The sequence below is a fragment of the Anser brachyrhynchus genome (genome assembly GCF_964034855.1).
Source record: "Anser brachyrhynchus genome assembly, chromosome: 4".
Classification (NCBI taxonomy): Eukaryota; Metazoa; Chordata; class Aves; order Anseriformes; family Anatidae; genus Anser; species Anser brachyrhynchus.
The window spans coordinates 45,619,850-45,748,601 of record NC_137698.1 but is presented as its reverse complement, the minus strand read 5'-3'; the positions used below and the strand labels follow the sequence as shown (position 1 = coordinate 45,748,601).

The following is a 128,752-nucleotide window of genomic DNA, read 5'->3' as shown; positions in this document are numbered from 1 at the left end:
CACTACCAAAGCACCTAGGAAATCAGAGCTTAAGTACAGCCCCCTGAATGCGGGGATGGTTCCCGTTTGCACAATCTCTGCAGCCAGGAGCAGGTCTCCAGCACGGTAGCTTACAACACCCCAGGCAAGACATAAAGATTGCAAAACACAGTTCCTTGTGCCAAGGCAGCAAAACTGAGAAACTGCAGGGGAAGATCAGGGAACTTCTGAGCAACTTGACTTTGGGCACTCATCTTCGCTTTCCACTCTCTCAGAGGCTTCCAAGGAAGGAAGTTTTACCAGCAGACATGGGCACAGAAATGAATTTCGAAATAGTGATGAGAGCCAAATCACTCGTTCACATGCAGTCACAATCTTGTTTGTAGCCGTGGATCATCTACTCAGGGACTGAAACTGTTTTGACTTAAGTGAGCAAATAAATATCCAAAATTTGGAACATCTGTAATTGGTTCGTAATGAAGACTGCAAACTGTCTGGATAACAATTGCGCTCTTCACTGTTTCGCCACCCTGGGAGCCCCTGCTAGAGCAGAGAGGTGCTACCAGAAAACAAGATGCATGTTATACATTACGGAGGGAAAAAGGGGAGGAAACGTTTAATAAGCTATCCTGTGAATAAATCTGAATAATAAAGCTTTCTGGAACCAAAATGGAAATCTGCAATTGGATATTCTAGGAGCAGAGAAAGAGGGCTAATTCATCGTATAAATAATTCATTGCAAACTTTAGCACCCGGTGTTGCTGTGCATTCAGGATGCAGGGCAGATGACACTGTGTGTGCCTGCATGTGCATGTACCATTTTTTTCACCCAGTTACGTGACTCTTGTTGTGATGCAGATCTGAAGATCTGCTCTTGGTAACTCATTGACTCCCATTTGCTGCTGGGGAAAGGGTACTGCTCCCTGCTGACCTCAGACACCAGACCTATCGACCAGTTACGCCTCAGGGGCCGCGATGGGTGCAGGCAATGCAGCAGCACACAGCGGTTGTGCTCTTGGGAGAGGAATGGGCAGGGCCATGGGGGCCTTGGGGGACACACGGGAAGCACCTGGCTCACAGGAGCTGCCGCTGCCACCTTCCCATGAGCAGTACAAATGACTGCCCAGACCCAGCATGAGCCAGCACTAAGCTTTCTGCAGCTACCCACAGGTAAGTGATGAAGTTGTCTGCCCCAAGCACAGTGGTGATGCTCCTGGCAGTGGTAAAAATGCTGGCACTGCTTACTAGGCTTGGCTTGCCCGAGGCCAAGCCAGAGGTGCCACCCGAGCCCGAGGCAAAGCTTTTCTGCCGCCTGTTGGGCAGCCAGTGGGTGCTGCCTGAAGCCTGGCAACTTGTGAGGGAAAGGAGAGTGCCTTCCAGAGCCTGACGGAGCCCCAGTGCCCATCTTCTCGAGGCATACCCATGTTCTGCAAGCCAGGGAGTGCCCAGCTCACCTCCGCTGAAAGCGCAGCAATCACCCTGCCAGCGTGGCGCTGGCTCCCTTCTCGCCTCCGTTACGGCTTCTTGCTCTAACGAGAGATGTTTCCTTCACCCTGTCTCCAGAGAAAGAAAATCAAAAGCACATGCAGCAGTTGGTGTGCAGCTTGCGATTTAACTCACTGCTTCTTCCGCGTCACTTAAAAGCGCTGGTGTGAGAAGGGTAAGCCAAGACACCTCGACGGCAAACCGCGATTAATACAGCCTCACGGCACCCTGTTACGTGCCCTCCAGGCTTCGCCCAGCTGCGGTGTCAACTGACGCATTGCCACTGACCCCAAGAAATTACATATGCGGGCTGCTCTTAACTCATTACTCGCCTATTTTATCCAATTATGTTTTATTTATTAAGCTCATTTTAAAATCTCTTGGTGTTGACTGTTTTACACCTCCAGTGCATTCTTTTTAATCCTACTGTTTTATGAACTGATTAATAACGCTCTTTGCTCTGAGACCACAAAGCCAAAACAAAAATCAAAAATACAGTGCTATGGAATCAAGTGGCAAGCCGTGGAGTTTCCCCTAGCGTTACTGAAAAACACCTGCCGTTAAACTCCATTGTAGCGCTTGCTTTATTCTCCCAAATTTGACTTAATGTTAGAAAACCAGACTAAAGATGAATGGCTTTACTGTAAAATGTCAAACCTGCATGTGAAAAATAATGACAAGCAGAGTTCTCATGCTCCAAGCACTATTTCTTCATCATAATTTTATTCTACTGAGAAAAGTGATGCCATTTCACATAATTTAAATAATCTAATCCATTTCCCAGATAAAACTGTTAACAAACCATTGATTTAATCTCAAGTGCCCAATAGACCCCTTAAACTCTACTGCAAAATATCTATTCCTCTAATTAAAACAAATGAATTTAATAAAAGAGAATGGGACAATAATTAGATGCAGTATGAACTATAGGCTACTTTGATCTAGAACACGCAATCTTTAATTCTTATGTGACTAGGTGTTCCCACAGACACTTCCCAGACCTAAATTCTTTTTATATTCCTGTCTTCAAAAAATAATTGTTTTCAACACGTCACCGCAAAGTGTTTATTCAAGTCACTGTTTTCAATCACAGTGCTGTGCGCTCACGCCATGGAGCCACAAACTCTTCTCCGGGCAACAAGAATCAGCTGTTCAAAAATGGTACTTAAAACTAAACGCTAGCTTTTTTCACTTAATGCTTCTCATGTCCTAAACTTCAGCTATACACACAGCTTTCACCCACAACTCAAGTGGACCAATAGGACATTCTGCTCACCGTGAAACCTCAGTGCAAAAACAGTAATTGCAATTTTGAAGACCAATATGATGTCTCCTTAAGCATTCATCTGTAAAACACAAAAGATTTCAACTTAGGTGGCAGAAAATTAGAACAGATTTGACAAACTGACTAGGTTTATCTGGTGACACCTGACAGAAAAGGATTTGTTTTAATACAGGGCAGATCAGAGATGTCCTACACAGCTCCCTCCAGGCCACTGAAAAGTCCATGGCATCAACCTCCTCCTCATCCTCTCCTTCCTCCCTCAAGGTGAAGACAAGGCAGCCTTTGGTATCCTCAGCTCCCATTTCATGACTGAGATTTCCCTTCTAGTTAGCCAGCAATAAGAAGAAAAAATTACAAACTCTACTCAGCAGAAACACACAAACTGACCTCATGATGACATTTTTCCCTTTACCCTCTCCCAGAAGATCCAGGACCTCCTGAGAGTTTAGCCTGAAGATGTTCAGAATTCTTAACATTTTTGTACATCTACTGCATGTAATATTGCTCTGTGCAATGGGCATGGCTGCCTCTTGATAGAATAGCCCTTACTGCATGTATTTAATTAGGAAACACCTGTGATTCCTAGGAAATTGGAATATGCAATTCACAGAAAACACTGCGAGAGAGGAAGAGATAAAGGGGACCTGTCGGTCATCAGCCGGAGCTTGGGAAGCAGAAACACACCGTTGCTGGGAGAATTGGAAACACATCCGAGCTAAGATTTGATTCTCCTTAACTACTGATACAGACCAACAAGGAAACGAATTTAGAAACTCCCTCTTCCAGGGAGCCCCAGGTTTCAACTTTATCCGTTTTCAAAGCCCCCACCATGGGCTTTAACAATGCAAAAAGAGATTAAGTTAAGCACAGTACATCTGGCTACTATAAAAACAACAAGCAGCCACGCTGCACTTAAAGTATACATCCAGCTATGTTAACTCATGGGTGCTCCTTTTTTCCTCATCAAAGCATACTCAGTAGCACCCAGCAATTAGCAACAATGCTCTGTAGGCTGGCATGCATTTGTACAGAGCCGAGCAGGGCTCCAGGCAACAACAGTGTGGGATGGCAAGCTACAAAATGGTTATCCTAATGGCATGGCTGAAGGGAAGTTCATCCTACATGACCTAGAATAAAAGACTGACTGGCTGCGCTCTTTCCCATCACAAACTCTGAAATCCCATGCTATGAGATGATGGTAGGCCACCTTTCATGGAATCATTAAGGTTGGAAGAGACCTTCAAGATCATCTGTTCCAACCATCACCCTACTGCCAACGTCATCCAATTAACTTTGCAGAAGAGGGCTTCACCCTCATGGCAGCCCTCCAGCGCAGGTCTTGCTTCCCAGCCCACCTTAGGAGCACAGGGAAGGGAGCGAAGGGAAGCGGCAGAGAAGGGCACAGGGAGGCCGCTATGACCAAGGGCAGGGAGCAGGAAATGAAGGAGCCTCGCATCAGCACGGAGACAGCAGGGCACAGCCGCCATTGTGTGACACCTCCTCCCTCACGCAGCCACCATCACGTGACACCTCCTCCCTCATGCGGCCGCCATTTCGCAACGTCTCCTCCCTCGTGCCGCCGCCATTTCGCGACACCTGGTCCCTCACACAGCCACCATCCCACGATGCCACCATGCTTCCCGCGACTGCATTTTTGGTTGGTTGGCAGCAATTAAAACAAAACCAATAATGACCCAAATTCATCTATTGCTCTAAAAAAACCTCAGAGCTGTTAGGATGGCCATGGTGCTTTACAGAGAAGGAAGGCGGGCTGCGATGACTCGACTGACTTGTTAGAAGGTGCAAGTAGTGATATCCATTCGTTTTGCCTTCCCCAAAGAATGCAGCTCATTGCTATGTTAAGCTACGAGGGGCAGGGCCCACATCTCCTTGCTGCTCATACCACCCATGTTGAAGATAAGCACAATGTCCTCGTAGGCGGGTTGTTTACACTGGTCTGTGATGCATTAGTGTGGCTGTTTGATTACACGAGTAACAAATGGGCTTCTACAAATGTGTTTTTAAAAGCATTTGAGACACAAACTGGAGAGGTGAGGTGCATGCAGTTACAGTGGCAATGGTCTGTAGCCGGACTTCTGAATTCACAGGCTGCGTCTTTCAACAAACTTCACAGCCTAAGGCACACTTAATTCCACTTTCTTTGCCACACTCATCAGGCTTATTAGCTTTCTTTCAGGTAACTTACGTTTCAGGTTGAATACTTTTCCTCCTCAATCTCCAACTGTACATTGTTTTTCTCTAAACCATTAAGCAAGTTTTCCAGTGCCTAGATTTTACATGGGTTGAATAGCTAAGGCGTGTAAGTATTAAAAATTACAAACGGGAAGCATACTAAGGGATAGAAAGATGGGAGGGAGTGAGTGCAAAAACAGCTCTGCAAAACAAGTCAGCAACAAGAAAATGAAATCATCACGGAAAGCTTCAAACACTTTTATCTGCAAAATACATTACCTTTTTCCCCACCTCTCATGCTGAGCATTGCGCGTTAAAAGCAAGTGCTTGGAAAGCCAGGTTTGCTCAGTGTAAGCCCGGTGCGTGAAAAATCCGATAAAACGAGGTCCATGTCCTGCTTTCGCAGCCTGCCGGAGAGCCTTATCCCTCAAACAAGAGCTCCATCTCGTGGACTTTCCCGAAACGCCAAAGCTGCCATCCAGCCCTCCCCTCCCCGGGCCAAACCCTGGAGTCCCAGCTGCAGGTGGTGATTTCTGCCCTTCAGGGGATCGATTTGGCTCCTCAGGTTCAAAGCGGAGTACAAAGCCCTCCAGCGAGGGCTGGCGGGACCGGCCTGCTGGGCTTGGTCTTTGGTCCACCCTGACCACGCGTGCAAAGGACGCCTAGATGAAAGCCCTTACAGAAGAAAGTTATAAACAGATTTATGTGACAGAGAGTCCCTCGCTTTTTGCACTCTGAAAAAAAAAAAAAAATCTCATTGCTTGAAATGCATTTTGCGGTGTCAAGCCTTACACCATCCCTGTGCAGCCAGTACCACAGTCATTACCTACGGAGAAAATGGGGCACAGGGAGACCAAATTCAGTTTCTGCAAAAGAGGCACCTAAAACCTCTGAGACATCTCTGGGTGTCCTACCTGGTGATAGCTGCCAGTACTAAAGGGCATAAGCCTCCTATTACCCAGCATCATTTCTGCAGATGTTTTGGCTACCCAGTGGCATCTCAGATGGCACTAGATGACTGTCTTTACGCGAAAAAACAAGCAAGTGTGACTTGTTCCTGGTCTCACAGCAAACCAGGGACAGGAGCAGAAGACAGGAGTCCCAGTCCCTGAGCACCTTCTCCAGCTATGGCACCCAGATGCATCAGTGGGAGACGGTGCAGCTCAGGAACTATGCATTTCCCAATTTCAAAGGTGTTACTATGGTTTTAATCCTCTTTTATTAAACACTGGATCCTGTAGACATATTTTGCTGAGTCTAAGTAGGACATTATTTCAAAAATCTATTAACTGCTTCCCGTCTCAAGTGAACAGATGACAAAGACCAATGCAGAAGATTAAAAGTTAATTGCAATAGGTTGCACTGGCCAGGAAAGCAAAACTTATAAACGTACGAGATTGAAATGATATTAAATACAATTATGCAAAGCTTAAAAACCAACATCTCATATAACAGCAGAAATTTGTCTGTGATTAAAGAATACAGCATGTGGGAATGCACGTAACTTGTTTGCCTTCAGAAGCACTCTCTTGCAGGAGCCTTCACAAATTGGGCAGGGTAGCAGGACTCATATGGCTATGTGAATGGCTTGCACATATCCTCAGATGTGTGTGTAGCCAACAAGCCTGACTAGTTTGTCTGTTTTTTCATAGCATTCATATGTTGTGAAGAGCAAAAGGCACAACAGAGACGCTTGCTATTTACAATTTCCTTGTAGCTAAGCACATCAGAGCTATTCAAAAGAAGTTATTTGCAACTCTTGATAAGAGCAATGACTGCTTGTTATAAGATGGGCAATTAAGAGAAAAATGCAAGAAGAGAACTGAATGTTTGTGTGTGGTCCTAAGGAAAGCCCATGGGAGAGTTTGCCTCAAGACATTAAGAAATCTGTGCAGATGAGCTTACTACCAAAGCCGTAAGAGCCAAGGAGGAACTGACTGGATGCATTTATTTAATCTTTCCTCTCATTTTTACAACACCAGCTGGAGGAACACAGGGAGTCAACTAAACAAGAAATTCAGAGTGGAGAGAGCATCTCTGGACTAAGGGGCTGGAAATACATTTGGGGTATTACTATCCCAAATGGAATTGATTGCTTAAAGACAGTTATTTTTCTCAGCACCAGCTTTAAGGGTTTCATACAAGCTAGTGAAGTACATATAAGTATATTCTCCAACCCCAGTTTCTCCTCCCACCCCTCCATACAGAACCAGTATTTATTGTCTGTGAACACCTCTATCTGCTGTGCCAGAGGACTCTGAGGAATGTTACTAAGATTACTGCTCAGAAAGCACCTAAACTAAACACAAGAAACATGCAGGCAAAAAAATTCACAAGCCCCCACTTTCTCATTGAAATCTACACTTTCCTGTGGTCCACATGTAGCTCTTCTTTTTCCCCTCCTATTTTGCTCAGGTTTCTGGGGATGACCAGAATATCCAAAACTGGGAAAGGAGGTCCCTGTGGCAAACACGTATCTCCTCGGAGAGGAAAGCACTACATCAGAGAGTATATGGAGTATTTGCACCAGGCTAACTAGCTAGGAAAGGCAGAGAGGGCAAAGCCATAGCAGACCCCAGAGCAGCACCGAGCCAGATGGCTACCTGAGGAGTGCTCCTTAGACCTGGGGTACAGCAAGCTACACACACAGTTTGCAACACTGCGGTCTGAGGGCTACATGCGGTGCCAAGGTCTGCAGAGTTACTGCTGGGAGCAAGGCAGGAGCTGCACTGGTTAGGATGTAGTGCCTTCCTGCACAGCCAGCAGCCGATGCTACTGGTTGCCCTAGGACAGGTCCTGAAAAGTAAGGACACCTCCTACCCGCAATACCCCTGGCATCAGTGAGAGGACAGGTCTTTCAGGGCTGTAGGGTTGCTTCCTTAGATCTGGGTATGCTCGCTCAGCAAAGAAAAAGGGAAAGGAAACAAAAACCAAGCAAAAGCCAAATACAGACAGGAAACAACTCAGAAGCCATTTTCCACATCACCATCATAACCTTTGAAAGTTATGATACCACTTCTGCAGAGAAAGTAGAGGAGTTTCTCTATGAAACCATCACGAAGATGATGACCACATCATGGAAGTGACTCCACAAAAATCCCATTGCCGAATGAAGGGAAGACCAGTTCCAAAGCATGCCAGCTGTGCTAACTCCAGCTCTGCCATTTTCAGAGCAATCATTCTCATCACACCCGGTGTCAGTAATGACATTTAGTTTTATTGTCTAGATTAGCTGCCAGACCACCAACTCATTTATAAGGTACTCCTGCTTTATGGATAGCGTTACAGATTTCCTCTGAATTGACCTGGATCTGGATTACAAATGTCCTACCTTTTACATGCTCATCCCCTCTGAAGTCAATAAAGCTACTTCCCAGAATAAGGTTACATACATGGTTGTTTGAAAAATTTGTTGATCTCCAAAACACGGATGAATCTGCACACCAGTGACCATGTTTTGCTATTCTCATTTGGACAAAGTTCCTACTGACTAAAGCCGACAGATTGGACTCCATCTTTTGAACCTGCGACGCATATGGAATTACATTTCCTGTCATCGTCTTTGTGTATACATACATGCATGTGCACACATATTGCTGACATTTCACATTCTTTCTTTACTCTTCTATTGATATACAATTTCACAGATGAAATAACTACCAAAAATGTAAATAAAGCCTCAGTTCCCTACAGAGAGGAAAGCACCAGGCTTATTTTTATACATGAGGTTACACTATTTTGGTATACATTCCCCAAGTAATACATATTCAGTGCTGAATACCAATGGAGCTTTCTTTCAGTGAAATGCTAATATGGTCATAATGTAAATCCAGACTCGTCACTCTTACCCACATTTCTATCTGTCAGCCTTCTGAAAGACAACTGTTCCTACATGAAATGAAGAGTATGAAACACAGCAAACTTATGGAAACAATATGTGTATCAGAAAAGTATCTGTATGGTTTGCAGTATAACCCCTCAGGCAGGAGTTCATCACATGCCTAACTCTGCAAGATTCAGATCATGCAGACTAATAGTGAGAGAAATAATTATCTGAATATCCACTGTGCACAGTATTTACAACATCTGACCATTCAGACGTCCTGCATTTATTCTTCATAGCTTGACAACCTCCCTCAGAAAAATATCACTAGTTCTGCAAGCTGAGGGACCAGAGATGGAGATGAAAGAGGCTCTGACATGAGCAGTGGGCCCATGTCATTGAAATCAAGTTTCCTAGGGACAGGTCTCACCTGGATGAGGTCTTGTGTGGACTGTTTGATGTCTAATAATAAGCACTGAGTCGACAATGAGATTTCTTTGAGCTGACAGTTTCTTCTATCTTCTACCCACACACCTCTAGGAAGCTAACATCCTCGAGACCTCCTCACTTTCTATCAAATTTGGATGAAGCTGGCAAATGCGACATTTCATAGTCACTGTGGAAGCCCAGCATACACTCTCAGATACATCCACGTGCACAGCCAGCGCGGTTTTGTAGACACTGCTCCTTACAAAACCAGGCCAAGAGCATGGACCTCTGCTGCCTGGGCCCCTTCACCTCTGTGGGAGGAAAAGGTAGAGTTATACCTGGGTTTGGGAACTCCTACAAATAATTCACTCCCTCAATAAGGAGCTCGTACCTTGCACAAGTCTGTGAGCTGAGGGAATGGCCCAGGAAGCCTTTGGGAAAGCCAATTTTTATACGGTACTTTTTTTCTTTTTGCTACACAGAAAAGGTGTTTAAATTGCCGGGACTGTTTTTTCAGACTTTTCTGAAATTATACAATTTCAGACAAGTCCAGACCTCCTCCTTGCTGTGAACATCATTGTGCTATGCCGGCTCTGCTACAGAAGCACTGACCTGCTCCATCCTGCTGAAACACCTCGCTCTGGGTGGGTGAAGAGTCCAAGGAGACGAAACGTACCCGACAGCCATCTCCCAGCACAGCATGCACAACGCTCGCAAAGGTACAACAAGCCCTTCTGCAGCCTGCAGGCAAAGAGGAGACTGTTGTTTAGCTTTGGAGGCCCCCAGTCCCAAAAGGAAAAACAGCAATGGAACAACAGCACACTTGTGTAAGCAGGACAGGCTGCTTTGGAGGCCAATTAAACTGTCCTAGTAAACTCAAAGTGCCCTTATAAAAGAGTAAATAAAATAAATGGAAAAGCACTTTTCCCTCACCAGCGTATAAACAGAAAGCAAGCACTAAGAAAGCAAGCATGCTGGCAGCTTTTCGAAAAGCTGGCAGCAGGGAATGGCCTCTGCCCGCCCAGAATATGAAGCCTGCTTAGCACAGGTAAAGTTTGGCAGGCTGGACAGACCTGAAGCAGAGCCTGGTGATGCTTGAACTCCAGGTTAAAAACAAATTTCAAAAAAAAAAAATCATTTTCTGTTAACTTCAGTGCTCTGCCCTGAGGAGATGGCCTCCTGACTTCTGCTATGCAACCTGGTTAAAAGTTGTAGTAATCAGGCTCTGCTCTCGAGCTGGGACCAAGGTTTTAGAGGAAAGAACAAGCACATTTATGTATTTGGCTCTTACAATCAAACCTTCATACCTCAACAGCTGTTTTGTATGTCTGCAACGTGAATACACAAGTATGCACATGAGCACAAAGCTGGACGTGTTCACATGTGCACGAACTTCACAGCTTGCACACACAGTCCTTGGACCACCTGGTAGCAGGAACCTGGGTTATCTGTATGCCTTTTTCCTGTAGATCAAGGAAAACTCGTGCAGTTTAACAAAGCCAGAAGCAGTGCGGCTCTGCAGACCCCCGCCGCGTCTCAATGGACTCCAGGGGGAAAAAAGTCTGCAGAATTTCAAGCAATGATCTGTAGCAGTTTAAAGCAGTCTGAAGAAGTTAATGGTGATTTATACGCCTGCAACTGTGGTGTAATATTCTTGAGAAAGACTGACCAAGATGAATGACAGCTGTTTAGTGGTCCTGAAACGCAGCGCTTAACACTGACCCAATCTAGTGTGCATAAATCAAGGTGCAATGCCTGAATCATTTTCTTTTCGGATGAAGAAAGGCTTATGGTCTTCATAAAATTAAGCTGTTTTAAAACAAAATTAAATACTGCTCATAAACAGTAGTGATGTTTACATACAGAAACTAAACAAAATTGGGCTGAATAGACTGAATGAATCGGAACAAACGTGAAAGTTGTAAGGGATGTTCCTTTCTTATTTAGGATCCTCCCCCTCCCTGGTACTGCTCAAAGGTTTTTTGTTTGCCTTTCCCACGTCTCTTATCTGTGCTTTCAGATACAGAGCGCCTCACAACATGCTATAGCTTGAATGTTTGCATTCATCAAGAAGAAAACTTTTATTAATAACAATTCAATTATTTGGAAAAGTTTCCTGCTGGTAGAACATTACCTTTCTCAGTTCTCATCCAGCAGGAATTTTGCTGTCCGTAAACCTTGTTTGACTCATGAAATGCAAATAGATGGTTTGCTGCGACTCAAAAGTAAAGGACTTCAGAGGAATAAGCATGAAAAGTGGAGCCTGTCACAAGCATCTGTGAAACAGTAGGAAGTTATGGTAAGCTTGTGAATAGTAGCACTGTCTGAGGCTCCCCCTGGGAATACTATTAAATTAACAGCACATTCAGATTAATTGCTTTGTTTTCTGGAAACTTTCCTTTCAGCCACCCAACAGGTATCTTGTAATGCAGAACTGAGGTTCGCAGAGGTCACCAGATAATGCAACGGGTTTGACTTTATGGGGAGGTTTGCTGCTTTTGCAGCTTTTTCTTTGCTGTGTATCAAAGTCCTGCGTTATTAATTTGTCAGACAGAATTAGAAAAACAGCGACAATGCTCTGACCCAGCCACTCCCAAATCCTTAGGGAAGTCAGATGTCTCTTCAGAAGTTAGGAACAGTGAGATAGCAACATCACACACACGCTTTGAATTTTAATTGTCATCATTAAGGGTTAGGAACAATCCCTGCGAGCAACCAATTTTGCTGGCATTATTGGGCCAGACTCAAGCCTGGTTTTAGCTAACTGTAATATAATATTCATGCTTCAAACCTGATTTTAGCTAGTTCCCTTCCCTTCTACTGCAAATACATCACTGGAGTCTCCTTGTCTGGTATCCCCACCCTCACTAACTTTTGTTATAATTCCACAAGGGAATTCTATCAGGGAATAAAGCAATCCTGCCCTCACTACAGAAAATAAAATAGAACAGAAAATAAAATAGAACAGTGTTTTATCAGTTCACAAGTGACCATTTTTAATCCTGTACTGCCATAACATTCCCTTTTACATTGAAAGACGAAAACATAGGGGAATTGGTCTCCTAAAACTGTTTTGGTGTCTGATCAGGTCATTTATGCAGAAAGGATTTTACCTAAAAGATTCTGCTCTTTGGTTGCTGACCACGATTTTCAGTCATTGCTAGTCTTTCAGTTCAGCACAAACAGTAGTGTTTCGTCTGGCATTTTATTTCTATAGATTCCAGGCTGGATCACAACTAGCGAGGACAGGCTGCACATTTGGCATTGTGGAGCAAAAGTGAAAAATCAACCGAAAAAGACCAGCTCATATTTCAATCTTCAGAAAAGTACAGATCTCTCTCGATTTTTATCATAGTGAAATAATCTGGCTGATGCTTTACACCTAGCCTTAAGTAACAGCATTAAGTGACAGTGTTAAGTATACTTAGTCAAAGAGATAGGTAGTTTTGTGAATAACTTACAGAGGACCTGAGCACGTGACAGTTCTTCAGGGTAATATTTCCCCATTAAAAGGATTAATTTGGGATTTACACGCTGCTAAGAAATGAGATACAGGATGCCAGAACACAGGAAAGCACAAAATGAAAACTTCCTCCGAGAAAACTAAAGCATCTCGCTCGCTCTGCTCAACGAAGCCAAGTAATTAAATGAAACAAACCAACCTGGTGATGAAAATGCCAACCAAAGGGCTTTACTCTTTGTCAAAGCTATAACCTCTCTTGATCGGGTTATGCTATACAAGCATTCACAGCACACATCCTGCTTTCTGCTCCATGACATCTCCCTTCTCCAAATCCTTTAGCCACAAGAAGAGCCCCATGGCTCCCTGGTCTGATGCCTCCCTCACAGTCTGTGGCTGGTGTGGGCCCTTTGCCCTTGCACAAGCAACCCTGGAGCAGGAAACACCTGGGTGTTCCCCTCGTGCAGGGCAGGTGGAAGAGGGGCTGCTGCTGCTGCTGTAAGGGAAAACGCAGAATTAGCCGGCATCCTGGCTCCTGGTGGGAAAGTGGTTTATTAATCAAAAAAAATACCTTCCACCCTGTGGTGTCTTACAGACCTTTACACTTGCATCTGTGAAAATCAGAGCAATTCTGTCTTTCTCATAACAAAGTTAGAATACAGAAACTGTTTTTAAACCTAGATGATTTTTTTTTAAAGGAAGGAAGAGAAGTCCAACATGAGTAGAAATACTCTCTCGGTTCAGTGCAGGGTGGTACAGACAAGACCATGGCAGAACTTCCAGCTCCTTAGGGTAAGGCTGCGTTCCCTATGCATTTTGGGGCAGCTGGAGCAGCTGAGCTTTGCTTGATTAAAGTTATTGTCATACGACACTAGCTTCTTCAAATTCTATTCTAGACTACAGAATGCAGGAGGAGGATGAAGACAAGAAATGCTGGGCATCTCATAATCCTAATTCCTCCAAACATGTTGAAATGGAAACAGACAGAGCGATGACTGGGAAGGAGGTTGGAAATATGACACAGAGCTCATGAAGTGCAAGTCTTCAGGTTTGGGGAAACAGAGCCAAAAGCTATTGTGCATACTGTTATCCACAGCATTCACAACACATTTCTAGTTTTACTGTTAATATAATTCATTTCATCTCAGAAGAAAACTTTTTCTTCTGAAAATATCCTTACTATAATTCATAAAATTATATATAATAATGTAACACTTTGCATTGCAGAGGATAACACACTAATCCCTCCTGCAGGGATGGCATTCCTTGCCAGGAGACCTAGAAAACTAAGCCCTGAACTTCTCCTAGCAATTATTAAAAAACAAACAAGAATGGCACACCGGAATTTGTAAGACCATTACATGTAAAGAAGAGTTTAGAAATCAAACACACAGAGAAGATGGGAAATGGGGTTACAGGAGATATTTGAAGGATGACAAAAATGTTACTGACAGGAAAAAGCTCAAGACTGTACAATAGCAACAACATCTTATCTTATAGGATGCAAAAGCCATGCTCAGGAAGGCAAGAAGAAGGATAAGAAAGTGGGGCAGAGAGACTGAAACATAATGTGGGAGTTGAAATGAGATGAAGGTTTATTTGGACACGAAATTGATTCAGTAAAAGATCAAAACCTAGTGATTGGATTCAAGGATGAAGATAATGTGAGATTTTGCTTGCAATCTAACCAATCATCCTGAGCTGTGATATCTAGCCTTCTTAGGATAGGATAGGATAGGATAGGATAGGATAGGATAGGATAGGATAGGATAGGATAGGATAGGATAGGATAGGATAGGCAATGTGTGTATTTGGGGAACCCTGGCTGCTTTGCCCACAGCACAATCATGAATCCACTTCCTCTTGTATCCAGAACTTCAGAGGCAATTAAAACAATTTCCAACTTTTACTAGCAATTTTTCCTCCCTGAAACAGATGACAGCCTGAGAGTAAGGAGGGGTGCTACTTACTGACATATAAACACAGATAATAATGAAATCTTCATATCATGGCACAGAGTATTTACGCATAAAAATAGCAAGAAATATCTATAGAAATAGAATGGAATAAGCATGGGCATGATGGTCTCCAATAGCACCTCACCCTTTCAGAAGAAAAAGGCAATTTTCAAACTACATACATTTTTGACAAGCACAGCTTTTTAAACACCTGGGAAGTAAAGGAGTGGTAAATCAAAACAAAAAGCTTCATGTCCGCAAAACAGTAGTGTCACATCTGCTAGCTGCATACACACACACACACACACAAAAAAAAAAAAGGTGGAAAGATGGGACAAAAATTCCCCCAAGACCCCAAGCTTTTAAGTACCTCATTTGCATTAATGACTTCATGAGTTCAAACATGTGCTCCTTTTTTAATGTTGGATAATTACTGTTATGGTAATCAAAACATCATTTAGTGAACCCAGCATATCATGTTGAAAATAAAGATAATATTAGAAGCAGATAATTTAACCTGACATATGAAGACTTGCTCTCATTCATAGAAATGAAAATTTCTCCGCAGCATGTTTAGCACATAACGCTGCAACCATGTGGAAAAAGTTCAGTTTAGAAGAAACATCTATAGGAACCCATGCCAAAACGTACCTAAAGTGTTCTCGCAGATCTATTATTTAGTAAAATTATTGCTACTAGATTTCATATCTTGCTGTTCAGAATCCACACCAACTTGTGTCAACACACGTGCTCCCACCAGAAGCAACAAGGCTTTCTGAGGACTGATTTCGACCAGCAAGGAGATGCCTGGAAGCCCCCATCACCTTAACACACTGCACAATCGGCTTCATTATGGGTCGCTTCCTTATCATGTACATCAAAGTTTACATCAATGTCACCTTTTAGACACCTTTAACGTGGCAGTTGAGTCCTGGTAACACAGTAGCCCTGAGATAGGAGTCACGCTCCGGTTACACCAGGCCTGTCCAGCACCAATGGAGAATAAACGTGGGTGGGTCACACCAGCAGCACTGCCGGATGAACAGAAAGCAGCAGATGACGTGGCAATCTGCATTCATCAGCTGCCTTGTGGGCTACAGTGGGCCGCAAGTCAGAGCTCCACAGTGAAACAGGAATTCTTAGGGCTAGTAAACATCCCTTTGAACCGCTGGCAGGTTTTGACAGAAGATCACTCTGTGCTTGCCTTGTTTCCCCAAGCCACCGTGAGAGAGAGGAAATCAGGGGGTACGACCCCGGGGCGTAGCTCATTACAGATTCAGGTATTCAAATAAGTTTCTGGTCCGTTATTAAAAGAGAGTTACTCTGTGTGAATTGCTCCTTTAGCAATTTGCATAGTAATTCCAGCATTCCCAAACCCTCAGCAGTTCCTACAGAAAAAGGAAGGAAAAAGAAAAGGCTTTTCACAAACATAAGACGTGTGCCTTTACTGTAAAGTTGCTCCACTCACCACTGGTAGGTAAAAACAGTGGAGAAAGCTAAACTGAAAGACTAAAATGGAAAATTTGGCAGGTGTTTGGAAAATAAAATATGGAAGAAAGATTGGGGAATGCCAGAAGATCTTTTGAAAGGTGCTGATGCCCGGTTTTGGCAAAGACACCAGCACCTAGATGCAAGCACGAGAGGAAGGAAGAATGCTTGTTACGAGTACTTGGGTTGATTTCTAACTAGAATAACTCACCCCCTCAAACTTTTCTGGGTCACCAAAGAAAGCATATCCTTTGGGGTTGCTTGAGTCTGACATTGCTAATTCAAATAGATGACAGCACCTGCATTTGGGAAACATACATCACTGCAAGAAAATTAAGAGGAAAGAAGTGTACAGGCATTTAACATGCACTTAAAACCATGTGAACGTTCTATCAAATAATACAAGGGATACCTCACACTTAGCATGATTAGGATCTGTGTGAGTCAAGGTTTACAGTCTTGTGCCCAAGCCAGCCAGACATCAAAAGCCTGTGACTAGAACAGGGGGAGAAAAAAAGAAAAAAAAAAAGGTAGCCCTGCTGCAAGCTCTATTTTCTTCCTGTGAATAGCTCACGTTGAATCATCTGCTTGGGCCAGATAATGCTTGCACAAGTTGTAAGATAATGAGCTAAGCTCCCCAAATGGAAGGCGCAAACTTTTGCAGTGCATTGGGAAAACAGTAGAAATGAATGAAATGGGGGTTTGTTGCCTCCCACACCAGCCACACAGAAGCTGGTCTGTTTTGAGAAGGCACGGCGCCTTTGAGCGTGGGGTGCCCTGCCCACAACACTGGTCACCTGCTGGGAGCTGGCATTGAATTGGGTTACATTATAATTGGATTTTCCGAAGGCACTGCATTAGCATTTTCCATGATCTCACCCTTGTTAGCCAAATCGCTAATCAGGAGTAGCGAAGTTACCCTGTTTGCTAGTTAAGCAATCTGCTGCTGTAGTGTCTGTAAGCCAACTCGAAATTCTCACAGCGATAAAAACTCCTCTCTGTCTCTCTAACAGACTTGGGAGTGTGTTCTGTGGCTAATGTTGCAGTCAAACTCTAATTTTCAATAGTTCATGAAAAAGCAACGTCTCTCCAGAGATTAGTTCACTTGGTGCTTTGCTTCCTGATTCCTTATTATAAGATAGGAAAACTTACCTTTTCTTTGATCAACACAGGCAAAAGTAGCATTGCTGTAAAAATTAACTGCACAAAAATCCTTTCCCATGGACTCTTCCTCACTGTGTCCAAATTCAAATGCTGAACATGTTTAATCCTGTAAGGTTATTATTTCAATGCCTTTGCAAGTTGATGGGAATGGAAATACCTGTTCTAAACACAGAAATGACACACAATCTAACTGATATCTCTGTCTTTGTATAGCTCAAAAGGCTGTTTGCATGGGAACTTAAAATCAGATGGACTACTTCTGAGTTATCAGGAACGCGCACAGGACACCTCATGGGGCTCATGGCACAGAAGTCTCAGTTCCTTCCTTCAGGTGGGTCCCAGCAGGTTCTGGTACCTGCCTCACCAAAAGCCTGAAGGAAAGACACAACCTCACAACTAGGTTATCAGGCAGCATCTGCTGAACAGCCATTCACCATGATTTTCAGAAACGTTCTCATAGTCTATACATGTTTAGATTTTGTTTAGAGGCCCAGGTTTTATTCTTAGATTGGAGGTTACACAACAGTGCTTGAATGCATTACAGTGGGATTCTTCATCAGAATTGTTTGGAAATAAAAAGCTGTTTTTCCTGAGAAGTTAAACCCAAGAAATATTTATACTAAAACTATATTGACACAAATAAGTACACTGCAGAAAAAAAAATGAAAACAAAACCAAACCAAAACAAAACAAAAAAACGTGATTACGTTTTCCATACAGTTTTTGAGCCAAATCAACAGAAGAGCTGGCCTGGAGTCAGAGTAGAAATAGGTACCTTGTACCTGGCCTAGCATCAGTGGTACCCTGATCACAATTACACAAATGTGTTAAAACAGTGAAACTCATTTCCTTTTTACCACACAGCCAGGGAAAATACTACATAATTCAGGATGGTACATCAAGAAATCATTCCCAAGAATCAAATAAAAACAACTATAATTCTCAAACAGAAAATATCACAACACTATTGGGCTGGAAACTCTTGAATTCAAACCAGATGCGACTCCCTTCCAAATCCCCAGCAATAGCTGCATCTCTTAACATAAGGCTTTTTAACAGATTCTCATAGCCAGCACAAACAGCATCTTCAGAACAAAGGGCAGTAACACTTCCCAGCAGAGTTTAACTGGATCCTGAGGATCACTAGCCTGAACGATCTGCTTTCCTATTGTCCACGCAGGCATTTCACCAGGCATAAATAACATACACCAAAGAGATAAGGAGCTAGGGGCAAAAACACAGAACAATACAGAATAATGAAGTTGCATGATGGGCTTGCAGACTTCGGTATATGCTTCTCCAGGTCAGAGGCTGTCAGTGATGGGCTCCTTTCTCTGAGGACGAATCTGCAAAAGTAAATGAATACAAAAGGTTTTGACATTGAGAAATACAACCCATTTATGATTAATTTCCCTGTATTCACTCTCCCTCCCCCCTCTCTTGAAGCCAATACTGCACATCCTTAAAGCCTGTCATCAGCCCAACAGAATGACAGTAAGTATGAAGCAGCAAAAGAGTGCAAGGACATCTTACAATGCACTGGTAGTCTCTGCCTCTTAACTTCAATCTAGTCCTGAAGATTCTTGATACAGAGCAAACAGTATGGGTCTAATCATAACCTACAGCCCCCATGTAAAACATTTCTAGACCTCCAGGAAGAACAGCTGACATTCAGCAGTGCTCATTAGGTATGCATTAGCAGTAGGTGCACCCAGGAGAGTACGTAAGTATGACAGAGGGAAGAACTAAGCAGTACTACAACTGTTAAGTAGGTGTCTGTGGTTCAGATACGTGTTTGATAGTAACTCACTCAAGCTAGGAAAACAAAATATGATTGAAGAAAGGAAATATACTATGGCCAATGTAACACATACTTCCTTCCTGATGTTTCAAAAGATTCTTGAAATGCTGTGACATGTTGCTGGTAGCACACACACCGGCACTCACAGTACTTCGCTTACAAGAGAAACATTAGGCGTGAAATACTTCCATCAGGGACCTGAATTTGCCTGGGAGAATTGCTCTGCAGCTACTACGCAGTAACCCCATCCTTCACTTCTGAACACACAGGGCTAACAATACCCAAATGTATAGGAAAGAAAACTTGATCCGAAAGGTCCACATTTGTAACAAGCCGCAGTACTATGTGAACTGGTGATTTTTGTTACACTTTTCCTTACAGGTAGTTTCAGAGCTAAAATTCATGTTGTTATCTGTTCACAAAAGCCAGGAAGAGCAACAATTAGCAGACTGGTTATTTGTGCATCATTAAGGTATACATGGATAAAAGCTTCACACCAGATGTCGGAATTCACGTCACAATATAATTTTTTGAATGAAAACAAGAAGACTGGGATATTCATACACCGAAGGCAGCAATACAGTGGGGATGTCCTTCGATTATTATTATGATCCAACACAGAGTTCCCACGAGCAAAAAGTCTCTCTCCCCTGAAACAACATTTTGTGGTACCCAGCAGGTGTCAGAGCCCAGAACGCTTCACACTTAAAACACAGTTCTGTGTGTTTTAAACAAAGCAAGATCTAGATAAATCCTGGTAAGTTGTTTGACAGAAATAAAATGATTAAATCATGCTGCTGCTAAGATTATATATCCTGTTCCTCCTCACATGAGATGCTTCTGCCTGAAAACTAAAGTCTCTGATCTCTATCTCAAGTTGACTTTTTTAAAGCAATCCATTTTTTCTTAAGTTTTTCTTTTTTTTTTTTTTTAAAGGAACTTCTCATGTTACTGGGGTTAAAAATTATATGCATACAAAGCGGCATTTCTTTAAATTGCACTAGCAAAAATCAAGTTGTATCCATAGAAATCCTGGAAATAATCACATATGCATTCCCAGTGGGATGGCAAGCTACTAATTAAATATCTGCCCTGACTAGTTGGGAGCAGACATTTCCTAATGTAATGTGTGCACTGAAGATGGGCTAAATACCAAAAATGTTTAGGGTTTGGTTTTTTTTCTTCCAGGAAAATTAAGATGTCAGTTATTTTTTTTTTCTGTTTGGTTTTCATTGAAGATCTCCACAAATTATTTTCCAGTTTTACATTTTCCCCTCCCTACAGATGTCATTATTTTCAGTGGAAAACCCCACACTTCCCCCTCTTCTTCCAATTAGCTGTAATTATAACAACATTAGCCGCAAAGTGGGTACCTTGAGGGCAAAAATCTGGAAAGCAGCAGAGCGTGGAAAGGAAAAAGAGATGATATTATAATGAAAGTGGACACATCACGCTGCTTCATCTGCTCATCTGGGCATCCCCAGGGCTTTACAGGTTGATTTCTGCTTTTCCTAGGCACGCCAAGATGAGGCGGTGACCAGCTGCTCTTTCTTGCCTGTCTCACCGCCTCCAGAGCTACCCCTTGAACCGAGAGGCAGGAGAAGCACCGCGTTTTGGCTTCTCCCTGTGCCTGACGTAACTGGATCCAAAACTAAAATGTACAGTTCAGGAGAAAGAAACCCAGTAGTTGTATCAAATGTTCGGAAAGGAGTAACTGGGGTTCTTAAACACGTGTACCGAGACTCTTTCTGCCAAGAAAACAAATACGGTAAGATTGATTTTGGAAGTGAAAAAGACAAGACATGCCAGTAGTTGCAGCATGTAAAAGGGTTCTTGCTCTGAGTAGGCTTTCTGCAATAAACCTCTTTTCCAGAGAATTTTCATTAAAAAAAATGGGTTCAGGGAAAATCTCCAAAATCAATTTTTTTTTCCAACTGTCTTTTCAATTTTGTGCAGTTGGATAGGGAAGTCAACACTGCTTGCCAAATAAAGTGACATTAAGTACACTTGCTGGAATTCTTTCTGCCTTGCTCCTTAAAAAGGAAAAGGGAAAAAAAAAAAAGTGGACACTAGCTCCAGCAACGCTGAGTGACAGAGCACAGAGAGATTTAGGAGCTAATGTCCCTCCAAAGGCAGTGCAGCTGGCAGAACAAGGCTAAACAGGAAGGATTTGAGCACATTTTAGGAGCAGGCTTTCCACAGAGGAAAATACCTGGGGAAGGACCGGCCCAGAGCAGACAGGAGGAGTTAACCTCTCGGAAATACATCTCTGGTACAATGAAACGCCTCCCCTCTTCCTTAACCTCTACCCACCTCCCACTGCTTCCTGTTACACGCTGCCCCTCTCCTTGTTGTGGCCTTCAAGCAAACACCTTTGTGGTTTTGGAAGTCAGGAGATTTCTCCTCACCTGGCCCCACAGACCAGCAGTGGCCCCCCAAGGACTCCCCAGCCTCGCCTGCAGAGCATGGCTGGGCACATGGCTGGTCCTGCCCATCTCTTCTCCTCACCTACTTCAGCTGGAGTATTTAATGTTTGTGAGGATATGAAGAAACATTTATGCCCACAGACAGACAAGCTGAGCTCTGGTACGAGTTATCAGAGTTTTCCAGTGGTTTAACAAGAGTTGCAACATGAAACTTGCTGATGCAAACAGGAAGAACAAGCTAGTAAAATCAGATCAATAAACTTGAATACAGCCCACACTCTCCTCTTTGCAACCGCCTGTTGGATATTTCTGGATTCAGTCTGAACCCCAGTGGTGGAGAACTGACCTCTTGACAAGACAGCCCCACGGAAGAGCGGGAAGAGAGGAACCAGGTCAAGCCCTCACCTCCCTGCGGCCACACAGAGGCACACGGCTGCATCCCGCAGTGCAGCCTGGCATGAAAACCACTCCAGCCCATGGGCATGCCTTTAGTACCTACTGCGTGGAACACATCCCCTCACTGAACACATAATCAAAACTAAAAACCTTTTCTCAACCTTTTGAAAATTATATATTATGCGGTTAATAAATCTTCACTGTCCCATGCAACCCCTGGCAGGTCAAAGCGTCTCCGAGCTCCCATGCTTACCAGTGCACTGTTTAACTTATGAAGCCCATCAAAACTGTTTCTAAGGTCCCAAAGCCACTATGGTCTGAATGGTTCTTTGTTAATATTTAAGTAAACTCCCTACAGCCAGAGATGTGTTTTTATAAAACAAGTTGAGCAGTCAACACAAAGTAACCCAAAGATTATTCAAAAAAAAAAATTAAATAAATGATTTAACAACAGCACAGATCTCTCTACCTTTGCTGCAAGTATTTGTGAGAGAGTCATTTTGTGGCAGCTTTGTGCCACAATACAAGTATTTCTGATCCACTAGACAGGCAGCTTTTAAAGAGACCAAAGCCAAACTAAACCACCTTTTTGTTTGTTTGTTTGTTTTTGTAGAGAACTACAATTATTATCAGTCAGGATAGTTATTAGATTTCCTTACAAGACAGGACCACTTTCTTCTTACCTTACGTACATAGTTGATAACCCTCATTGGTGCTCAAAAATGCTTTCCTTTTTCTGGAATACTCTCTTGCAAGCCAATTTATCCCAAGAAGCTCTTCCTCCTGTTTCTGGTTTTCCTACAAGAATTCTCATTTCTTTCAGGTCAGCAAAGCAAGAACAGTTCAATTACAGTTTACCTCATTTGGGCTTCCTCCTCCTATCCCATATCATCATTTCCCCTTAAATTCTGAGGTCTCAAGTCTTCTATTCTACTCTCCCTTTCTCAGTTGGGAGTCCAGATTTTAGTTATTTGTCTCTAAAGATTTCAGTTTCCCCTGATTCATTTCCTCATCCAGGAGATGCACATATGTTGTATCTTGCTACTTTAAGAGCTCTTTAGAGCCACAGTTAGCATAGTTGCAAATGTTCTTTGCTTCATTGCCTTGTCCTTTGAGACTGACTATAATTTTCTTTGGGGGAGCATTAACTTCTATTAAAGAAGGTATTTCAAAAATAACTGTGGGGAACCATGGACAAATAAAAAAAAACGGATTAAGTAATTTAAATTGTGACTACTGAATCAAAAATATAAACAAAGGCCAAATATTATCCACAGTAGCTATTTCTGGACCACAATGTCTACAACTATTAGGGTATTTTATTTATTTATTTATTTTTACTTATTAAGGTGTATAGAGGAGTAAAAAATTTAAGTAAACACAATCATAAATGCATACCAAGATTACTAGTTGTGTTTGGTCACCTCCACATTACATGCACACACTCTGACCATCACACTGTCGTGTGCTATGTGAACAAAGACAGGGGTAAGATGCCCGAGCATGTTGTTATATGAGGCTCTGAACTGAATTCAAAGGCATGCTAACGCCATTTCAAGGCTGAGGACTGGTCTGCCAAGCCATGGCACCTGCTTCTGGGAATAACCATCTCTATGGGGTAACTTCATGGTACTGCAAGGGCTATGGACCCTTCTTTTGCATCCACGCTAAATCCTTAAATGGCCCATAGACACTTAGCTGCAAAATGCAGAGAGACGTGACTTCAATTGCAGGAAGCAGGTGAAGGTGCTTGGAGCAGCTCCGAGGTGCATTCACCAAAGAAGCAAAGCATGTCACTGAACCTCACTTAGCTCCCACACTTCTGAAAGAGGGAGCTGATGCAGTCCTGCTTAGATAATAAGTAATGTTCACTGCTTCAAACTCTGAACAAACAGGTTGTTGGGTTTTTTTGGAAAAAAATGTATTTCATAGATTAGCAGTGGAATATTAAAATTATAACTAAAAATCATTAAAATATATTCATCAACATTTATCACACAATCTTCACAAACTTCACTTACACCTGTAAAAATTCCCCACACCGATGTTAGCATAACATCATCACAACACCACCACGGATGGACAACTTACACACGCTCCACCCCTTATCCCTTCACCACATTAAAACAACGCAAATTTGCCACAATTATTTCACTCTTTGACAACACTTCGCTTTGGTTCCACTTTGACCATAAAGCTAAACCACAAGGATTTCATTTAGATAATTACAATATATTACTACAGTGGAACAAACACCTCTTGTTCATTCTCGTTTCAGAAAGGCTTAGTGGGAAAAGGGTAGAACATTGAGGCGTGCGGTTTTTGGCTGGTTGGTGGTGGTTGTTGTTTTGCCCTTTTCCTCTCGTCCTTCCTGTATTTTGATGAAATCATTTCCAGGCTAATTAGAAGGGTTTCATACTGAAAGTGCCAGATCCAAACTACCACACCACTGTGAACGTTCAGTGCCGGAGACAACACTGCTTCTCAGGCCTGTCTGTAAGTGATTCTCTGTCAACTAAAAAAACTTAGATGTGTGAGGAAAATAACAGACCGGTGTAGAAACCTTGGAAAACAGAGGATTGGATGGAGAGAAAATAGTAGGAAAGCTCTGTGGCGTTTTTATTATTATTATTTTAAACATATTTCAGCAATTATTCTTTCCCTATATCTATGGAAATAGATGTGATCTTTACAAGTAGAAACACAAACTAGACAAGAGAGATGCAACAGCCCTTTAAGAAAGCCTTCTCTGAACAGCGCAGCAGCTAAGAAAAGTGCTGTCAGTCACAAGTACAGAAATGGCTACATGAGAACCAGAAGACAGGCCATTACAGCTTCTTCCTTCCCATGGTGGTTACAGAAGAATCTGGAGAACCCAGAGAACCCAAATCAGGTGCCTAAAGCTAATGCATTCCTCCCCACAAGGGAGGAAAGAGAGAAGAAAGCACAATCTAGGTACAGCTATACAAAACCAAACACACACAAAAAAATACCCTATGAATTCCTCCTTGGTGTCATATGCCTTTGCAGTCCCAATGACTTTATAGAAAACTAGATATCAAGTCTTTTGTCATAATTCTGGTTAGAGTCAGCGTAGAGACTCTCAGATTTGATTTTTTTTTTTTTTGACAGCATGTCATAGAAAACAACAGTTTTCTGATTCATTTTGTTTGTGTTCAGCTCTAATGCTACAACCTGTAATACATACCTTGTAATACATACCTTGTACTTATTCCTGTATGAAAAAATACTCAATACCAGAGGGAAATTTCTTCAGGTAGGGAAAGCTATGGGGTTTGCCCTAGAAACATCAATCTACCAAAACAGCATTTCTGAAGAAAACTGCCTCACACTGTACGTGGCTGCATGGGTGTTCAGAGTTTTTCTATAAAGAAACGCTAGCTCAGAAGAGATAAGATTTATTGGTCAGTTTATCACCTAATGAGGAAATGAAAGCTGAGAAATGAGACTTGGGAATGCTGCCACACATACTAACTCATTTAAACTCACCCTTGCAATTTGCATTAGTCCAAAACAGAACAAAGAAATTGGAACAACATTAAGAATACTTTCTTCATGTATTCCTGGAGTTTCTGTCTTTAAAACCTTTCTTAAAATAAATGACTTGAAAATAGATTTAATATAGGTGACTACAATACATAAATCCTGGCTAGTGCATTTTAAATGATTGTAGAAGGTGGACTTCTCTGTGATCAATAGCTAATAAAAAAATCTCTATTTTATTATCAAAGATAAAAAGAGTAAGAGCCTGGAAGACATACAGACGTATACTATGCTCTACACAACATGATGATGGTACTAGCTGAGAATTCCTGTTGATGGTCACTAAAAGAGAAAGGGAAGAAAAAAGTCTGAGTTTCCTAAACACTGTTCCACTGTGGAGGAGGTATTCGGATGTTCTGGACAAGGAACAGTAATAGACAAAGCATGGATTTAAAAACTTTTTTTTTTCAGGGAGACAGAAGTCAAGTTACTATAATCAAGCAGTGCGAAAGAATTCGCTTTTCTTCATATTCCATAAGTGTACTGCCCTGGACCACAGCTGCAGTTGGTGGCTGGACTTGTTTCATACACTGGTATAAACATCCTCTCAGTATTCTCTGGTGCAATAAATCACTCCGAGTTTAAGTGGGAGGAACTACAAAATTAATCTCCTGGCCTCTCTTGCAGTCACAGCTCTACTTTCCCTACAACCACATCAGAACCCTCCAAGCAGTTGCCATGTATCTATGGGAAGCTCATCCTCCATTTTGGCAAGCTACGTTCCCACCCTACCCTCTCTTTTCTGCAAATGTGGAGGACAACAAACAACGGAAGAGTTCCTCTGTAGCCATCTTCTTCTAGTTACAAAACAGCTTTTGGTGAGGACTCCCTCCCACCCCATGTGGTGTCCACTTGCACCGTGACATGGCACCCAGATGGAGCACACATGCTCCCGCAGCACACACGAGTGAACCTTGCTGGTCCCCTTGCGCTGCACAGGATGATGTATTATTCCTCTGAGATGGCATCGCTACAAATGAGCCACGAGACATAAGAACAGAGCAAAACACAAAACTTTATGTGCCATCATCCCTGACTACTTTTGAGAAAAAAGGTGTGGCTTTGGGAAATTTCTGAAGACGACATGAAGGGACAGATTCCCACCCAGAATAACATCCCTTATTCTTTGTGCTCTCTAGCATCTGTCTTTTGAGCAGTCTGAACCTAGTACTTTAAAACACCAAGGAATTTTGCATGATTTCAAATCTGGGTACAAATACTAAGTGCTTTTTCTGGTTTCCAGCAGATAGCTTGCACCGACACTTCAGCAAGTAATTAATTTTGTCCATTTAAACAGTCTTATTTTCAGACCTGGCACTGTGAACTACCAAGGCAGATCAAGAACAGCAACAAGCATTTTGCCTTTAAAGTGAAATGACATCCTAAAACCTGCACTTTGTTACCAAGGGCTTCTAAAACCTGCTCCAGCCCAGCCCGCAGGTTCAGCCCATCATTAAATTTAGTCTTAGAGCAACAGAAGCTCTAAGGACAACTCTAAGGATATCTATTCTTTAGGACTCTTACTAGGCAGTTAATGAGGTAAATGTACGATCCCTTAATGTGCAATAGAGATATTTTACAAATTGCAATGAAGCTGAAAGCTCTAACGCAGATTGTATTACATTAGAAACCTCACCTGTGTTGCACATACACCAGCCTCAGCTCTCTAAGGCAAAGCTGTCACATAAACCCTCAACAGATAAATAGGCAAGTTTACTATATAACCCTCAAAGGCCCTTATTTTAAAAAGTACATTTAAAATATGCTCTGTACAGCTGTTGTCTTACCATTTGCCTTGTGCTGCACATCTGGCGGAAACTGGTCAGGAACATACCACTGATAGTCTGGCTGCACAGAACAATAAAACATTATTACAGCAATATAGACTTCATAGACACTTCAAACAAAGGAACAGTGGCATGTTAAAAACATAATTGTGCTGTGAAGCTTTTTCTTAGTCATACAAAAGTAGTTTACAAAAATTTTATATTTAGCTTTATGTTTCCACTGATTGAGTCTTTCAGCTTGCTTCCTTTTTTGCAACATGGTTTAAATGCTGAACTGATTTAAAATATTGGTGTAAGCCTTTCTAGATCCCCCAAATCAAAACAAAAATTAAAAGAAACAAATCAGGTTTTAAAAGGGCTTTGTAGTACGCTACTGCTAAAATGAAAAAATAATATAAAATAATAGCAGAAAATAATAGCAGAGATCACATTTTTAACTGGTTCTATCTTCTGTACTTAGGAAGCCCAGGGAAACCTGGCACACACGCCGACCTAACAGGTAAAGCTGTTCCAGTTTCGGTATGGGTAAACATAGTTTTTTGCGTGACAGGAATATCCTTTGAGTCAAGTTCTCTCCCTTCTCCCTTTCCACAGATTAGCATTTGTGTTGCAATTACATTAGCTGTTATCAAATAACTTATTGAAAATATTGTGGGATGGAAAGGTTCCCCATCTTCCTTCTAAGAGGATGTATTGGGAAGGTTATGTCCATGCAGGCATAGTTTTGTCCAGGGAAATCCTTTATGGCAAGCAACAGCAAGGAAGAAAGAAATATTGCAGCATAGTTTATACCATACACTGTGGTAAATAAGTAGCACATTGCCACTAAAGAAACAATTTTGGGACCAGACATTTCAGTTGAAGCTCTATTAAACCATCAATTTGGTTTGAGTACTACATGCAAGCTCATCAAATTCCAGGTAATTACTGCCTCAAATTAGTTAAACGGGTAAAACGATTCTTGTTTTGCAGAAATTGCTCTTGACAAAACCCTGAGTAGTCCCAAGGAGACTCTTACACACTTCAACTTGTAGAAAAGAAATTTCATTGACTTCTAAAGAAGTTCTGCCTAAATTAAGGCAGCAGGATGAAGCTGTAGATACAGAAACCAGATTTAACTTTTATGTATGCTGTCATTTGCAGTTACATAGCAGTAATTGCTATCCTACACTGTTAGAAAAAAGGAACTATCCTATCTTCACTTAAATAATAATGTCCACATGAATTACTAACTAATTCTGTGTTTGTGGGCAAACAAAACACACTTTGATACAAAGCAGACTGTGCTTTGCTTTATGCAGTTTTTCCACTGATGGCTTAAAATACACTTATTTGCATTGCTCTTCTGAGTTTCTATTGAATTTTCTGTTCTCTGATCCACTCTTCTTTTTCACAGATACACAATGCAAAGCTGAATGAATTTCAGAGACAAGAGATGTATTTCATGTCAGACTAAACAAAAACACTTCTACTGACAATGTAAAAGGAACGAAAAGGTGCAAGATATAAAAAGATTGAAAAAGCAAAAGCACAGACTAAACACACAGGATTACGTATGTTAACTCAGGACACTCATTAAATTCTAACACCTTTCTTCATTGCTAACAAATTGCTCAGGGAGTTATCAAAAGCTCAGAGCAGCAACACTGCACTCTCACAGGCGAAGAATTTCAAAGAAAACTCAGAATGAAACTGGGAGTTACAAAGCAACCAGTCAGACTGACCCCAGTGCTCCAGCAGGAATGGCAAAGTTGTAAACCCAGTGATCCCTTGCAGAATTAGAAACCCAGATGATGAAAGTTCAGGGAGAAGAGCCAAAATAATCTGGGACAGAGTCCAAATTGCACTGAAAAATATTCTGCGATACTTCCAACTCTGATAAACAAGCAGATAAGCACACTCATGGACTATAGAAATGACTCGTTTGACCACAGTTTTTCAAATGGATTTCTGCAGTCGAAAAGCCTTATACGTGTCTTGCAGAAACTAAGCTGTAATTTCACAAATAATGAACATCTTTTGATAGGCAACAGCTTTATAGGCAGAAATGACATTCACCAGTGAGAATAAATTTAAACATGGTTTTGAACAAGCACAGCCTACTTGTTAGATAACCCACAGCATTTCAAAAATGTCATTCTCTGAAGCAGTATTTTTCTTGAAATAGATAACTCATCCTGACTTAACCTGCCCTAAGGCAAAGGATTCCTCTGTATGCCAAGGAAGACAGGACCTTGTCGTGTGCCAGGAAAAAATTAAAGTTTCCCACTGTGTTATCCACGCTCAGATATAACTTCCACTTATGCTCTTTTTTTTTCCTTCTTCCAACACACAGGCTTGCTTGGGAAAATTGCATTCCTAAAGCATTCTGTCTGAGTGCCTCACCCGTAGTAAACCTCACTCCTCACATAATCCCATTTCACATCAGAGTACCAGAAGGAAGATACTACTCAGCACAAGCAACACAATCTGGGGCTTCGCCCATAGCGTTGAACAGCAGCGCTGTACACCCTGCCACTAGCTTGTCAGCGTGTGGGAACGTGTACGGGGAACGTGCGATTGTGCAGCCTGCCTACAGGGGTACTGCCTGGCGGGAGGACGGTTGTATTATCTGTGAATACAGAAACCGTAAGTGAAGCACGAAAGTAATTCTCCAGTAATAGAGCCAGAGACAGAAATACTCAGGGTAGGACACGGAAATAAGACATTAGTCAACAAGCTTTCTTCAGCTGAATAGAGGGAAGAGAACAGAATAATGCCAACTGCAACTAGATACCCAATTGTGTCACTGTCATTTACTTTGTATGCCCAGAACTGGGTTCCAGCTAGAAAAGGCTCTGCATTTACATGTATGTAAATTAATCTAAGAAACCAACAAGAATCCAATCGAACAACTTTATTTTTTTAATTAGAGAATGACCAGAAGCATCATGGAAAACAAATATATAATCTCTTTTTCATGTGGTTTTATAGATGAATAGTGTTTGCCAAAATAAATTTAAAATATATAAGCGTATATACTTAAAGTATAACTTATCAACCATATATTTAAATTGCTGCATTTTTTCCTCTGTGCACAGATTTCAGTGGATTATGCTTTGATTGAGACATGGCAGCACTCTGTGCAGTTCAGTACCAAAGACTCAGGAACAGCAAAGAAGAAAAGAACAAGCTTATAACAGAAAATCAGCATCTGGGGGAAGACAAACGTGGAAGAGAGACTGTACAGAGACCACCAGAAAGGCTCTTCCAGATCTAGGGGTAATTCTAAAACCAGTAAAAAATCTTGACGTGGCACCAAAACAAGCCAAAAAACAACAGATTTAGTTACTGATGAGGACAACAGTGTGATAGCACCACGTTAATTCTTCTGTGGTCATCACGCTGTGATAAAATCAGTGCCCCTGTGAAACGGGAGAAGGTGGGAACCTTACTGAGTGCTGCTGCTGTTCTTGTGCCCTGCGAGACATTGGATGTACTCGAGGATCTTGATAGTGAAGAACCAACCCACAGTTCCCATAATTAACGCATGGGGAGAGAAAGAGTGGAGGTGGGTAGCTGGGCCTCTCAGACTGTACCGGGAGGTCTTTTGTCTGTCAAAAATTAAGCAAAGCAAGAAAAAAAATGCATTACTAGCAGGATATGACAACCAACAGAATATCCGCATACAAATTCATTGGTGAAAAGCAACAGGGAAGAAAATCCCCTCTGTCAGCATGGGTAACAATGAAGTTTAGCTTCTTCAGACTGTTCATGATTAAAGAAGTATTTAAGAAATTTGACTTTTGCCATGCCAGAGTCTTGACACCTTTTATGTTGAAAATATCTTTTTTCAATATATGGCAAGCATATTTCTGCGTGCTTTCCATATTCAAGAGATTTTCATTACCCATTAGTAACATTCAATACTTTGAAGCAGAACTACATGTGGACAGGCATTTGCATAACAAGAAAAATAAATAATATTGGTAAAGGACCAAAGTCTATGGTCTTGAGATTTGGTTGTGCCTTTTCTTAGGCTTTCTGCGTCCCAGTAGAATTAATGGGAATTTGCCTAAGGACAGAACAAGGAGGAATGAAAGATGAGTCAGAACTAAATAACTTGACTTAAGAAAATAAACTAATAAATACACTGCATGGCTCCTCTCATATTTAAAGTACTTCATAAGCTTGTTTAATCACATCCCAAAGCAGGAAGAGACAAACAAGCCGCTCCCAAGTGTAAGCTCCCAGTGTCCCAACCACTCAGCAGCGGCTGCCTGCGTGTGTACTAGTGCCTCAGAAATTCCCTGTGATAAAGGCTACATGAAAAAGGAGGAATTGCAGGGGAAAATACTGTGGAACATCTGATGCACTGCAAATTCACACCCTACTGGTCTCTCTCATCCATCCATAGCCACAGATAAGTCGTGGAATGGATTTGGGCCAGCAGATGAAGCTGAACACACAGGATAGCTTAAAGCCTGGTACTGAGCCTCCGTATATAGGTGAGCCTCAGGTACAACTCCACTAGCCTCCATCTCCTGTCTCAACTAGAATACACCAGCAAGTCCCAGCATCTGTCCTGCAGATGATAGCCAGTTATGTACGGCACCAATCCCCTGTCAAGGGTTCAAGATCTCTATGTTGCGAGAGTAAGTGCCCTTCTTCCTCCCTCTCAAGAGGGTAGGAGGAGGAAGAACGGACATGCTCGTTCTCCCAACATAAAGAGCTTGAACCCTTCAGCCCCTCCTGTCACATCTAATGGCACTGGTTTTGGTGGCTGACAAGCAGAGACTGGGAGCATAAGAAATGGAGATAGTTCCTCACTGCTCCCGAGGGCCAGCATTTCATTTACATCTAACAACAAGGCACAGGTAAATAGAAACATACCTGCTGCTGTAACTGCTTTTCTAGTTTTTCCTTTCCCTTCACACAGGTCTTAATCTGAAAATAAATGAAATATTCACCCTGATAAATCAAATCCTTAAAAATCGCATCCAAAGCTGTTCCTGTCACTGCAATGCAGGGGCATATCACACAGAGCTTGTACCACCTGTAGGGCGCACAGTATGCATGCACTGCAGATAAATTGTTGCTCCTGGTCCAGAGAGGCTGGGGAGGAGTGGGAGAGGCCTGTTAGCCCCATTTATAGTCCCTCTGCTCACTGCCACTGCTGTGAGAGGTTCTCACAGCATCCACTGACTGACCAGTCAGGGCCATACAAGAAGTTTGGGGTTTTATGCTCTCTAGATGGAGCAAAAATATATAGGAAGATGTCTTTGATTACAAACACATCTACAAATGTGTCCTACACACACACCTTATTGAACCACCCAGGAGTGGGCTACTGGGTAGGGGAAATATAACTAAAAGTTATTTCACGCAAAGTAACAGATTGTCCCAGGTATTTCTGTATGCCTGGGATGGCCTGAATGGCAAATCACAGCATTCACTCTGGCACTGCTAGGTTTTGTTTGGTTGGTGGGTTTTTACACCTGCATGAAATGCTTCCAAGCACCTACAAAAGTACAGGTTAGCCTCAGGCACAACTGCAGCAGTGCCCTAGTATCAGTCAAGATGCCCAACCTGTGCTCCTCTACAACTGAAACTGGTGGCAGTGAGGAACACTGGACAGGCACCTTGCCTCTGACGTTATTGCAAGATCTTGCTAGTAATGATGAATGGCTTGGCTGAAAATAAGGCAACACCGCAGTTTCTGTTTCAAAACAAAGTTGGGGAGAACAATAAATCATCACAGAACATTTTGGTAATCAGCCATTCTTTTAAGACATTGCACAACTTTGTCAAGACAGGAAACCTCAAAATTTCATAATTTTTAAAGGGAGTTGAGAAAGCTCAAAATTTTGCATGCCATGACTTTGCTTTGGCTTCCTGAATGTCTGTGAACAGAATACTGACACTACTCTGAAGAGATAAAAAGGATGTTGCAACAAGAAATTATTCCAGAGGCTGCTCAGCTAATTTGGATGGAGACTTTTTTTTTTTCCTCAGTGATATTAATATTACTCTGTAATTCCATAGCAGAGGTCAGGATTCATTACAGACGCTTTTTATTTCAAAAGCTGGTTTGATGTTACAACTCTCATATCAAGTGCCAGTGAAACAATCAAGAGTCCTCTGGATTTGTTTTTGATTCCCCCCCTCCATTTTAAGATATGTTTGAAGAGATCTTGCAATAAACACTCCCTTCATGTACTTAATTTGGAAGTTGTCTCTAATCATTTCTCATCTTCTTACTGCATTACTTCAGAATGATTTCATCCCAGGTGGTGACCTCACATAAAATCCAATGTCAATTAATGGAAGCCAGAAAGCCTTGGATTGTGTGGAGAGTGAGAAAATAAAAATAAAATACACATGTGCTGGCAATAGTGACTTTCTTTTGACTCATACCTGAGAGTTTAGTTTATTCAGTTGAGACTGTAATCTCTCGTTAATCTTCTGCAATGCTTCTTTTTCCTCATTAAGTCTTTCTCTGTCAGATCGCTCCTTTCTGAAGTCTTCTTCATATATTTGTACCTGCAATCATGACTATGTGAATTTCAGCAGAGCCACAACAGAAATTTTAATCCACTTTGTTGTATAGTTGCTTTTTAAACAACGGCCAAGCAGTGGGATGCATTCCAAAAGAATCCCTCTTTACAGTCCTGCAACCAAAAGATTTTCCCTCGCTTTTTTTTTAAATGAACAGTACAAAATGACAATTCCACAGTGGCGTATCAATTGAAACAGTCCACAGCTTCACTGTTTGTAAATAGTCATAATTAAAAGGCTTACTGGGGAATATCCATTTTAACAATTATAAATAAGATACAAAATACTAAAGACATGGATCTTTTTAAGGGATAAACAGTAGTAGAGCAAACATTCTATGATTTTTTTTCCAGTTTTCTTTTCAATTACAAACATCTTTTACTCCCTCCGGTATCTCAGATGCAAGCAGTTAGCATTCTGGTGGAGACCCGAGGTGTTCACACAGCACAAAAAAAATGACTTCTATCACACTGTCTGACAGAAGATTATCATTTTATCCAACCTAATGATGAGCAACTGTGATCAAAGAACATCCTGCCTTTTTCATAGCCCACTGAATACCACATGACAAGCTTAGCCTTGAGCCTACCTTGTTTTATGCCTTTGCAGTTGCCTGCAGATTTACCTTTTCTTATGGTCTAACTCTAACAAGAGTGTGGCCCAAAGGATTAAGCTGTGCGAGTAAGTGATAGTATTTAGAGCCACGGCCATATATTTATGACCGTAAGACTTGAACTAGTCAGGACAGTCAAGGAGTTTACACCTTGGCTGAAACACTGTGGAAAGAAACCCATAGTTCTTCAGCTAATGGGCAGGTACCCACCTTCTATGAAGCTGAAGGTTGGTGGCACATTCACTGACAGATAAGGTTGGATTAGATGATCTTAGAGGTCTTTTCCAACCTGAATGGTTCTATTATTCTATAACAACAAAAGCACACTGGAGTGGGAACTATCATCAGAGCTTTCAGGAGTCCTTTCAGTTGGTCACTAAAGCCTGCCGACAGTCTACTTCCAAAGAATTTGGTTGCTGTGCCTCATGCTCTGCCCCTAGTGTAGACCCAATTTTCTTTTTTGCTGGCAGCAGTATTATGACTACACAGAAGGAGAAATGTTAATATCTCAGGGAAATAAAAAAAAAAGTCAATGCAGGGCTCTATAAATTTGTATGACCTGCCTGTTGCAGCTAATTTTTGCAAGTTTTTTTTTGGATCTGACGGTCCCCCACTAGATATAACCCCCTTCCTGAATAACAGTGTGTAAAATGAACAAAGGCTTTCTGTGTGGCCGCGTGAAGTCTCAGCTCACAGCCTGTGCCTGAAGAAGGCACGAGCACTACTGACCCTCCAAAACAGAGGCAAAGCAGTCGTTTGCAGACATGTAGCTCTCTTGGACCCCTGTCCACCTATACGCACTTCTTCTTAGTGTTCCCTCATTTCTTCTCTCCTACTTCACTCTCTGCTGTCTCACCTCCCTACTGCTCCCCAGCTGTACAATTTGTTGAAGCTGCAAGGGAGTAAACTTTGTCACAGTTTTGTCATTATATTCTCTTGTCCTGAGAAATAGGGGGACATCTCCCAAGGCATGAATGCCTTTAACTCTTCTGTAGTAGCCAGGGATGGCCTGGTGACCGCCAAGCTCTGGTGAGGCTCTGTCACATTGTGTGTCCCAGGGGTCCCTCCTCCAAACAGTTAGAGCCTTCTGCTCCATTTCGTGCAGAAGGAAGTTTGGACTCAGTGCACTGATTTATACAACTAGAAAAATACAATCATAAAACGGTTGCCCCATGAGAATTCTGAAGGAAAGGAAAAAAAAAGAAAAAAGGTTTACTCTATTTTATTGTGTAGAATGAAATAACTCATTACTGTACAATCAAGTGCAGGATTTTATTCTCCAGCATGTGGCAAGCATTACATTAGAGAGCAAAATCTGGCTCTGCTGTCAAACGTGACAGAAACAAGTATTTTACTCCCATTGAATAAAATTCCCATTCTGATCACATCCATTTGTGTGTCAATAATGTTAGCCCTAACACTGTCCAGGATGACAGACCAAAATTGTTAGATTATCTGAGAAGTATCATGCTTTTAAACAGATTCTTTCATACGTAGAGTGCACAAAGCACTTGAATTGCTCAAAATGAAGATAAAAAAAATACGATTGTCTGTAGTGATTGGTATGCAGGTTATAGATTCAAATGTCTCGCACCACACTTTGAACAACTACAATACCATCACTAATTTTCCAAGACCAGCATTCTCTAGACAATTCATTAAACTTTCAACTTCTACGATATAAGGAGCAGAAGACACAAGCAACAAATTCATCAGTAACTCATGAAGTTTGGCATTCTCTCCGGAGGAAATTCAGTCCCTAGCAGGGAGCTGGCAGGACGCCTCCAAAAATCACAAGAGCCATTCTGCAGCTTGAAATCCTACACAAGAGCTTGCTCCAGTCTTTCGCAAGGAGTGAATTTCACTTTATGGACACTGCTGTGATGACAGCATCTTAGGAAACACCAATTTGAATGGACTACAACTCTTCCGTTCAAAAGTACTATATAGCAAGTCAGCCAGGCACTGTTCTTGGGAGAAAAGGCAAAATCGTGTGGCATGAAATTCAAGCCAGGCTTGCTTCCAGCCATTCTCACCTGCTGCCGGAGAACTTCAAGTTGGGTTCTCATGTCCTCAAGGCTGTTCTTGTCAACCCCCTCTGAAGGAGTCCCAGGAACAGATTGGTGCTTCTTTTGCAGTGCATCCTTAAGGGCCTGCAACGTAAAACATCATAGTTACTGTACTGAGATCCACCACATCAGAAAGATTTATTTCTGTGTAAGTGTTCTCTTTAAGTAGAGTCACAGGCTTTTTTCATTCATTCATTTTTCATTCATTTGCAGTTGCTTCAATTATATACAGTGAATATTACGAATAACATCTATGTATGCCTAAGTCCAAATTTCCAAAGTGCCCACACTAGATCCATGAATTTGAGATGGTGTAGTTTAGAAGACTGTGCTTTTACTTAAACTATAACCGACAACTAGCTGTGGAAATCACAGCTGCAAATCTCATTCAGAAATGCCATTTTCCTTGTGCAAATCAGAATTTGAGAAAAACCAAGACCAGTGTCAAAAGACCAAACAACCCAAGAATGTTAAAGTAGCATTCGACTATGCCTATAAATGTTCCTATAGTAAAGTCGGACTGAAACACTTTTTGCACCACGAGTACAAATTTCTTCAGCTGGAACCAAAGTGAATACTCACATCGAGACGAAGTTATGTAGTCTCTATAACTTGTCACTAGAGGGAGTTATGTATACACACACTACACTGAGAATGCTCTTATACTATTTTTCAGTCAAATTCTGCTACATTTCTTTGCAGATTTTATTTATTTAATAGTGTTCCACAGCTGTCCCTTGGACTGGAATAGTTCTTAAATCATTCTTACCACTTTCTGTCTATAACCACACTTACACATTTCTTATTTACTCTACCACAAACGCTCACATTTCAATTTCAGTGCTTTTCTGCATCTCTCACAGAACATATGGACTCAGCTAATTTCCTCCACTTTAGAAGGTTCCCTTCTTGCTAGTGGTCCCCAGCTCCCCCTGACTGGCCACGCACCACTTGTGTTGTAAGAGAAGGGAGAAAATAACTTAGAGAGGGAAAAGGGAGAAGGGGAAAAAGACAAGCAGGAAAAAAGAGCACCTAAGAAACCCAAGGATTAGTATTATGGACCTCATCTTCCATGAAGTATCAAAAAGGGGAGGAAAAATAGCACTTCCAACAAGGAACACAGAAGAGAAAAATCTGGTGAGCTACTGTCACTAAGAACAGTGCAGAAGAGGTATACTATTGACAAAGTTTGTATTCCACGTCATAAGGCCATACCTAAATATGGGAGGATGTAGATACAAATAGATCACTGACTAATCTTCCTTTTGTCCCTTCCAGCCACTGCTGATCTCTTTTACAATATGACACTTCAGTGCTCTACACAAATAGCAAAACAAATAATAAAAACAAGTTTCACATCAGCTTTTAGGTTGGGAGTGGAGGGTCAGAAGACACAAGTGTCAGTGAAGTTTTTGTTATCATGATTCTAGGCAGTGAGCTGCAAGGTATCGTGAGCTGTATGTTACAAAAAAGTTGTAAGAGCTTCTTTCATTATAAAAATGGGCACAAGCAGAAAGGTAATACACAGTGATGCTGTGAGCAAGACTAAAAACTGTATTACCCAAGAAGGAGGATAATACAGCTCTGTGGCAATGGCAGGATGGCCACCAGCAAGGAACAAGTGAAAATGAGAAAGACCTCGCAGCTCACTGAGTTAAACTCAGCTTAACTTCACACAGTGTTAAATAATGTTCATTTAGAAATACTGAAAACTGAAACCTGAAATTGCAAGACAAGTAGCACAGAGTTTTTCTTACATATATATATATTTATGTATTTTTTTTAATCGAAAAGGAAACTGTATAAACTATATTACTGAAAGACAACCCACTTGGTTTTCAAAGTTATGAGAAGGATGTGGTCCATGCAACTAGCAATCCCTTAATCTAACCACACGAGTGTGCCAGGTTTGGGAAGAAATTTTGAAGAGAAAAGCCTTACAGACATGAGAAATGGGATGAAGTAAAGCAGAGTTTAACCTGATAATCTTTCATTTAAAAAAAAATAATAATTTTAAACAGATTTTCTTAATGGGGAAATTACAGCCTATCAGTCCGTGTTTGAATGACACAACTGAGATGGTGCTGAAGCAAAGTTATCAATTAAGTCAGAGAGAAATTTGTCTAGTACTTGAACTATAAGGCAAACAAGGAAACTGCAACAGGAAAGCCAACAGTCTTGGGATATGGCATTCCAAACTATTGCAACAACACTTTCATATGGCAAACATCAAAGTAGGATCAGAACAAGATCTACATTTTGGGTACTCTGGATGACCAGATCAATGCTGGATGAAGCTGGAAGTAAACAAGTTAATGTACTTAAAAACAAGTAGTAATATCTTCCACAATCTGGGAATTAAGCATCTTAAAATGACTGATATGCAAAACCATGCATATTAGCAAGCAGTTATATATTTAAGGGAACAAAAAACTTGGGTCAGTTTAGCTACTGTCCTGTACTGAAAATATGCTTGCTCCACATTGATATAAGTAAAGAGCAAGGGTAACAGCAGGAGTGAAGCAGATTTTTTTGATACTACTATCGAAAAAAAAAAGTATATCATCTGGCCAAAATAAATTAAATAAATAATTGAATAAAATTAAATGGATTAGATGAAATAAATAAAACAAATTAAATATTAAATAAATTAAATAAAAAAATTAAACCCAACTGAACTGGATGAAAGTGTCTAATAAAAGAAGGGTTACAGCTCCAGAACAGCTTTCCAACAGAAGTAACGCAGAAGGAGTTTAAAGTATTTTTGAGGTTAAAGTATTTTTAAGGTAGAAGTTTGATTTAGGAAAATTTGTAAGCACTTGAAGTCACTGAAACTGCAATAACAGGGCTACTAGACTTATAAGGGCACAGTCTTACATGCATTCATGAGATCTGAAGGATGCAATTACACAGGAAATCAGTAAAGCAACACTCATGTGAGAAGCTATGTTGCATAAAACTGATGTTTCATTTAAAAGTATGGTTTATTCACCTACATCTTAGTTCCAACAACACTGTAAGATTCTAAAAATAAAATAAAATACAAACAAGATATGTAATGAAAGTTACAGAAGTTTTTGAGCAAGTCTTGCCAACGCATTTCAGAATGAGCTAGAGATCATAAGTTGCCAGATATTTTAATATGGCAACATTACTTTTTTGCCCTGACTTTCACACATTCTGGTCCTCCAATTTATGCTTCACTTAAAGATATACAGCAATGGTTACTGCAGTGCATTTCCTCAGGAAGCATTTGTGGTTCACCATGAAATACAGAATTGTTAGAAAACACCCACTGCTTTATGTGATCTTTTGATTAAACAAAGTTACATTTATTACTTTCCCTCAGTTAAAAAAAAAAAAAAATCCCGAGCTATTTTATGGCAATTTCCTCAATGAGATATACACACACACACGCACACCTACAAATATATATACACACTCATGTATGTATGCATGCATATAAGAAGACTGAAGCATATGTCTTGTGAAGAGAAGCCATTCTCAGACAGAACATATGTAAAACAACAGTTTTTAAACTGATTTTTTTTTTATCATAGTGTTCCACTGGATGTGCATGAAAACAGCTTTGTGCCATTTCCCCTTTCCCTTTTGTTTTAAGGAGGGGAAACCTAGAAAGAACATAATTATGATAGAGAGAAGTTTCACAGAAGAAGCCAAAGATTTTCTTAATTTTCTTCTTTACAGTGCAAATCCTACAACCTGCCAAGAGCAGCATGAACAGGTATTAGCTAAATTCAGTTCTTGCTTCTTCCCCCAGCTCTCTGAATCTATGATCTATAGATTAGCAGTGATCGTTAAGTTTGCTACCATGGACAGATTGCTCACCCAAGGAGTGAAAATAAAGTCATCAGGTAGTGTTAGTGCTTAACATCAGAGACACTAGAATTAAAGGGAGAAGTCCTAGTCTCTGGCTCAACTCTTGCTCATACCTTATTAAGACGACTTATTTCACACTCATAGTGTTCTTGTTTTCTTATCATTGAGGCGTTCTTCTGCTTCAGGAGCTTGTTCTCTTCCTTCATGTCATGCAGGACTTCACTGAGAACCTTTGTTTCTTTCTGGGATGCAAAATACAGAGAAATGCAGATGGAACCATTTTTCAAAAACAATTTTCAAATAATCTGCTGCCTGGCAGATGTGCTGAATTTTTGGCGTCCCAAACACAGCTGGGAAGGAAAGCAACAGGAAGACGGATGGTTAGGAAAACCCAGATATGATAAAGTCTGTTGAAATTGTTTTGACCACTCACCATATGATGAGATAGAGGCAACATACCAGAATAAATTCCTGCTCTCTTTAATCTGCAGTTGCATAAAGGCATGAAAAAGCTGGCAGGCCAAGGCAAATGGAAGTGTACAAATGACCATCCCAACCCTGCATTAGTTGCATCTACTCAATGCAACGCCAGGGCTAGAAGCAGCTGGAGTCCTAGCCACCCCCAATATCATACAACATTGGAGACAAAACCACATCTCTGAATCATTCATCGTGAAGGCTTTTCCCACTACTCAAGAGACTGAGGCAGGCCTCAGCCTGCTCAAGAATTACCAAGCTACCAACTGAGGCTTGAAACCCACTTTTTTTTTTTTAAGCCCCATCACAGTTGTCTTGAGCTCAACCCTTCTTAGTGTGTGCCTACACTGCTTCCATCCCAGCAACCACCATGAAGATGTCCCTATTTGCAACAGGACTAATACTAGTCTTTCAAGATGTTATTATACAAATTAGTAGGACAGATTTGCCAAATTAAGTTTGATTCACTTCTCCTATTGCTTTCAGCACAGCTATTTTCAATTTACAATGAGGGGAGCTAAGATTCAGATCAGAAACTGAAGTAACTGGCATTGTGTAAGCTTCCCTCCTTTCTCTCCAGGGTAATGCATTCCTGGCTAGCTTGCTTTTGTCGAACTGTCTTAGAGAAAGCTGTTTAGACATTTGAAACAGAGTGACTGTTCTACAACAACAACAAACCTCAAATATTCCTCTGCAGCTGCTTTATGTGATAAAGAAATGAGATCCAACAATCACACACACACGACACCATACGCATGCTTTCTTTCTGTGCAACAGCCCTATCTCTGTGCAGCCAGCTACTAGGTATTTTTCCTCTGGGCTCACGAGAAGTGAATCACTGTGCACATCAAGCCACTGAAAAACACCCCTGAGAAACTGTCCCATATGCAGGAGGTAGCCTTATTTTCCTTTGTTCTAGACTACTTGGAACATTTCTGTAAGGAACTCACTCAGGAGTTAACTCAAGTTGGCATGTCTCTGTATGCCTTAAGATATTAAAAAACAAACACACACTAAAATCCTTGTAGGTTTTTAGCTATATTCTGCTCTTTGCCATCCCCTTTTCCGCTCTCCTAGCACACATTCTCCTTCTCCGAAGCGGACAGCTTGAGGAATACAGACATTTATAATGAAGCCAAACACAGTTTGTTTGGGTTTTTGAACCATCTGAATTCTTAGTCTTATTGCTTCTTATTCAACACTTAATCTTAGGTTTTATGGCTCCTTTACCGTAAGTCTTTGATTACCATCTACGGGCACAGAGTTGAGCCCAGAGAGAACAAAATAATTTAAATCTCCAAAACAGACAGTTTTCATAGGTGGGCCATGGAGGACACGCAAACAGATAACTTTTAATTCACAACATTGTCAGTGTGACAGTCATACCTTCAGACGCACCAAAAAAGAAAAATAGCCCCATCAGACAGAGATGCTTTGCTGTTGCTGGTTTTCCCATATGGCTCATGGAAGCTACTCTGAATAAATAAATTTAAAAGGTCCTGTCAGGCTGCTGGATTAGATAAGCAATTAGAAAACAAACACCTTATTACTGTGCTCTGGCAATAACCTTCTGCAGCCTATGCCAGCTCCATGGCTATAGGGAGTGAAGAAGAACATTAAAAAAAAACCTGTTGCTATCTTCTAAGAAAATAAAATATAGAGAAAGATACATATATAATACTATATATATTTATATATATATAAAATATAAAATAAATGCAAGTATGAAGAAAGTTAGATGCTGTAGAAAAAAATACAAAGCCCTACAAAATTAATCGTGATAGATCTGTCAGCCTAGGTCCCTTCGGCATTCTGAACTTTAAAGCAACAGACCTACTTGTGTGTTTTCAAGCTGAACAATTTTAAGCATTTCTCTGATTTGTCCCTTGGAACTGCTTTTTCTTCACCTAGCCATGTGGGCAGCACAGCATAACTTGACGTGGATATTACAATTTATGATGCTCATTCAAAATTCTCTACTTTTAGCAGCTACATTTGCAAAGGTGTAGATCTCCTGCATCCTTGCAGGGCATTCAACAACTAAAGAAGTTCAAAAGAAATAGAAGCACTTAGTGGCTGCCATATAATTTTTAGAGAAACTGCTGTTCTAAAGCTGGTATGCCAGGCAGGTTGACCTGTCCCCGTAAGAGATTTTTAGAGTATATAGTTACCTTGTTCATTATTCTCGTATGTAGAAAAACAATTTGAGAGTGTACTGCTCATCGTTACCTTTCCAAAGAGTTACCTATTTTTCACAGCTATCATTTATTAAAAAGGTTGACAGTAAACATCTTAGTAATATGAACAGGAAGATGGATTGTCTAGCATTGACTGTATATTGAGGGCAAATACAGGCCGTGATTAAACAAGTTCATGACGTGGTTTGCTTTGAAGCATGTAAATAGGCCTATTCGTTGGAAACCAAGCACATGTTTACCCATGTTGTAATAGTTAAGCAAGTAAGACAAATGTTCTGCCTATGAAAATAAAAGTTAAGGGCTTTACACTTTTTTTTCCTACAGCAGCTATCGTATATTTTATCTGAGAATGGAAGTGATGTGATTGCCACTTGTCTTCAGGTTTGTTTCACATTATCAAGTTTCCCATGAGAAAGGAGAACCTTGCCTTCAGCTGTCAGAGCAGCAGTCAGAAGCTCTTACAAGAGGTTATGAAGTGTGTGTTACCATGAAACAGAATGAGAATAGTTACTGTTCACTCTCTGGTGCTTGCCAGATGGGGCAAAGACAACCTTTTCTGTATATTTGGTATAACTTTGCTGATCACTTTGGTTGGTGGGTTTACTTTGGTGGGAATTTAGCTTCAGGGATCTGACTTTTTATTGTTGAGCATTTTATACGATATCTGCAGCTTTTCCGTTTAAAATTGTGGTAGCATTTTCTTTCTCTGACACAAAGAAATTCACCCTAAAAAGAATATTCAGGAAGAAAATATCTGAACTATGCACATCAATCTGCTCTTTATTCCTTCTCACACACACTACTGCTGTGTGGTCTGACAATTTCTACAGAAATGACTGCCTCACAATGCATAGTTCTCTGATCAAAGAGAAGATCAGCCACTGCCTTGGGCACAATATTGATGAGAACCCAGCACCACCATCTACTGGGTCTGCAACAGCCCATGCTGTGCACTTAGTAGAAGAGAGAGGAAAGACACTGGGTGATAGTGCACCCTCCTACCATTTCCTGTGACGGCCTGTCTCTGCCCAGGACTTGCAGCCTCTCCTTTTCTGGAGGATGCCGATGTCTCTCTTCCTCCAGCTCACTGACTCTCCTCTCTGACATGTCCAGTTTTGTCTTCATTTCTGCCAGCTGAAAAGCGAATAATGTACCATGGTGGGCTGACGGTGCATCCTGAAAGGCACAGCACCCCAAAGGTGCTCCCAAATCCTTTCAACTCTCAGCAGATTAGTGTAAAGGCATGGATCTGGTTGGGTGTAAAGTGCCCAATCACTTACTCCTCCCCCCAAACCCAGCTGCTCTGTTTGTAGGGGAGACTCTTAATGATTTAGGGCAATTTCTCTCATGGTGTTAACTCAGTTGGCTCTAGCACTGATTTTGCTGCCAAAGCACAGCTACCATGGGGCTGTTCCTGCATATGAACTCTCCATTTTTAATGTGCTTTTTCTTTCCCTTTGCAACATGGACTGCCTCGGCACTAGTATGCTTCCAAAGCAATCTAGCCAGAGGCATAAAACTGTCCCATATTAAATGAGGAAGAGACATTTGAATTCTCTTTGCAAAAAAAAAGTCAAGGAAGAAATGATCCAGATCTCAGTAAAACTTACTGGAAAAAATTAGAGAGAAAATTTTCCTGATAAGCACATGAGACCACTTGGCAAACTTCCTTTTCATAGAAGGAAATAAGAGAAGTGTCGGTTTATGAACCAACTTAGTTTTTAGAATACCAAGAAATATTTTAAGCGGCTAGCTTTGCTAGGCAGTTGATTATAATGTCTGCAGCTAATATGCCACAGAGCTGCAAACAATGAATGAAAGCTATGACAATGGCATCTTGTCAAAAAAAAAAAAGGTAAATAAGTATTTATTTACCATTTACTTTTTATATTATGAGTATTTTAATATAAAATTAATACTTTTGTACAGAGCAGTTTCTCAAAGGCAAAAAGTCTCTCTTCTTATAGAAGGTGGCATTCATGGAAGACTTACCTGAGAGCTCCCCCATTACAGAGAGCCCTGGTGACTTTCTAGGCTTCCTAAGCCAGAATGAAAATTACCACAACAGATGGGACAACTAACAGACGTGTGACAAAGTGGATCAGTGGCTGGACACACCAGACACTGCAGGCTAATTTTCAGGTCATTCTGCTCTGAAGGCATGAATACCTCTGCTGTCATGTCCACCCATGGTTCCCTACTAATTTAGACACAGCTTGCTTGTCTATTCTCTGCTTATTTGTCCCACTGAAGACTGCAAATACATAAACTTCACTTTTATGTAATGTGATTTTATTTTATTTAGGTATTTTACCTCTGTAAATGAAAGACAAAAGACAAAGTAAATATGATGATTGTGCCCACATGCCCACTCAAGGTACTACCACTACAGCTATGGCTGTTTGGTTTTTAAGCACAGACTTAATCATCAGATAGCATTCATATTCCAATAGAAGCAGTTAACATTGTTACCTGTTCTTCATAAAGCTGTTTCATAGCTCTAAATTGATGATCCCATTGTTTGTTCACCTCTAGAAGCTGTAATTATCAGGAAGAAACAGTAAATAACCCTCATTTCAACACTGTCAATATATAAGAGACTGATTCTCTAGCTATGAGTGTTCACAACCTCTTTGTTATCTGGACAGTCCATTTCAAGAAAAAGTAAACATAAAATCCGGTGAGCTTTATGGCTCATGTGCCATTTCTATGTTATTTCAGCTAAGGCAGATGAATGTTCAGGAAGTAACATTCAAGAAAGATGCAAATATAAAATAAACTATAGGTGAATCATTTGCAACACTGTACAAATCCCAAACTGCAATTCCTAAATGGCTAAGGACGTTTTTGTTAGTTTGCTTTAAGTTACATAAGCATATTTGCAATTAGAAGGTCACCAGCTTCAAAACAGTGAATTGAAGACGCCTATCAACTGCAATTACAGCTGGGTGCAAACCCTGCTTGCCTTTTTCAGTACCACTAAACTGAGCAAACGTATGCATGGAAAACAGGGAAGATTGGCAAACACCATGCATAAAATTGGTATGAGTGAAGTCAATGTGTGTGCATTTTTATTGGAGAAGGCCAAATAGGTTTCCCAGAAGTGTTTTGATTTGTAGGATGCATGGTGACTCTTTAGGATGCTCAGAAATAGAATAGCTTCCAGTTTGCTGATACCTGTGGTAAAACTCCAGTTGCTACTACTTACAGTTATTCCTTGGCCTTTACCACAGTGATCATTATGAAAGTTTGCCCTTTGTGACATATAAATCTCCACTCTTATGGATTTATAACTGTGTTACAATATTTGGTCAACATTTGTTTTTAGGAACCGTTCTCCAAATGTAACTGCCTAGATATAGGAACTATAGGAACTAATTTAAACACAAGTTTAAGTGCTTGCATGCTTCAGGCTGTGAAGAAATGAGAAGTGGAAATTCTCCAGATAGAAATTTCCTCAAAAGAATGGGGGATGAGATTTCCAGAGAAGAAACAGAGCTCTTGCTGCACTGCCTGATGAAACCAATTGCTGCTTAAATACAGCGTAAGTAATATTCAATGATTTCTTGCCATGGAAATGTTACTGAACTTGTAATGTCTATCTTAGGTTATAGCTGTAAAGGTTAAGGGTAGGTAAACTTAAGATTACCTCTCGTCTCTGTCTTTCCAGTGAGAGAATCTGTTGTTCCAGAGGATTGGCTAATAGAGTCTTCTTTTTGGTCAGTACTATGTGCTTCGACTAGACAAAAAAAAAGTTCAAAAATGAATACTTCTAGCATCCCCTCTTCAAGTCATGATTATCATATAAAACTCCCATCCACCCTGCCACCTGCAATGTAAAGAAAGTGACATAGCAACATTTTCTTATAGTGTATTTGCTATCAGTATCTTAACACCTGCCGACAGCAGATTCTGAAGCGTACATCTGCTTTAACCCTGCTTAGCCTGTGTTTCAGAGCCATTATGCAAACGGGTGGTGAAATAAACAAAATTAGGTCTCATTGCACCATCTGAGGTATAGAACACAAAACAGGCTTTTAATTATCTTACAGATGGTAATACAACTAAATAGTAAAAGCGCAAAAGTTGAGCATAAGTTAAAGTGGGCATAAGTAATTCCCTTCGTTTACAAGAACTAGAATAATTAGTAGTTTTGCGCCCGGTAAGTGTTTGCAGGCCTGCAGCAATAATCTTTAGCACAATGGGTTCAAAACAAGCAATACAGAAAATGAATAGGCTATTTGGAGCAATTAGGAAAATCGGTCCAATCTGCAATTGTTTGATTTAACTTGGAGTTTTGTCCATGAAGGACAACAGCAGCTAAGCCCTCGTTTTTGTAATGGCAATGACAAATATCATAATTTCCAAGAAGTTTCCATGAATTCTCATGAAGACAAACATGTGATATACATATATATATAAAAAGAGAACTGGCTTGGATAAAAAGCACACGTTCATAAAAATCCATTTGGTCAGATACGTGGTCAGGGATATTTTTTTTCTCCCTAGTCTGAATTCTAACCAATACATGAGAAAATGGGGAATAAAAGTGTGAGCACTTCTAACGTCTTATGTCTCCTGAAATTAATTTATTTTCTTCAACTAGAGAATTTAATGCCAACAATAATGAAGAAGATCACAGAATATTTCTACTGTGTCTTTTCATATGCATAAATCCTGGGCATGTATTCACCCCCAACCAGTCCTGCAAAGCTCTAATGTTGGAGCACTCAATTTCCATGTCAGAAAAGAATCCCTCTTCCTGTAGAAGTTCATCAACATGTTTAAATTAAAGTATCTGAAAAAATTACATGGTAGTCAGTGGAATTAGTCATGTGTTCAGGATCTGGGCCTTAGGCATATATTTAGGTGCAGAAAGAGTCTATTAAAATCAATATGACAACTCACAAATCTAAAAGTTACAAATACATTCAGCAAATTGGTTTGAATGCTGCTCAGAGTTGCTGGGTCACTAAAATGAACCACTTTCTACCTTTTGTGTAATAACAAATCAAAGTGACCAGATTACTTCTGGGTGGGAGGAAGAAGGGGGGAGGGGGGAGGAAGACTTTCTAAGAATTTCATATCTAAAAATATGTATTATTTCCTCTACTTTAAAGCAGCATAAATCATTCAGATGATTCTACTGGAACACACAAATGAGCCTATAACTGTCCATCTATAAAGTGACATGTACCTGCACCAGGTGAAGCCATGTCTGCTACACAAACAGCACATCAGAGGAGAGCCAAAACATTCACTTACTTCGCGCAGGTCTGCTGGAGCTTCCATTTCACTCACATCTGCCCACGTGCATCCAAGACGGCCTTGAGCATTTGTTTCACTGCGGGTCTTTGAAAGAGAGAGCAATGAAACAGGTATTTTACGTCCCTTAAAGGAGTGGAGGGAAATGCACAAAGACGCAGAAGATACACAAGTGCTGCCCGTGGAAGCAGCAGAGACTAAAACCTAGGTGGTGGAATTCTGATTTTAACCTTTTCCTCCTTCCTAGCTGGGGCTTCCCAGAATGGTTCAAGCACACTGCCTATGACTAATACGCCAGGCAAGGCAGCACTCTGTGTACTCTAGATGCAAATTGCAGTCGACTGGCCAGTTTGCCCCTGAGAGAGGAAGTTGCATGTGTAAGGGAAGGAAGGGTACATTTTTCAGTAAATAAGACAACAGGGTTTTCTATCCCTGCTTCCAGTTGTAGCAAAGCACTTATGTAAGTATGGCAAGTATTAACTGACAGTAAGACAGCGTGAACTGCCATGACAGAAAAAGTTAGTGTAGTGAGTCATGCTTCGAAAAGAGCAATAGATAAGCTATGACAAAGAGGACACCCCTACAAAAGCCAGGATGTCTAGGGGAACACTGTAACTGGAAAACCGATTTACTTTCCTTGAAGAAGAGCTGCACAAAAATGCAGAATGCCACATTTTGTTCTTCTCTTAAGGGCCTAGTACTTGCCATTCTAGTCACTTACCCTACCTGAGCATGGACCTAGCTTTAAGGTGCTCAAGTCTTAATGCTTCAAACTTATGTCTTCGTTCCCCATTTGGAAAAAGAGGCTAAAGTTACCGAGTTAAACTCACGGGAAAGATTAACAATTAAAAGGCGTCCACAGACTTTTCACATCCAAAATGAAGAGAAAAAAAGAAAAGCATGAAGCATTTCCGTCTTCAGCCATGGAATTCTGAATAGCGATGGATTTGAGAAGGAAACTTGAAAGAAAAATAATTTTCCGTATTGTGGAAAGATCCCTGGGTCTGAGGTCTTTTTTCAGTGAGGGCAGAAGTTGTTTACTTGCTCTTCAAGAAACAGAATTAAAGCTAGCTTGTGAAGTTTGACATACATAAATCTTCAGAAAATAACATAAACCTTCAGGAGATCTTTAGACAAACTAAAGTAATCCTGTGAAATGGTGGCATTTAATAGCCACATTCCAGATTTCTGGTTCACAATGTGTGACTAAGCAAATCCTGTTTTGCAAAAATAAAAAGCCCAGTTTGGAAGGAACCTACTGTTTTAAAATAATTGCACATGAAATATATCCTCCCCACTCTGTTGTTCTTCTTAATTGTTCTCTTTTATGGAGAGGCTGCAAAACTTGTGGGTTATAAAGAAACAAGTTTAAAGACAGATTTTATTTTAGTAGAGGCATTTTAGATTCTACATGGGAGGCATTCTGCCCATCAAGAAATAAAACGATTTCATCTGTACCTATACCAAAACCAGCCTTTGAATACATATCCCTTCCAGATGCAGCATTGGTTTAAAGAAGGGAAAAAAAAAAAAAACTATCTAGGTATGGTAGATAATGCAGCAGCAATTCTGCATTTCTTGACATTTCTCCTGTGATTAATGTATGGTGAGAAACACATTCAGTTAAGTGTCATGCTGCCAAACAAACCTCTCCATCACCTAGGCAAAATTAAGTGAAACAGGGAGGACATCTTCTGGAAAACAGGCAGGCGATAAGGCCAACTTCTAACGAATGAACACATCATACTAAGTCAGAGAAAGTAGTGATAGTTAAACTGTACAATCCCTTTAGTGGGGAAGAAAGAGGAAACAATGCATTTTAAAAATAAGACTGAGTATTGTAATGGAGTTATCTAAAGTTGATGTCAAATCAAAGCTTATCCCTAAGGATTTTGAGGCTATGGGCAAAAGTAGGTAAAAGCCCTATCATACATGTGAGAAAACGGACCAACCGAGTGCTAAAGGTCATCCAGATGTTAGCGTCAGATTACAGAACAAATGACATCTCACCCACAACCTGTGGCTGTCACATCCGCTTCTGCAGCATCCATCAGCAGGGTGTCTGCATAATTTGGTGTTCTCACACACTAGAGAGTGGAAAACTACTTTCAGGACTGAAGTTACTGCATATGAAGAGTCAAGAGTCAGCTGCTGAAGGAGAGGCACTAGACACGACTGACATGAACACTACCTTTCACCTTCTCACAATATCCCACTGCCTCCTGCTATGCCTGCCACAGCCCTGTAGATGATAAACTCGTGGAAATAGAGTCTGACTTGGTCTGCATAGCACTAACACTGAGCAACTAACTGATTCATTAAAACACAACCAGGAAACATCTGCATTTCATGTCTGCTCTCATGGGCAATGATTCTTAAGCCCGGACAACTTCCCTTACTACAGTTCCTATGGTGAGCACAGCCCCATCCCCATTCCAGCAGCAGCCTAGCTTTTGGGAGAAACAAAGTCTGAACCACTGCATTTATGGTCTGGCCTATAGGGTAAAACCAGCCCTGGTTACTGAGTTCTTTGACACACCACGCAGTGGGGTGCTGGGGTGCTGTGTGAGGTGCAGTCCCCCACAGTGGGGACAGAAGAGCAAACTGAAAACACAGCCCTGCTTATGAGTCCTGACTGCCACCTGAGAGATGTTGGTGCTCAAATCATTCTGCAGAGAGGTTGAGGATTAAGTCCCTGAGATCACACAGTTGTTATCACTGATTAGTTCAAAACCTGGAAAGCTGGGTGGGCACTAGGACCCTAAGTCCTTAATTGTTAATACCTTAATGACCCTATTAACAACTACTGAGAGTAAATGATTATCTCTTGGACTGGAGGATTTGAAGCTTTCAGAGGCTATCATGGGATGTAGTACAGGGCTGTGATCTCAGAGGCTGCAGTAAATCTCAACTAATTCTCATTCTTTTCAAGTCCTCTTCAGCCACAATTAATGAAAATATGGCAAATGTTAATATTTTAATATTATTTTGTGAAAGGTATGGATTTCAGCTGAAGAAGCACCTTGATGAGAGCTGAAATCTGTATGGATTTTTGACTAGTTACATCCTGCATATCCACATTAAAAACAGTGACAAATTTTCTTGTACCATCTTGCTCTTAGCTATTGCTTTCCACTACAGGGATTTTATTCAATATGACAAAATAGAACTGACATCAATTACTCTTCAGTATGTAGCTAGGCAAACAGCGTTCATATGGATAATGCTAGTGCTCCTTCAGACAGTGCACAAAGTCAACTGCCTTTTAAGAGATTTATAGGAAATCCATCCAGCTCAAGGGCTAGAACGTGCTGCTAAAGAGCAATGGCGCTGTTCAGTTGTGTGAGCAGCTTGGTGGGAGATAGGTATCTTGTTCCCTCCCTCGCAAGTGTTTTTCTGTTTCAATTAGCACATAAGAACAGTACTATGCCATGGAAAGAGAAGAGTGTATCTGGAACCTGTAAGAACAGAAGAAAAGCCAATGAGTAGGGAACAAAAGTTCAAGCTCTTCAGAAGTGCTGGTCTTCTTCCAATGAAACCTGGGAGAGGTTGAAGTAAAGATGTTGTCTCTCTCTGGAGGGAGATGATTCTCACCCTCTACTCTGCATTCATGAGACCCCACCTGAAGTACTGTGTTCAGCTTCGGGGTCCCCAGCACAAAAAGGACATGGACCTATCAGAGAGAGACCAGAAGATGGTCACAAGGATGACTGAAGGGCTGGAGCACCTCTCCTTGTGAAGACAGGTTGAGAAAGCTGGGGTTGTTCAGCTTGGAGAAGGCCCCTGGAAGACCTTATATCAGCCTTCCAGTACCTAAACAGGGCCTACAAGAAATATGGAAAGGGATTCTCTCAGGGATTGTAGTGATAGGACAAGGGGGAATGGCTTTAAACTAAAAGATGGTGTATTTAGATTAGATCTAAGGAGGAAATTTTTCACTCAAAGGGTGGTGAGGCCCTGGCACAGGCTGCCCAGAGAAGCTGTGGATGCCCCATCCCTGGAGGTGTTCAATACCAGGCTGGATGGGGCTTTGAGCAACTTGTTCTGGTGGGAGGTGTCCCTGTCCATGGCAGCAGGGCTGGAATTAGATGATCTTTAAAGTTCCTTCCAACCCAAACCATTTTATGATTCTATGACATTCATTTTCTTTTGCTGAGTGAAAGCCACTAAATTTGTTTACCAGTCTACTGCTACACTATTAAGAACTTATTTACATGCTAACACTGCAGAAATCTGACACATGTATAACACCAGTCCTTGAAAGAAGGACTCTTCTGACAGCTATCAGACTTTGGAAGTAGAAAAAAGAATATTTTTAATGCATTTATAACAGGTTTGAAGTTGTTGAATCAAATATGCAATTGTAAATCGTTCAGAAAAGTCTAGTTCAAGACCAGACTGTACATGCAGTCACAAAACTAAACGTAAGGAGACTGTTTACAAATCCAAGCAATCTTTTAGAACGCTCTTAAAGTTTTCCAGCCTGTAAAATATAACCAGACCATTTAAAGACTTGGGAGTAAAATCTGACCTAGTGCTACACAGCCCCGGGAAGCTCAGAGATGGCAAAAAGACAGGTGAAGAGGGTGTCTGCAAAGTGTAGACAGGTCTGCGCAAAACACCTTGAAAGTAAATTTCGGAGGAAAACACAGACTTAGCACCGTTGTCCAAAAGCTTGCTAGGAGTTCTGCTGTTTGGTTAACACTGACACAAAAGCAGAGAAGATGCCCAGGGAGGATGGAAGCTGCCTGCTGTGCACAGAGGGAACGACGCTGGTGGGAGGATGTCCATCGGTGTGGATGAGGGAGCATGCTCCCCTGGAGAGACCTGGGCAGCTCCCGTAGCGGTGGACTCATACGGGACTTCAGAGGTGGGCAGGACACCCGACCACATACGTGCTGGGCACTGGCATGCAAACGAGCACTCTAACACTCCAGTAAAGGGTTTACAGGGGGAAATCTAGTCACTTGGAGTCCATGCAATTAAAAAACAGATTTTACTGTGGTGAAATCATTCCTACTTCAGCTATATGCAAAATCAAAATTCACTAAGTGTGATGATACAGCAGTGACAAACAGGTCAGCAAATGTTATAAATCCCAATCTAATGCTTACATGAATCTTAATTTCCCAGATTATTTCATCTCTTCCTCTGAAGTAAGTCTGTGTCATGCCATTTACTGGCCACACTCAAAAATCACCAGCAAACAGGCTGCAGGGAAGAGTCTCTGAGTGGAGAAATACAAACTTTGTAAACTCCTACAATATTTCTGCCTCCAACTTCTCCACAAATACATGTAAAACCAAATCACCACCAGCAGTGCATGGCGTCAAGTAACTTTTTACAATCTCCCTAAGATACAATTGTACAGACCTTTATCTAGCCAGGGTTCTTCATAGATTTTAGAGCACGTTTATAGGTAACGTGCACTCTTGTCATCTGTTTCTCACCCTTTACTTCTACTTCCACTCTTTCCCCAGAAAGTCACCTCCTTTGCACATTTCTTTTATGTATCTCAAACAAGAAAACAAAATGTTACGGCTCCTGCTGCTGGGCTGTGACACATAGCTGCAGCATCAGTCATCACTGAATACAAATCAACTTTTCCTCACCTTTGAGCACAGTTCAAGAAAACAAAGAAAACAACAGAGAGAACAAGCAGATTTTGCTTTCCAGAAGAGCAAGTGGAGTGCTGTAGCTTGAGAATTGATACAAGAATGATCATTTTCTTTCTTTGGACAGCTGATCAGGTCTGGCTCCTCCTAGAATGACTGACAGTTTCTCTTCTGCCTACGTGTACGGTAAAAATCCTTTCTTAATGTCCACACAAGCCATTCTTGTCCCTGGCTCACCCTGCTCTGTCTCCATTATGATGACAGATCAGAACATGATGAAATATACTAAGAAAACACTATATCGAGCAAACCTCCACCTGCAGGGAGCTTGAGTAAGCCTGAAACCTTCTGTAATGTCAGTGAATCATGATTTAAAACCTTTACATTCTCTGAAATAGCACGAGTTCTTAGTAGGACCTTTACCCTTCTTTTTCCCACCCCTCACACTCCAACACTCAATTTTCTCTTCCATCCCTCACAATCCTTTTTCTTTTCCTCCCTGTCCATACCCACATGTGAGCACATGAAGCTCATTATCCTAGGCATTTATGATTTTTGTCCATGCCACAGACGATGACAAAATTAAATTACTCTTCCAAAATCATCGGGCAGCTCTCATCTTTGCGACAGACAGTGCTCGTCTTATCTTCCACTTCTGTTCACAGCTGTCTTATTTTAAAGACTGCAGTGAAGGGGAAAACACTTTTATGGCAAGCAGTTGGAGCACACTCAGGGAAGAAAGCTTCAGAAACTTCAGAGCATGGCTGCCAGGGATGGCTGGCAGCAAGCTGCGAGCCAGGAGCTCCTGCAGACAGACTGCTGTGAGTGACAGGAGTAAGCCCACCAGATATCCGGCACAGAAAAAAAGTCTTCCCAGGTAGCAAAAGGGACCAGGCAGGATTTGCTACCCCTTGAACTCACCTAGGTGACTCTCACAAGTGGCAGCACACAACCCCACCTGCAAAGGCAGAGTGAGCTGAACTGCTGAGAAGTCCTTTATTAATTTCTACTTGGTTTCTATGAAATTATGTCATTTCTACTAGCAGTGGCTTTGAAGTTCCTTCCCCCTCTTCCTCCTCTCCCTGTTTAAAAATAAGAATTATTTGTATTCTAAGAAGATCTGACATCTCTGAGTGTAAAAGGCTTGTAGTCATTTTGGGGATGCTTGCAATGAGAATGAAATCAGAGCCTTGGAACTCTGGCCAGCACTGAATCCTCTCAAAAGCATCAGCACCACCAGAAGTTAGAAGTTCTCATTTTTCAGAGAGTGCTGGATCTTTATTCTGGGAAAGGCTTTTGCTACAGTATTACAAAATAGGCACACACAAGATAACCAAAGCCACTTGTCACTTCTGAAAACTGGCTGTTCGGACACTGCGGTGAAACCAAGAACCACTAAGTTGCTTGCGCTAAGTAAAAGCAAATTTTTCCCTGATGATGAGAAAATTGTAAAATCTCTTTTTTTGCTTCCTACCCTATCAGGTATCTGCCTGAAGATTTTTCAAATTATGCTGTTCAGTTTCAGATTTGTAGAAGTCAGATTTACTCTGAGATGAACCTCAGTAAAAATTTGGCGGCTTTTGGAAAATCTGTTTGCTTACATTTTGGTCAAGCTTTCCTTTCAGCTTTGAAACATTTTCAGAAGTGCTCTGAAATCTGTTACTCTGCATTAAGCAAAACTGTATAAAACAAATGTTTTATTCCAGAAGCTGTTATTATACCAGCAGTGCTTCCTACATTATCCATTGCTTACCCTTTTCCGATTGTGGTTCACATGGTGAAATGGTAAAAAATGAGAAATCTTAGTCGAAGAATAACATCAGCTCCTAAACCAGAAGAAGAAACTAGAACTCTTCCTGTCTTGACCCAGTCCACGTGCTTCACCCAGACAAATGTGTTAAAAAGGGATTTTCCCTTGAATAAGCATGTCGGCCTCAACATTTTGCCTTGTTCAGTTAGGTACAAACTCTAACAGGAAAATACATGCAAATTTGAATGTGTTCCTTAATATGTGGGAGCCAGATAAAATTAGAGCAAGATGTGGCTTCAGAGTAAGTACAACATCACACAGCTTTCTGTTTCAGGATTTCCTTTATCCATTGTTTTCCATCATCACTAATGAGACTAACCACAAGGACATGGCTACTTAAGCATTTGCAAACTCAGGCCTGAAGATGAAAATCCAATTTCACGATACTATAATTGGATAACAATTTATACCAGTAGCAAACAGGCTATTTTGAGTTTTACAACATAGTCAGTGCAAGAACAGATAGTCCTTAGTTTTTTTTTTCCTTTCTCTCTTTGCACCCAAAACAGTTCAAATACTTGGAAGTCTGGTATTCTTGAGCTACAAACTGATCACGTAAAATATATAACCTCTGCCAATAATCCTTATTTTACTTTATGTTGACACACTGCTGAATTTAATTGCTGTTCTTCCTTTCCCATCTGATATTTTTAATCATCCCTCACTTCCCCCAGAAAACATCCTTCTTGTGTATAAAATCTTGATTAAGTCGTACATATACTGAAAACACTGTGCATGAGTACTTTTTAGTAACATCTGTATTTTGATGCATAACGTTCAGTCTAACTTATTTCAGTTGAATATAATCAGCTTTATATTTAAATTTGAAAATGAGATGCTGTTTTTATGTCATGAAACACATTTCTTTGATTTCTGATATTAAAACAGCAAGTTGCTTGATCCCTTTGGCCTTGAATTTCCCACTCTAAAAGGGAGAATAAGGAACTCTTTCCCTCCTGAGTCAGATAGGCAGTTTCACAAACTACAGCTTTGCAATCCTTGTTCACATATACTCCTGCTATACATTGCAGCAGTAAGTAAATGATGTTGTAGAAGAAAAGGGGAATAAGCAAGTATATATGAATTAAAAATTGGTAATTGGTTTCGTCAGTAAAGATTTCATCATGTTTCTTTTTTTCTTTTTTGTCGGTAACTCAAACAAAAGTAAATACATTTCATTATAGTGAGAAGAGCTTAAATTAGTGTAAAATACTGATGCCATGCTAATGCCTCACCTCTTTTTTTCAGCTTAAAAAGAAAACAGTTTGTTCACCTAGGGAAAGTACATACAAGGACACAGGCACTCAGTCCCTTATATGAGAGCAATAGACCTTATGTGGGTGTCAGGGACCCCAGTACACCAAAAGGCTCTTGCAGCCTGCATGGACTTCATTGTCTCCTCACACTTTTTCCTCTCCAGGAGCAGGAAAACATAGCATCATGATAAGCCAGAATTAAACTCCTACAGATGAAGGAACCATACAGGGAAGGAAGTGCTGAGAATTAATTCTGTCCATTCTGCAGAGCCAGGTTTTCTCTCTCTGAGATATTTGCCTTTAAAACCACAATAAATATTTTTATGGAAAAAAAAATATTGGGGAAAAAAAAAAGGAAAGAAAGTCAAAGGAATTTGTTTACAGACACTTCCAGATAACACTTTCAAAACTGCTGTGAGCTCAAAAGGAAATGTCATTCTGCAGCATGCAATTCATACTCTTTACTCCAGGATAAATTAATTACAGAATGAAAATAAAAATGGCTCACTTGCTCTGCCAAATAACTTCCTGATAGAATTCCCAACACTATAGTGAGGGATACACTCTTGTTTCATTATCATCTTTTTCCCAATTCCTATATAAAGAGTTTAGCACCCATTTTAAGTCTAGATCACCATCTCATTTCACAAACTGACATTTTCTGTTTCCTTTTTTAATACTATTTTAGAGTGTTCATAATCAAAAGGATAATAAATTTGTGTTTTGGAAAATAACATATTTAAAAAAACGATTCGGCACGTGTACTCCTAATTTCTTATACTGAAGTTGCTGGAGCTTATCACAGTTGTCAAGCTGTCACTTGAAGTCCAAGTCAATAAGCACACAAGTGAAAACCTCTTTGACTTAAAAATACAAATAATAAATAGCCAACATATTCCTAGGGTGGAAATATCTTAAACTTTCTTCTTTAATCTATGTAAGCAACACACACACACATCTTCCAATGGGAAGTGCTTTAAATGCAAAAAGTATCAAATAAATAATACGGATAGAATACCACCATGATATTCTGAGGGAAACACTGAAACACCCTACAGAAGTGGCTGAGACAAGTACACCCTTTCTTTTCTCCCTCACAACCCCAAATCCGTTCCTGCATCTCCTATCAGAGAGGCTAACATGGGAACTGTGTGTTTCCACAGACCATTTGTAGCTTGCTGTTCTGACCAATAATTTCATAGCTTAATGCTAGCCGATTCTGCTGTCAGATCTGTCTTCTGCTTCACCTTCTTATTCCATCACTGGGGCTAGGAATCCCCACTCCTCCTCCTGGCTTATCTTTCCCTGTCTCTAAACCCACTAGCCTGACCCTGTGGCATCTCCTTAGCTCCTAGTCCTGTGGCTTAGCTCCGTTTCTTGCCCTGAGGTCATGAGTCATTTTGGAAATGGCGGTTTACATGTGAAAAGAGCTATGTGTAATTCTGTATTTCATAGAAGAGAGTCATCTCTCCTTTACCGACTCATCAATTTCCTGTATCACGCGGAGGAGCACTGCCTTCAGAGATTTCCTTTTCCTCCTGGTGCAGTAACACAGGCAGGTAAGCGTGTTGTCCCTTCTCACAGGGTGCTGCCATTCACAGCTTCATCACTTCTCTCTTCCCACACCTCTATCTCCTTCCTTTCCCAGATTGCAGAAAAAAGGAATTTCCTTTTCACCTCCTATTGCATGATAAAAAGTAGCTTGCTGTTTCAGGGTAGAGGACCGAAACCTAGAACAAATTTCTGTCATGCTTATTAAGTGCTGCTACACTGCAAGCAACAAAGACCACCTTGGCAGGTGGCTTACAATTCTCCATTTATAATACCACAGAAACACAGGTTTAAGCTTGCATTTTTCTCCTTCAGTGCTTGCTTCTTATTTATCTAAATGCCTTTCTGGCCCTCCCAAAGATCTATCTTCCTCACATCTCTTCACATCCTCCATTAAATCAGAGCAATCAAACAGAGCAACCATAAGAAACATTAGTGCTGTTGGTGTGCAGTTTTGCACAGCTGGCTACACAGGATGGTACTTTGGATAATCAGCGGTTTTAGTTGACCTTTTAAAACACTATAAAAAGCATCTTCTCACTTTGTCTTCTTCATAGCAGAAAGTACTAGTATCAGAAAAATACATTGCAAATTCAGTTTATCATTTCAGAAATTAAAAAAAAAAAATCCTGCATAACCAAGTCACACAGGGAATGTTGCCTGGATGTTCTCCCCTCACAGATAAACAATTGCAAAAGGAGTCTGTGTTTACCTTAAGGGAACATGAAGCTCTCTGATGGTTCGGACTTTCTTGGGCAACAGGTTCAGGGTCCTCATGTGATGTGAAAGTGCTACTCTTCTCTATCAGGTTTCTTATTTCAGCATCAAGCTCTTTACTTTCACACCTGCTTAGAAAGAAATAGCAATGTGATGCTTTGCAGAGGAACTTGAAGCGCAGAGAAAGTAAATTTGTCAGCTGTCATCTTAACATGACAACAGACACAGCAGAGCTAGTCCTGCACTGAGCTCCTGCTACCTTCCTTCCTGGTGCATAGCGAGCACTCGAGCAGTCTCACACATGCAATCTGTAAGAGCTTGGTGGCAGAAATCCATTTAAAATACTTAAGCAAGCAGTCCTTATCAATTTTACTACCTTGTGTGTAGAAATCCTAGTCAACCCTTCCGGGGACTTTCTGAAGACTTCAATGCACCCTCATCCCCAACCACCCCCAGTTTCTAGAATGTTAAAATTCATTGATATCAAAAATGCTATCAAAATAGTTAGCTTGGTTTTAAACTCCAAAACTAGATGCTCAGTTAATGATTTATTTTTCATTGTACGCTTCATTTTCTATAATATTTCATAATAGACACCTGACATGAATTTTCATTTTTTTTCCCCTGAAAGTTCCTATTAAAAACATTCATACCTTATAAAAATAGGTCTGTCCTGGATACTAAGATGATACTTGTTCTGTGGGAATACTGTTATCTTTCAGTCTCTGTTAAGGACACTCAGTACTTAAGTACACTTAATGGCATGCTCCAAATTTGCAGAAGTAGCTAGCAATTAGGCCTGACTCATTCAACACACCGTAGTGGTGGAATGTGACTTTCAGGGCATAATCAAAACCAAACCGCCAAAACCCTAGACCCAACCTAAGTTTTCAAGAAACACTCATCTCTTTTGGTAATTTAGACTTTTATTTCCAAATCAGCTTAAAACAACTCTAAATGTATATAGTCCATGACCAGAAAGCCAACAGCAAGGCTCAGAAGTATTAGCAATCAGGATGTAGCAATATTATATCTCAATTTAGGCAGAAAACACTAAGTTCTTCATTTGAACTACCAGAAAATTGAAAGCAGTTAGAATTTACTGGTTAAATTTATCACAGTTCAGACAGACAATCCACAGGGATCGCACTGCAGGTTCTGAGGAAACTGCTGAGAAGCTAATAACAACATTATCCAATAAACAAACTCATCTATCCTAATCATAAGACTAAATAAGTGAAGTGAATTTTGTGCTGAGAGGATAAAACGACGCATTTTATTACACTTGCTATTTACTCACAGAGCCTTTAACAGAAATGTATTGCATTAAGCATGGATGCAAAGTCATCTGCAGAGGAACTACAGCAACATTCCAGCAGCAGGAAACAAGGACAAGGAAAACTCAAAAGGTTGGATTTGATTTGCTGCCCAGGAGCTGGACAAGCTGGAATTGCATTTGCAGAGTTGCCATGAAGCCTGCCTGCACCATCAAGCACAGAAACTGAGACAGGATTATGCCGCGCGAGCCGGCAGCAAGTCGCTCTCAGTTTTAGTGCCCGTCAAGCATCCTGCCTCTTCAAACTACCTTGTCTATGTGGAGCCACAGCATGGAAGGAAGAAAAGTTTTCATGGCAGGATATTTGGGTGTGTTTTGAGACTTACAGGACAGGAAATAGGACTTCTAGCCCTGTGAAAGGCCTTCATTCACCAGAGCACATCACGTGAGTTTTCTTCTACAGAGAAAGATGCTTCCTCGTCCTAAGCTTTTTGTTGTTGTTTGTATTAAACCAACACGTTTGACAGAGTGAGTTCAAAGAAACAAAGCACCCAATTAAAAAGAGTACTGTATTTTGTCAGACCCCTTTGAAAGGGAATTACGGCCAGCTACAGGCACGCCGAGCAAGAGAAAGACTTCCTTGGTGCACGTTTTCATAAGCCTCATGGGCGTGCAGCAGGCTGCAGCTGCTCTGAAAGCCTGCGGTGGTTTCAAAGCCTCCGTGCTGTGGGGGCGGCGGACAAGCCCGTGTGGCACAGGCTCTGCATGGCAGCTTGTGGGGCTGGGCGTGCGAGCAAGGTCTGAGGCTGCTCAGCTTCCCTTTCACTTCTGGTTTGAGGGGATACGCAGGGCTTCAGGCACTCGCGGGACCAAGGAGCCACAAGTCTTGTCAACACAAATACTCATGAAACAAGAAGAAAACTCCGGAAGGAAAACAATGAAGCTTGAGAAGGAAATCCAGCCACCTTCTGTCTTGCTGAAAAACTGCAAAATCCTGGATAGTTCTACTTGCACTGGTCTTTTTTAATCAAATGTGTGCTGACCTTCTTGGACAGTAAGTTCTCAGGCATTGGCAAGACCAACAGCATGGCTTTGAGGCTTCACTTTTAAGGAGCTGTATAATGCCAACTCAGCAACATCAGTAACAGTCACCCTTTTCTCTCAGGCCTACTTCCCTGAAAAACAGCAGCTTCAGCTCATACAGACTCCTGCGCCTGACCTAGTGTGAGACCTGCTTTGCCCAACAGAGTTGGATATACTCTACACAGAGAACTGGGGGCTTCAAAGGTTTGGAAAGTTTCAGCACAGTAGCAGGCACCTGTGGTGCAGTTTTAGGAAAAGTGCATTAAATGATATTTGCATAGTAAGGGAGAAATTGCTGCAACTGCCCCCTTAGAAGCCCTAAAAATGTGGCAAGAGTAGGGGAGAGGTTAAGTAAAGCGAGGTTACTGCGCAGCATTGAGGGATTTAGGACATAGCTGTTAAAACCACAGGCTGATATTTTCAGAGTGAGCTGTCAGAACTTGAGTTTTTTATCTGCTTGGACAGCCAACCATCAGTGAGAGATAGCTGCTCTTCTCTTCTCTTGCTCCACACACCTCCTGTGTGAGATCAACAGAGGAGCCAACTTACTTAGCTGAGAGAAAAAACTCTCGCCTACGAGTGGATTCTCATAAAGACTATTCGTTGCTCATTGCCCAGGGTTGCAGTCACATGTCCTGCTCCAAAGAGCTTAAATGTACAACACCATCCACTTTCCACCTTTAACTACCTCTCCACTGCAAATCACCATCCTTAACTGCTGGCACAACCCACACACCTGGCTGGGTCAAAGTAGTCAGCTTAAATCCTTTAAAGTGAAATAAAGCAGTTAGAATAAAACAACTGCTCAAGAGAAAGGAGCAGTTCCTAGGTGCAGCTCTGAAGAAAGTAAAAGACGAGCAGCAATCTCTGGCAGGAGTGCAGGAGTGAGCACCGAGGCAGGCTGCACTCATCTCTGCTGCCGGTTCAGCCACAGCGAGAGGAGATGTCTGACCACAGCCTCCTGAGATCAGAGCATGAATCAAGCTGGGAAATCCCCCGTAAAGTTGGTGGGATGGCTTTAAATATTTCTTTGCAGCCAGGAAGTGTTCATTGCTTTGCTCCCTGCAGTTTGTCTTACTTCAGGCTGTACCTGGTATTCACCTCGGGCTCTTCCCTTTCTGTCTCTGCGTTCTTCCCATGCTTAGCAGTACCTGGGCAAGAGAAGGAGCAAGAACCAGTAGTGCCAGTAAAAAAAAAAGAAAGGGAACCACAAAAGACTCCAACCCCTACAAATGGATTGCTGCTCTGTAATATCCACATGCTTCAACATTGTCATGAACGTTGGAAAATTATTTTGCTGGCTAGGTTCCTCAGGGCTTTGGTTTTGCCCCCTCAGCTTTTAGACTGAGGTGTTTTGATCATATTTTGAAAGAATATTAGCCACTTTGATATTTAGAAGGGTACATTTATTGTGAGGTATGTAAAATGTTAATCATATCTGTAGTACAGTTCCATTTTACAGACCATACGTTCAGAGCACACAGATGATGAGTGCTTGAATATCTCTTTGTGATAACAGTGATTAGGAGCTACCACAGAAGACAATTCTTGATGATTACCTGAGCTTCCCCTGGTGAGCTCTAGAGGGCACACAGCATTTAACTTCCACAGAAAGCAACTCTTCCAGAACTACTTTTGGTTTTGTGAAGTTCACAGACATGTTTCTGAACCATTACCATCCTTATTATGTTACATCATTACCAACATTTTCTAAAATTGGGTATTTTGGTTTTCACTAATTATGCTTTTTTAAGGAAAGAAAAAAATAACCTTTTGGAAAAGTCATTAAAATGAAACCCAGTCAAATTTTAGAGATGCATGCTTTGTGAAATCAATCATTAGAGAATATTAAAAATTTCATGCACTGATATAGGGCAAAGTATATCCCTTCTATGTGTAAAAACTTTCTTAAGTATAAAAATAGGAAGAAATAAAAATACACAATATCCTATTTACACATTGTACTACAATTAAAGCAGAAGCTAATTAAAAATTTAGAATATTAACTCTTTGTAAATTTTGACTGACTTCCTCAGTTTCCTCTGCTGGGATAGTTAAAGCATTTGACGTGGAAGCAGCACCTACAGATGTAACAAAGGCAGCTGGTTGCTCAATGTAAATTTTAGCAGCTTGCAGGAAAAGGAGAGAGCACATCTGTGCTCATAATTTCCATATAATATATGAAAAGTAGTAGTCAACATCATTCTAGCTGTGTCCTCCAAGAATAAGAAATTCCTTAGGCCTGTTCTCTTCCTTTTGAAAATTGCCATACCCATTCAGGATTTCACTTGTTGAGATCAGCTATGCATCAGATTAAAGATATTTTCATTTCCCTTTTGTATCCACCTTGCTGCCTTTAAAGCTGCCTTTACTCTTTTTGCTCTATGATACATCTCTGTGCTATTTTAATTCCTAGGCTTTTGCTCTATGATACATCTTTATGCTATTTTAATTCCTAGGCTTTAACAGCTTTTTGTGGTTAATTATTTATAAATGGTTGCATACTTTTTATAGCAACTCAGTGTCTCAGCTGGGAGCCAGAATAAAAGTGTGACCAGCATATGCTTTGTACATGACTGGAACTAAAATTCCCATGTAGATCAATGTCATGCAGCTAAAAAAAAATAAACATGCTATTTTGTCCTCAAAGGGTTATGCTATGAAGCCGTGGTTATACGTGCACAGCGAGTTTTATTAAATTATGCGTTTAACAGCCAAAGCAAAAACCTATCTTTGGCCCAAAACTATCACTAAAGCCAGAGCACGTTATGGAACCAGAGAAGAAACGTGAGATGTGGAAACCAACAGCTCCCAGCAGAGCCAAGGGCATTTTGCAGTTAGGCTTCTCCAGGTCAAGAGAAGAAGCACGAGGCAGAACAACTCCACATTAACACACGTTTCCATTACAGAGCAGCAGCCATTTCCAGCTCCTGAAGGCCTGCTCCACGGTCTTTTGATCAGCCACACGCTTTGGGCTTGCCACAGCATAGATTCATGGCCAAGAAATAGCTGCTTATCCAACAGCTGGGTAGGAGCCCTGTGCAGAGTCCCAGCGGTGCTGTCGATACCATTTGTGAGCTCTTGGCTCTCCCTGCATTTCATTGGGAACCAGCAACAGCGGGCACACCTACAGCATGTCTCAGTGCATTTACTGCCAAATGCTAATTCAGTACTAAATGCATATAACTACTTAAAATAATAATTTCAAGGCTGGTTGCTGGAGTCATTCACCTGTGATTGGTGAAAGCACAAATATACACCATAAGCAATCGTGGAAAAAGGTTTTAAGCCAGGATTTACAGCCAGATGCCAACACCACGGAGTCATATTTTGACGGGAAATGAATTCCAGAGTCTAGGGGTTAAACACATGCTTCATCCCCTTGGGTGGGCATTTTGGACCTCAGATTCTTGCTTCGCTAAGCCTAAAGAGCAGATCCATAGAAAGAAGTCGATTTCTTCATTTGAATTAAGGAGGACAAACTGGTTCAGATAAATTTAAAAATCATTCCCTCCAGCAAAGGAAAGCCATTTCAGCTAATATTTCCCCAATTTATGATAAAGCACTTAATTCGTTTCAGAAAAAGTCCTTTACAATTTGAGAAAGAAGAGACCTGAGTTACATAATTTGTAATCTAACCCATGCTAGGAATATATTTGAAATGGGAATAGAAATCAGGCATATAATTTTTAAAGACTGTTTACTGCAGAACTAGGTTATTCTGTTATGTTGCATATGATTTTAAAGGGTTTTTGCTCTCTTAATTTGGTTTTGTATAATTCTTAGTTTTTTTTCCCTCTAAATACCTTAGGATTTTTTTATTAAAATCTTACCCACCTAAGACTAACTGACAAAGAATTTCTGGTCTAACAAGCAATGGGATGAACAAAGTTTTGCCATGAAAACAACAAGTCTTTTGTTACAGATTTTTTTTTTTCAGCCTCTTAAACTCTTGCAGCTTTTGTAAGCCGTTAACAAACCACCAGTTCCTGAGCTGACAAACAACACTTACAATCGTGCAGCTCCCTAAGAATCGGTGGTGCCTTTCCACTACTCAACACCCCATGAGCCGATCTCCCGAGCCTAAACTCTGAGTGGAATCTGAGCCAGATCTCTTAAAACTGAACTGCATTAATTCTGCGTTCTGCCTCACACCCCCTATGGTAAGAGGTGGTTTATTAGTCACAAAGCATACTGCACCAGTGCAAACACAAAAAGAACACCTGCCTTTGTCAACTGCGTGGATATAATTTAAAAATAAAGAGGGAAAAAACCAACAAAAATAGCTTCTAGCAATAGCTTTTTTTCAAACTATTTCCAACTTCCTTTTTTTAACTCAAATTTTACCCCCTAAAAATCACCCAGTATTTTAAAAGCATAGCTGGAAACCCAGCCACCAGCAGCGGCTGAGACCCACCTAGCAGAACTGCACTGTCTCTAGAATGAGAGGTCCCAGATGCTGTGGAAAAAAAGTGCTGGCACTGTTACTCGGGAATTAAGTTTGAGATTAGAGATAATCTTGCCCCAGTCCCAAGAAGAGAGCTCCATAAGGCAAGGTGCATGATAGGGGGTTAAAACATGTACATACTGAGACTACAGCAGAGAAATGCTTAAACTTTCGCTCAAATCTGATGCAGCCAAAACATCTGCCTGTCACCCCATAAACATCCCTACACTTCTGTTCCCTTTACGACAAAGGAATGGAGCTTTTAAGGAACATTTAATAGCCAGCAGCTGTTTGGCTGTCAAATGCCACATCTGGAGAAGCTGTGCCGTTAATGTGAACAGAAACAATTATTCTTTAATAGTTTTGCTTAATTTTAAGAATTACACAAATCACAACAACAAAAGAGGTGCAGTGGAAACACATCTGGTTTCTCAGAAAAGAAGCCAAAAAAGGGCACAGTGATTAATTAAAGCTGCATCTCTAGTTTGTTCTGTCTCACTGAAGGAAGAAGTAAGGCTACTGATATCCAGGTACTTAGTGCTTTTCCAGCCTTTGGCTATTCCCCTCAACAAATATGGGACGTGCAAAAAGATGGCAACTAGCTGGTTCACATCAAATGCCATTAGATGTCAGTTATCGCACAGCTCTGCGTCCCTCTGTGCGTGAAGGTTCCTGCTCTTTGGGACTGCATTTCAATAGTGCCTCCTCACTTCTGTACACCATAGCCTGCACATCAAGAAAAGAACATCGTTCCCCTTTCACTTGGATCTTCTGCTTAATTACACTACCAAAACCATAATGAAATTTCTTCCTGATGGACAGAATTTGGGACGAGTTCAAACCCCTGGAAAGTCAATGAAATGATTTTCACTAATTTTGCTGGGCTTTAAACGAGCTGTGAGTGAGTTACTGCTTCTCCAAAGAGACAGTCATCTGTAACTGGAGCACCCAGACTCATCACCCAGGGCTCGTGCAACTGCGTGTGGATCACTGGTGCAAAGGGAATTGAGGTTTTGCCATGAAAATCAACAAAATGGAAAGCTCAGCCAAGCAGAGCCACCGACTAGCACATGCTTCCTGGAGCAGATGAATTCCTCCACTGACATGCACACATGCAGAAAGATGGTGGGAGATGGCAGGAAAGCATTGAAAGAAACAAAAACTAAGAGTTAACAACAAGAAGGAAGACAAATCTAAAGCAGAGCAAAAATAAAGAATGTTTTCAAGTGCCTGCACTTTTCTTATTAAGACCAATAGCCAGAAAAGCTTGAACCCCTTTTAGGACACTCTCCTAGCCCCAGCAGGCACCTTTTTGAAACAGTCACCCTCCCACAGCTCTTTCTAAGCTGGCTGCGCACTCCAGCGTGAGCACCAGGTGTCTATTCAGACCCTGCATGCGCTCATTTCTGTGGAAAGCTGCAATCCTGATGCAGTTATATGTTTGAGGTTTTTAACTGGTGCTTTACACCACTGATCTTTCTCTTCCTGAATCAGGCATCACCACAAACCAAACAAGACCTATGCACTGCCCCTTTTGCCTCCGAGCTCACCCTTGGGCAGGATGTGGATGCGTCACCAAGCCTCACAGATCTGGGTTCACAGCTGGGCTGCACCCTTGGAGGAAAACAAGTCCGTGATTCATTTGGGTCAGTTTCACCCCTGTGGACCTTCACTATTGTCAGTTACCTACTAAGGGCGCAAGCAGAACAAACCGGAGAACACCATTAGGAAATTCAGCCAGGAAATTTAACTTACAGTAGCTGATGGAGGACAACCAGCCCTGTTAAGTCAAGCCAACTTCTTGCCTGTGGTAGCTGTTAGGCAGCCAAAATGAAACAGAGGAAGCTCGCTGCACAGCTGTCTGCGTCACAGATCCAGGGCTTGAACTGCCAGCAACTGGCACCTGGTCTCACCAGGGATGCCAGCACCAGGAGGGAGCCTTGACACCTCCCTCCCCTCGCAGAGACATGCTAGATTCAAACTACACTAGCACCACAATGTCTTGAATAAATGGGAAATCCCAAGGGATTTCAATATCCAGTTATTTCTCAATAAACTAACTGGAACAAAAAATGCTCCTTTCAGGAAGAAAGAAGGGTAGAGTACTACTCTGTAAACTTCACAAAACAATCTACACTTTCCTTAATTTTTTTTTCCTCTCTCACATACGCACATTATGCTTAATTCTAAAGCTATCTTTCAACCATTCTCAGCTACCTGGATTTTTTATTTATTTATTTATTATTTGGTCAGAGTTTGTCTTACTGAATACAGCTGTTCATTGAAACATTCAGCATCATTTGTTGTCTTAAATCTCCTCATGACTCACCAACAGTCTTAGAAACGGGTCGTCACAGTCACAGACTCATTGAAAGCTGTTAGCAATATTGTGACCTCTCTATGTGTATAAAGTATCTCTCCTTCCTACAGTACAACCTCTTTTCCTGCCATTATCAGTAGAACTAGTATTACTCCACAAAGAAGCAACATGCCCAAGGAGGCTGTGAAATCTCCATACTCAGAAATATTAAAAACTTGCCTAAGCAGGCTGAGCAACCTGACCTCAGCCCTGCTGGTCCAGGCGACCTCCGTGTCCCTTCCAACCCACACTATTCTGTGATCCTGCTCTTCTCAGTACAAAAAAATGCCTATGTTTCACTTGTTTAACCAGAACTGATACAGACCTCCGCAGGACAGATTAAAGTAGGGGAAAAAAATGTATTAGTCTGGGTCTCTGAAAGAGAAATTGACTGACAAATGCAGAAAATACTTGATTGTATAGTTCCAAAGCATAATGTAAATTAATTTAAAAATAAATAAATAAAGGGAGAAGCTTCTCCACATAGAGTTAAGATATTTTAATACCTTTCCATCTCACCACACTGATGGAGACACGATTCAAGGAGATCCTCTGCCTCTTTATTCTTCCTTTTGAGCTGCTCAGAGTGAATCTGTTAGAAACAGAGGGGAAAAAAAAGTACACTTAGAGGGAAACAAAAAGGTTAATAATCTAGGAAGAACAATTTAATTGCATGATCACAACAAGAAGAGATCATAAGATCTTGCCTGCATTCCTGTTTTCTTCTTTACATACAATAAATGGCTTACATGTAGGCCAGGAATCTACTTTCTCCTTCCCACCATCATCTCCTCTTAAATCCACCACTCTAGCAGGGACAGTTTTGCAAGGGCAGAAGGACTATCACTCTCCAGCTGTGGTAGCAGGAATCTCCCCAAGGAGCAAAGCTGTCAGTAGCCACAAAAATACTGGAAGTGTTGTGAAAGGCTTTTATTATTATTATTCATCGTAAAAGAACCAACTATTTTAAATACTCTAGAGTTCACATATGTCCTCAGATTGACCTGAAAATTCATATGCTTCATGGAAGTATACAGTAAGACTATTACTCCAAATTTAAGAGAATGAGTAGTGAGCCTGATACAGATCACTTGAAGAGAAAAAGAAAAGGAAGCTCGTGTAAGTTATTGTGCACAAGTGCATTGTTCAAGTATACAAGCTTCTAACAAGCTTCCCTCTCTTCAGGGCTAGTTACTGTCTAGCACTGCATTTCCAAAGAGACGAAGGGGAAAAAAAAAAAAAAAAAAAACACCCTTCCCAGAGAAAAGGACACACATTAGGGTAACACTAAGTAGTTCATGTATAAATAATTCCTTCAGATGAGAACATGAAATAAGCAAACTGTGTATGTTGTGAAGTACCATAACCTCTACATCACAAGCTGGAGAACAGATCGTACAGGGACTGAGCCAATGGCACAGGGACTGAGCCACTGCCACCTCACCCCCAGGAGCCATTCTGCTGCCTGTGCTGCAGGCCAGGGACAGCACTGGGTGAGTTTCTTCAGGATACATGGGACACCCCATCAGAAAAGGAGTCCAGAAGTGTTATTATACACTTTAGATCAAAGTGTCAAAGCAATTGCATTATTATAGTTGTTGGAGTTAGAAAACTGGGAGATTAGAGCTTCATCTTGACCTAAGAGATTTCATAACGCCTGGTGGAAGGATAACAACGTGACCACTGGAATAAAGCGGGAAGCGATCATGGAACCTGCCATTTATAACTAAATAAGTTTTCAATTACAAGCCATTCTCTTTATTGGTAACATCAACTTAATGTGAAACCACAGCTGAACATTTTATAGAAACCATGCTGCTTCATCTACATGCAGAGCAGAAATGTAAAATAAAAGTTTGCCAGGAGAAGATCTGAGGTGTTTGGCATTCCACCCCTGCTTAATTCTCCTTTCCAGCAGACATTTCACACATTTTAAATGCATCTGGTAATCACTAATTACAAGGATCCTATTAAGAAAAAATGTAAATTCAGTTTCATATGCAACTTGATTGTCTGAGTTTTATGACTGTCTGTTTAATCATAACAAAAACATGTTGAAGTATGGAAAGCTGTATTCATTTGATTTTAATGGGAGCTCCAGACATTCGGTACTAATAAGAATTAAGCCTTATTTCAGGATGCCTACACTTGGCGTTTAGGTGTCTAGCAAAATACCAATTTTGAAAAATGTTGACCTAGAATGAACACTCCCAACCTCCATCTAAACAAAAAATAACATGAACACACTAAACCAAATCTGGTCTGAAAAGGAAAAAATGAAAAATAAAAAAAATAAAAACACACAGAAAAACCCACCACCACCAGCAGAATTCAGACCACTATTTCATCCCTAATGCATCCCACTGGGCTTAGACATTTCAGCATCCTCAGACCCATATGCCAAGTTACGCACAATATGACATCCCCCATGCTGAAAAAATAAGCCGTGTTAAAGCGATGCAGGTTAGAACTGACAATAAAGAGGATTCCTACGCTGGTAAAGTTTATGCAACAACAAGTGAAGAAAGCTTTGGGGAGGAAAAAAGTGAAAGATTCCTTGTGTGACTTGCTGGTTCTGCAGCAACAGATCAGTGCAGGGGGACGTGCTGGGGAGTGCTCTGGGCCCTGCGCTGGCTGCTCTGGGTTCTCTGTGGCCCTGCCCTGCAAAAGAGCTGTTAAAGCTGACAATTCCCAAATCAGTGCTTGGCCCAGCTGAAGACCCAGCTATCACAGAGCAGCAGTTCTCCAGAAGTCCTGCTGCCACCACCTGCTGGGGGCGGGGGGATCCCTCCTGCATGGCTTTGCAAAGTCCGTGGTACGCATCTCCTGACTCTTAGTCATATGCAGATTTTGCTGCATGCCCCACAGCGCCGGGCACCCTGATTTAATGCATGTTTTCACAAGCGGGTCCAGCTACCAGAAGTCATTTCATTGCCATAGCACAGGAGTCCATCCTCCCTCTTCTAAACAGTCCAAGCTGTGGGGAAAAGCAGAGCTCCCTGCAGTGAGAGCTGGCGCGATGCACACAGCAGAGCATGGCCAACCAAGCAGCACTGCAGCACGGCCACCTGCTTTGATTTGCCTTTGCTATTCTCCAAACGAGTTTTGGAGACTGTGTTGATGCCACGTAACGGCATTGCCTTTCATTTCTTACGGCTTTGTGCTGAAACGTGTCAGTTCTGAAAGGCCTTTAATTCTTTTTTTCTTTTTTTTTTTTCTTCAAATCATTTTTGATTCTTCACAACAACAACAAAAAAATTACAGCAATGAATCCAACCTGTGTTGGCAGTGCAAACTGTGCTACATCTAAATCTACAGTTACAAACCGAACAAGAGGCATCCAGGTTATTGTACAAAACATGCACGTTTTCATAAAAACAAGTACAAGCTTTTACAACTACAGTATGCAATTTAATGCTGTAGTGTTTTTATTAGATCAGACAAATTGAAGCCAAGCTGGATAAAAATTCAGCTACTTCAAAGAATTAAGGCTACGTAGAAAATAGGGGGGGTTATAATGGTCATGTAAAGGATTGCTCAGAATTACATAAATTTTCTGCTTTCTGTCAAGGCTTTTAAGAACAGGAATGCTCTGAAGTAAAACAGGATTTGTTTTGCTCACAGATTTATGTGTTTTAGCAACAATTGAAGATGTATAGTAAAAAGCATACAAAATTCCTTGGTGCTCTTCTACCAGACTTATCAGTGCTCCAGTGATAATCCAAGCCTTAAGTGCTTCCTAAATATATGTGAACAGGACAAAAAAAAACTCTTTTTGGTTGGAGTACTAATTTGTATTAAAAACAAGGAAGTTTTCCACATGCAGAAAACATACTTGGAAAGAAAAAAAAAACTCCCCACAGAGCAACAAGAACATTAATTCTTATAAAACACTAATTATATTAAAATAAAATAAAAAAGCCACGTAGGCACTCAAACTGAAGCTTCAAAATGTTATCCAAAGCCCATTTCAAAAACATCTGTATCGTGAACGTTAAACCTGCACTGCTCTCACTTTGCCTCCTGCCACATTCTTTTTCTTTCTCCAAATCCAGTGCTAGCTTAAGAGCATCCTATCTTCCTCAACGTTCACTCAATTTTCCCTAAACGCGTTTTGTAATTCACTTGTTCCTCTGTTGTGCCAAAGCAATATTTTGTGGGGATGCAGTGTAAGATGAATCTCAGAACTGAGCAAGCCTAAAGGCCTAAAGGCAGAAAAGGGAAAGAAGATTTTGTCAGGTTTCCCCACACACACACCCTATCCAATGATTCAATTCAACTAAACACCACCATAAACTGACATATTGTCACAATGGAGGGAGCAGAAAACAGCTAGTATGCCAGAAAAAAATGAAGTAAATACTAGAAAACTAGGCACAAGGAACAAACCCAAGAATAAGTTACCTTTCCACTGAAACCCATTTTTTGTAAAGCAAAAGATCCAAGACTAACCGTCACAGACAGGCCAAGTAAAATTACCTCATTTAAGTAATACCCAGATTGCAAAATAGCTCCAAAACAAAGTGGAACATATATAATCATAAATGCTGTTGATAAACAAGCCAGCAGGTTACACACTGTGTGTGGCTGTTGCGTAGGAGGAGTGGGGGGGAAGAAATGGATTATTACTGTAAATGTGATCAAAATGGAAGAGCAACCGAAGAAACAAATAAGCATTTGATGAAAAAGATCCTAAGCAACATATACTGAAACTAAATCGATACAGGAATAGAGCCTTCAGGATTTTTTTCTTGACCCATAACTCTGAAAAAGTCAAAAATACAACATAATATTTCTGTGACATCTTCCTCCCTAGATAGTCCCAGGTTTAATACTCGTAAATAGCACTAGTGTTCAGTGCAGCCAGCCTTCAACCAGCTATTACATGTCTTCCTGCTTTTGCATCCACGCTCTTTGCTGAAAATGCAGCTTCAGTCATGTAAATGCAGCACAAGAAAACCCACAAAGACAGCAAGATCTGCCAGTCCTCTCCTCCCCCCGTTATTTCCTGATAGTGCTGAAACTTCAATATTAGACAGTTTCTAATCAAATATTTAAAATCTAAAATTGTAGTTGTGCGAAAAATAGAAAGTTGTTAGGTTCTTTAGCTGTCTTGCCCAATTAGATTCAGATAAAATGAAACTGGTACCTCCACTGTGTGATGCAGGGAGATTTAACACTGAATACTTAAAACTGATCTCCCCATTAAGTACAATTTTCCTTGGTTATGGTAGCAGTAGAGTCAGAAGAGCAAACATCCCCAAAAACCTAATTCACAAATGCCACAAATTTGTGATATCCAGAACTTGATAAACACTCTATTTAATTTCTTAAAGTAATCTCAAACTGTGCAACAACCGAAATAAATTAAGACCCCGAAACAACCGAAGGCTGTTGCAGTGGACCAGACTGAGGAATGAGGCAATTAGAGGCTGAACGCACTATTTCTACCCAGAACTAAAAGCCTGGTTTTCAGCACGACGTAGATGGGACTCTGGAGAGGCTCTGCACTGCAAGCTGTTTGGCTGCAGTCCAGGAAAGGCAAACGCACAGCGCAATCTCTGCATTCGCTGTCTCGTACGGGAGGTAGCAGGCTGGCTTTGCACAGATAGGCAGCATCTGCCATGCAGCTCTTTGGTCTTACAAGTGCTGGTCCTCCACAATAGGGTGTCTGAAAACGTTTCTATTGACACACACAAACTAGTTGAAGTGGTGGGTATAAATCCTGTTTTTAACTACATGACCTGGTTAGAAAAATCAATACATCACTTTTTTTCTTACATTAAACCAGAAAGGAAAACATTTTACAGACAAGTTATTTCTTTGGAAATTTGTCCATTTAACAATTTCTAAACATCTTCAGATTTAGGTGTAGTTCACAAGATCTTCAAAGTGAGAAAAATATTCCCAGGTGAGTATAAACCCCTTCAAGTAGAAATCAATGGCACAAATATTACCGAAAGCAGCCAGGGTCATGCCCAGAGCACTTTAGCAAAGCTCAACATAAGTCATTCCACACAGATGTCTGCACAGATGAATCTACAGCACAGAAGACAATTTGAAAGGCTTCAAAACATACATTCCTTGCCAAAAATATTATGACTACAATTATAATGTGCAACAGTCACATAAGAAGTGACCAAGAGAAGTCAAATATCATCAAGTTGTCAAAGCCATGCACGACATACCTCAATGTTCTCAGTGCTTTCCTGGATTCCTACAGAGTCACCTTCTTCCCTCCCCTTCCATCACTGGAAACCATAGAAAGAAGAAAATACTGCTAACCTCTAATTATTACAAGGTTATGAGTTGGTGTGTGTGTGTGTGTTAAGCTTTTCTGTTTTGGAGTGATTTACAACATACTAAGAAGTTGCTAGAAGATATATGATGATGTCTGCAACCAAAAACATTGCCTAAAAATCAAAATCTCAACATTTTTCTTCCTGTATTTGAAAACGAATTTTAACTTTCTGTTATTTGAGCCTCTCTGATATTTATATGCAGCCTATCACCGATTTTCAGATACTGCACATATTTCTCCTGAAAGTAAGAAAAATGAGAAGCCTCATTTCTTTACTGGAAAATGTTAGGTTTGACCAACTCCCATCATTGCACAAAGACCTGGGGGCAAAGGCAATGATACTTTGAATGTATTTATTGCCCAAAGTCTACGATGGGGAATCATTGTTAATAGAATATGAATTATTTTATTAAAGATGTACAAAATGCACTGATGAAATAAAATAAAGGCTTCAGCAATAAATGTATTTGATTTGTTTAAAGGTAATTTATCAAGAAATCACAGATCTGTCAAGCAGGGAACTCTGCCAAATATGAAGTTCTTCAGAAGAACACATATAAACCAGGCATATTTCATGCAAGAGCACTGCAGGAAGCCTTCCCAATGGTACTTTACTCCTGTTCTGTATCTAGCTTCAATTAGCATGACAAATTATTTGAGGGTGGGCAAGATGGGAAGGAAATACTTAGCTGTTTGTTAAATGTCAGCTCTAAATTATGCAGTGAAAGAAATCTTTTTCGTTATTATTCACTGTCAAAGTATGGACAGAAATAATTCCAAGAGATAATATGCAGAAGTAGAAAGAAAAAATGCTGCAAGATAAAAGCAAAGATTAATAAATATTATATCCATCGATAGTGCCAGAGATGATTTTCTGAATAATTTTCAATGGACGTCTCCCAACAGTACAACTGTGATGTGAAGGGAAAGAGAAACAATGGAACTTCCTTGTGCAATCCAAGCCAAGAGAGAAAAGATTTAGGATCTATTAAGTCCAGCGACTTTGGAAACAGATCTGTGGAGTACAAATAGGTAACTTGCCACGTTAATAGAAAGATCACTCCAAGGACAGGGTCCACGTGGCTGGGAAGGAAATGAGTTTCTGAGAAAAGTATTGAAGATACAGGCAGACCTACCACAAAAAGTTGTACAGCTGCAAGAGCAGAAGCTTAACACTGAGAAGGTAAGAATCTGATTCAGATGAGGAGCTCAGCTCAGATTTATATAAATTTCACACTGTCCACCTAAGCTTCAAAATCTCAGAACAAAATAAGAAAGAAAAAATGAGCCTATAGAAAACTAGGAACGATCTGACAAGCCCATTCCATTGCAAAAAAAAGCTTGGCACAGTTTGGCTGGCAGGAACACAAGTGCTAAACAGCTCTCAGAGACCTGTGAAATGCTTGTTTCTTTGTATACACTCTACTGTGCCCACACTTCTGAAAACGTGGTACTCTCACTGCTGGAAATTAGAACTCTGCCAGCAGTATGTCTTGGTGCACTAAGGATCCAGCAGCATGTGAAGGGAAGACGACCCTTTACGAAACTCTTTCCCTGGTCTTCTGAGTGGGTTGCTGTGAGCATTTTTTAGTTCTCATAGGTGTACTGACAACTTTTACTTTGGTTTGAGAAAGGGGAACTGGAGCAGAGAGTCCTACAGCTATCCTAGTGTAATGGTTGTGCAGGCCCTCTGGCAGCAAACACCGCTGGCTCTGAAGACAGAAGGGTTAATTCTCACTGCAACAGCTACAAGTACTGCAGCTTTATATTTTATCAGACAAGGAATTAAAACACAGAGAGAAAAAGCATGCGCGTAAGTTTGCTTTCTATTCCTTCTACACAAGCCTCAATAGTCCTCACGGCTCACTCTGTTTATGCCTATTAACCGAAAATGTACCGCTTGAAATTTCTAATGCTGTGACTCCAAGTATTCCTTATTCAGGGTTGAAATGCTTCAAAACTTTTTCTGGGATGCAGCATTGATGGCAATTTACAGCAACATGGCAAGCAAAAACCACCCAGCCCAGAGCCCTGGACCACCCTCAAATGCTACATGGACTACAGAAAACAATTTGTAGCAGATGTGGATAAAGGGCCTTTCTGTTTCCTAATCACAGACCAAGCCAAGGGAATCCTGTGGCTGCTCATCAGGGTCGGTAGCACAGGGCACATCCCAAACTCTATAGAACAGGTAAAATTTCCTAAAGTTTCAGCAGAAATGTTACCCAAGGAAGAAGTGTGGGTCAAACCCAACAGATATGCACCAAATCTTTTTTTAACATTAGATTTACCCTAAAGTAATGGTTTGGCACAGCCCAAATGCTCTACATGGCAATAATGCTTTACTGTTTCTGTACCATTCACTGTCCAGCCTTGTACGAGAAAAGAGAGTACAAGAACTCTGCTATAGCAGAGTATAAATGTGCATAAAATCACATGATTTATACACAATTATGAAGAAAAGAAGAAGTAAAAAAACCTCGTAGAATACCAGGTTTGGGATTTTAAATCTTTTTTGGTAGATGAAAAAGAGGCACATGATTTCATCCTGAGGCTAGGCAGGGACACAGCGGTGCCAGCTCCGAATGCAGCAGTTACTCACCATTGTCAGGCGAGGTGCTCATCTCCGTGTCTGCTAGGTTAGAAGGTACTAGTCTCAATAAAGGCTCTCTGAATCAAATGACAACTAAGCGGTTTGGAGGCAAATATATATCTATCTCAAGGTTTAACCTACACCCCAGGCTTAGGGAAACCCCTTTCTTAAAGTCATTCTAACGGTGGGGACGCATTCATATCTCACAAATAAACACAGCCCACGCAGCTCTACTTGAAAGCAGTGCTTGCAAGAGACCACAGAGGATTCCCTCTCGCTCTTCAGATTACCATGGAACAGTGACACAATGGTACGCCCACTCGCCAGCAAGAGGCATGCAGTGGGAAAAGCGGCGGTCTAGCACGGTGGAAAAGTTGTATCAGCTCAAAAGGTATATAGCACCAGTATTAATCTAGAAGTAGAATAATTTACTGTAAGGAGGAGATAGGTCAGGGACCCATTTCTAGGAATGCATTTTAATTAGAATTTATTCTAAAGGTTTCCCTGCAGAAATAGCGCTCGGTGCAGCCAGCCGCAGGCTCCTCATCAGCAGTGACATTCAGCTCTCTAGCCAGCCAACAAGCACCACGTTCATTATCGTATCTGATTTTCTCGCTGAGGAAGAGGGCGTAGAGAGGTGGAGACTGCACAAACGTCTTCCCCTCCGCCCAGACAAGAAGTGATGTAGCATTTTCAGGAGCACACTATTCATTTCAGGCTGTAGCCCATTGCACCTAGGAGCTCATTAATCAAGTTTCGCAGATGATAAAAATTAACACTGTCATTCTGTTATCTAGAAATGAAAGATTCATTATAAGTATGTTCAGAAAAGGTTCATCTTTAAGCATGACTTGTATTGGTTTCAGTTTTTACGACAACAAAACCTGCGCAGCCGTGCACCAAGGAGAGGATACCTTTCTAGCATTTTTAGGAGGCTGCTGTTGTCTTCTGCACTGGAGATACCAGTGATTTAACTGCCCTGGAAGCATTTTCATCCTCCTAGCAGAAATATCACAGTTGCTCAGCAGAGTAGGGTATATCTTTCTCTGTCAAACCATTTACCCTCTGCCTCTCACATGCACACACACAATAATCATTTGCAAATTCGTGTCCAATTCCCTGTTGAAACAAAACTATTTGCAGCAGGCATTTGCAACTATAGCAGAGGAGAACAACAGACTAGGGTCAGGATGTGGGAGACCAAGGCTCAACTCTTTCTCCTGCCTGAAGGGAGTTTAACTGTGTTTGCACCTCCTGGATAAGTGTTTTAACTGCTGGAGTTAGAGCAATTTCTCTATTCTTTTGCAGTAACAGTCTTCACTGTGTGTGAAGTATTTGCTGTTGGTTTGTTGGGGAAAATGTTAATGACTTTAGCTTGACGGTTCAGACTTTCAGACTTTTGCCAGAGTTCAGATTTACTGTCTATCTGGTTAAAAAAAAAAATTTTAAAAAGCTCTAATATCTTCCTCCTCTCAGAACAGCAGCCTACTCACTCAGCTTTACATCAGCCCACTTTTTCTTGCTCTGATCACTAGTTTAGTTATATATAAGTGCTTATAAAAAGCAGAACAGCCTCCTCAGGGGAGGTTGAAAGCAACCCACCAGCAAAAGCTCAGTAGCAAGCCGTTAGAGCACTATCTTTGAGACAAATGACATGTACCCAGATCCTTCCAAGCAGCAAAAGAAATTGAAGCCAAGAGATACGCATCTGAGGGGAAATGCTTCTTCCACCAGCTAATGAAGTAACAAGGGAATAACATCTCTTCTTCCTCAGTAATGCCTTCACAAAAAATACAGCAAATCTAGCCTTCTATGTTTTTTGGCTTTCTCTGCACTAAAACACAGCTTTTGACTTTGGACTGACCAACATGCTTAATCGCTATGGGACTGGACATAGTTCAGTGGGTTGTTGTTGTCATTTTGTTGACATATGTCAGCTAAGCAACAATGATAGAGCTAAATTAAATCTTTCCATGTGTACTGTTCCTGCATTTAATATCCATCACCTGTTCAACTGCACTGCTGTGGTTTCTTCCAGAGAGACCAGGAGTAATCAGATCTCTTCTAGTCCAAGACCAGGTAAAGCTGGGACAGTTAAGCCTTAAAGATCAGGTGCCTTCTTATCTGGAAGGCTGAAAAAAAAATAGAAGTAGCCAAATATGCCACTCCTCAAAGAAAATGTAAAATGTTTACAAACATTTCTAAGTCATTCCAAAGAATCCAAGATGAAAATGTGGGCTTTTCCCATCCTGTTAATGCCAGTTTAGCAGCCACCTTGGCTCACACAGTCTGTTTCATTCTGAACTCTGAATAAACACTAGTGGCATGAACATAATGCCATTTTCACCACCACAAGGTAGGCACAACAAAATGTTTTGTGGAGGCAGAGAAAAGTAGTCAATGGAAAAATTGAAGGGGGAACCCTTTCTCTTAACCTCCAGTGGAAAATCATGGGGGTAAAGCAGAAATCACACATGCATCTTTTTACCTGACCTCCCTGCTCCCCCATTCAGAAGAGGAAAGCCCCTTTGGCTACATCATAACGTGCCTGAATAATAAAAAATTCATTGCTTCTCATGCATACCCAAGCCACTTATCTATAGAAAGTCCAGATTGGATGGCTGCCATTCAAATTATTTTATCGTCCACTAAAGAACTGTTCATGTAAGGGCTTTCCATATGGGAAAAATAAGGAAATGAGTTAGAGAAAATTTAATATAATGTAAAGACAGCAGCTTAAAGTACCGGATCCTAGGTGACTTGTAAAGGGCTTAATTGCCATGTAAGTATTATTGAGAAGAGAAGACATCGCTACAAGGAAGAACAGAGATTGGAAAAAGAAAAAAAAATCAAAGTGCTCAAAACAGTTTAGAACTCTGCTATTCTGGAAAAGAAGCTGAATACAGATCTGCCGTACAGGAAGTTTCTGAGACTTAGTTTTTAAGTTTATACTTTGATACCACACTTAGGGCATTAAGAACTCATCCTGCTGAACAAAGGCAGCTTGCTGTTGTCGACATCAATGTTACTCACTGGCTGTCTACAGCTGTCCTCCTCTTTTTGGTGCATGAATGAGAACCACTCCCACGCACTTACATTTTTGTCAAGCTAAAACACTCTTCTGCTTCACTCACAGAAATAGATTGGTTGCTATCATCATTTTTATTTGTATATTTTTTAAACAGACTCAGATGCCCCAAATCAAGAAGCAACAACACAAGGCAGTCAGTCCTAGCTGTCATGTTTTTGATGAAAACTCAGTTAATGGTGTGGGTGCATCTTGTCCACACTTGATACAGAGTTGAAATACATTTTTGTGCTCACAGAAGTGACCTTCCTGGAGAGGAACATACTGCTAGCCAGTTCTAACCTAAATGTTAGTGAACAGCTTTGATTTAGGTTTGGACTCTGTCGGGTTTTGCCTGAGATGTACAAGAAGTCAGAGCACTTCCCACCGACTCTATTCCTGCTCCTTGTGTGGCTTACTGCTTAGCCACAAAAGAAAGACCACCCACAACAAATTCTCCCTTCCTTATGGAAAAACTGGAAAGGCCACAGCTACTTTATGAGGTCTTGGATGGTGATTCAATCAATTCTTTATTATTACTCAAATATATTTTTATGGATTTTCCCTATTTCACTGGATTTTCATGAAGAAGTTCAGGAAGTTGATACGTTAGCAAGGTAAGGAGAGATGACAGCAATGGTCTCACTTCCATCCAACCACACAGCTCTTTATTTGTAAGTCAATTGCCACCTCAGATTATGATCGAGAGGGATGTCAGTGCTCCTCATCCCCAAGTCCAACATCTTCCCTGTAAACTTCTACTGCAAGTGTACAGCCTGGTCCTTTTTGAAATTAGTTGGTATGCTTCCATGTTTTTCCAATGGACCTGGTCTTTCACCTCCACCTCTACAACACTGAGAGCAGTAGCCAGAAATTGAAAACAGGCTTTAAAGCAGGCCAGGAGAGCATTACTTCCCTGACATTTGTCAGTTCCATGACCTTTAAGTACACAGTTTAGCATCAGGGAAGTTTGAATACAAATCCCTTTTTCTGGCCAAAATGTCCGCCTTTTTCCCCAGCTGGTTGTCCACCCATTGGCTTCAGCCACTGCGGTTTTTCTTACTGAAATATTGCAGTGTTTAAATTTTGTCTTGAAGTGGAATTAAACCTGATTTTAGGCAATGTCTGAATCCTCCATGAAAAGAATTTCTCTGTCTACATAAGCTTCAGAAAGATTTCTTTCCTATCCACACAGAGTTTAACCTGCTTCCCAATTAACAAGAGAGAAAAGTCAACTCTGAAGCCGTAATAAGTTTCCCACACTACACATCACTGAAGTTTTAAAGCAACATCTACTGGTTTGTTGGAAACATGACTTTACCCCACAGGGACCGTTAGGTGTCTTTTGGATGAGACAAAGCATTTGCTTCCAGATTCAGGGGCTGCCAAAAACTGCAAGTTCACCTGAAACATTGGATGCCTCCAAAGTAAAGTCCAAGGACAGACTGCAAGACATTCAAGGCTGAGCTGAAGATAGTGGAAAAAATGAAGGATTGTCACAAACACTATTGCTGCCCACCCTAAGGGTAAGGCACACACTCATTATGCTATGCCATGTTTCTAAAATAGATCATACAAAAGTGTTTTAAAATGACTAAAAAATACTTAAATACTTAAAAAAAAAAAACTAGCCACTCTTCACTGCGTTTGCTTGTTGCTCTGTACACAGGGATCATCCTGAAATTCAATCACAACAGAGGTTTTGGTCACATTAATTAAAGCATTATTGGAACCTGATGATCATGGTTAGGAAACTCTAGAAAGATACTGAACAGGGCAATACAGAATAATATCAAACAGTACTGCACAAAAAAAGCCCCTCCATTGAACAGTTGATAATGACAGGCTAAGCTTACTAACATCACTCTTATAGGTTGTAAATTGTCAACTGAGCAGATGACATACGAGAGCCTGAGTTAAAAAAAAAAAAAAAAAAAAGAAAAGGAAAAGGAAAAGGAAGTAAGGTCTGATGTACCCGGTAAGAGCTAGCTGTTTGCTATTGCCCAGATAGCTTAATAAAGGAAGATACCTTCTCCTGGGCCATGCTTGCAGCTGACCAAGGGCAAACAGTGGAAATAAAGGCATCTCATAGGAGGTAGCCTGGTTGTTGGTGGACAGGAAGAAAGGCACTTTGCAGCAGAGGAGGATGGTGAATGGTGACATGTCCACTACATTTCAGATGAGAATTGTACTCTTTCTAGGCTCTCTGAAAGACCTGATGACCTTTTTTTCACAACCACTAATACTCATCATAACAGACAGAGGAAGTCCCCTGTCCCCCCCAGAAAGCATATGAATCTAATTTTCCCTTTTTGTAAAATCAAGAATAATATCTGCTTACAATTTCACTATATGGTTTTGCAAGACATACAAGTGTGTGTGGTAAAGCTAATACCCACATTAGAGGGAGAGTTCTCTCACTGTTAGAAGCCAGATCCAAACATTTCTAATACAGCTCCCCATAACATATGCACACAGACAACAACAACAAAAAAATCTATCAAAGCAAGCATTCCCATACATCACCCTACAAGAAAACTGCCTTAGAGCTGTTTCCTGTTACTAAAAGAAAGAACTATAAAAATGAAGGAACTCCTGAACTTAGGTTGCTATTTCCACCTCATATGACCTGAATTTTATGGAAGCCGTATCCCTGTGCTATTCAGATTTGCTCATAAAACATAGACAGAGGCAGTGTATAAGCATTGGGGAACAATCAAGAGCAAGGTAAAAAATTCTTTGAACACTAAAGAAAAAGGTTGTTAAAATGATTAATTTTTTAAATGTTGTAAGGAAAAGCCATTTGCTGTAGTGGAGATAAGGTTGCTTTTTTTTTTTTTCTCCTCTAAGAAAAAAAAAAAAAAGCCAAGTGCTTGGAGCACTAGGAGACTATAGCAAGCAGTTTTACTTCCTCTATGTACTTCCCCTGCAATCATGACCTAAAAAAGTCAAGTACAGATTACTTTACAAAGTAAGGATAAATATATTACCTATTAATTATAACCTCACTCTAAACCTTTGCAATACCTCTCTGAGCATCCTATTTTTCAAGAAGCCTTAAATCACAGTAGAGAGCAAGTTAGTCCAATAAATGTTCCATTACTGTCTTACAAATGCTAACAAACATTCAGCTTTAGTTCACCATAATTTCTCTAAAAGGCATACTGAACTTCTACAAATCAGACAGATTTAATCTATATGAGAGTATTATTCAAACAAGACAAATGGAGTACTAGTTTCAAAATTTGAACCCCAGATCCGTGTGGGTGTTGCACTGTGGTGGAGCTTAGCAGCAGCTTCTGCTCAGCATCACGTGAGACAGTCTAGGTCGCTGGACCGACCCTAAGACAACCTCAGCTGCACTGTGTAAATGGGAAGCCCAGTGTTACTCATTTAGGACCTTCCCTGGAGCAGCCTGACCTGTACTGGCCAAGCTGGTCAGCTCTCAGACCCAGAGTGACTCCAGACTGACCCACCTGAGTGTATCTGCACCACGCTGCTCTGGTTTGCGATGCAGGGTTTGAGTTTTTCTATCCTGTGGAGCAGCCCGGCTCTTTTGGTCCTGTTGCCCTAAGAGGACCATAGCTAAGCAAATGAGACATTTTAGATTATTGCTATAAAACTCAGTCTTTAGCACCTAAATACCTTTGAAAAAAGGTAAAGCCCAAAAGTAGTTTGGGGATTGAGCTGTCTCTAGTCTCCCATTCATCTCGGCAGATGTTCCTCACTGTTAGAAAATGACTCCTGAGGTTATGGTTTCAGAGCAATGCCCCTTAAAAGCATTCTTCCTAAGGAAATCCCCTCACCTTCAGCTAAGGCTATTTTTTTAATGTTCTTTCTCTAAAAGCATTAGTCAAAGGCTATGGGAAATTGTACAACTTTGTGGCTTTTATTAACTTATTTCCTTTACAGCAATAAGCTGTAAAACCAGTAGTGGGACTCTTTTTAAATTCAAGTGTTACTGTGGGGCCTTCAGCAACATCATGGTTCCTTTTCAATGCTTAATAACCACCGCATCTCTACATGTAACCACCCCCTTCCATATGATAATGAAGATATTGATACGACTTGCTTTTAAATGGTGCACTGGGGGGTGGGGAGGAAGAGGTATTTTAGATAACTTAGAAATTGGAATTGCTGAGTTCTGTTTAAATGACAGATAAAACTAGAAAGGGTCAAGAATATAATATGCGTGTGTGTGTGTGTATTTATATATATGTGTGTGTATATATATATATATACATATATATATCTCATAGAGTGGCTCGGGTAGGAAGGGACCTTAAAGACCATCTAGTTCCAACCCCCCTGCCATAGGCAGGGATGCCACAATATAAATATATATTTATATATTATCTATAAATATTTATATATATAAAAATAAAAGGAGGTATTTCCAAGTCTGGAAGCAGCAGAGAGCAAGCCATCTCATGTAGCACAAAGGTAGATGTCACCAGCAGGACAGGAGAGTCTGTATTACAGAGCCTGTAGAAGCTCTCAGGTAAATACTGAAAATAAGGAAGGAAATCTGGAGCTGAAAGGGGAAGCAAATCAATTGTCCTGTGAATACACCCGAAATGCCTGCATATCTGTATATGCATGACATGGCTGGACAAAAGGCTATTGCAATTTTAAATTTCCATCTCCTGTATGCACACACAGTCTTGAAAGGTGATTAATCGAGTCGCAGCATCACTCCAGATCACAGAATGTGGTAGATGAGGGTTTCAGAAGATGGCAACTTAAAGCAACGTGGGCTAAAACAGCAGTAATACAGACAGAGATACTCAGATCTGTAGTGAAAAAAATTCAAAGCATTTTTCCACGCCAGAGTAAAGAAGAAATCAGAGCAATTAAATTTTGAATCCAAACATACACAAAACCCCAAACCAGATCATGCTTCTTGCTGAACAGATCCTAATATTCATTACTGGGAACTCACAAGCTTTTATGCACTGTTTTTGGGGGGTTTTTTTGTTGTTTCTCCCCACAGCCCAGCCCTATAGATCTTCAGAGATTCATAACTGCTGAGTAATTTTTTCAATTTGAAACATGTGTTGATCTATTAAACCTCTAACCTGCTTACTTCTTACTGGAATTGCCATTAATCTCCAGTTTAATAAACAAAACTGACAACAACGTTGCTTGTTTAACCTACTACTTCCGCAAACCTCTCTCTGTTTCAAACTACAACCTACACAATGGAACAGGATTATATTTAGCAATAATACAATTTAATAGTTGGAATCCCCTTCAGCTTGAAGCAAACAGAGGTAGTGACTCATTACATAGCATTTTAAAAAGGGGATTTCCTGCTGAAGTAAAACACCGATGAACATGACAAAAAAAACAAAAATCAGCTAAGAAAACAGTAAAGAGGAAGACCAAGGATCCACTAGGGAGGCAAAATGATTAGAGAATAAAAGCAGTGGCTTTTATTTCAACTGGATGTGCATGAACTGAACTGGATTTGTTATTCTAAAACTGAAACCAGAAGACACGCCGAAATTTGAGCCGTCGCTCTGAAACCCAGCTGAGCCAACGCAAGGCTGCTTTCATCAGTCAGCAGCGGTTTTGTAGTTTTTCACTTCATCCTAGATTCTGGCAAAGACAGAGCGGCTCTATGCGTCACCTACAACACCGAATCCGACACAGAACTAGCCTTCGTTTCAACTATTGCACAAGACGACAGAGAAATGGATTATCAAGAAGCAAGCCGTTACCCAATATCTGGGCTCCCTTCCATGAGTCAGAGTGGAGCAGTCTAGCGCTTTCAGTAAGTATGAAGGTCATTTTTGCAATTACTGTTTCTAGTAAAGATAAACTCCCCCACACACAGTGAAAGCAGGAGGGTGGTTACGAACTGCGTGGGATGTTTCATATGTAGGCTGTGAGAGCATGGGACACCTTCTGCCTTGGCTACGAAACTCCAGGAATCAGGATTTCGAATAACTGTGTGATGGCCCAGCAAGTGAGGCTCCCACAGAGCACTGGCACACCAGTACATTTGCACTGGTGCCGTGTTACGGGGAGGAAGATCACCAGCAGGCCGAGGATGAAACACAGGGTTGTTCTGCCACTAAATCACGCTGCTACCTCACCGAGTCACACTGCCTGTCTACTTCTGTGCAGAACGCCTAAGAAAGTCGCACAGCTTCACATTCGTACTATACAGAGTCCTCTGACTGCTGCCGAGCATGGTTGTGTTTAGCTATCGTCTTTGTACCGAGATTAACTGCTTAACTTCATCACTACAGAGGTGGCAACAGGAGGCAATACCAGAAAGTCACACCATCCTCTGCTTCTATCAGCGCTGAAAAACTACGTAATTGATGATTCAAAGGACTCACTTTCAAATGGTAGAGGGAACAAAAAATTAAAAAAAGGTAAGCAAGTACATGTTAATTAAAATGAAAGCAGTATGAAGCACATCAACAGCTTTATTTCATAAGCAGCTGCTGTAGAACTGGGCCAACACTTCCACCAAATTGTTTGTGAAATCTTAATGACTACTAAATTAGAAAAGCTCAGACACCTCTCTTTGTAAAATTGTTTTTCATTCACAGGATGCTTTTGAGAATGGCTTTTTATTTTAACAGGCCTTATTGGACTGACTTCTAGATCCAGCTATTAAAAACCTCTTTTTTACTTCTTCTCAGGTGGTTCAATGCCTGCATATAGAGAAAGACATGGAAACAAAGAAAACTAGTAATGGAATCAAGGACATGAGTTAAAAGCCTAATCACACAACCCCACAGAAGCAAGATGGCCTGGGGTGGCTAAGGAAAGGACAGGGAGAATTAAGAATGGAATGCAAGGAAAAGAAAAGCTGTGTGTTTAGACGAAGCAAAAATCAATACAGCTGTGCTTGGCTGAAAGAGAATCCATAGCATTTTCTCAAAGACAAGTTTCTGGTGCCTTCTTCTCAGTCAGCAAAGGACCAAGCTAGATACACATTCATGGTTTTATAAAAACACAGATAAAACATTCTGCTGGGCATGAAAGGAACAGTTAGTCTTGTACATTATTTTTTTCCAGCATTGCTCTCCAACCACTCTTCAGAAGATTTATCTTACTATATTTCCCACACTAAAGTTTCCTCACCTGTAAGCCTAGGTAAATTGGTTATAAATTTTCTTTAAAAAAAAAAGTTGTTTTTATTGAATTACTGTTTTCAAAAACTCTTCTGCAGATACATACTATTTACAACACTTCGACTGGGTGCAGAATTAAGTTTCTAGTAAAAATGAGAAGAGGACAAATACTGGGGCCAAAGGGAAGGAGGAGGACACACAGCTACTGGCCTTAGATCAGCCAGTATCCAGATGACTCAGGCACTCTAGCTTAAGCAACAGCTAGCCTTTCCTTTGCCCCTCTTCACACACATAGGACAAGTACTTCAGCCCCCACTTGCAGAGGAGTACACTGAGAACAGAGGAGTACACTTCCAGGCAAAATGAGGCACAGGGGAATACTGGAACCTGCTGCCCATTTGCTCCCCCCTCCACCCTGTACACCACGGGGTAAGCTGGGCACCCCGGGGTAAGCTGGGCACCCCGGCCTGCTTACCCCCAAGCAAAACGAGAGTCAGGTGTCAGGGAGGAACAGCCTCAAGGACATCCTTTGGTGCCCTTGCTGCATATTCCTCTCAGGCAGTTGCTGAACTGCTACAGAGCAGCACCCGGGGTCAGCATCCTCCTCACCTCCACCCCTTGTGCAACCCCTTGCAGGGGCAGCTCAGTCCTCCCTCATTCTTAGTTAGACCCGCGAAGAGCTTCAATCACTAAGCCAGCGTTCTTCTGAAAACATATCCTGTTAAGAAGGCCCCAACCATTACTACAATTTTGTTAAATCATGTAATCCAGATGGGGGATAACTGTTCTCTCCCCTCTCCACCCCAGCCAAGCGAAACAGACTTTATGTTGGACAAAGATGACATCCGTGGATTGAACGCCCACGTGCCTGCCCTCCAGGCAGCATCTCACTTTGCAATCCCAGTTGTCTACCTGCTTCAGAGTGCTTTTGTAGCATAGCTTCTACTTGCTTGTTCTTCTCCAGGCTAATATTACTGCTTCACTTCTGGAAAACTATTGCAACTAGTTTCAAAATTCATCTATAACTAAGCATACGTGTAAAAAAACAAGGAAAAAAAAATAGATGGAGAAACCACCCACACTCATTGGCAATCTGCTCTGGGATCAGAGCTCCCAGTAGTTCTTTCTCTCCCGTGGTGCCTAACCAAATGACAGAGCTTGTGGGGAAAACTCACAATCAAACCAGCAAACTGAATTGACCAAATACCAGATATACATCCACTAGAAGGAGCCTGAGTATATTTGTTTAACATCAAATATAAAATACACCATTCGTGACAGAAACCAATATAATTTTGCAACTTGCATTTTTTAGTTCAGTTGGGTTAGTTAACTCAGTAATGTCATATATTGATTCAAGTGAAAGGAATTCTGTTGTTCTTCAATCCTTCTATTTTGGTATTTTCCCATGCCTTTATTTAGCATCACCAACAGGCATTTAAAATATTTTTGGTATACTTAGCATGTAAGACAAATAGCTAGAGGGATCAGGTTGAGGTTTGTATCTCCAGAGTTTGCAGCAGTTTTCAGAATTGTACTGAAGAAAACATCTAAGTCAACCTTAAAGCACTGCAGGAAAGGGAAATTCATTATGAAATACATTACCTTCACAGAAGTTATTAGCATTTATTAAGAAAATAATGGATAAAAATAATTCCATTGAGACCATTTTATATAGGCCAGGTATGTTTTTCAGGGTATTAACTAGGAACCAGATACTCATCATTCTGTCAGCCCAGTCAATTGCATTTTATATAACAAAGCTACGTCTTGTAATCACAGAAGTCAACACACTGACTGTGAAGATTAGAAAAATAACTTGGCACCAAATTGTCCAGCAATAACAGCAAAGAACAAACAAAATGCTGCCTATGCAAGACAGAAGCAAGAGAAGCAGAAATTCCAAAGGCATATTCAGTGAAACCACTGAATAAAAACAATGAATCTGCTATTTCTCTTATTATTTTATGATCATAATTAAATCTTACTCTTTACTAAAAGTTATTTCTATTTTAAAGAAGGGCCTATAATAGATTTTTTTGTTTGTTTTAAGCAGGTATGTCGCATGCACACAGGACTGCTATTTCTGGCATGCAACAGTGACTTCACTCAGCAAAACATTCATTTTCTCAAATGTTTGCATGCAAAAGAAATGACAGCTAGTTTTACCACTTACCTTGTTCTCTCCACCGCCCCAGTTCACCTCCTCACCTATGCACACCTGGGCTTTCAGCACCGTTGGGAATGGCCTTCTCCAGCCCTCTCCTCTACCCTGCAGCTGTCCTGCATCTACAGGATGGTCCTGAAGCCACTGAACTGAAAGGTAAAGGTCACCGTTGAATTCACTGGAGCAGAAACAAGCATCCAACTCTTATTTTTCATGACACTCATGTCTTTCTGAGAAAAAAATGCAACATTCAGCTCATCTCTCTCACAGATTAAAGTTCACTGGAAGCTCTCAGGTTCTAGGAACAGCTTTAGTGGCACATAGCCAGGGAAGGTGAAACTGTAATAGACTTTCAAGTCTGCCGTGTTTCTAGATTTCAAAGCTAAACAAGTGAAAGGCAGTTACCATCTTACCTGGCTCAGTGTAAAACATGAAAAAAATAAAAGAAAAAATAAAGAAATAGTTGAGAAAGCATGCCAAAGCGCTTTGAACAGTGAAATATGCCTTTTGTGTGTGTTTGTGCTGGTCTGTAGTGGGTTTGATGTTTCAAGGAAAAATGAAGCTAGAATGTCAGTTATAGTTCACAGGACCTACTTATTTCAAGTGCATTATTTCTACCTCTTTTTGCTGAGAATATTTCATCAGAGGAACAGTCTAATTTGAAGTCCTGTTGAATTAATTACTAGCTGAGTCTACAAGGGGATGTTGTTTCAATTGACTTCATCCTTTCACCCTAGGAAGAAAAAAATAAATAAAAATGGTCTGACAAAAATCAAGAGCCAAAATGCTGTTTACAGAGATTCCACTTTAACTGCTGTTTGCAAAAGATCAGCTAACTGTTTTGGTACTTTTTGTTCCAGAGTGCAGCACCGGGGGGTCTGATTATGTAAACAGAGAATTCAGTAAGAACAGTAATTGTTTTCAGGTGTTTTGTGAAGAGTACTGTATATAACATCAATTTAAAAAACAGAGAAACAAATGTACTATTCTGAGGAAAGATTAATTCAATTAATTTGCTGCATCAGTTCTTAAACCTCAGTTTTAAACCTGAACATCTGGCTTATAAGGTAACAATTCCAGAAAATGTACTGAATGAAAATCCAGCAGTCACCATGAAAATCTGACAAATCAAGTATCATCTTTCAGTTCTCTGCTGTCCTTAATTGCCAAATAGCATCTTGGTTGTGTATTTATTTTATCCTACTAACTAAAAGTTACAATGCCAGTCCTGGAGGAGAAAAACAAACAAGCAAAACCAAAACAAACAAACAAGGCAAAACCTCTAAACTGGTGCAGAAAGGTAAATATATCTCATGTGGAGTATGTGGACAACTTTTTATCAAATAAGCCTTTCAGTTTATTTATGCCTCAAAAAAGAGGTAAAAAGGAGTTATAGAAGATTCTGTAAAACATCCCACAAGGTGTCACTAGAGATGCATCAGCCAAAATCTTACTCAAACACCCTCCCCTACCTTTGCTAGCTAAGATAGCCTTCCCCATTCCCATGGAGAATGTTATGGACAGCTTTGAAAACACAAAAAATAAAAGACAACATGTGGACAGAAGCATATTCACTTGTGCAACTCTGTGCTTTAAGTTGTGGCCTATTAAGCATCTAGGCAATAATTTGAACAGTGAATGAACCAAGCAAACATTGATCAATAGGAAATGCAACTCGACTTAGGCATCAGCTTTCAATGAACTGTCTCAAAAATGTGCAACAAGATAGGTTTTACACAGGAGTCAGCAGAAGATGCATTGTCCCTGTTTTCAGACTCCTAATATAGAAAAAGGGACAAAATCAATTACCAGATCTGCCGCGGTTCCCCATTAATACTAGGAAAGATGTCATGTTTTATTTTCTTCATTAAGTTTTATACCCATCTCTTAACATTCATGCCTAACCCTGAATGTCACAGATGTCTTTCAAATACCTTTTATCTTCAGATATGATGGCATGATAGGATCCCCATTTCCAGTTATTGCTTAAGGCCCTTTCTATCGAGTACTGTATGAACAAAGTATGAATGCAAAGCTAATGTGCTGGACAAAAATTACTCCCCCTCCCTGCATTCCCCCATTCCAGCCCAGATTTCCCTATCTAGAAAATTATATACCACTTGAGAGATGTGTATTAATACAGAGCAATTCAGAGAGCTCAAGTAGAAGTTACATTTCAGTATCTAATTGTTTCTATGCTATTAAAATTGAAGCAGATGGCATGTTTACTCACAGCTGAGCAGCATAGAGGTATATTCATGGACTTAGTCTCCTGCCCCAAAAAGGGGCAAGTACACCAGGTATAATGACTTACATTGCTTATTGCCTGGCAGCCAGTGCACTGTACTTAGTTAATTGCTGCAGAAAGTGGTCATTTCACCTCATCTCTGTGCTAAACGTCAGGTTCCAAAGGATGTCCTAAGCAACGCAAGCAGTCAAGTCTTATGTGCTCAAGCTATGATCCGTAGGACTCATCTCAGTTGATTCATTTTTATTTTTTAAGGGACCATCCCTTGTTTCTTTGAGAGAATCCTTCAGATGACTACTTGTCCCTTATTTCATTCTGCACAAGAACCAGGAAGATTGAGACAATCTATCAAATCTTTGCAGAGTGATAGCAGGCAACGTAGCTGCTAATGAACCTTGTCCTCACTACAGAAACCAATCTGGACAGAGAGACTCTTAAGCAAAAATGAAACCAGAAAGGGTGCAGGTTTTTTTTGTTTTTGTTTTTGTTTTTTTACCCTTTTTTAAATAATTTGAAATCATCAAAAATTAGGAATATAACTGTAATTAGTTTAAATATGAGAAATCCTTCACGAAGGACAAATACTGGCTTTATGGAGCAAAAAAAATTTAGTATATATACATATTAGTATAACAGTATTTGATAAAAACGATAGCAAGTAGAGCACATATATCGATATTGTTTCTATTACACAGTATACAGTTAATACAAGAACACAAAATGTGACTGCTGACAGGTGCACTCAGTGCACTCAGGTGTTTTATCTGGTTGATTTGTACATTGTAACCATGATAGCACTAGTAACAGCCTATAATATGTCCAAATACAACCTGTAAGTAGTAGTCATCTTACACTTCCTAGAATAAGTAAAGAAATTATTTTGCATGGATGAGCATAAATAAGAATATTTAGCATAAGGCCTCACGAATTTTATGCTGAAGTTGTTTCTCAATATCTCAGTCATCTGTGAGACAAATGAGGCGGAAACCAATAATTGCAGCACAGTTTCTAGGAAAAAATCAAAGGAGCATTTGTGATTGCTAAAATATATTAAAAAAAGGGAAGCAATAAGATGACTACTGCAAAAGTAGTGAATGCAATTTTGTAGAAGCAAAATTGCCTATAACCATTCACCCGGAACAAACAACTATGTTTTGTAACCTATTTATAGCTGATGAATTAACTAAAGGCTTGCTTTCTTGATATTTTCTTCTTCAACCTCAACATTGCGTAAGTTTACTTTGGAAGTTTTACTTGGGAAGTTGGAATGCCAAATGCTAAGAAAAATAGCATTTTTGTAATACGTCTATTAGAATACGCTGTTTTGCCTTATTTTTCATGTGGCTATCACAGATTTCCTTTAAAAATAGTTGATTACTGTAAACTCAGCAAGTTCATCTGCCTTTTTTTTTTTTTTACTTAATCATGAAAGGTTTTGTTTGTTTTTGTTTTTAAATGCACTTCTTACCTGTGCAAGTTTTTAAACAGGTATGCACTCCCAGAAGCAGAACTTCTAATTTTATTGTTTTGTGTGTGTGTCTCTCAAGCACATTCTTGGTTATTCTTTCAACTTAGTGGTCCTTGAGCCCTCTTTTTCCTTCCAATGTATTTTACTTCCACAGAATCTCAGTCACTTTTTATTATTTTCCTCTAAAACTCTCTATAGATCTAGCCGATTCTTAGAGCTCTAACTGCTTCTGCCTTGAAACCAGCGAGTTTATCTGGGTCAGTTTTGCTCTGGACCATCTCCAGAAACTGGAGCAAAAGCTCACTGAGAATTGGCTACCCCACTATATACCTGCTTAAAAAACAAGACAGCCAAATAAAGGTAGTTTCTTACTTTTTTCAACCTTTTCTTTTTTTAATCCGCCCCACCCCCCCAAATGGGGCTCAAAGACGCAGTTACTTCTGCAGGGACCATCTCACATACAACTTGCCCTGAAGGCACCACGATCCTCACCTTTCCTGTGACTTGGATGCACAGGGAGGCCGCCAGCCTCACACCGAGGGGGACACAGAACATGAGTAAGCAGCCAGCCTTGGGGGAGGACTCCAGAACAACGTGCTAAAGTAGCAGCTACCTGCAAGAGCTGAAACAGAGGTACAAGCAAAAGAGTCTTGTCCATTTTATGCTTCCTAAAGGACCGTGGTTTGACTTGTGTCTTGGGCAGGCATGCTGAGCAAGGCAGTTACCTGACCAACATACAAAGACAACGCTGGCAGAAAAAATGGAGACCTGCTAGTAGGGCTATGCCCAGCCAAGGAACAGAATAAATGTTCCTTGCCATCTGCAGACTTGGCCAGAGGCCCAAATACAGTTAGCAGTACTGAGGAAAGACTACTACGGAGTCTCTGGCCTATAATCCCTGTAAAAACATTTTTAAAGATCCCCCAGCATATTCACTGGATTATTTATTTTTAATTTTACTTATTGCACTTGACGTTGGACCTAGAGGACAACTAAGACAGTCAGGACAGCAAAAGTAACGATGTACAGCTTGGCTTGATTTATACTAGTGTTCCTATCGCTATCTACAATGTTGCTACCTCATCAAGCTCAACCCAACCTCTTTACACCTCATACCTAGCCCTGAAAGCATTCAAGGTGTAAATTGGCCAGAAGTAGCCAAACAATTAAGCAGAGAACATATTTTACAAAGATGTCTGCTTTTATTTATACTTGTATGTTTTTAGTTGGTAAGAGTACCATAATGATAACAAATGTGCCCACAGCAAAAACAAAGTCAAACCACTGGACAGCATCCCCTTTAGGGGTACCTTCCACATGAGGCCAGGGGACCTTCTGGGGACTCCAGAATTTATCGTACTGACTTCTGTACTCTTTTTGCTTCCCACCTGTAAAGTATCTTTAATCCACTTACGACTTTATAAACATACGTCAACAACTCTTTGAAGAACTTTATAATTTTATATGCACAGTACACACTGTAACAAAGTCAACTTTTTCCTCATGGTTTATGTGGCCTAGAATAGCTAGGATTATTGTTGTCCATTACCCAGCTCTTTTATATATATAAACAAAAATATGCTATTTATGTCCTATAATAAACCATATCACTTTCCTATATGTACATATTTTATGACTGAACACAATTTATACAACCTCATGATAGACATAGCTCATTCTAGCTGAGTGCCCACAGTTTAGGAGAACTCTGGGAATACTTTGAGAAATGTTGTCACATGCCCCAGTATTCATGAAGCTTTAATCTATATCACTATGGTAAGACGTCTCACAACTGATCTTGACAGGTTGCCAAGTTTGTTTCTCTACGCAAAGGTAATTTTTGCCTAAAAAACAAACAACAAAAAACCACAACACATTGAAAGCAATGTTTCCCCACTCCCTTTGAGATTTTAACGGCTATTTTTGTGTATAACATGTTTTAATGAATACCTGTGGAGACTAATAAAAAAATAGGTCACTTTGAGACCCTTTACATTTGAAAAGCTTCGTAAAACAGAAGTTTTCCAAAGGCAAGAGGCTGACTTCCAGCTGTTCCTCTCAAAAAGAAAAACTTAAATCATTTCAGATAAGACTTGACCACAATAAATAAAGCCAATTACTGTTGGATTGCTTATGCAGTTGATCTTCAGCCACTCAACAGCTCTAACTCCCTTGTTGAGGTTTCTGTCCCCACAAAATTTCAGGCCATGGCTAAGCCCAGAGGAACTCATACCCCACATAAGAGGGTGTCCATCCCATTTCCTGCCAAGAACATCCTCATTCTGCAGGGCAAATGTCATTTTAATGTTCCAAAATTTGATGTAGATGTTTACATTGACAAAATCTGTAAAGCATTGGCTTTCATTTTTGGTATTTTCCAAAACATCACTGCTATAGTAGCCTTTTTAGAATTATCACAGAAACCCCAAAGACGAAAATAAGGAAATTCTTTATTAAATTCCTTGTCACACGCAGCTTTCACAGGGAACTGAAATAACAGACCCAATCTTTATTACTCCTATGAGAGAGAACGAGCTATGAAACCAATGCATTTCAAAGCACCATCTCACAAATACACAAACCTAACACCTCTCTCATTGTTCCTTCCTACCATTCAATTCTACAGAGAGGGGAGCTCTATCAACCCCCTACCACCTTCTATCAGCAAATACATGCTTTCAAAAGCTTGTAACAAATCCCTTTGGAGTAGGGTCACTAGAAGAGCAAGCTGGGGATCACTTTTGGTGTACAGCAATAGTGCCATCTACAGCGTGAGCTCTGCCACAACACAACCATATGGACTTAACTGTAGATGAAATGTGTTCAGACATTTTTGTAAAAAATTACTTTTCAAGTCTGAACAAGGATGCAGCTTTAATGGGATATTTAGTAGGATGTATTTTAATACTTTAGCTATGGATAAGCTATGTTTTCTTGCTATTTGTTCTTAGGTTGCATGAGCTTTAAAGACTCTTCAGCTATGGACTGAACATAATAATAGCTAAGCCTGGTGCTTAGCAGATGTGTCTATGGAATCCAGATGTTTGAGACAAAAGGTGAGAAGCTGAAGAGCATGAGATTTCTACTGTCACACGCATACAAGACTCCAAGAAGAAAGTTACTGACCTTTTTGTAAATCATAGTTCAGCTGTTTTCTTTACAATCAGCACGTGCCAACGTATATCTTATTTGAAGCAAGAAAATCACCACTCCCAGTGCAACTGGCACATCATTAAGAAGCCTCTAGCTTCTTATAAATATGCAGAGTCAAGTTCAGAGATAACAGTCTATAGTACAGGCAAGCTACCATGAAGAGAGCATAAATAAGTACCTGGAAGCCTGTGCTAATTCAAGGCTGGGGGAAAGGGAGAAAACGTTTTGTTTATGCAATGTCAAATGATGCTGATATATTTCAGTTCTGCCTGCCTTGGCCTCCATCATACATCACTGCACATCCCTCCATGTTATCCCATCTCACCACCTTCCCTGTCATTATGGCTGCACCCAGATCTGATGCCAAATATGTGCCTGACAGCTGCATACACTCCTCTTAGTGGATCTCCAACTCCCATAATATATGCAAACCTTGTGTTAGAGAAGTGCAGGGGTGTCAGTAATTGCAAGGTCTTTCCATATGCAAGCCAAATGTAACCAGTGCAGTCAGCAAGGTCTTTCCAAGAGTGCAGATGGCCTAAAATAAGAATGGGAAATACAGTTCATACATCTGATAGTCAGACTTTTTGAAATGTAAATTCGAAAAATGCAGCACAGTTTCACTTCACAGCCACAATTCATTGCATCACCATCTTAATCTGTACAGAACAGATAAGCAGGTCACTGGGAAAACCAAGGAAATGCTGTAGGGAAAGCAATAGAGCATGTGAAAAAGTAAAACAAACATATAAGGAGAGAAAAGAAGTGAGACAAAAGGCAGAAGTCAAGTCTTGGCTTTCCCCTAAATGCATGCACTTATTAGGAGAGATCTCAAGCAACAGATAACTGCGGAGTTCAGTGTCTCTGAAGGCACAGAATCAGAATAACAGATCACAGAATGGTTGAGGCTGCAAGGGACCTCTGGAGATCATCTATTCCAAGCCTCCTGCTCAAGCGGGGTCACCTACAGCATGTTGCCCAGGATCACATCCAGGTGGGTTTTGAGTATCTCCTGAGAAGGAGACTCCACAACCTCTCCGGGCAGCCTGTTCCAGTGCTCTGTCACCCTCACAGCAAAGTTTTTCCTCACGTTCAGAGGAAGCTTCCTGTGTGGCAGTTTGCGCCCGTTACTTCTTGTCCTGTTGCTGGGCACCACCAGAGGAAGTCTGGCCCCGTTGTCTTGGCAAACTCCCTTCAGATTTGTGTATGCATTGATAAGATCCCCTCTCAGCCTTCTCTTCTCCAGACTAAACAGGCCTAGCTCTCTCAGCATTTCCTTGTAAGCCAGCACTGCTGGCTTATGGTTAACCTGTGGCCCACCAGGACTACCAGGTCCTTCACAGGGCTGCTTTCCAGCAGGTCAGCCCCCAGCCTGTACTGGTGCAGGGGGTGATTATTCCCTAGGTGCAGGACCCGACACGTGCCCTTGTTGAAGTTCATCAGGAGTCTCTGCCCAACTCTCCAGCCTGTCCATGTCCCTCTGAATGGCAGCACAGCCCTCCAGTGGATCAGCCACTTCTCCCAGTTTGGTGTCACAAGCAAACTTGCTGCGGGTGCACTCTGTCCTTCAGCCAGGTCACTGATGAGTAAGTTGAACAGGACTGGACGCAGTAGCAGCTGCTGGGAACCCACTGGTAGGTGTCACTGGACTATCAAAAAGCAGAGTTTAGAAGGTAGCCCTCACACAAACTAAAAGCTGTAATTCAGCCTTGTCACTGAGTGAATCCAACACAGCCCAGTGAGCAGACTTTTTGTCCTTCACAGCAGAATCTGGACCCAGGGGAGGGGGGCACGACGACAACAACTTAAAATGAAGAGTAGGCAATTCACAGGCTTGTTAAAGCTGATTCCTAGAGCAGAGCATTTCCAGTACAGTTCGATTTTTATTATTATTACTACTCAGCTCTATGTTATGTATTCAGAATTTCATTATAGGTGCACATTTCCATGCAAAGAGGCTGCATCCATCTAGATACCAACTCAGTACATATTTGTTAGGACTCTTGAGTTGACACACGAGAGTTGAACCCCCTTCTCCACATAGTCTGCAAACAAATCTGTTCCACAAGAAAAAACACGTAAGGTGCAACTAACCAATAACCTCCCCAGTACTCACACTGTTAGCCTTTCATCACACCTCTGTTGAATGCCTTACTTCACACTGTGCTGCAAAAAATAGTCATTCAGGTTTGTTTTGTACTGGAGTTTCTGTTGTTCATAAACACTATTTCTTGCTCTGAAATCAGCAGGATTTTGGTACTGACTGTCCACCAGCAGGGGTCCAGCTGTCTGGGTATTGGTACGTAAAGTTTGCAAATACTCTTTTTGTAAAGATTTAAGAACCCTTAAGGCTCTTTTCGCACTCTTCCAGACTTGACCTCTGAAGCAAAGTCTTTATTGTTTAAGACAATCACTGAAAATAGGATATAAATCAGTAAGTTCTTGGAGGTATGACCAATGTAAAAAAACACCTTTAATATTTATAATGAAGAGCTTCATTGCAGTAGTGACCAAGATGAGTTTTGCTAGATAGACTCACAGCTTCAGGGAGCTCATTAGGAAGAGTCCCAAATGAGTACATTCCAAAAAGACAATTAAGAAGCAAAGTTACGTTAAAAACTATCTAAAAACTATCAACCTTTCTATTTTACAGGCAGACTCACTGTTCCTAAAATTGGAGGCAACTTTGCTACTGTAATATCATCAGCAAGTATCTGCCTGCAAAACAACTGGCTTTCACAATATTAAAAATAAAGCAATCCAAAGTCCTTTTCCCCCTCCAGGGAGACAGATGTGAAAGTCAATGCACTTCTGCTTTATTTATTCAGTCAAGTACTTATTCTTCATTGCTGGAAAACACACTGTAACCTTGTAGACTTTGTGCTTTAAAAAACTGTTGAAGCTGAAATTTAAATTAAAAATATGCATCGATGATTATACTGAAAAAATAGGTCCGATGTTGTAGCAGTTATATGCACATACAGTGGAATATTTTCCAAGCATATTTACTGGCGTAAATACAAGTAACCAGGATACCTATTTCAGATGGAAAAACTAAATGGATTTACACATCACTTACAAATGACTGAAAAAACTGCTAGCCTTCTCACGTTTGGCCAAGACAAACAGAATTTTTGATATCTTGCCTTCAATTTTAAATGACATAATTAAAACTGTTCCATGGTGGAAAACTAGATAGTCTAAAAAAAAAGATCTAGAAATTATATATTACTATATAATAATATTGCAAATAACAAGTAGTATATATTATACGTGATTGGGTTGGTTTGGACAAATATATATAATTTGTTTGGCTTTGGTCAAGCTCCTCACAGGCCTGTCTTCTGTTCTGCTGTTAGGAAGTTTATTTAGAACTGCATAAAAAGAGAATAAAGGGAGGAGATGGTCTAAAGAAGAAAATGCATGTCATTAAATCTGGAAGATGTAGGGAAAAATCATCTGCAGTCTGAAAACTTAGAACCTTCAGTTTTCAAAGTATGAGAATACACATTTATATTCACACATTCTGAAATCTGTACAAGGAGACACGTAACCAAAGGCTCTTCGATTCTTGCAAACAGAACAACAAAAAGATATAGCTGTAAGGAAAAAATAATATTTATTCCATGAGGCACTGTTAAAGCCTCAGCTGAAATATTGCCCACAGTTTAGTCACGCATGGTTGGAAAAGATTAGAGATAGCGAAGAACCCTGAGCAAGGGCATAGTAGACTTACCTGACATGAAGAAACCTTGCCTTGATTATTTTACAAGAATGAGTGCAGCCATTAGAAAGAGCAAGCAAAAACTAGAAGGCCACAAACAGAGTTAAAAAATAAATAAATAAAAAATAAGCTAACTGTGAAAGGAGTGCTGATCAAAAAAGTCTTTTAATATAATCAAAATATGATGTCATCGTAAAATAAAATACAGTCTACGCAAGCATTATGAAATAATAGTACATACAGCAATTGAACCCAGCGACCTGCACTGCTCACATATACTCCCAGGCAAATATGTTAGAGGCACCGTATAAGATTGCGTCACCACTTTCTCATACAATATTTTAAATATGATTGCTCTTCTCCTTTCCTCCATGCTAACTTTGTATGATGGTAATAGCGAATATTAAAAGTTAAACACAAAGAGAAATTTCACAACAGTAAAAATTCCAAGAGATGCCATTTCAAAGTCACATCATAACTTCCTGATAACTTGGGGAAAAACACCACACTCGTAAGGTATTAACACTTTAGTATCTTTGTTAGAACAGAGATAGTACAGATGGCTAGATTTTTAACGTAAAAGTAAAAAATGAACAGAACTATAAGTATCAAAGTAAAATTACAGAGGGTTTAACTGTATTGTACCAAACAAGGATCAATGAAAAACGAATGAAAACTTGAAAAGATCCCTGTGGAATGGGACCAGAAAAATTATAGGCAACTGTGATACATAACTGCAGGGATTTATTTTGGATGAAGACGGCCAAAATACTGTGGCCAGTGTATGTAGAAGAAATGGGCTAAGGCTTTCTGAATTTGAGCAAGCTTTTTGAAATCAAGAAACTTAGTCTTTAGCAATTGATCTTAATTACGTGTTTCTATCCAGGTGTTTAATAAAAGGACACCTGTAAAAAAATCTGACTACGCTCAGCAAGTCAAGAAGTCCTCAGTTAACAGCAGAAGAAGCAGGCGGACTGCCGCTGTGCTGCACTTGCAGTGAAACTTAAACGTGCAAGTGATAACTCTATAGGTTACCCATTACACAGGATTAAGTACATGAGGACTGAGCAAATGCAGAGGCAGTTGAATGGTTTCCTACTTTTGAAGGTGGAAGAGAACAGAGCGGCACCTGGAGTTTTTACATCCTTCTCTAAACCTTGCTTTCTGGAAGCCTTTGCAAAATGGGACCACACGACAGAAAAACAAAGAATTAAAGTTCTGCAGAGTATCTCCAAGCCTTCTCCCCCTGCACACACCCCCACATACCCTGCGTGTGTTCTGCAGAGTATCTGCAAGCCTTCTTCCTCTAAACGCACACACACCTACAAGCCTTCTCCCACTACACGCCACATACGCCTGCCGTCCAGCTACACAGGGCTGCTTCAGAAACAAATACCTGTAGACATTACTGAAGCTCTGAAGTTGTTTCTTTTGATACAGCCTGAAACACTCTTCAGCTGGTTGCTTTTCTTTGAGTGGGAACATTTCAGGTTGGGGTTTTTCCCTTTTCCACCAGCAAATGACAAATTGACAAACGGATGATGTTTCAGGCAAAGGTTTTAACACCTTATTTCTAGAAAGAATGAGAAAAACAGGGCTGTCTGTTTTGAAGAAAACTTGAAAAATACAGGGAAATAAGAGCTTTTCATAGAAAACTTTGTATTCCAGGAGAGGCTGGTATATCAGTAAGATTCAAGTAACAATTTTCAGGCAGCAAATGTCTTTCAAGCCTTCATTTGAGCTTCAAGCACCCCACAGTGCACAGACTAGGACTTTACTTGTATGCCTACTAAATTTCTAGAAGCTTTTTATGTATGCATGCATGTGTTACCTGCAAATATTCTTAGACTTTCTCAAAAACAATTCTGGCTTGTAGAATAGCACTGCAAAATGGAGGATACCTCAGCTTGACTTGAAGGACTGCCTGTCTCTATTTCTAGGAATATAAGAAACCAGGTTTTACTGCTTTGGATTAACCATGTTTTAGTTGTACTCCCTGTTGTAGCTGGAAAGTTGGGGCAAGGGGGAGTGTTTCACAGAATCATCTATGTAGGAAGAGACCTCCAAGATCATCTAGTCCGACCTCTGACCTGACACTAACAAGTCCTCCACTAAACCATATCACTAAGGGCTACATCTAAACGTCTTTTAAAGACCTCCAGGGATGGAGACTCAGCCACTTCCCTGGGCAGCCCATTCCAATGCCTAACAACCCTTTCGGTAAAGAAGTTCTTCCTAACATCATTCCTAACATCTAAACCTCCCCTGGCGCAACTTTAGCCCATTCCCCCTCGTCCTGTCACCAGGCACGTGGGAGAACAGACCAACCCCCACCTCGCTACAGCCTCCTTTAAGGTACCTGGAGAGAGCGATAAGGTCACCCCTGAGCCTCCTCTTCTCCAGGCTGAACAACCCCAGCTCCCTCAGCCGCTCCTCGTGAGACTTGTTCTCCAGGCCCCTCACCAGCTTCGTTGCCCTTCTCTGGACTCGCTCGAGCACCTCGACGTCCTTCTTGTAGCGAGGGGCCCAAAACCAAATGAACACAGTACTCGAGGTGCGGCCTCACCAGAGCCGAGTACAGGGGGACAACCACTTCCCTAGCCCTGCTGGCCACACGGTTTCTGATACAAGCCAGGATGCTGTTGGCCTTCTTGGCCACCTGGGCACACTGCTGGCTCATATTCAGCCGACTATCAACCAAGACTCCCAGGTCCCTCTCGGCCAGGCAGCTTTCCAGCCACTCATCTCCCAGCCTGTAGCTCTGCTTGGGGTTGTTGCGCCCCAGGTGCAGGACCCGGCACTTGGCCTTGTTGAACCTCATACAGTTGGCCTCAGCCCATCGCTCCAGCCTATCCAGATCCTCCTGCAGAGCCTTCCTACCCTCGAGCAGACCAACACACGCACCTAACTTGGTGTCGTTTGCAAACTTACTGAGGGTGCACTCGATCCCCTCATCCAGATCATCGATAAAGACATTAAAGAGAACTGGCTGCAGTACTGAGCCCTGGGGGACTCCACTAGTGACCGGCCTCCAACTGGATTGAACTCCAGTTAAATTTAACTGGATTGCAACAGCAGGCGTGCTTCTAGCCACGCGTGCCTTTTTCCAGAGAGAAAGCCGAAGAAATCGGCAAACCGCAGCCGGCTGCACCCTGAGGGGCAAGGGCAGAGCAAACCCCGGGCTGGCACAGCCGGGAGCATCCCTGCAGAGAGCTGCAACGTCCCTGACAGCAGTTTTGTTCAGGGGGACCCGGGGCCACGTGGGACAGCCTCGGCTGTGCCTCCCGCTGCGCGCTGCAGCCTCTCTCGCCTCCAGATCGGTCACTGTTCTCTGCAACGTGCCGTGCCCTGCAGCACGCTTTCCCCCTCTTTTTCTGGGGGAAGAAACGCCTGACTTCCTCTTACACGTTTGGTAGTTGTGGGTAGGGAAAGGAGGAGAAAATACAGGGCGCTCTGTGTACGAGTGCCTTCTCTTCCTTACGGGGAGGCAGCAGGCCATCCAGGCACTGTTCCATCATCCCCAGTACAACTGCCTGCTTTATTCTAACCTGGCTCTCCACAAGAACGCGGGCTGAAGTTCCCAACAGCCTGATGTGCTCATGCAGCAACATGGAAGCTGCTCTGCAAGCTCTGTGCATTTACTTTGGGGCAAACGAAGCCAAATACCTCTTTGTCCTTGTAAGTGACCAACAGAGGTCACTGACGTCTGTCGCTGGGGCTGGGGCCCCACCGCACGGGCAACCCCGCTGGCTTCAGCAGAGACCCCTGCATGACATCAGGCAGAATTCTGACCCAAAATTGGACTGATTTCGGTCACACCGAGACTAAAGGTCAGACTGATCTTAACGATGTCCTTCCGAGTTTGCTTTAGGAGTATCTTTTCTGTTAAGGGAAGTGTCCCTGCAAATGACGTATAAAATTGACACCACTTCAGCTGCTTGCATTTTTAGTAGAGTTTTGGGATTTCTTAGCTTTTCCTTAACTTTACTCTTTAGCTGAAATAAAGTTCATTTCAATGAACTCATTGCACCTTTGCTGAGCAGCTGCTCTTGCGATTGCTGCTACAGCTACTTCATTCCCCTCCCCAGAATCAGAACCCGGGGCTTTGGGCTTTTCAGTGTTTATTGTTCACTTAGTTCTTCCTTCGTGCTTCCACGGTGGGCACGAACAGACGTGTCCCCCTGCGCAGAGATGGGGGGCAGCCGGGGGGCTCCCCTCTGCTTGCCTCTCCTCTTCCAGCCGCACGCACGGGCAGCGACGGGACCGAACCGGGGCACGCTCCTGGCCTCTCCCCCTCGGCGGGGAGCTCTCAGAGCTCTGCAGGGCAGGCAGCACAGCCCCAGCCGGACCCCAGCACGCTCCCACAGCCTGCTGGCACGGCCCCGCAGCCCTGCGCACACACCTGGGCACCTTTTCCACCGCCTGGCCCAGGCCTGGGCTCCGCATCCCCTGCTGCCCCCCCCCCCAGTGATGCACCGCCCATGTCACAGCAGGCAGGGGGTGCCCCATGGCACAAAGGGGCGGGGACGGCCTTGGCCCCGGAACGCTGGCCCCAACGGCAGCTGGGCAGTTGGGCAGCCCTGCGATGGCTGCCCGTGCTGACGGGGAGGCTGCTCGGCTGCCTGCTCCTGCGGCTCCAGCCTCCGCTCCGGACACAAACTCAACCAGAGGAATTCAGCTCCTCTCTCCTCTCTCCTCAGGCCCTCACCTCAAATGGCTCTCAGCGCCCTACAGGACACTGGCCGAACTAAACCACCGCACGCTCCTGGCCGCTCCTTTCCAGAACTGTGCCGGACAATTGTCCCCGCCCTACAGGACAGGTAAGATCGCCCCAACCCACACCCACCGCTGTCTCACAGCAAGCAGGACGGTGACACGATCGGGCCAGGATGGCAGTATTCACTCCATCAGGATGACGGGACACCGACAGATGTGGTGAGACGCTCGAGACCCTCGGGCAGAAAGGCAGGGGCTGTCCGTGGTCATAGGGGGATGCTGCTCGGTTTGTTCCTTCTCTTATTAAAGCCAGACACACACAGCGATGGGACCAGACCACGGCACACTCCTGGCCTCACTGCCCTCGACCACTCAGCTGGAAGGAAGAGCTGCCACCGCTCTCCAGGACAGGGAAGATCGCCCCAACCCACACCCACCGCTGTCCACAGCAAGCAGGAAGGTGACACGATCGGGCCAGGACAAGAGTGACCGCTCCATCAGGACGACAGGACACCGACAGCCTCGGTGAGACGCTAGAGACTCGGGCAAACAGGCAGGGGCTGCCCGTGGTCACAGGGGGATGCTGCTCCGTTTGGTGCTTCTTCTCTTTCAGCCAGAAACACACAGCGATGGGACCAGACCATGGCACAATCCTGGCCTTGCTACACTCGACCACTCAGCTGGAAGGAAGAGCTGCCAGCTCTCTACAGGAGAGGTAAGATCGCCCCAACCCACACCCACCGCACTCTAACAGCAAGCAGCGAGGTGACGCACTTGGACCAGGATGGCAGTGACCGCTCCATCACGATGACGGGACACGGATGGATGTGGTGAGACACTCAAGACCCTTGGGTAGAGAGGTTGGGGCAGCCTGTGGTCACAGGGGGATGCTGCTAGGTTTGCTCCTTCTTTTATTAAAGCCAGACACACAATGCAATGGGACCAGTCCACGGCACAATCCTGGCCTCTCTCCCCTTGAGAAGTCAGCTGGAAAAGCTGTCAGTGTTCTCCAGGACAGGTAAGATCGCCCCAACCCATTCCCCACCGCTGTCTCACAACAAGCAGGATGGTGACATGATCGGGCCAGGACGGGAGTGACCGCTCCATCAGGACGACGGGACACGGACAGCCTCGGTGAGACGCTAGAGACTCGGGCAAACAGGCAGGGGCTGCCTGTGGTCACAGGGGGATGCTGCTCCGTTTGGTGCTTCTTCTCTTTCAGCCAGAAACACACAACGATGGGACCAGACCACGGCACAATCCTGGCCTCGCTGCGCTTGACCACTCAGCTGGAAGGAAGAGCTGCCAACACTCCAGGACAGGTAAGATCGCCCCAACCCACACCCACCACGGTCCACAACAAGCAGGAAGGTAACACGCTCGGGCCTGGACGGGAGTGACCGCTCCATCAGGATGACGGGACATGGACGGACGTGGTGAGATGCTGGAGACCCTTGGGCAGAGAGGCAGGGACAGCCCATGGTCACAGGGGGATGCTGCTCGGTTTGTTCCTTATCTTATTAAAGACAGACACACACGGCGATGGGACCAGACCACGGCACACTCCTGGCTTCTCTCCCCTTGAGAACTCAGCTGGAAGGAAGAGCTGCCAACGCTCTACAGGACAGATAAGCGATCCCCAACCCACACCCCACCACGGTCCCACAGCATGCCAGAAGATGACGCGGTTGGGCTATGGTGGGCATCTCCTGGCTGTCACGGAGATGTGAGATGGACGGCCTTGGAGTGAGGCTGGGAGAGCCGCACCCAAGGATGCAGGGGCTGACCCTGGCAACCGTCTGGGGCTGCTCTTTTTGGTCATTTTCCTTTCTCACCCCAGCACAAACCCCCGAGCACACCAAGGTCTGCCACTGTCCTTTCCCTCCTCTGCCCAATCCCTCCGCGGCCACTGAAGGCTGGTGCAGCTTTCTACAACCACAGCCACCGGAGGAGCAGGAAGCACACAAGGACCCCGTCTGACCCCAGCCATGGTCCTACAAGCACACCAATGGGCCCCGCGGCTATGGACAAAGAGCTCGGCACGCCTCCGCGCCACCCCACCCCACCCCACCCCACGTCTCTCTCAAACATTGCTCAAATAAAGGTTCTGATTCACAACCTCAGCGGCTGCTTTTTCCTGCCCTTCTTGGGGAAACCTCGGGGGGCTTTGCCTTTTGCAGAAGGAGCAAGTGCACCAGCCTCCGCTTCTTCAGATGCTGGCATCAAGAGAATTTCAAAGCAGATTAAGTGTCCTAATCTAAGACCAGATTCTGCAGGCGTTTCAGAAAAGTGTTTGATGATAAACACTTATGCAACTCTGGAGGAGAGTAGTCTACTGTGTTCTTAATTTATTCCTGCAGATGGAATACAGCATCACAGTTCAGCTGCTGACTCTAAAACACATTTTGCCATTAGTTCTTCTGATGCACCAGCTTCATCTACAGTTCCATGAGGTCAAATACCTTTAACACTAATTTAGTCCAGCATGACTTTTGTTGTTGTTATTTATTAAATGCAGGCAGAAATAATCACTTTTTTTTTTTTCCTTAAAGCAGAGATTAACACCTCTTTAAAATTAAGTCTGAAAGAGGCAGCTCTGATCACTGCAGCTGCTACTGACAAGTCAGAAAGGAAAAATCCCACTTCTGGCAAGACAGAGGAAAAAGACCAGAAATCCTAGAACAGGAAATTACTCATGCAAGCAAGAGTAATCAGAAGCTGGTAAAGACAGTATCACATCTTAACAGCACGACCAGAGATAGCCATTGAAACCAGAATCTATTTGAGCATCAGAGAAAGTCTGCATAAACGACTAGAGTCACTTGCAAAGAACTAGTAACGACATAGTAAGAGCATATATTCCTTCCTGTCTCAAGTCACCAGGGAGACTTCTAAAACAGCATCACGAATGTCAACTCCACTGAGGCTTCAACGGAGTAAACTAACGATTCCTCAAACTTCCAGCATGACTTACACAATCCCATTTGGAGGCGTTAAAGCAGGACTTTTGGTACAGACAGAAATAAAGGTTTATGTAAATGTTTCTCAGCTCAACACCAGATCCACTCCTCAGATGCCTGAATTAAGATCACCTGATAAGTGACTGGTGTGTTAGCTTCATCTAAGGACAAACTCCCCACCCAGCCACTCCCTCACTCCCCTTGCTCAGCAGGGGGCAATACCAACACACATCCAAACACCACACACATCCAAACACCACCCCAGCAGTGCCACACGACAAACAGGAAGGAGAAGGCTCATGGGTCAAGATAAAAATGGAGGCTGTTTACCAATTACACCAATGTTGTGGGTAAATTCCTTGATTGCCAATTAAAATATATTAGGATAACGAGGTAGGGCATACGGTCGGCACACAGCAGTTCATCTCTCACTTCCCTCTCACGCTCTCCCTGCTTTGGCCATGGCTCTCCAGGGCCTGTGGTGAGCTTCTGCTCCAGCACCTGGAGCACCTCCTCCTGACCTCGGTGCTCCCTCTGCTGCTCCCTGCTTTGTTCCCTCCTCTCCCTGTGGTGTTTCCCACCCTGTCTGACCTTTGAGGCGCTTACCTTCGTGCCTGTGAGGCAGCACAGACTCCTGCTGGCGCGTTCGGCTGTGCTGCCGGTGGGGCTGCTGGGGCTGGCTGTGGCCAGCACAGGGCAGCCCCCTCCCTCTCCTCACACAGGAGCCCAGCAGCCCCCTGCCAGCACCTTGACACATAAACCCAATACCGGTGGCAAAACCAACACTTAACTATCTCCTGAACAGCAAACAGTGGAGACCAGCCTCCTGGCACCCTGAATAAAGAGAACTCGAGCTATGTCTTTGCTGTATTGCCAATTAGCCACCTCATAAAAGAGATCCTGTGTTCTCCTTCGTGTGTTCTGTGCACAGCTCCATGTGTTCATTGTCCCACACAAACAGAGTACACGCATCCAAACACCACGCCAGCAGTGCCACATGCTCAGGTCCTCTTCCATGCAGCCTTCCGTTACGCCTCAGATGGACATATCGCGGGCTGCACCTAGAGGGCCCCTGCGCTCAGTACCACAGATGTCCTACAACAACCCTCTGAGTGTTGCAGGGAACTGCAAGCACTCTGTTCACAGTATCACAGTATCACAGATTTCTAGGTTGGAAGAGACCTCAAGATCATCGAGTCCAACCTCCGACCTAACACTAAGTACTCCACTAAACCATATCGCTAAGCTCTACATCTAAACGTCTTTTAAAGACCTCCAGGGATGGTGACTCCACCACCTCCCTGGGCAGCCCGTTCCAATGCCTAACAACCCTTTCGGTAAAGAAGTACTTCCTAACATCCAACCTAAAACTCCCCTGTCGCAACTTTAGCCCATTCCCCCTCGTCCTGTCACCAGGCACGTAGGAGAACAGACCAACCCCCACCTCTTTACAGCCTCCTTTAAGGTAACTGTAGAGAGCGATAAGGTCGCCCCTGAGCCTCCCCTTCTCCAGGCTGAACAACCCCAGCTCCCTCAGCCGCTCCTCGTAAGACTTGTTCTCCAGGCCCCTCACCAGCTTGGTCGCCCTTCTCTGGACTCGCTCGAGTACGTCCATGTCCTTCCTGTAGCGAGGGGCCCAAAACTGAACACAGTACTCGAGGTGCGGCCTCACCAGAGCCGAGTACAGGGGCACAATCACTTCCCTAGACCTGCTGGCCACACTGCTTCTTATACAGGCCAGGATGCTGTTGGCCTTCGTGGCCACCTGGGCACACTGCTGGCTCATATTCAGCCGACTATCAACCAATACTCCCAGGTCCTTCTCGGCCAGGCAGCTTTCCAGCCACTCATCTCCCAGCCTGTAGCTCTGCTTGGGGTTGTTGCGCCCTGCAGCCCTTCTTATAGATAGGCGTCACATTGGCTAGCCGCCAGTCAACTGGGACCTCCCCCGATAGCCAGGACTGCCGATAAATGATGGAAAGCGGCTCGGCCAGCTCCTCCGCCAGTTCTTTCAGTACCCTCGGGTGCATCCCATCCGGCCCCATCGACTTTTGCACATCCAAGCTCCGTAGCAGGTCGCCAACCATTTCCTCATGGATAGCGAAGGCCACATCCTGCTCCCCATCCCCTTCCACCAGCTCAAGGCACTGGGTATCCAGAGAACAACCGGTATTGCCGCTAAAGACTGAGGCAAAGGCGGCATTAAGCACCTCAGCCTTTTCCTCATCCTTAGTAACTAGGTTTCCCCTCGCATCCAGTAAAGGATGGAGATTCTCCTTAGTCCTCCGTTTCGCGTTGATATATTTGTAAAAGGATTTTTTGTTGTCTTTAACGGCAGTAGCCAGGTTGAGCTCCAGATGAGCTTTGGCCTTTCTAATTTTGTCCCTGCACAGCCTCGCTACATCCTTGTAGTCCTCCTCAGTGGCCCGCCCTTTTTTCTAAAGATTATAAACCCTCTTTTTTCTGCTAAGCACAAGCCGCAACTCTCTGTTGAGCCAGGCCGGTCTTCTTCCACGCCGGCTCGTCTTTGGACACGTGGGGACGGACCGCTCCTGTGCCATCACGATTTCCTTCTTGAGGAGCGCCCAGCCTTCCTGGACTCCTCTGCCCTTCAGAACCGCCTCCCAAGGGACTCGGCCAACCAGCGTCCTGAGCAGCTCAAAGTCAGCCCTCCGGAAGTCCAATACAGCAGTTTTACTGGTCCCCTTCCTGGCCTCGCCAAGAATAGAGAACTCTACCATTTCGTGGTCACTCTGCTCAAGACAGTTTCCGACCACCACATCTCCCACCAGTCCTTCTCTGTTTGTGAAGAGAAGGTCTAGCGGGGCACCACCCCTGGTAGGTTCACTGACCAGCTGCGTCAGGAAGCTATCTCCCACGCTCTCCAGAAACCTCCTAGACTGCTTTCTCTGTGCCGTGTTGTGTTTCCAGGATATGTCCGGGAAGTTGAAGTCCCCCACGAGGACAAGCGCCGACGATTTTGCAACTTCTGTCAGTTGCCTATAAAACTCCTCATCCGTCTCCTCATCCTGGTTCGGCGGTCTATAACAGACCCCGACCAGGAAGCTAGCCTTGCCAGCCTTCCCGCGGATCCTAACCCACAGGGATTCAACCTTATCATTCCCAGCCTGGAGTTCCACAACATCGAAAGATTCTCTAATGTAGAGAGCCACGCCACCACCCCCTCTGTGCTGCCTGTCCCTCCTGAAGAGCCGATAGCCAGGCATTGCAGCACTCCAGTCGTGGGAGCGGTCCCACCACGTCTCCGTGATGGCAACCAAGTCGTAGCCTGCCTGCTGCACGATGGCTTCCAGCTCCTCCTGTTTGTTACCCATGCTGCGTGCATTAGCGTAGATGCACTTCAGCTGGGCCATCGCCTTCTTCCCCGGCCTAGCCATTGTTTCCCCCGGCACAGATCCAACATGCCTTGTTTGAGCCCCATCCCCCTTCTTCCCTAGTTTAAAGCGCTCTCTATGAGCCCTGCCAGCTCCTGGCCTAGGATCCATTTTCCCCTTGGAGATAGGGACCCGTCTGGGGCCATCAGGCCAGGTGCCGAGTAAAGCTCCCCATGGTGAAAAAACCCAAAATTTCTGTGCTGGCACCAGCCTCTGAGCCACCTATTAACCACGCGAGCTTTCCGTGTCCTCTCCGTGCCTCTCCCTTCCCCCGTAGGGATGGACGAAAACACCACCTGCACTCCCGCTCCCTCCACCAATCGTCCCAGCCCCCTATAGTCCTGTTTGAGAGCCTTGAGGCTTCTCTTTTCAACATCGTCACTGCCAGCCTGGACTATCAAAAGCGGGTAATAGTCAGAGGGGCGAACCAGGTTTGGAAGCTTCCTGGTAATGTCTCTGACCCTGGCCCCAGGGAGGCAGCAGACTTCCCTATGTGTGGGGTCAGGCCGACAAATAGGGCCCTCAGTTCCCCTGAGGAGTGCAAGCACTCTGTTCATTATATTCAGATTTTTAATGTCTACGTCGCATTGTGCTAGCCCATAACAGAACCAAGCACCCTCAATAAAAGCATAGCTCTCTGTCTACTCAAACTATCCCGGTACGTATTTCTACAGTTTAAAAACATACCCATAAACAAATCCACCTGATGCCCTAAGAAACTAATCCTCCACATAAACAGTAAAATTCTGCAGGGAAGTAATTTCACATGATTTTTATCCCTTTCTTCTCCCCATCCCAGAGGAAGAACTCTCTAACAGCTGCACAGTCACTGGAGTGGTTCATTCCCTTCTACTCACTGCTCTTCATGTTTATGCCCTCTGAACTCAGCTGAGACAACTGCATCAAGACCACCTCTCTGACGCTTTTTTCTGGTCCATTCATGTTTTCAGACTCATGGCTTCACTTCTATGCCAGTTGCTGGCATCATTTCGTCGTAAACTTAGAGGCATAGATCCTTACAGCTGAGAACAGTAAAAAAAAAAAAAAAAAAAAAAAGTAATTTGAGCAAAGAAATTTTATTTATTTGTTTCAAAATGTACCTGAAGTTAAAACAGATTAGACAGGAGCTTTGCAGAAGAAGCACTTTTCCTCAGCAAACAACAGCTGATAAATCCTCTCAGTTCGGGGAAATCAGCTTGGTTATCTTTTCTATTCACCAGAAAGATCTAGAAATTATATATTACTATATAATAATATTGCAAATAACAAGTAGTATATATTATACGTGATTGGGTTGGTTTGGACAAATATATATAATTTGTTTGGCTTTGGTCAAGCTCCTCACAGGCCTGTCTTCTGTTCTGCTGTTAGGAAGTTTATTTAGAACTGCATAAAAAGAGAATAAAGGGAGGAGATGCTCTAAAGAAGAAAATGCATGTCATTAAATCTGGAAAATGCAGGGAAAAAATCATCTGCAGTCTGAAAACTTAGAACCTTCAGTTTTCAAAGTATGAGAATACACATTTATATTCACACATTCTGAAATCTGTACAAGGAGACAGGTAACCAAAGGCTCTTCGATTCTTGCAAACAGAACAACAAAAAGATATAGCTGTAAGGAAAAAATAATATTTATTCCATGAGGCACTGTTAAAGCCTCAGCTGAAATATTGCCCACAGTTTAGTCACGCATGGTTGGAAAAGATTAGAGATAGCGAAGAACCCTGAGCAAGGGCATAGTAGACTTACCTGACATGAAGAAACCTTGCCTTGATTATTTTACAAGAATGAGTGCAGCCATTAGAAAGAGCAAGCAAAAACTAGAAGGCCACAAACAGAGTTAAAAAATAAATAAATAAAAAATAAGCTAACTGTGAAAGGAGTGCTGATCAAAAAAGTCCTTTAATATAAACAAAATATGATGTCATCTTAAAATAAAATACAGTCTACGCAAGCATTATGAAATAATAGTACATACAGCAATTGAACCCAGCGACCTGCACTGCTCACATATACTCCCAGGCAAACATGTTAGAGGCACCGTATAAGATTGCGTCACCACTTTCTCATACAATATTTTAAATATGATTGCTCTTCTCCCTTCCTCCATGCTAACTTTGTATGATGGTAATAGCGAATATTAAAAGTTAAACGCAAAGAGAAATTTCACAACAGTAAAAATTCCAAGAGATGCCATTTCAAAGTCACATCATAACTTCCTGATAACTTGGGGAAAAACACCACACTCGTAAGGTATTAACACTTTAGTATCTTTGTTAGAACAGAGATAGTACAGATGGCTAGATTTTTAACGTAAAAGAAAAAATGAACAGAACTATAAGGATCAAAGTAAAATTACAGAGGGTTTAACTGTATTGTACCAAACAAGGATCAATGAAAAACGAATGAAAACTTGAAAAGATCCCTGTGGAATGGGACCAGAAAAATTATAGGCAACTGTGATACATAACTGCAGGGATTTATTTTGGATGAAGACGGCCAAAATACTGTGGCCAGTGTATGTAGAAGAAATGGGCTAAGGCTTTCTGAATTTGAGCAAGCTTTTTGAAATCAAGAAGCTTAGTCTTTAGCAATTGATCTTAATTACGTGTTTCTATCCAGGTGTTTAATAAAAGGACACCTGTAAAAAAATCTGACTACGCTCAGCAAGTCAAGAAGTCCTCAGTTAACAACAGAAGAAGCAGGCGGACTGCCGCTGTGCTGCACTTGCAGTGAAACTTAAACGTGCAAGTGATAACTCTATAGGTTACCCATTACACAGGATTAAGTACATGAGGACTGAGCAAATGCAGAGGCAGTTGAATGGTTTCCTACTTTTGAAGGTGGAAGAGAACAGAGCGGCACCTGGAGTTTTTACATCCTTCTCTAAACCTTGCTTTCTGGAAGCCTTTGCAAAATGGGACCACACGAGAGAAAAACAAAGAATTAAAGTTCTGCAGAGTATCTCCAAGCCTTCTCCCCCTGCACACACCCCCACGTACCCTGCGTGTGTTCTGCAGAGTATCTGCAAGCCTTCTTCCTCTAAACGCACACACACCTACAAGCCTTCTCCCACTACACACCACATACGCCTGCCGTCCAGCTACACAGCGCTGCTTCAGAAACAAATACCTGTAGACATTACTGAAGCTCTGAAGTTGTTTCTTTTGATACAGCCTGAAACACTCTTCAGCTGGTTGCTTTTCTTTGAGTGGGAACATTTCAGGTTGGGGTTTTTCCCTTTTCCACCAGCAAATGACAAATTGACAAACGGATGATGTTTCAGGCAAAGGTTTTGACACCTTATTTCTAGAAAGAATGAGAAAAACAGGGCTGTCTGTGTTGAAGAAAAATTGAAAAATACAGGGAAATAAGAGCTTTTCATAGAAAACTTTGTATTCCAGGAGAGGCTGGTGTATCAGTAAGATTCAAGTAACATTTTTCAGGCAGCAAATGTCTTTCAAGCCTTCATTTGAGCTTCAAGCACCCCACAGTGCACAGACTAGGACTTTACTTGTATGCTTACTAAATTTCTAGAAGCTTTTTATGTATGCATGCATGTGTTACCTGCAAATATTCTTAGACCTTCTCAAAAACTATTCTGGCTTGTAGAATAGCACTGCAAAATGGAGGATACCTCAGCTTGACTTGAAGGACTGCCTGTCTCTATTTCTAGGAATATAAGAAACCAGGTTTTACTGCTTTGGATTAACCATGTTTTAGTTGTACTCCCTGTTGTAGCTGGAAAGTTGGGGCAAGGGGGAGTGTTTCACAGAATCATCTACGTTGGAAGAGACCTCCAAGATCATCTAGTCCGACCTCTGACCTGACACTAACAAGTCCTCCACTAAACCATATCACTAAGGGCTACATCTAAACGTCTTTTAAAGACCTCCAGGGATGGAGACTCAGCCACTTCCCTGGGCAGCCCATTCCAATGCCTAACAACCCTTTCGGTAAAGAAGTTCTTCCTAACATCATTCCTAACATCTAAACCTCCCCTGGCGCAACTTTAGCCCGTTCCCCCTCGTCCTGTCACCAGGCACGTGGGAGAACAGACCAACCCCCACCTCGCTACAGCCTCCTTTAAGGTACCTGGAGAGAGCGATAAGGTCACCCCTGAGCCTCCTCTTCTCCAGGCTGAACAACCCCAGCTCCCTCAGCCGCTCCTCATAAGACTTGTTCTCCAGGCCCCTCACCAGCCTCGTTGCCCTTCTCTGGACTCGCTCGAGCACCTCGACGTCCTTCTTGTAGCGAGGGGCCCAAAACCGAATGAACACAGTACTCGAGGTGCGGCCTCACCAGAGCTGAGTACAGGGGGACAACCACTTCCCTAGCCCTGCTGGCCACACTGCTTCTTATACAGGCCAGGATGCTGTTGGCCTTCTTGGCCACCTGGGCACACTGCTGGCTCATATTCAGCCGACTATCAACCAATACTCCCAGGTCCCTCTCGGCCAGGCAGCTTTCCAGCCACTCATCTCCCAGCCTGCAGCGCTGCTTGGGGTTGTTGTGGCCCAGGTGCAGGACCCGGCACTTGGCCTTGTTGAACCTCATACAGTTGGCCTCAGCTCATCGCTCCAGCCTATCCAGATCCTCCTGCAGAGCCTTCCTGCCCTCGAGCAGACCAACACACGCACCTAACTTGGTGTCGTTTGCAAACTTACTGAGGGTGCACTCGATCCCCTCATCCAGATCATCGATAAAGACATTAAAGAGAACTGGCTGCAGTACTGAGCCCTGGGGGACTCCACTAGTGACCGGCCTCCAACTGGATTGAACTCCAGTTAAATTTAACTGGATTGCAACAGCAGGCGTGCTTCTAGCCACGCGTGCCTTTTTCCAGAGAGAAAGCCGAAGAAATCGGCAAACCGCAGCCGGCTGCACCCTGAGGGGCAAGGGCAGAGCAAACCCCGGGCTGGCACAGCCGGGAGCATCCCTGCAGAGAGCTGCAACGTCCCTGACAGCAGTTTTGTTCAGGGGGACCCGGGGCCAGGTGGGACAGCCTCGGCTGTGCCTCCCGCTGCGCGCTGCAGCCTCTCTCGCCTCCAGATCGGTCACTGTTCTCTGCAACGTGCCGTGCCCTGCAGCACGCTTTCCCCCTCTTTTTCTGGGGGAAGAAACGCCTGACTTCCTCTTACACGTTTGGTAGTTGTGGGTAGGGAAAGGAGGAGAAAATACAGGGCGCTCTGTGTACGAGTGCCTTCTCTTCCTTACGGGGAGGCAGCAGGCCATCCAGGCACTGTTCCATCATCCCCAGTACAACTGCCTGCTTTATTCTAACCTGGCTCTCCGCAAGAACACGGGCTGAAGTTCCCAACGGCCTGATGTGCTCATGCAGCAACATGGAAGCTGCTCTGCAAGCTCTGTGCATTTACTTTGGGTCAAACGAAGCCAAATACCACTTTGTCCTTGTAAGCGACCAACAGAGGTCACTGACGTCTGTCGCTGGGGCTGGGGCCCCACCGCACGGGCAACCCCGCTGGCTTCAGCAGAGACCCCTGCATGACGTCAGGCAGAATTCTGACCCAAAATTGGACTGATTTTGGTCACACCGAGACTAAATGTCAGACTGATCTAAAGGTCAGACTGATCTTAACCATGTCCTTCAGAGTTTGCTTTAGGAGTATCTTTTCTGTTAATCTCTTGCGATTGCTGCTACAGCTACTTCATTCCCCTCCCCAGAATCAGAACCCGGGGCTTTGGGCTTTTCAGTGTTTATTGTTCACTTAGTTCTTCCTTCGTGCTTCCACGGTGGGCACGAACAGACGTGTCCCCCTGCGCAGAGATGGGGGGCAGCCGGGGGGCTCCCCTCTGCTTGCCTCTCCTCTTCCAGCCGCACGCACGGGCAGCGACGGGACCGAACCGGGGCACGCTCCTGGCCTCTCCCCCTCGGCGGGGAGCTCTCAGAGCTCTGCAGGGCAGGCAGCACAGCCCCAGCCGGACCCCAGCACGCTCCCACAGCCTGCTGGCACGGCCCCGCAGCCCTGCGCACACACCTGGGCACCTTTTCCACCGCCTGGCCCAGGCCTGGGCTCCGCATCCCCTGCTGCCCCCCCCCCAGTGATGCACCGCCCATGTCACAGCAGGCAGGGGGTGCCCCATGGCACAAAGGGGCGGGGACGGCCTTGGCCCCGGAACGCTGGCCCCAACGGCAGCTGGGCAGTTGGGCAGCCCTGCGATGGCTGCCCGTGCTGACGGGGAGGCTGCTCGGCTGCCTGCTCCTGCGGCTCCAGCCTCCGCTCCGGACACAAACTCAACCAGAGGAATTCAGCTCCTCTCTCCTCTCTCCTCAGGCCCTCACCTCAAATGGCTCTCAGCGCCCTACAGGACACTGGCCGAACTAAACCACCGCACGCTCCTGGCCGCTCCTTTCCAGCACTGTGCCGGACAATTGTCCACGCCCTACAGGACAGGTAAGATCGCCCCAACCCACACCCACCGCTGTCTCACAGCAAGCAGGACGGTGACACGATCGGGCCACGATGGCAGTATTCACTCCATCAGGATGACGGGACACCGACAGATGTGGTGAGACGCTCAAGACCCTCGGGCAGAAAGGCAGGGGCTGTCCGTGGTCATAGGGGGATGCTGCTCGGTTTGTTCCTTCTCTTATTAAAGCCAGACACACACAGCGATGGGACCAGACCACGGCACACTCCTGGCCTCTCTTCCCTTGAGAACTCAGCAGGAGAAGATGCCAACACTCTACAGGACAGATAAGGCAGCCCCAACCCATTCCCCACCACGGTCTCAATGCCTGAGAAGTTGGCCCAACACGGCTCACTCTTGGCCGTCAGGCAGACACAGCAAGGACGGCCTTCGAGTGAGGCTGGGAGCGCCTTAGGCTGGGAGGCAGTGGCTGCTCCTGGCCACAGGGGAAGGCTGCTCCCTTTTGGCTTCCTCTCTTACAGCTGGAAACACACACAGCGATGGGACCAGACCACGGCACACTCCTGGCCTCACTGCCCTCGACCACTCAGCTGGAAGGAAGAGCTGCCACCGCTCTCCAGGACAGGTAAGATCGCCCCAACCCACACCCACCGCTGTCCACAGCAAGCAAGAAGGTGACACGATCGGGCCAGGACAAGAGTGACCGCTCCATCAGGACGACAGGACACGGACAGCCTCGGTGAGACGCTAGAGACTCGGGCAAACAGGCAGGGGCTGCCCGTGGTCACAGGGGGATGCTGCTCCGTTTGGTGCTTCTTCTCTTTCAGCCAGAAACACACAGCGATGGGACCAGACCATGGCACAATCCTGGCCTTGCTACACTCGACCACTCAGCTGGAAGGAAGAGCTGCCAGCTCTCTACAGGAGAGGTAAGATCGCCCCAACCCACACCCACCGCACTCTAACAGCAAGCAGCGAGGTGACGCACTTGGACCAGGATGGCAGTGACCGCTCCATCACGATGACGGGACACGGATGGATGTGGTGAGACACTCAAGACCCTTGGGTAGAGAGGTTGGGGCAGCCTGTGGTCACAGGGGGATGCTGCTAGGTTTGCTCCTTCTCTTATTAAAGCCAGACGCACAATGCAATGGGACCAGACCACGGCACAATCCTGGCCTCTCTCCCCTTGAGAAGTCAGCTGGAAAAGCTGTCAGTGTTCTCCAGGACAGGTAAGATCGCCCCAACCCATTCCCCACCGCTGTCTCACAACAAGCAGGATGGTGACATGATCGGGCCAGGACGGGAGTGACCGCTCCATCAGGACGACGGGACACCGACAGCCTCGGTGAGACGCTAGAGACTCGGGCAAACAGGCAGTGGCTGCCCGTGGTCACAGGGGGATGCTGCTCCGTTTGGTGCTACTTCTCTTTCAGCCAGAAACACACAGCGATGGGACCAGACCACGGCACAATCCTGGCCTCGCTGCGCTTGACCACTCAGCTGGAAGGAAGAGCTGCCAACACTCCAGGACAGGTAAGATCGCCCCAACCCACACCCACCACGGTCCACAACAAGCAGGAAGGTAACACGCTCGGGCCTGGACAGGAGTGACCGCTCCATCAGGATGACGGGACATGGACGGACGTGGTGAGATGCTGGAGACCCTTGGGCAGAGAGGCAGGGACAGCCCATGGTCACAGGGGGATGCTGCTCGGTTTGTTCCTTCTCTTATTAAAGCCAGACACACACAGCGATGGGACCAGACCACGGCACACTCCTGGCTTCTCTCCCCTTGAGAACTCAGCTGGAAGGAAGAGCTGCCAACGCTCTACAGGACAGATAAGCGATCCCCAACCCACACCCCACCACGGTCCCACAGCATGCCAGAAGATGACGTGGTTGGGCTATGGTGGGCATCTCCTGGCTGTCACGGAGATGTGAGATGGACGGCCTCGGAGTGAGGCTGGGAGAGCCGCACCCAAGGATGCGGGGGCTGACCCTGGCAACCGTCTGGGGCTGCTCTTTTTGGTCATTTTCCTTTCTCACCCCAGCACAAACCCCCGAGCACACCAAGGTCTGCCACTGTCCTTTCCCTCCTCTGCCCAATCCCTCCGCGGCCACTGAAGGCTGGTGCAGCTTTCTACAACCACAGCCACCGGAGGAGCAGGAAGCACACAAGGACCCCGTCTGACCCCGGCCATGGTCCTACAAGCACACCAATGGGCCCCGCGGCTATGGACAAAGAGCTCGGCACGCCTCCGCGCCACCCCACCCCACCCCACCCCACGTCTCTCTCAAACATTGCTCAAATAAAGGTTCTGATTCACAACCTCAGCGGCTGCTTTTTCCTGCCCTTCTTGGGGAAACCTCGGGGGGCTTTGCCTTTTGCAGAAGGAGCAAGTGCACCAGCCTCTGCTTCTTCAGATGCTGGCATCAAGAGAATTTCAAAGCAGATTAAGTGTCCTAATCTAAGACCAGATTCTGCAGGCGTTTCAGAAAAGTGTTTGATAATAAACACTTATGCAACTCTGGAGGAGAGTAGTCCACTGTGTTCTTAACTTATTCCTGCAGATGGAATACAGCATTACATAACACATCTTAACAGCACGACCAGAGATAGCCATTGAAACCAGAATCTATTTGAGCATCAGAGAAAGTCTGCATAAACGACTAGAGTCACTTGCAAAGAACTAGTAACGACATAGTAAGAGCATATATTCCTTCCTGTCTCAAGTCACCAGGGAGACTTCTAAAACAGCATCACGAATGTCAACTCCACTGAGGCTTCAACGGAGTAAACTAACGATTCCTCAAACTTCCAGCATGACTTACACAATCCCATTTGGAGGCGTTAAAGCAGGACTTTTGGTACAGACAGAAATAAAGGTTTATGTAAATGTTTCTCAGCTCAACACCAGACCCACTCCTCAGATGCCTGAATTAAGATCACCTGATAAGTGACTGGTGTGTTAGCTTCATCTAAGGACAAACTCCCCACCCAGCCACTCCCTCACTCCCCTTGCTCAGCAGGGGGCAATACCAACACACATCCAAACACCACACACATCCAAACACCACCCCAGCAGTGCCACACGACAAACAGGAAGGAGAAGGCTCATGGGTCAAGATAAAAATGGAGGCTGTTTACCAATTACACCAATGTTGTGGGTAAATTCCTTGATTGCCAATTAAAATATATTAGGATAACGAGGTAGGGCATACGGTCGGCACACAGCAGTTCATCTCTCACTTCCCTCTCACACTCTCCCTGCTTTGGCCATGGCTCTCCAGGGCCTGTGGTGAGCTTCTGCTCCAGCACCTGGAGCACCTCCTCCTGACCTCGGTGCTCCCTCTGCTGCTCCCTGCTTTGTTCCCTCCTCTCCCTGTGGTGTTTCCCACCCTGTCTGACCTTTGAGGCACTTACCTTCGTGCCTGTGAGGCAGCACAGACTCCTGCTGGCGCGTTCGGCTGTGCTGCCGGTGGGGCTGCTGGAGCTGGCTGTGGCCAGCACAGGGCAGCCCCCTCCCTCTCCTCACACAGGAGCCCAGCAGCCCCCTGCCAGCACCTTGACACATGAACCCAATACAGGTGGCAAAACCAACACTTAACTATCTCCTGAACAGCAAACAGTGGAGACCAGCCTCCTGGCACCCTGAATAGAGAGAACTCGAGCTATGTCTTTGCTGTATCGCCAATTAGCCACCTCATAAAACAGATCCTGTGTTCTCCTTCGTGTGTTTTGTGCACAGCTCCACGTGTTCATTGTCCCACACAAACAGAGTACACGCATCCAAACACCACGCCAGCAATGCCACATGCTCAGGTCCTCTTCCATGCAGCCTTCCGTTACGCCTCAGATGGACATATCGCGGGCTGCACCTAGAGGGCCCCTGCGCTCAGTACCACAGATGTCCTACAACAACCCTCTTAGCGTTGCAGGGAACTGCAAGCACTCTGTTCATTATGTTCAGATTTTTAATGTCTACGTCGCATTGTGCTAGCCCATAACAGAACCAAGCACCCTCAATAAAAGCATAGCTCTCTGTCTACTCAAACTATCCCGGTACGTATTTCTACAGTTTAAAAACATACCCATAAACAAATCCACCTGATGCCCTAAGAAACTAATCCTCCACATAAACAGTAAAATTCTGCAGGGAAGTAATTTCACATGATTTTTATCCCTTTTTTCTCCCCATCCCAGAGGAAGAACTCTCTAACAGCTGCACAGTCACTGGAGTGGTTCATTCCCTTCTACTCACTGCTCTTCATGTTTATGCCCTCTGAACTCAGCTGAGACAACTGCATCAAGACCACCTCTCTGACGCTTTTTTCTGGTCCATTCATGTTTTCAGACTCACGGCTTCACTTCTATGCCAGTTGCTGGCATCATTTCGTCGTAAACTTAGAGGCATAGATCCTTACAGCTGACAACAGTAAAAAAAAAAAAAAGTAATTTGAGCAAAGAAATTCTATTTATTTGTTTCAAAATGTACCTGAAGTTAAAACAGATTAGACAGGAGCTTTGCAGAAGAAGCACTTTTCCTCAGCAAACAACAGCTGATAAATCCTCTCAGTTCGGGGAAATCAGCTTGGTTATCTTTTCTATTCACCAGAAAGATCTAGAAATTATATATTACTATATAATAATATTGCAAATAACAAGTAGTATATATTATACGTGATTGGGTTGGTTTGGACAAATATATGTAATTTGTTTGGCTTTGGTCAAGCTCCTCACAGGCCTGTCTTCTGTTCTGCTGTCAGGAAGTTTATTTAGAACTGCATAAAAAGAGAATAAAGGGAGGAGATGGTCTAAAGAAGAAAATGCATGTCATTAAATCTGGAAGATGCAGGGAAAAAATCATCTGCAGTCTGAAAACTTAGAACCTTCAGTTTTCAAAGTATGAGAATACACATTTATATTCACACATTCTGAAATCTGTACAAGGAGACACGTAACCAAAGGCTCTTCGATTCTTACAAACAGAACAACAAAAAGATATAGCTGTAAGGAAAAAATAATATTTATTCCATGAGGCACTGGTAAAGCCTCAGCTGAAATATTGCCCACAGTTTAGTCACGCATGGTTGGAAAAGATTAGAGATAGCGAAGAACCCTATGAGCAAGGGCATAGTAGACTTACCTGACATGAAGAAACCTTGCCTTGATTATTTTACAAGAATGAGTGCAGCCATTAGAAAGAGCAAGCAAAAACTAGAAGGCCACAAACAGAGTTAAAAAATAAATAAATAAAAAATAAGCTAACTGTGAAAGGAGTGCTGATCAAAAAAGTCTTTTAATATAATCAAAATATGATGTCATCTTAAAATAAAATACAGTCTACGCAAGCATTATGAAATAATAGCACATACAGCAATTGAACCCAGCGACCTGCACTGCTCACATATACTCCCAGGCAAACATGTTAGAGGCACCGTATAAGATTGCGTCACCACTTTCTCATACAATATTTTAAATATGATTGCTCTTCTCCTTTCCTCCATGCTAACTTTGTATGATGGTAATAGCGAATATTAAAAGTTAAACGCAAAGAGAAATTTCACAACAGTAAAAATTCCAAGAGATGCCATTTCAAAGTCACATCATAACTTCCTGACAACTTGGGGAAAAACACCACACTCGTAAGGTATTAACACTTTAGTATCTTTGTTAGAACAGAGATAGTACAGATGGCTAGATTTTTAACGTAAAAGTAAAAAATGAACAGAACTATAAGTATCAAAGTAAAATTACAGAGGGTTTAACTGTATTATACCAAACAAGGATCAATGAAAAACGAATGAAAACTTGAAAAGATCCCTGTGGAATGGGACCAGAAAAATTATAGGCAACTGTGATACATAACTGCAGGGATTTATTTTGGATGAAGACGGCCAAAATACTGTGGCCAGTGTATGTAGAAGAAATGGGCTAAGGCTTTCTGAATTTGAGCAAGCTTTTTGAAATCAAGAAACTTAAGTCTTTAGCAATTGATCTTAATTACGTGTTTCTATCCAGGTGTTTAATAAAAGGACACCTGTAAAAAAATCTGACTACGCTCAGCAAGTCAAGAAGTCCTCAGTTAACAGCAGAAGAAGCAGGCAGACTGCCGCTGTGCTGCACTTGCAGTGAAACTTAAACGTGCAAGTGATAACTCTATAGGTTACCCATTACACAGGATTAAGTACATGAGGACTGAGCAAATGCAGAGGCAGTTGAATGGTTTCCTACTTTTGAAGGTGGAAGAGAACAGAGCGGCACCTGGAGTTTTTACATCCTTCTCTAAACCTTGCTTTCTGGAAGCCTTTGCAAAATGGGACCACACGAGAGAAAAACAAAGAATTAAAGTTCTGCAGAGTATCTCCAAGCCTTCTCCCCCTGCACACACCCCCACGTACCCTGCGTGTGTTCTGCAGGGTATCTGCAAGCCTTCTTCCTCTAAACGCACACACACCTACAAGCCTTCTCCCACTACACACCACATACGCCTGCCGTCCAGCTACACAGGGCTGCTTCACAAACAAATACCTGTAGACATTACTGAAGCTCTGAAGTTGTTTCTTTTGATACAGCCTGAAACACTCTTCAGCTGGTTGCTTTTCTTTGAGTGGGAACATTTCAGGTTGGGGTTTTTCCCTTTTCCACCAGCAAATGACAAATTGACAAACGGATGATATTTCAGGCAAAGGTTTTAACACCTTATTTCTAGAAAGAATGGGAAAAACAGGGCTGTCTGTGTTGAAGAAAAATTGAAAAAATACAGGGAAATAAGAGCTTTTCATAGAAAACTTTGTATTCCAGGAGAGGCTGGTATATCAGTAAGATTCAAGTAACATTTTTCAGGCAGCAAATGTCTTTCAAGCCTTCATTTGAGCTTCAAGCACCCCACAGTGCACAGACTAGGACTTTACTTGTATCCCTCCGAAATTTCTAGAAGCTTTTTATGTATGCATGCATGTGTTACCTGCAAATATTCTTAGACCTTCTCAAAAACTATTCTGGCTTGTAGAATAGCACTGCAAAATGGAGGATAGCTCAGCTTGACTTGAAGGACTGTCTGTCTCTATTTCTAGGAATATAAGAAACCAGGTTTTACTGCTTTGGATTAACCATGTTTTAGTTGTACTCCCTGTTGTAGCTGGAAAGTTGGGGCAAGGGGGAGTGTTTCACAGAATCATCTACGTTGGAAGAGACCTCCAAGATCATCTAGTCCGACCTCTGACCTGACACTAACAAGTCCTCCACTAAACCATATCACTAAGTTCTACATCTAAACGTCTTTTAAAGACCTCCAGGGATGGAGACTCAGCCACTTCCCTGGGCAGCCCATTCCAATGCCTAACAACCCTTTCGGTAAAGAAGTTCTTCCTAACATCATTCCTAACATCTAAACCTCCCCTGGCGCAACTTTAGCCCATTCCCCCTCGTCCTGTCACCAGGCACGTGGGAGAACAGACCAACCCCCACCTCGCTACAGCCTCCTTTAAGGTACCTGGAGAGAGCGATAAGGTCGCCCCTGAGCCTCCTCTTCTCCAGGCTGAACAACCCCAGCTCCCTCAGCCGCTCCTCATAAGACTTGTTCTCCAGGCCCCTCACCAGCTTCGTTGCCCTTCTCTGGACTCGCTCGAGCACCTCGACGTCCTTCTTGTAGCGAGGGGCCCAAAACCGAATGAACACAGTACTCGAGGTGCGGCCTCACCAGAGCCGAGTACAGGGGGACAACCACTTCCCTAGCCCTGCTGGCCACACGGTTTCTGATACAAGCCAGGATGCCGTTGGCCTTCTTGGCCACCTGAGCACACTGCTGGCTCATATTCAGCCGACTATCAACCAAGACTCCCAGGTCCTTCTCGGCCAGGCAGCTTTCCAGCCACTCATCTCCCAGCCTGTAGCTCTGCTTGGGGTTGTTGTGGCCCAGGTGCAGGACCCGGCACTTGGCCTTGTTGAACCTCATACAGTTGGCCTCAGCCCATCGCTCCAGCCTATCCAGATCCTCCTGCAGAGCCTTCCTACCCTCAAGCAGATCGACACACGCACCTAACTTGGTGTTGTCTGCAAACTTACTGAGGGTGCACTCGATCCCCTCATCCAGATCATCGATAAAGACATTAAAGAGAACTGGCCGCAGTACTGAGCCCTGGGGGACTCCACTAGTGACCGGCCTCCAACTGGATTGAACTCCAGTTAAATTTAACTGGATTGCAACAGCAGGCGTGCTTCTAGCCACGCGTGCCTTTTTCCAGAGAGAAAGCCGAAGAAATCGGCAGACCGCAGCCGGCTGCACCCTGAGGGGCAAGGGCAGAGCAAACCCCGGGCTGGCACAGCCGGGAGCATCCCTGCAGAGAGCTGCAACGTCCCTGACAGCAGTTTTGTTCAGGAGGACCCGGGGCCACGTGGGACAGCCTCGGCTGTGCCTCCCGCTGCGCGCTGCAGCCTCTCTCGCCTCCAGATCGGTCACTGTTGTCTGCAACGTGCCGTGCCCTGCAGCACGCTTTCCCCCTCTTTTTCTGGGGGAAGAAACGCCTGACTTCCTCTTACACGTTTGGTAGTTGTGGGTAGGGAAAGGAGGAGAAAATACAGGGCGCTCTGTGTACGAGTGCCTTCTCTTCCTTACGGGGAGGCAGCAGGCCATCCAGGCACTGTTCCATCATCCCCAGTACAACTGCCTGCTTTATTCTAACCTGGCCATCCGCAAGAACACGGGCTGAAGTTCCCAACGGCCTGATGTGCTCATGCAGCAACATGGAAGCTGCTCTGCAAGCTCTGTGCATTTACTTTGGGTCAAACGAAGCCAAATACCACTTTGTCCTTGTAAGCGACCAACAGAGGTCACTGATGTCTGTCGCTGGGGCTGGGGCCCCACTGCACGGGCAACCCCGCTGGCTTCAGCAGAGACCCCTGCATGACGTCAGGCAGAATTCTGACCCAAAATTGGACTGATTTCGGTCACACCGAGACTAAAGGTCAGACTGATCTTAACGATGTCCTTCAGAGTTTGCTTTAGGAGTATCTTTTCTGTTAATGTCTTGCGATTGCTGCTACAGCTACTTCATTCCCCTCCCCAGAATCAGAACCCGGGGCTTTGGGCTTTTCAGTGTTTATTGTTCACTTAGTTCTTCCTTCGTGCTTCCACGGTGGGCACGAACAGACGTGTCCCCCTGCGCAGAGATGGGGGGCAGCCGGGGGGCTCCCCTCTGCTTGCCTCTCCTCTTCCAGCCGCACGCACGGGCAGCGACGGGACCGAACCGGGGCACGCTCCTGGCCTCTCCCCCTCGGCGGGGAGCTCTCAGAGCTCTGCAGGGCAGGCAGCACAGCCCCACCCGGACCCCAGCACGCTCCCACAGCCTGCTGGCACGGCCCCGCAGCCCTGCGCACACACCTGGGCACCTTTTCCACCGCCTGGCCCAGGCCTGGGCTCCGCATCCCCTGCTGCCCCCCCCCCAGTGATGCACCGCCCATGTCACAGCAGGCAGGGGGTGCCCCATGGCACAAAGGGGCGGGGACGGCCTTGGCCCCGGAACGCTGGCCCCAACGGCAGCTGGGCAGTTGGGCAGCCCTGCGATGGCTGCCCGTGCTGACGGGGAGGCTGCTCGGCTGCCTGCTCCTGCGGCTCCAGCCTCCGCTCCGGACACAAACTCAACCAGAGGAATTCAGCTCCTCTCTCCTCAGGCCCTCACCTCAAATGGCTCTCGGCGCCCTACAGGAAACTGGCCGAACTAAACCACCGCACGCTCCTGGCCGCTCCTTTCCAGCACTGTGCCGGACAATTGTCCACGCCCTACAGGACAGGTAAGATCGCCCCAACCCACACCCACCGCTGTCTCACAGCAAGCAGGACGGTGACACGATCGGGCCAGGACAAGAGTGACCGCTCCATCAGGATGACGGGACACCGACAGCCTCGGTGAGACGCTAGAGACTCGGGCAAACAGGCAGGGGCTGCCCGTGGTCACAGGGGGATGCTGCTCCGTTTGGTGCTTCTTCTCTTTCAGCCAGAAACACACAGCGATGGGACCAGACCATGGCACAATCCTGGCCTTGCTACACTCGACCACTCAGCTGGAAGGAAGAGCTGCCAGCTCTCTACAGGAGAGGTAAGATCGCCCCAACCCACACCCACCGCACTCTAACAGCAAGCAGCGAGGTGACGCACTTGGACCAGGATGGCAGTGACCGCTCCATCACGATGACGGGACACGGATGGATGTGGTGAGACACTCAAGACCCTTGGGCAGAGAGGCTGGGGCAGCCCGTGGTCACAGGGGGATGCTGCTCGGTTTGCTCCTTCTCTTATTAAAGCCAGACACACAATGCAATGGGACCAGACCACGGCACTCTCCTGGCCTCGCTCCCCTTGAGAACTCAGCAGAAGATGCCAACACTCTACAGGACAGATAAGGCAGCCCCAACCCATTCCCCACCACGGTCTCACCTCGCTCAGTGGGAACGTGACACGGCTGAGCTACAACAAACATCTCCTGGACATCAGGAAGATGCGAGTTGGACGGCCTTGGTGTGAGGCTGGGAGAGCCTCGCGCAGGGAGGCAGGGATGGCTTCCAGTGCTGGCAGGGGTGGCTGCTCGGTTTCTCACCTCCTCTATTACACCTGGACACACTGACAGTGACGGAATGAAGCCATGGCACACCCCTGGCCTCTCTCCCATTGAGAAGTCAGCTGGAAAAGCTGTCAGTGTTCTCCAGGACAGGTAAGATCGCCCCAACCCATTCCCCACCGCTGTCTCACAACAAGCAGGATGGTGACATGATCGGGCCAGGACGGGAGTGACCGCTCCATCAGGATGACGGGACACGGACAGCCTCGGTGAGATGCTAGAGACTCGGGCAAACAGGCAGGGGCTGCCTGTGGTCACAGGGGGATGCTGCTCCGTTTGGTGCTTCTTCTCTTTCAGCCAGAAACACACAACGATGGGACCAGACCACGGCACAATCCTGGCCTCGCTGCGCTTGACCACTCAGCTGGAAGGAAGAGCTGCCAACACTCCAGGACAGGTAAGATCGCCCCAACCCACACCCACCACGGTCCACAACAAGCAGGAAGGTAACACGCTCGGGCCTGGACAGGAGTGACCGCTCCATCAGGATGACGGGACATGG

The 128,752-nt window shown here is 43.0% G+C and overlaps 1 protein-coding gene and 1 long non-coding RNA gene across 6 annotated transcripts; one reads left to right on the top strand and one right to left on the bottom strand.

Moving 5' to 3' along the window:
• Window positions 1-17,740: 17,740 nt before the first annotated feature.
• TNIP3 (TNFAIP3 interacting protein 3) lies at window positions 17,741-112,119 on the bottom strand. Of its 3 annotated transcripts, XM_080588727.1 has the most exons (15): window positions 112,095-112,119; window positions 89,583-89,722; window positions 68,858-68,943; window positions 59,182-59,314; window positions 48,238-48,324; window positions 46,622-46,711; window positions 45,445-45,510; window positions 43,975-44,106; window positions 40,411-40,539; window positions 36,425-36,541; window positions 33,635-33,760; window positions 32,111-32,164; window positions 30,673-30,831; window positions 27,239-27,299; window positions 17,741-18,610 (listed from the first exon to the last, which is right to left on the bottom strand). In XM_080588727.1, exons 1-15 carry the CDS (start codon window positions 112,102-112,104, stop codon window positions 18,579-18,581), a joined length of 1,422 nt encoding a protein of 473 aa, XP_080444853.1. In that variant the 5' UTR covers window positions 112,105-112,119; the 3' UTR covers window positions 17,741-18,578. The 3 variants fall into 3 exon arrangements, with proteins under 3 accessions (XP_080444853.1, XP_080444855.1, XP_080444854.1); XM_080588729.1 differs by lacking the exons at window positions 89,583-89,722; window positions 112,095-112,119 and adding an exon at window positions 77,255-77,302; XM_080588728.1 differs by lacking the exons at window positions 89,583-89,722; window positions 112,095-112,119 and adding an exon at window positions 77,255-77,272 and having other exon boundaries at window positions 59,182-59,317.
• On the top strand, window positions 85,566-106,412 carry LOC308193736. 3 transcript variants are annotated; one of them, XR_013949885.1, is made up of 4 exons: window positions 85,566-86,088; window positions 86,570-86,698; window positions 86,972-89,729; window positions 104,867-106,412. It is a non-coding gene; the product is annotated as an uncharacterized lncRNA (long non-coding RNA). The 3 variants fall into 3 exon arrangements; XR_013949886.1 differs by having other exon boundaries at window positions 85,566-86,698; window positions 89,605-89,729; XR_013949887.1 differs by having other exon boundaries at window positions 85,566-86,698.
• Window positions 112,120-128,752: the final 16,633 nt, after the last annotated feature.

What these genes read in the sequence shown, in the direction of transcription:
- TNIP3 (XM_080588727.1), bottom strand. An exon ending in GAGCTTCATGTTCCCTTAAG is followed by an intron (nt 48,325 to 59,181) that starts GTAAACACAGAC and finishes TCTCTTTCAAAG; the next exon opens with ACCCGCAGTGAAACAAATGC. An exon ending in AAATAAGTCGTCTTAATAAG is followed by an intron (nt 36,542 to 40,410) that starts GTATGAGCAAGA and finishes TTTACGTTGCAG; the next exon opens with GCCCTTAAGGATGCACTGCA.